Source organism: Lepidochelys olivacea (genome assembly GCF_965140295.1).
Source record: "Lepidochelys olivacea isolate rLepOli2 genome assembly, chromosome: 5".
NCBI classification, from domain to species: Eukaryota; Metazoa; Chordata; order Testudines; family Cheloniidae; genus Lepidochelys; species Lepidochelys olivacea.
This window is the reverse complement of record NC_140415.1, coordinates 85,303,700-85,447,878: the sequence shown is the minus strand read 5'-3', so window position 1 is coordinate 85,447,878 and position 144,179 is coordinate 85,303,700. Positions and strand designations below refer to the sequence as shown.

General features: G+C 41.1%; 1 protein-coding gene across 5 annotated transcripts; it reads left to right on the top strand.

Annotated features, from left to right (window-relative positions):
* The first annotated feature begins 34,240 nt into the window (after positions 1-34,240).
* LOC311521162 (uncharacterized protein) lies at positions 34,241-121,715 on the top strand. 5 transcript variants are annotated; one of them, XM_084629324.1, is made up of 6 exons: positions 34,241-34,667; positions 46,342-46,434; positions 116,218-116,317; positions 117,293-117,324; positions 117,983-118,114; positions 121,436-121,715. In XM_084629324.1, the coding sequence occupies exons 2-6, from the start codon at positions 46,415-46,417 to the stop codon at positions 121,494-121,496; spliced, it is 345 nt and encodes a 114-aa protein (XP_084485450.1). In that variant the 5' UTR covers positions 34,241-34,667; positions 46,342-46,414; the 3' UTR covers positions 121,497-121,715. The 5 variants fall into 5 exon arrangements, 4 of the variants coding, with proteins under 4 accessions (XP_084485450.1, XP_084485451.1, XP_084485448.1 ...); XR_014711818.1 differs by lacking the exon at positions 34,241-34,667 and adding an exon at positions 40,340-40,787 and having other exon boundaries at positions 117,983-118,118; XM_084629325.1 differs by lacking the exon at positions 46,342-46,434 and having other exon boundaries at positions 117,983-118,088.
* The last annotated feature ends 22,464 nt before the right edge of the window (positions 121,716-144,179 follow it).

The following is a 144,179-nucleotide window of genomic DNA, read 5'->3' as shown; positions in this document are numbered from 1 at the left end:
AAATAATCGGTTGCTTGAAATGCCAAAACAGCTAGCGCTGACCCTACCAAAAATCTCTGCAGAGTTGCAGAAACACAGGCAACTGTATGCAAAATAGATCCCTCAGTTCAGAAGGGCAGCTATCATGCCTTAAACCACACCTCCTGAAGCAGTCTTTCAGCTTTGATGACACCAGAACACTACAGTAAGTTCAGCTATACAGAAACTGTGTACTTCATCACCCTAGCTTGATTTCTCGCCTAGATTTCTCTAATTCCTGACATACTAGGAACTGCATGCACTTCCTTTTTGTATAAAATGACTTAGATTGCTTTATACTCTCTCCCCTATTTTAGTCAAGGCAAGTTCAAACAACAAAGGACAAGATCCTTAATTAAGCTCCTGTGAGAAGTCAGTCACAGTTCATGACAGGCCTCAGGAATCTGCTGGAAATTAATAGGAACATTCTACATATATTTATATCCTATTAATGAATTTTATGACACCTATTTTTCAAGGAAGGGATGGGTCGTGGGTTTAAAAAGAATCAAGCGACTATAAATGAATATAACACTCCATCTTGTAGTGCTAACAGTGATATTGCCAGCTCTAAATGTGGTTTCTGAGCGTTTGGAATCTGGTAGATAAGTGACATCCGCAGTGCAGAATGCAAAAATTCTTGGCCCTGGAGTACAGCTGTGTCATCATGAGGCTGGAATGTACAGTATATGCTGTCCATGAGCACAGCTCTAAGCAGAGAAATGTGTATACGATCAACAGCACCTGCCTCCTAATGGAACAGTTCAGCTGTTGTGATAGCTGATGATCTAAATTTAAGGTTTGCACATGCTTGATTCTATTTAATACCAAGCAAAATAACTGTACAGGAAAAAAAAGAACAGCTTTGGGGCTTGCACTTTGTAAATGAAGTATACACAAAGTATTGAAATATTTTTTCTCCTTTATGCTTAAATTTTTAATTGGCATGATCTGAAGACAAACCTTTCCTTTTAAGCGTATATCATGCTGTGCGGTGCCCTAACTCTCCTGAGATATTGCTGGAGAAGTCACACTTATTAGTAATAGCTGGGTCTGTTTTGTTCTCCTTGGAATTCACAAGATCTCCTGTCACCCCTACACAATTCCTCAAACTGCTACCCCCCCCCCCAACCTAGAATGCAGCTCATTCTCATTCTTGTTGAATTTAAGATGTACATTAGGAGGGTTTTTGTTGGCATTAATTTCTACATTACTTCCAAAGGGGAAGAGAGAAGGAGGGGAGCATTATGGATAATATTCAAAGAGATATTCAAAGCAGCAGAGACCTGTGCTAAATGTGGTTTGTTAATCATGGAGAGAATTGAGACACTGCATATAAGCAACATGCTTTCAACCTGAATATGGGCCAAAAAAGCCTTCTTTGCATTCTTCTCTGGCTCGGGCAAAGCACAGCAAACCATCCCACCACAGACATTTCATGGGCATATGTTGAGTACTGATTGCAATAACAGAGAACTTGAAGGAGCCTTAAAGGTGAAGTACATATACTTTTTGGAATTTGCTAACAGAATAAATGCTATCCTCCACATACAGAAATATGACAATATGCCATGGTGCTGTCCACCCACAAATACTGAAGGACATTTGGATTACAAGAAAATCAAGCTTCATATTACAAGCCATATTGCCATATTTTTCATAACTTTCTGGTACTGTATATAATAAAATCATACTGGATAGCGATCAGAGGTTACCTCAGGTCAACTAGAGACACCTGAGTCCAATTAAGTGCTGCCTGTGACCTTTAAAAACCTCTGTTCTGATGTGAGAGAGAAAGAAGAGATGAGAGAGAGAGAGACATTGACTGACTGCAGTAGAGAGAAAAGGCTTCTTCTAGGTGGAAGGCTTCTCTCCACCCCATAGGGGAAGCAGGCAAGCTAACTGTGTTTGGGTAAGGGCTGGCACTCAGAAGCCAGCATAATAAGGCAACACCCTGGAGAGAAGGCAGGGAAAGTTATTCCTTTTTTGTGTAGGAGTCTCTGTTTTGTATAGGAGTCTTTGTTTGGTTGAAGATTACTGTATGGGTCTACCCCAAGACCCACTTTGAAAGTACCAAAAAATAAAGCAGACTGAGGGGGAAAAAAAACCCCTCTGGAGTAAGACTGATTTACTCTAGGCCCCCTACCCACTAGACAGGGGAGATGCTGAGGCTGACAAGTTGAAAAGACTGCCTTGCCATAATATAATATCCTTTAGAGACTATTGTTCAGAAGTGAAATTCTGGCCCATTGAAATCAATGCCAGAGTACCCATGGAATTCAATAGAGCCAAGATTTCACGGCAGGTATTCGAGTTACTTCAAGTTCCCTTCACCTTCTGGTATATATGTATGTTTGGGGGTGTGTGTGCACACAAACATATACACACATTCTCAAATCACTGAAAGAGGATAGCAAAGGGATACAGAAGTAAAATGTGCATGTCTTGTTTTATCTATATGCAGAGCAGAATGCAGAAAATCATGGCTGGAATGGTCCTTGAACTCTAACAGCTTACAATAAAAACCTTAAAATGCAAAATTTGCCACTACTTTTAAAAATAAAATAAAACTGACATTTATTTTCAATCCACATAGTAATTATGTTCTGAAAATGGTACAGTGTGTTTCACTCTTGGCATGCATCTCCTGAGAAACTGATTCTAGTGGGATTTTTGTTTTTTATAACCAAAGAGAGAGAGAGAGAAGAAAACGCTGCACAACAGTGTGTTTGGGCAAGCAAATGTTTGCAGCAGGCTGAATCCTGCCCTGCATTTATCGTAAACAAGCAGGAGAAGGGATGGTGCCATGATGACTAGCTGGTTTACAGGATCAGGTATTGTATGTCAACAGCACTGCAGTGTCAGAGCCAAGTTACAGTTGCAAAAATTTAGCACCTTGCAAACTCATGACCCTGAAAAGGCCACGCCTGCATGTCACAAATGTATCACAATTGATTTTGTGGGGTGAGCAAGGGTAGAAGTCCCTATACGTACTGGGGATCATTTAATCATAGATATGTGGTTATAGGTCTTTGATTTATGCTCTTAGGACTGGATAGCTCAGAGTTATCAGTGATTTTGTGTTTTGAATTGAATAGCTAGATTGCTTTTCTATTTACTTGATTTAGAGAGATTTAAAGTGAACAGCTCTTCCTTTAAAGCTTAAGAAAAAAGGGTGTAAACAAAATTATATGTGCTGATCTGAGAAAGGTAATGAGTCTTTTGTGTTTTGTAAGTAAAAATGATGAGAATTTTACAGGGCTGTAAAAATGGATGGATTGCTTTCGAGGAATAATTGGTTAGCACAATACAAAGTGAGTTATTCATAATTAATATATGTTATAATACAAGTCACAATGTTAGTGGTGATTTTTTAAATGCAAAATGGAGTTGCCTGTCTAATCTGGCATGGGTGCTATTGAAAGGTTAGCTGGCTCTTTCACACACATTTCTGCTCATTTCAGTGGGAATTTTTTTAAAATGAGGTTTTGAGTAAGTAAACTTAAACCAGCACTCTTCTGCTTCTTAGATGTTTTGAATTATCTGCATGTATTTTGGTGACTACTAGGGAGAAGGAGGAAGTTGGCATGTAGTTTGATGATATCTAGGGAGTACTCATCATTGTGTGTCTCAGCACAATATGAAGTGTTTTATACAAGTTGTCATTGTCAACCTCCAGTCACATTTCAGAATTTATCTGAACACCATCTCACATATTCAGTCTTACCAGCATGATACACAGTGTACAAGGACTGGTCGGACACTTTAAATGAATGCACTGGTTTTTTCACTATACTAACATGTGCCACAAGTCTTGAATCCTTTTTGGTGATTTAGGTATTTGAGAGAAACCAACTGTCAACAACAATTAAATAAACATAGTATGTTTACTCACATACAAGTGTTGGAGTGATGCAGCAATTATGGAAATATTGCAAATGTTAATCGGGCTACTGGCAGGAGTTTTGAACTGTGTAACAAATATTCTGATGACTGGCCAAGTATTCCCTTTCATAATGTGCTTTTTCTCTTTGCACTCTTTGCTCTTCTACTTTTCACATGCATCTGCTGAAGATTATAGATGATAACATAGGAAATGTACTATATGTAACAAATAATTTCAGGTTTATGAGTATGAAAAAGACTCTTCTCATTAATCTGCCTCACTCATTAATATATATTTATGCCTCTACTACGTAAGAAGGGTGAATGGTCCTAATGTGATTTTAAAACTGTTCTCCAAGAACTATGCTGGGAAGGCTCTTGAGATAATGTGGAATGTTGCTAATGTGATAACTTTACCTCTTGCTTGCTGATTAAAATATGGCCTAATATTCAGTTCTACTGTGGGCCCAGCCCAGCAAGTTGGGGAGCATCCTCAACTTCCCTTTAATTCAGGGGGAGTGCTGCATGTTGCAGGAGCGGGTGCATCATTCCTCTTGGATAGCTCTTCTGTGGCCTCTGTGAAATGAGTTGATGGCCTCACTGCCCTTGGACAGGTGCCCACACAACCATAACATCACCCTTCTTGGTAGTATCAGCAAAGAGATCAAAGAAAGAATGGACACAGGGAATAAACTATTTTCTACCCAAAAGCTGGTGCATCCAGTAGAAGGGTATGGAGGACAGTGATACAAACTTATTAAATCAACTTCTGTGCACCTCCTACTAAGCGATGCTGTGGAATTTTACGATAAATCTAGAATTTCCCATAGTCTTAAGGTGAACAGTGCTTTGGTGACTTTGGTCAGAACTGTGGAGCTCAGCCCATTCCTTATTACTGTCCTGCCTGGCACATCATCTCATACTAAGCAGAGTGACTGAGTAGATGGCACAGCGAAGAAGGCAAAGAAACAGAGTAGCACACCACTATGATGGGCCTTGAATAAATAGAGAAGTAGAGTGTCATCACTGGAATCAAAGTAAACTGCCTTGCATCCAGAAACTAAAAGATTGTAGGGGAAGGTACACTGAAAAAGGCTTTGCCCAAATAAGAAATAGTTAAATGAAGCCATTTTCCTTAAATAAAAGGAAACCTGTACCACTCTCTCTTGGCGGGTTTAGAATTCATTGGCTGCTACGGGATAGTAATGGGCCCAGAAATAAATATTATATAATTAAATATGTATCAGTAAAACTATGTACTGCTGACAGGGTGATTCTTTTACCTCTAAATGTGGAAATTGCTTTGGGTACTTGAGTTCAATGAAGGTAACATTAGTTTGGTGTTTGTTATGTTTCCACTCTGTTGCATTATTTGTGCCATGCTCCTTAACTTGAATGACCCAACACCTCACCTAATATAACGTAGGAGATGGACAGTCCTATTGTCACCCGTTTAAGGAGATACCAGTTTTTAAAAGCAGTGCAGAACCTGTATTTATCTGCTGCAGCTGCTTCTGAGGATTTTGTTATTCCCTGTGAATAAAATCAGTGTCATTTATCCTAATAATCTCCCTCTGGTGACTCCAAATGAAAGGTGTTTCTCCTCCCTTTTCCCTTGGCCCCAGGAAGCAAGTTGGCTTAAAAAAGAACACAAAACTACTTAAAAACCCCACAGAATATAAACTCCATTTTCAAATAGGCCCTACTTATTATTATATCATAGTAGCCTCCAGAGCTCCAATCAAAGCCTTATGGAGTTAGGGGCTATTTAAACTTAAAGGTAGACATGGTCCCTGCCTCAAAAAGCTTACAAGCTAACTTTTATCATACAGAACAGACAAAAAAGGTTAATAATTGATAGTGATAGTGGTTTTAAGAAGTTGATCCCTAGTAAGAGCCGTGATCCATTATCTGCCTTTTAAACATACCATGTTTGTCTAGGTACAATAGAATCAGGCGTGTCTTAACTTTTTTTTTGGTTTATTTCACTCTTCCCATTTGATTGCCTGATACATTTTTATGTTTCATATTTACAGTGATAAGACATAGCCTGATCACAATTTTCTTTAATGTATGTATGTGCTATATAAGAAGAAGAAAATATTTTTTTTTACCTTGATTTTTCCCTCTGTCATTGTGCAGTGTACAAGCTCATGTATCGAGTGATACGTCAATGCCCTCAGCTGGACAGATTATCAGATCAATTCAAGTGCTGATCAGTTTGCTAAACTATACAATGATGGAGCCCTGAGAAGAGGTTTAAGAACTAATACTACTGATAAGTAATGGAGAGTCATCATCTTCCTTTTTTAATTTTTTTTTCTTTTCCATTTTTTACTGCTTGAGAATGGTACTGGATACTCAACATTGGTGATATTGAAGTCTTAATTATCTGCAGGACGGATGCAGAAGATGGAAAGCTCCATTACACTACCCCATCAATGCTAAACGGAGGTTGAAGGGAAAATAAAATCTCCATGCCCTCTGTTCAGACTTTGGCTGCTCTTCTGAGTTTGAAAATGAGGGTGCTAATGTCAATGCTGAGTTTTGTGATATGGATACCTATCTCCTGGAAACTGGACTGAACCCCCCACCCCCAAAATAATGTCACATAGGTGTTAAAACAGCCAATGGAAAAGTAACAATTCTTGGTCACTAATGTTTTGGGCTGGATTACAGCTGGCAATATACATGTCACATTATCATTCCTTTTTAATATTCACCTAACTCAAATTATATTCTTGTCTTGTTACAGCTAAAATCATTAGTTTAATTTATGCACTCTGGAGGGAGGAAACATGTCTACCTCTCTATCTGCACATCGCTTGGCACAACAGGCTCCTGATGCTGACTATAGATAAATAATGTAGCAATATTAATAATTAATGGAGAAGAGCTTTCTATTGCCCCAATCCTGCAAAAATATGTGCCACCCAGACACTTGGTCCCAGGTATAGTTTCCCTGACATCAGTGGAACTCCGTGTAGGCAGAGTCCAAATATTTAGGCCACCCCATATCATGAAATGGTATTATCTTTAACTGTAATTTGCACAATCCCTTATGAAAGCTGCAGTTAAGCAACGAGACCCCCTAGGCATGAATCCTGCGGAGACAACAGCATGTTTGTGTAAGACAAAAAGATGCAGATAGGGTGCCACAAGCAGCTAAGGATATACCAGGGGAACACACAGACTCCTGAGTGTGTTGATTATTCCAGAATGACATGTGAAATGATATCTATTAATGTGATTATAAAATAGCCCTAAATGATTTAATGATTTTTGTTTTATTTTTTAAAAAATATAAGGGATTGGGGTGGGTGGGAAAGCTGATTTTACTACGTATTCCAATTGATCTATTTTTAAAAAAAAAAAAAATCAAAAACATTGTATAGCAGCTCTTCCCCCTCCATCCTACATTCTCCCTCCTCTCTCTCTATTTATAATTTCCAGGGGTTTTAATACATCTCCTAGTAAGGTTCCAGTAATGGTGGTGGAATGTCAGGACTATCAGGAATGTCACCACTCTATCAAAATGGCAAAACAGGGTTTATTAACTCCATCTGGCAATTCAGTTCACAAAGGGAGACACTGTGGGTAAAATCTTGACCTCACTGAAGTAATCTGCATTCTCTTCAATAAAGGCAAGATTTTACCCTTTATTTGCAACCATTATATATTTTATAAAATACCTTGCACGAATGAACCTTCTACCACACCGGTGCTACTCCATGCCATACGTATTATCATTTAAAATAGTTTTTAAATAAAAGTTATACTAATAACAATATAGCATTAATAATGGGCTAGATCCTCAACAGTTTTATTGACATTCAATGTAGTGACACCAATTTACACCTTCTGAGGATATGGTATAGTATAGGTAATACTACATTGTTGTGGCCTAATATGTGACTTTGAAAGAACAGTTCTGTTTCAAAATATCAGCTTGGTTCCAATGAGATGTTAGCTGAAATGTAAGGCTCAGTTTAGATCATAAAAATAATTTTGTGAATTCTAGAAGTAAATGTTTTGGTTTTGCAGGCAAGGTTATTTTTTAGTATCTAAATGTTGAGGGGTGGAAGTTTTTTGTCCAAGCCTTTTTTCCACTGAAAAATGCAGACTCAGGTTGATTCCAACTAATTTCAACAAATGGTTTCAATCTAAAAAACAAAACAAAATGGAAATGGTGAAACAGTTAATTTCAGCATTTCCAAAATGCAAAAATTTGACTTCTCATTTCAGAACAAAGTTTTGTTTTGGAATTTCCCTCATTTTTTTTTCAAAAAATTAAACCATATCTATTCTTAAAAAACAAAAAGAACCACCAGCCCTCAAGATCTAAATGAAACATTTTGTTCCCAGTTGACCAAAAACAGTATTTGGGGTGTGAGAGTGAGGAAAGGGGTTTGCACCCAAACTGAATATTTATTCACATAGCCCTCTCCAACAATGCAATGTGGCTGATGCGTGCTGCTGAATTTTGAGCCAACTGCCTCCATCTATACCCTGGACCTAGATTACCTTTCCCTACTAAGAAGTTGATGCTAGGGGTTGTTTTGTTTGTTTTCTACTGACGTTATTCTGATTTTTTAAAATAGCTCCATATTTAGCAAGGAAAATTAATATGCAGTCATGAAAAATATCCTGTTTAATTATCTATGATTATGGCTTCAGAAGGTGTGCGGTCTGTTTCCAGAACAAGTAGTGAAGTTTCATTTGTTGTGAGTGAAAAATGTAGTAGTAGGTTCTACAGGTTTCAGAGTCATCCACACTTCAACTTGCACCAGGAATTTGTGATTGATCCTCTTAAAGCTGTCATCTTGATGGGCCATGTTGTATGTCTAATATACTACTAAGCACCACCAAGTTCATTTTCCATCTTTTGAGAAGATTCTTTGCTATTCACAGGTAAAATCTTAACTAACAACCTTCTTGAGTTTGAGGCACTTTTCTCAATTTGCAAATAATGAACTATGACAAACAAATGATATCATTACTCATTTTACTAAAAACTGTAATAAATAAATAAATATGGGAACCAGATACTACATCAATAGCAATAAACATTTAACTTGTCTTCACTGAACACCAAACAAAAAATATTAAAATGTGTAAAATAGAAAGTGTCCAGTATAATGTTGGCTTTACATAATTTAAAAACATAAAATGAACAAGGAATTTGATCCTGGCTTCATCTTTCCTTACCTGCCTGCCTGTTTCAGATAATTGAATTGGATTTAATTCAGGTTTTCCACTAAGGATGGCATCAATGATGTTCCACAAATTGCCCTGCTAGAAATGCTGAAGAGCAGTGCTGTCTGCATGTCACTTTCTCATGTTGGACTAAATGCATTACCCCTGGGGTAAGCTTTATGTCTACCAGGATGAGAAGGGAAATCCCCAGCTGGCTGCCAGACCCAGGCACATATGACCCAGTGCTGTCAAGGCACCTAATAAAGCAATGCCTTTGTTTTCTTCCCAAATCTCTACCAGCCTTTATTCCTGTCCCAGATGTCCTTCTGCAGCTGCCCAATCCCACCCAATTCCTGTTTGCAATGCTCTCAATTAAAAAATTAGTAATTAAAATGAAGTATTCTTTGCCCATATTACCGCCAGCCTTTACAGTGTTCCATCTGCCCATTCCCAGTCCTATCCTTATTTTGAGAAGACTCATTTGTATGTGATCTAATCTCTGCCAGGAATTCCCTAGGCCCATCTGCTCCCTTTCTGGGTGATCAGTCCCACCCAGACAACTATTTACCCTATTCTCAGCTCCAACAAATAATTTTTTAAAAATGTTTTTTTTTTTGAGAAGTACTTTATAATTCTCTACCAAAATCAACTCCCATCAATCCCTTTCCACATCGTCTAGAGGCCACATTGATGACAATATGTCTCAGATGAGCCAATATACTACCAGCTACGGGAGGAGGCATTATCTAAATAACATATCAGTTTTTCACAGATTGTGCAGTTGCATTCTACCCACTTATTAGTCTAGGGATGGAGAGTTTCCCAAATTCAGTATTCTGCTTTTGGGAACACAGTTGTGGTCACCATTAAGCCTCACTCGCAGCCAACATTTGAATTAAAACATTTAGCATTTTAAATAATGCTGTGTAAAGGTAAAACAAAGCAGATTCTCCATTTAAAGATACACAAACAAATTATTTTACATTTTCTTTTAAATTTGACAGTTATTGTTTCTTCCATCTTTCAGGCTTCCCACTGTCTCATTGATTTCTTCTTCAGCAGTAGATGTACATTTTAGAAAAGAATGATCTACCCGATGCTATGGCACCCAGACACTGGGCTAGAAAATTAGGTTGTGTTAAAACACAGCCTAGAGGAGTTGTGCCAATTACATGATGTTAAACATGACTTAACAGTTGGTGTACACACGGGCAAGATGTGTTTAACATTGTTAGCTAGTCATGGTTAACCCTATGGTTCCAGGCAATTGGAATGTTTGTCTGCTGAAGAGGCCAATCTCAATTTCCTCTTCTTCCTGATCAGAGAAAAATCTTCCTAATATGAGGGCTGGACATCCAATGGAAAAATCCAGTTCCTTAGGAGATGATTTGACATGCAGTCCAGTTTATACCTATTCATATTCTCATCCAAGTGCTAAATATCCTTGGTATTAAAACCAGGGCCGTGACCCAATTCAGGTAGATATTATTGTTGCTTAGTGGAATTGCAAACTCCTGTACTTGTTTATCCTTTCAACTCTACCCCATTGTGTGTTCTACATAAATGTAGTGTTCTACATAAATACCGTGATTTAATGTATGCAGTGTTCTACATAAATACAGTGATTTAATGGACAGTCTCATCTTTTCTCTATGAACTGACTTTCTATTTAATTAATGAGACCTTTTAAATCAGCATTTCTTTGGAAGGCATGCTCTGGATGTTAAAGAGCTCTATAATTCTGAGAAGGAGTATTTGCTTTTGGTCTTCTGATCATCATTAACCTCTTTCTTATGGGAAAGGCCAAGAAGGGGAGTCATTGGGTGAATTCCTGCCCTCTATCATTTACTTCAGTGGGGCTAATATTTCACCCAAGACCTCTGAAGTTACAATTGCTTGCTGAACTAAAGCATTTATTGCGCTGAGGTGGCATCAAGTCCTCTTTAATGTTAGGGACCACTCCACTCTAGACATAGCCACGTGCTTGCTGAAAAGAGTTGAAGGCTTGGTGAAAGATACATAAAGTTACATTTTGTTACCTTCTTTGTTCTTTTACCAGGACTTGGATTGAGATGTACAGTAGAACTTCAGCGTTACAAACACCTTGGGAATGGAGGTTGTTTGTAACTCTGAACAAAATATTATGGTTGTTCTTTCAAAAATTTACAGCTGAACATTGACTTAGTACAGCTTTGAAACTTTACTATGCAGAAGAAAAATGTTGCTCTTAACCATCTTAATTTAAATGAAACAAACACAGAAGCAGCTTCCTTACCTTGTCAACATTTTTTATATACTTTCCCTTTTTTAGTAGTTTACATTTAACACAGTGCTGTACTGTACTTGCTTTCTCTCTTTTTTGGTCTTTTTTGTCTTTGCTGCTACCTGATTGAGTACATCTAGTTCCAAATGAGATGTGTGATTGACTGGTCAGTTTGTAACTCTGGTGTTCATAACTCTGAGGTTCTACTGTACACACAGTGACCATACACTGATATTCCAGTGTCTCAGTGACTTCCTCCGGGACTCTTGAAATATCCTATTTTTCATTTAATCAGACTGTCTAGTTTTCTTTTATAACAGTACAGTCATTCAAGACACATTGCTAAAGTAGAATTTGCCAAGAACAAACAGACCAGTAGGGACAAGTGTTCAGTGTGAAGAATCATAATTGGAGTGAAGAGAAACATCTTATAGGATGTAGACTCTCTCAAAGCTGTTCTTTTGCTCAAAGTGAATACTAGTAACACCTATTCACTATTTCATGCTAAACTCACTCAGAACACTAAAGTTACTGGAATAACTCTTCCACTCCAAGAAATGTTGAGTCAGAAGTTGTTAGTAACAACTTTAATAAGGCTAAAGAGAATCTTAGGGATAATGGTAGCATGACAAATGGGAATGAGGATTTGGAGGTAAATATTACCATATCTGAGGTAGAAGCGAAACTCAAACAGCTTAATGGGACTAAATCGGGGGGCCCAGATAATCTTCATCCAAGAATATTAAAGGAATTGGCACCTGAAATTGCAAGCCCATTAGGAAGAATTTTTAATGAATCTGTAAACTCAGGGGTTGTTCTGTATGATTGGAGAATTGCTAACATAGTTCCTATTTTTAAGAAAGGGAAAAAAAGTGATCCGGGAAACCTTAGGCCTGTTAGTTTGACATCTGTAGTATGCAAGGTCTTGGAAAAAAATTTGAAGGAGAAAGTAGTTAAGGACATTGAAGTCAATGGTAAATGGGACAAAATACAACATGGTTTTACAAAAGGTAGATCGTGCCAAACCAACCTGATCCCCTTCTTTGAGGAAGTAACAGATTTTTTAGACAAAGGAAACGCAGTGGATCTAATTTACCTGGATTTCAGTAAGGCGTTTGATACCGTGTCACATGGGAATTATTAGTTAAATTGGAAAAGATGGGGATCAATATGAAAATTGAAAGGTGGATAAGGAATTGGTTAAGGGGGAGACTACAACTGGTCCTACTGAAAGGTGAACTGTCAGGCTGGAGGGAGGTTACCAGTGGAGTTCCTCAAGGATCGGTTTTGGGACCAATCTTATTTAATCTTTTTATTACTGACCTTGGCACAAAAAGTGGGAGTGTGCTAATAAAGTTTGTGGATGATACAAAGCTGGGAGGTATTGCCAATTTAGAGAAGGACAGGGATACCCTACAGGAGGATCTGGATGACCTTGTAAACTGGAGTAATAGTAATAGGATGACATTTAATAGTGAGAAGTGTAAGGTCATGCATTTAGGGATTAATAACAAGAATTTTAGTTATAAGCTAGTGACGCATCAATTAGAAGTAACGGAGGAGGAAATGGACCTTGGAGTATTGGTTGATCATAGGATGACTATGAGCTGCCAACGTGATATGGCTGTGAAAAAAGCTAATGCGATCTTGGGATGCATCAGGCAAGGTATTTCCAGTAGAGATAAGGAGGTGTTAGTACTGTTATACAAGGCACTGGTGAGACCTCATCTGGAATACTTTGTGCAGTTCTGGTCTCCCATGTTTAAGAAGGATGAATTCAAACTGGAACAGGTACAGAGAAGGGCTACTAGGATGATCCGAGGAATGGAAAACTTGCCTTATGAAAGGAGACTCAAGGAGCTTGGCTTGTTTAGCCTAACTAAAAGAAGGTTGAGGGGAGATAGGATTGTTCTCTATAAATATATCAGAGGGACAAATACCGGAGAGGGAGAGGAATTATTTAAGCTCCGTACCAATGTGGACACAAGAACAAATGGATATAAACTGGCCACGGGAAGTTTAGACTTGAAATTAGACGAAGGTTTCCAACCATCAGAGGAGTGAAGTTTTGGAATAACCTTCCAAGGGAAGCAGTGGGGGCAAAAGACCTATCTGGCTTTAAGATTAAACTCGATAAGTTTATGGAGGAGATGGTATGATGGGATAACATGATTTTGGTAATTAAGTATTCATGGTAAATAGGCCTAATGGCCTGTGATGGGATGTTAGATGGGGTGGTATTGGAGTTACCCAGGAAAGAATTTTCTGTAGTATCTGGCTGATGAATCTTGCCCATATGCTCAGGGTTTAGCTGATCGCCATATTTGGGGTCGGGAAGGAATTTTCCTCCAGAGCAGATTGGAAGAGCCCTGGAGGTTTTTCACCTTCCTCTGTAGCATAAGACACAGGTCACTTGCTGGAGGATTCTCTGCTCCTTGAAGTCTTTAAACCACGATTTGAGGCCTTCAATAGCTCAGACATAGGTGAGAGGTTTTTCGCAGCAGTGGGTGGGTGAAATTCTGTGGCCTGCGTTGTGCAGGAGGTCAGACTAGGTGATCATAATGGTCCCTTCCGATCTTAGTATCTATGAATCAGCACAGATTTTTTTCAGAGGTGTACTTTTGTCTGTTCTATGACTCCTTACTGACTGTAAAATACATCACCACAAAGGTGTCTAGTTTTTTATTTTGAAAATGTTTGCTTTACCTTAGCAGATGCAGCCTTTGACCCTGCAGAAGCTGAGAGGTTGTTTTCCCTGAAACCTTCTCTCCCCACAAATGATTTGTAGGAGTCTATAAGACCAATATCAACTGAAGAAATCTTACCTCAGATTTGAGTATCTTCACTGCAGCCATCACTTGTTAGCCTCCTTAATATTGCTGTTATTGACAGTAATGCATAGTTCATAGTGTTCATGTTACTGTTAAACCTTATTGAACTTGGTAAATATTGTCCCTTCTGCTCTCTAATCAAACCTAATTTATATTATAATTAAATATTTTTAAACCATCCCCTACCCTTCTTCAATAGTCTTTGCTATTATTGAACTCGCACTCCTTTTTACTAGTTTGAACTGAAAGGAGAGGTTATGTCATTGACATGTAATCCTTCTCCTCCTACCATGTTTCAGGGAATGGATTCACAACCATTTCCCACCCTGGAAACCAAAACCTGGGATCCCCAAATTCATTTGAGTCTGTGCCCCACAGTCTTTTGCACTGTTTCAGAAGAAATGATAGTGCCGTATGGTAATACATAATAAATAGGCTGTTGAGTTTTCTTAAGGTTCATTGCACTATATATAGCCAAAGTAGGCATTAGATTCAGTGCATATACATTTGGTAATTTCACATTTAAGTAATGTCTATGCATTCTTACAGGAAAAATCCATACAATGCATATTCCCCAAAGAATATACTAAATTAGGCCAATTATTGCAGAAATTTATATGTGGAAGGTTATTGCTGCAACCATAAAACCTAGGAACATAAATTAAAAAAAAAAGGAAATCTTAGATTCAGAAAATGCATAAAACCACAGAAAATAACTTTGTGATCCACCTTGGAGTTATGGTATCAAGGCTGAAAACCATTGCTACGCAGTGATTCAGAAGGGCGTTACTTTTTTTAACGTAAGGGTTTTTTTAGACATTTCAAAAACAAGCTGTTGTGATTCTTTTTAAAAAAGTTTACATACATCTCCAGAGTTAATGACAAGGGATCTGGTGTATCATCTTATCTGAAGTACAGTGTGTAGCTGCATTCCAAAAAAAAAAAAAAAAAAAAAAAAAAAAAGCAGATAGACAAAAAGTTAACAAAAGATAAGGTTCATATGTTTCAATGGACTCTTGCCAACACTCTTAACAATATTAGATTTTCTTTACATAAATTCTACACCTGAAAGAAACTGCCAAATTCTAAAAAGTCTGAAAGTGTGAATTGTTAAGGGATCCAAGCCATTTGCCCATTACCACAGTCCTTCATTACTTAATATCATTGCACCCAGAAAAATTCCTAGTAAAATTCTAACCTGGGATGATATGTGATGTGATATTTCAAACAGATTAGTTTCTTTATGGAAGTTTGGAATGTAGGAAATCAGGTTTAAAATCCATGACAGATACAATTATAATATAGTGGTGGCCATTCAAACATCTCCTTTCTTTCTTCCAGACTGCCCCTTAGGAGTGGAAGAAACTTCCTTGAAAGAACCTAATAATGTCAAAGTCTTTGCCTTACCTTCCATCTAATGTCTTCTTTAAATTCACCTGCGCAGTGATGCCTACAAAGCACTGCCACCCTGACAACTGCAGACAGAGAGGTCTCATCTCACCTTAAGATAACAGAACTTGCTCACTTTACTGTTTCCTCCTCATCCCTTTCCCCTTTGCCTATCTGTTTGTCTCTTCTACCTGTTTTACTTTGTCCTAATCCAGATTGTGAACTCCCTGTGGCAGGGACTGACTTTATACCACGTGGCTGTAGAGCGACTACCACAGTGATCCTTGATTGGTGCCTCTAGGTGCAATTGCAATCCAAATAATTAACTAACGATAATGATATAGGTAAGTTATGCTTCCTATAATGACACAGCTTTCAGTCTTTGCCCATCTCAACAAAGGAGCCCTGCACTCCTATTCAGGGTCCTTGAAACTGCTTTTCTGTTACACAGTGACACAAATGGAGCTATCTAACATTGCAAGAAGTCTGTGTCCTTGCCTTTCCTAAGAATGCTACCTGCACCAGCTGTTGCACATACATGCCTATGTATCACATTCCTTATGGTTAAATGTGAGCTAGCCTGGTTTTGGAAGGCCTGCATACAGGGCCTAATGGCTTACAAACCTCATAGAAAGTGATCTTAGAGGAAAATGTGATATTATGGCTCACAAGGTCAGGCTGCAATCTTTTAGTTCATACAAGACCCTTACTATCAAGATTACAAAAAAAATTTCAGAAAATGACAACTCTTTCATTATCCCATTTTCCCAAAGCTCATACGAGATATGCATTTCTCTCATATACAGACTACATCCCCTAATAAAGTGGAGTGACTGCTCCCTTCTTTTTTTCCTCTTTTATATCATCTCCTTAGAAACATTGTGAGCCCATTTTTGAAAGATGTGTACATAACGTACGGTGCCTAGTTCTGCATTTCAGCGCTCAAATCAGCATTTAAGCACTTAGAAAAGATATTCTGGTGCCTAAGCTCTGATCTGAGTGCCCGAATGCAGAACTGAGTACTGATACTTTAACGTGGCTCTCAAGGTTGAAAACTTAGCCCTATATTGCTAAAACTGTGTTTAGTATTGACCATTAATAGTGTGAAGATATTCAGCAGTTTTAATCTCTGGAGTAACTCCATCTATTTCAATTATGTCATGTTATATGATAGGCCTGCTCCTGCTTCCACTGAGCTCAGTGGAAGTCTTGCTAAGGCCATTTGTCTTTAAAAGCCTAGACTACTTTAAGGTTAGCTAGTATAGAGGCAGGGGGTGAAATTCACTCCTGTGCAGGGGTACAGCATTCAGGCTCTCTAAAGAGATGTTATATATCTTTATATATTTTATATAACAGATATATACATAGATATGTATATATGCAACTGTATCTTACTTTTCACTATGGATTGGACTCTTGTTCTTGTTGCTCTTTGCCTGCACACTGTACTATTTCATTATGAACATGATGCAACATTGTCTGCTTCAGCGGCTTACAGTAACAATCCTTTATCCACAGCAGTGATTCTTGGTGACGGGATGTTCTGTATCTGCACAAGGTCACTGCACTGAGTCTTCTGCTCAGTTAAAGTTTAATTGATAGCACAGCAGCAAAAGCTGAAAGTTCAGCTGGGAAGTCCTGCAGTGTATTACAAAATCAATAGTCACCGCATAGTGTTTGCCTGTATTGAAGGATCATATAAGAGTGTCTTGCATTTCTCTGCAATATCATTTGGATTATTTGCACCCTTTGAGAACTGACATTTTTAAAGTTTTGTGGATTTATTCTCCTAATCTAGTGGTTTTAACTTTTTTGGGGCAACTGCACCGGTTCTAAGACTATTCTAGGGCCATGGCCATATTAGCCAGTGTCAGCTGGTTCCCATTTATTTGAGTATGCTGCCATCTGCCCTGGATCCTGGGTTGCTCTGAATCCGAGGTTGGAGTTTGTATCCTAGGATGCATCCTGGTAAAGGTTTCTACATAGAAGATGATCAGTATAAAAGGAAAAGGGAGGCTAGAATTCTAAGTAGTCCATCCAAGGAGAGTAATGTACCAATATATGAAGCAATTGCTGGGAACAATGGTCCTAATTTATTGACATGGTTAATTCACCAGCATAATTGCTGGCAAATAAAAATTAAAAGCATAGTCTCACCTCCTGATCTATAGGAGACTAGGATAATTTAAGGTTATTTGGTATAAACAGAAATGTGTAAGTAGCTAAACACAAAAATCCAGTGCAAATTACAGTTTCATCATTAATAGGATAATGAAAAGAAGAGGAAGTAATGGAAATGATGGAAAAAGGAGTGAAAGCTTCTAAAAAGAGGGGTAAATTGAAACCAAGAGAATATGTAATACAATGAAAGAGAGACAGTAATTGCAGGGAACTTTAATGTACTTGCCGGCTCCGCACACTGGTGACTAACTGTACCATGATTTACTGTGCAGCCTCGAGCACGAAGGGCAAATTGAATTAATCACCTACCTGCTGCTGTCATAATAATTTCTCGGTGTCTCAGAGAAAGGCGGGAAAGTGATTCATTGGGAAGCTGCTCAGTAAGCTGTGGGAGTGCACAAATAACTTCATTGACCACAGAGGCAGCATTATCAAAATATATTACAAAAACAATAATACAGATGTACTCCACTAAAGAAAAAATACATTAGGAGAACAGTAAGGCTTTGTCATACCCAATTCACAATTAAAATACGAACACCCTGTGCTTTGGAACAACAGACACAACAGATGTGTATTAAGGTTACCCATTTTGCATACTTTTAAAGCCATTTTATGCTGAATACCAGGCTTTATTCCTCTGTTTTTCTTTAAAGACAGAAACTTCGTGAGCCTTCAATGAAGTTTTCATGGGCTTTCTGTAGGTTATTTAGATTATTAAAATCAAAAGTGAATTTAATGCTTGTGGAGTGAACATAGGGGAGACGGGTTTCAGAGTAGCAGCCGTGTTAGTCTGTATTCGCAAAAAGAAAAGGAGTACTTGTGGCAGCTTAGAGACTAACCAAGTTATTAGAGCATGAGCTTTCGTGAGCTACAGCTCACTTCATCGGATGCAAGACTGGATGGGGAGTGAAGTCCTCTGCTTGTCCACAGGGCAGGTACTAGACAGGTAGCTGCTCTACAAGCTTTTTTACATTGTCTCATCAATGTGCCTCAGCCCTCTCTCTGCAAGAATCGTTTTAGGGGTAATAGGACAGTTCAACCTTCGGCCACCACACTTGACAGCAAACTGCCATCGCATAGTAAGAGCTTTTGAAAACATAACCATTGTTAGAATTAGATGATGTAGAACTATTTCAACTAAAGGTGGTTGTGGCTCATGCAGGTCTGAAGAAAATGTTTTGTGCCACATTTGCAAGACACCTACATAGAGCTGGACAGTGAGGACTTATCCATAAATATTTCCACCACCACCAGCAAAGGGGGTGGGGGGATTGTGTGAAGGATGTGTGAGCAAATATCAAACCTCTGTGCTAAAATCAATATGTCCAGTTCTACATTTGGGCACTGAGTTGAATAACAGCAGAATTTGGTGCTTTGATCTGAGGGCTCAAATTTAAAAATTAGGCTGTATAAGCTTGGATTCTGCAGCTGCAGATGTTTATTGTTTAGATTTCTGCATTGCAACATTGTGATGTTGCATCATACTCCTGTGATTAGAACTTGATGAACTATTTGCAGTGAACAATTTATTCCGTGATTTTAGCCCTGTTTTCTGTTTATGAATTGCCCATGAATAAACTGTGATTTTTACATTTCTTTGCTGTTTGCCATTGTTCAATGCAAGGGTCAAATTCATTCCTGTGCACAGGGAGCCAGCAAAGCATAAGGACCATGCACCATTTAAACCCTATTTTGAGGACGTAAGCGGGACTTCAATAGTGCTGGTCCTCTGCACAGAGGCAAATTTTATCCAGAATGGAGCTCTGGTGTGGCCTGATCAGTAATGAGACCAGCCAGGCCAGCCTAATAAAGAGCAGAGCATGTCTTCATAGCCCTTCCATAATCAGATCATGTGGGAGCCCAGAGGAGCTCTCTGTCTTCTTCTCAGAGCTCTGCAAATCCTGATTTCCCCCATGCAGGGGCTATGCAATTAATTACCCTCCAGGGGTAGCAGACCTGCCTGTGGACCTATCTATTCAGGAGAAACAGATGGGGAGCTGGGGACCCATTGTCAGCTCCCAAGAACATATTCAGAGGGGAGGTCCCATGAATCTCTGCTACTGCACCTGCTACTTCCTATTTACATCCTCTTATCAGCGTTGACCCTCCAATTGTCAGCCAGCTCTGGTGCTGGGAATAGAGATGGGGAAGGGCTTTCTTGGCTCCTTACTGTCTCCTTGGCTGTAGATCATCAAGCTACGCCCTTCTCCCATCTTTATTGAGTTGTACTAAAAAATTAACCTAGCTGCTAGGTATTTTTAAACTCAATTTTTCATTTTCGAAGTTCATGCCATACAATCCTATCTATCTATCTATCTATCTATCTATCTATCTATCTATCTATCTATCTATAGTAGCATCTGACTATCTTTGAAACTGCTGGCTAACAATCAACAATAATAGTCAATTGCAGTGCTTACATCTGACATTTACATTATATCATTTCCTTCTATTTATAGATTTTTGCATCCTTTGAGCTTTTTGATCACACACACAGACACCCAAAACAATCAGGGGAAATTGAACTTGCTTCTATTCTATATAGTTTTTTTTTACCATGCTCATCAATGTAGTTTCCAAGTGCCTTCCAGTGGTACATTAAGTAACATGACCACACAGCTGTCACATGTTGTTTGGTCTCTTATCTTCTCCCCTGATGTCGAAGTGTGTGTATTGCAGTGTCTTGTTTTGGTAGGGTGTGGGATTTTTTAAATATAGATATACCCGTTGCTATGGGTTTCTATAAGAGAAAGCAAGATCAAAGAAATTGCCCTGATGCCCTAGTCCCCTCTCCTTCTCTTCTGCACAGGTAGGTCCACAGACAGGTCTGCCCCTCTGGGACATAAATTGACTACAGAGCTCCTGAATGGGGGGATCAGAGTTTGGAGAAAGAAAAAACCCAATGCCACTCCTCATGCTGGCAAATAAATGTGCAACTAAACCAATTTATTCTCAACAGCATCTAATAGTAGAGTTGGGGAAACCCAGGTCTCAAGATGCCACCTTTAAAGCATGATCCCATATTGCTTGTGCATTTGAATTTGTGTTGATCTCCATGGGAATCATTTGTGTGCAACGGATGCAGATTAGGGCCCTCATCATAACTGTGTGGGTTGTTTTCAATCAAAGGAATAAATGCTGATAAAGTTAAGGACAAACCCACAGTGTAGTAAGTAGTTTCCTACATGCACATCTTTGATTGTTGAAAGTGTCTTTATATTCCTTTTCTCTGCAGGACATTGTAGACTTCTTCTGTGCAGGGGAAGACTGGGCCCAACACTCTATGGATGTTCAAGAGGGCATGAAAAGGTGCAAGAAATCTTCCCTCTTTAGCCCTAGAGCAGGGACTGGGCACCATGACAGTCCTTGTTCTTAGGGAGATCAGAAACAGTGCACAGCTAGTGAAGACAGCAGTGCTAGACTCTCCAAAGAGATAAGAGGAGGGGGTAGGATTGAGTGGAGACTGGTTTCAGAGTAGCAGCCGTGTTAGTCTGTATTCGCAAAAAGAAAAGGAGTACTTGTGGTACCTTAGAGACTAACCAAGTTATTAGAGCATAAGCTTTCGTGAGCTAAAGCTCACTTCATTGGATGCAAGACTGGATGGAGACGGAAGTCCTCTGCTTGGTCCCACACCAAGTTTACACTGGCCAGGTCATATGGCCTCACGTAGAAGAGACCTTGTCCTGGACCCTTTTCAAAGCTACTCCTATCTGCACCCTCCCTAACATAGAGCTATGCCTGTGTGAATCCTCTGTATCAGTGCACTTTTATTTACATTTACCTCCAGGTTTAAACTTGGATAAAGGAATCGTAATTCCTGATTTAACAGGAATAAATGCACAGGTTACCACTGATTACCAAGTTAGATAGAGACTCTGTGCATATGTAGATCAGGGCACAGGGGCAAAATATATAACCTGAGTATGAAGGTGAAGAGAGTCTGGTGACTCTTATCCATAACTGAGTGCTACAGATAGTAATTGGACTGGAGGAGAGGTTTATATGTGTGGATAATGTGCTCTGCTCACAGTTTGAAGAAGGTATCGGACATTAATGTAGCTGTAATGTAGGCAGTTCACGGAGAAACTGCCTAGACATGACTTTTACTGTCAGCTTGATAGGACATGCTTCAGATTGCACAAATCCATGAGATAATTTCTCTTTTAATGTACATTCATTGCAAACAACATGTTGGATGCTAGTGCATATGAGTGTAACATACAGATTCCTAATGAATTACTTAGGGAGGTTGACTCGGCACTGTTTTCTTGTTACGCAACATCTACACCAGCACATGCTGTAGCCATTATTTAGCTCCAGTGCAGCTACACAATGCTGTAGTGTAAACTGGCTTTGGTTATCTTTACCACCGTAAGCAGGGTTAAATGACACAATGGTAAAAAATGCCTGAGGCCTGTCTACGTATAGTTCCCAGTTCCTAGGTTATACTGCTGCCACTTAAGGCTCTACTGAAAATCAGAAACCTCACTGACAGCGTAGTTTGCAATGTGCTGTGCCTAACCTTAAATAGGCGCACAAAAGAGAGAAGGTGTGAAGACCCTTCCCTTCCCTACTACCATGCACTGGGGCTGGCTGCAAGCAGAGTGCTTAAACCCGGAGACTGAAAGGACTGTGTGAGTGAGGAAAGGTCTTAAAGTGATGCTAGCTCCTGCAATGGCATGGCTGTTTATTGAGCTCTAATTCCACGGATTTTTGGAGGTAGCTTGAAATACAGTATTTTAAATGAATTTCAAGGACATTTCCATGTAATTAAAGCCCCTAATTAAAGACTGTCAGATAGTATTAAGAATTCAAGGCACTACTTCCATAAGGCTCAAGACAAGGGGGAGAATCAGGCCCTTTGTGTATTTGGCAGCACTTGTGAACAATCAGTTCCCCTGTATGATGACCTAGTCATTTTTCCCCTGTTGTGGGTCTTTCACACACCCACAAGGGGAGACAAAAATATTTTTTTTTAAAATAATCCTAAAACAGTAAAACTTGCTTAGAGAAGGATAAAAATTTGCAGTGAGGAGAAAGGAGCAGGTTAACTTCAGCAAAATCAAATTGGTTCCTTCTGGTAAAGTTGACCACATTTGAATAGACTGTGCCCCTTTAAATATATTAGTGGTGTTTTGGCTGTTTCTTACCACATACATTTCATATGAAATCCCCAAAACCTCCACCCCTGCAGACTAAGCCTATAGCCTGGCACTGAAAGAAGCAGTTCATTGGTAGAGTTTCCCAGTAGGCCAGTATTAAAGGCATAAAAGTAGTAGACTATTGGGAATAGCGGAAAACTTGGCAGGTCTGCCTGTGAAAAGTGTTCTACTTGTGGTATTTCTGGTCTAACCAGAAGCAGGAAGGAAAATAAATTACACAAAAGAGCATACACGTATTTTCAAGCTAGTTTTGTAAGTCAAAGACATTTGGAAGAGTTTCTGATAGGCACCAGAAGATCATATGCTTTTCTGAACGTCACCTCTGACACTCTGGAGGTTCCCTTCGCTATCATAGTTGTGTAACTCACATTGCTGAATGAACTGTTTTTCTGTGATTTTAGAGTTCTGCTTCACTGATAAGGAGATAGCTCATGACTATGTCACAGAGTTCAAGCTGTGGTGTACAAGCCATATAATCTCTTCACTGCTTGTCAAGTTCTGTTTTACAGAAATAATACTTAGCACTTCTATAGTGTTTTATAGCCCAAACTTGCTGTGAACTCCATGTGTTAGGAGTTTTGTGCCCAGGCGGAGCTCACTGCAGGATCAGGGCCTTTGAATATTGGGGTGGGGATATCCTCTGTGTAATAGAGCAGAAAGAGCATGCCTAGGGCATGGCAAATAGGAGGTTAACTTCCTCAGGTAAGGAGGATCACAGCTGCTTGCACTGAGTGCAGGATTTTTTTTGAAGCAGGATTGACCCAGCTGTGGAAAATAAGAGGTATATGCCGAAGAAAGCTGCTGGATGAGCCTGAATCAAAGCAGACAGGCTTATAGGAAGGCTGATGGGGATGAAAAGGGAGCTAGTGTTTTCCTCCTAATCCTTTTCTTCTTCACAAAGTCAAGTAGGTGACTTCTGCTGGATATTGTTGTGTTAGGGACTGTAGTTGTATAAATCTGCTCTTTAATGCTTGCTTTTTGGACTCTGTTTGAGGAATGCTTAGGTCTATTTATGTCTGGCTTTTAAAAGGGGGGAATGGCTTTTATTTTACGTGGGGTTCTCTAAATTTTCATCTGACTGATGTCCAGTCTCGTGCACAAGCTTTTCAGTGGACTGCTGATGGCCCTTATGGAAAGGCTTTGTTTCTAGCTTTTTACTTAGCGGGGGCTAGGCTGTGAGGGAGCCTTATAAATGTGTGTGTGTGTGGGGGGGGGGGGGGGAGTTGAGCTTCCTAAGGCTTCCATGTCCCCCCTGTAGCCCCTCAAATGTGTGGTTATGCTAGGAGCTCCTATGCTAGAGGGTTGCAGTGATGGGTAAGTTATATGTCCCCCAGAGCAAAGGATTCGATCATTCTCACAGCTTCCCGTGGGACAATGTGGTTCCATGTCATTTCCTATTTGGGTCAGTGGCTAAATGCTTACCTTGTAGGCTCTTTGAGGCAGGCTCAGTTGCCTTGCTTTGTTGTGCAACCTGCTGGTGGATGAGTGTTTATAAGTTCTCCTTTATGCCAATCTACAGAGGGTATGAGTTTGTTTATAGCCCCAACATACAGAGCTTCAGCTCAAACTGTAGTAGCTTGTGCCGTTGGCTCTGGCGCCTAGTTCAATCCTTAGCATGTCAGCCAAAAGTCAGACTTGTGCAGTGCCTGCTATAATGGGGTCCTGAGCCACTGGAACCTGATTATGCTACTGTAATACAACTAGTAAAAGCTACACTTCAGCCTTTAGAATTTGAGAGACAAGGTAGGTGCGGTAATATCTATTACAGGGCCAACTTCCATTGGTGGAAGGTACAAGCTTTGGAACTAAAGTGTTCTGTGCAGTTCCAAAGCTTGTATCTTCCACCAACAGAAGCTGGTCCTGTAAAAGATATTACCGCACCTACCTTGTCTTTCTCTCATCCCGGGACCAACATGGCTGCAACAGCCCTGCAAACAACTTCAGAATATAATGCATGGAGAAAGAACTGTTGGCTTGAATACTCTGGAAATGGAAGTTCTGTACCTTCAGAATATGAGCAGGATTTAATCAAGAACTTTGGAAAAGATATTGCTCTGTTTAAAATAACACAAAGCTGGCATATCTTAATGCACTTGGTTTTCATGGTATTGAGATGTCCTAGTTCAGTCTCCCATTTTCCAAGTAAAGAGAACTGAATTTCCTTGTCTGTTCCCACCCCCAGGAAATCACCTAAAACTTTTTTTCAAGTAGCTATCTCTAAGTCCACTGTCTTGGAATGTTTCACTTTTATTTATAGCTGGTCCAAACTGCTTTATGAGCCAAAATCTTTGTCCAGTTTAAACATTTTATAAATGTTTAGTAAGTTTCAGACAATGAATATCCCAAGGTGGATAATGTGAGCTCTGTTAAAGCAGAAAAAAAGGTCTTAGTTCATGCCACTGGAAACATCATATCTAGTTCTTAAACTTGTCCTAATTTTTTTAAAATGGAATAGCTACTTCCCACCTAGTAATTGGTGTAACTCACAAATAAAGTAGTATGTGCCTGCTAAAATCAGAGTGTATTTATCTTCACCAGAATGCTCATAAAATCAAAAGCGTGGACCTGATGATGCTACTGTAAATTGCCATACTAAGCATAATCCTTTCAATAGCATGTTTCTCATTGTTTAGAACACTTACAGCTATCTGAGTTTAATATACACACACACACCCAGCTGGGTTTGGCCTATAGCTGAGGCATGATTCTGTGTAGTGCTGGGTGCCCCAGATTTAATAGGGCCTTACCATTCTTACATTGATGCTGAGGAGAATTGAGAATGCTCGACAGTGAACCATTATCTTGAAAATCCAGTGTCTTCCCCTCCTCCACTAAGGCTGCATAGGAGGAGAGCATGCTCCATCCAAAGGATAGCAGATTGGTCATGTCTTCTCCTTACCACCAAACATGCACTTCTGGGGGTTTTCAGGGTTGTTGTAGGTTATCTTCAAAAGAACTCAGCAACTCAAACTGTGACAATCACAGTCAGATTTCCCCCCCCCCAAACTAGCCTGGTATGCAACATGCTGAACTCTTCTGAAAGTCTTGAGACCTTAATTAAAGCAAAACAAAACCCTGAACTAAAACCTTTTTCTCTTCTGTCCTGCAGAGCTCTATAAGGGAAGCATACGGTGACCGTCTTGCATCAAAAACAAGATTTTATTTATTTTAGTTCTGTTTCTCTCAGTGAAATATTGATGAGGTATACATGCTTTGGATCATTCCCTCCTCCCCACACCTGTACTGGCTTACATTTTTCCAAGCAAAATCTTGTTTTATTTTCTGCCAGTTTCTGTCCTGTTTAGGTTCCTTTGTGATATTTTTCTGGCCATGCTAGTGTTTTCAACTCTTTCCTATTTAGTATCCTCAGCAAATGTCATTAGCGTAGTGTTCACTCTCACTTTCAGATCACCAAGTGGTGATCCTGCTAAAGAATGAAGATGGGGACAATGCGGTGGGTCACCTCACAAATATCTTGAGGGAAGAGCAGTTGAAACAGTGGTGGGCAACCTACGGCCTGCGGGCCACACACAGCCCATCAGGGTAATCTGCTGGCGGCCCACCAGACAGTTTGTTTACATTGACCATCTGCAGGCACGGCTGCCCGCAGCTCCCAGTGGCCGTGGTTCACTGTTCCCGGCCAATGGGATCTTTGGGAAGCGGCGGCCAGCACATCCCTGGGCCCGCGCCGCTTCCCGCAGCCCCCATTGGCTTGGAGCGGTGAACCACGGCCAGTGTGAGCTGCAGTTGGCTAAACCTGGAGACGTGGCAGGTAAACAAACTGGCCCGGCCCGCCAGGGGGCTTACCCCGGTGGGCCACATGCCAAAGGTTGCCGATCCCTGGCCTAGCCTCTTCTTCCCATTAATGCTGAGAGCATTAGTACGTGGACAGGAGAAGTAACTCCTGCTTGGATCCCTTCATCTCTTCTCTTGGTCTCCCAGGGAAAGGGTTACTACTTCTTCAATCCAGGACATGAGGTCTGCCACTGGCTACTGCCCTCTACCCAAGAAGTTGACAATGGACAGGGATCCCTGGCTTATGGGTGCTTTTTATACATAGTGTTGCAATGTCGATGGTGGGTTGTGGCATGCTCTGATGTGAAATTTTGCTGCAGTATGTTGGGGCTGGTTTACTTCTGAGCTTAATTTTTTGCTGTGTTTAGGCAATTTTCTTGCATACCTTTAGATGTATCTACATGCTAGATTGGTTTCTTTCGTGCTGGTACAAAATCTGTATATTGACAATGCTGGGGGATGGCTTTCAGAAGTTTGCTCCTATGTTTATTTTGGAAGTCTATAAAGATGGGATGACTTTGCTGTATTTTTGTATATTTGTATTTATTGAGTTTAGCCCACTGAGGGGGAGACTTGCAATGCTACCAATGGTATGTGTTCAGAAACTGAATCAGGCCCCAAATCTTGACTTCTATTTATTTGCCTTCTGGTGTCAGAGCATTGATGGCTCATGTCCTCAAGCTGTGCTCCACAAAACGGAGGGATAGACACTTAACTCTTTTTAATGAAAGTTGAGGTTTTTCACATAATCCCAACACTCCAGCAACTGGAGCTTTTAGAAAAATGCCATATTGTGAGATTCTCCATGAAATCATGTGAGCTGGGAACACTAAATTGTTGTGTCACTTCTTCACAAAAACAAAGTTGGGCTTTCTTGTACTGTTAATCTGGCACCGTTGGTGAGGGGCAAAGAGGCTGATAGTTGGATTAGATGATATTCAGATCCCTGACTCAACACACCAGCCCACCATATGTTGCCCACAGCCGGTTTCAGGTACCCCTTCACTTACCAGGTGTGTGCACATGTGCGCGGGCCTGCTGATCTTGTATCTATCCCTTATGGAGTGGCCCCTTTACTCATCTCCATATTTAGGGCATGGTAATGAACCTCTCTGTCCTGACCCCAAATCCATGGAAAGTAGTCATATGAGTGGGATGGTTGTCACCCCCTCCCACAACTTTGAAACATGGTGGGGGCAAGGAAGGCTACTGCTTTTGCCACTATTTGAAGGACCTTAAATTTCCTCACAGAAAGAGACTGTTGGATACAACAACACTCACACTGTGCAGTAACTTTCTTTCGTTAAACTTCTCTAAGCAGAGTTCACGCTAAGCAACACTGCAATTTGCCTAAGGAAACAATTTGTCATTTTACTTGACTGTAAGAGTTTCTGGGTTCATCAGAAGCAGGTACCTCTATCTCTTTACTTGCAGTAGTAATCTTTACAGTTCATTCTGCATTTCAATCTATTTTAGCTTCTTTGGCTGCACTCTCAAGTTGATGTAGATATAAAAACTTATCACACTACTTGCCTTATGTATGTTGAGAGAGGTGGTAGAACACTTGAACTTGGTATCAAACTCAAATGGAGTTAAAAGGTTAAAAAGGTAGTAATTACACGAACTCTCTATAACTGTATAACAAGGAAGCGTAACCCTTCAAGACCATGACTGTGCAGATGGAGCTCGTTAGCCTACGACAAAATGGAAGAGACCCTTAAAAACTGTCCTTAGTTGTATCTCAGATGTTCTACATTCGATACTGAAGTTTTAAAAATTCCCAGGATTGTCCAAAACTTGAATTAATCATGAAAGGGTCTTCCTTGCTCTCTGGGAACAGGGTGCTACTCCATTGCCATCTGCAACTTTTTGCTTTATGCTGCTGAAAGTTTTTAATATAGGGTTAGTTCCCCACCCACCCGATACCCACTTTTGCCAGAGAAATACTCTTCTTTACTTGGGACAACTGTACCTTTACATAGTGGAGAAGTGAGAGGTTAAATCACACATCTTAACTTAACACATCTCTCTCACCCTAGTCATCACAGTAGATTATTCCTATAATCAAGTATATACTGTATGAAATACATAGATTTTGAGAGCTTACACCAGATACATCTATGACTTCTGCTGTTTTGCTTACAGTATTGAGGAGGTAAGCCTGATAGTGATTACATATCTTTGCATTTCTCTGGGGCTTACGCATTTACCAGATCAGTCTTTTGGGACAGTAGTTCTTTTGTTTGAGAATTGGTAAAGACTAGTTGCCAAATGTTCTCTTGTACCAGTTGTTCATTTTGGGGACCTTCCTTGGCAAAATGGGGGATGGGGTGGGGGGAGGGGAAGCAATCAGCCTCCACATTGATAATTGAAAAAACATCCTGGGATAATTTATCCTGAGCATCACCACTGTAAAAATGGAGTGTTTCGAATGAATATTGGCTCTCCTGTTTCCTAAGAATTAAGCAGAATTGCACTGAACACAGAATAAATAAGGATGGAGCACATGCAGCAAAGAAGGAGAGAGACTTAATTTTCTGTGTAGTTAAAAAAAATAATTCTCATTACTAGCACTAAAGCCAAAAGTTGAGTCCATCATTTCTCTACCTCCTCCTTAGAATAGCTGTCCTGTTAGTCTGAGAAAAATCAATCAACTCCCTGAAACTGTGGTGCAGTGCCATCTGTTTCTCCCTGCTTTGTGTCTAAACACAGCATCTATATCTCTTCATGGTGGGACAGAATGTTTTAGCATAAAACATCTCAAATCCAAACAGTCTAGGCCTAAACATACATTCCAAGCCAGGCACTATGTGCTTAACATCTGCTAGCATCCACTTAAGTTATTATTGCCCATATGGTATGGGCATGAAAGAATGACATATCAGTGATGTAAGTGCCTGCAATAGCTGCTGATGCTTGCAGACGGCTTGGTAACTGAATGCAAGAGATAAATGATTATTCAGAATCATGTTACCGAGAAGAAATCTCTTCAGTGAGCACTAGGTTAATTTTCAAGTGTATTAATTATGTAGCTTTGCATGTGGTATCTGCTGTAATTCAGTGCAAGCTGTCTCCTGAATGCAGCAGGCAAAGAGAATTCAGTAAGGGATCAAACCATTTTTATACAAGCATAGAACTCCAATTTGTGAGGCAGGAAGAATGCTCAAATTACAAACCTCTGATGCCACACTGCTCAATAAAGACATGTTAGGATTGCAGCTCTCTTTGGTGTGCATTAGAGATGAAGAGGAAAAGTTGGTAGCAGCTTCACATATTCTGGGGACCTATAGAGTTTACAATCTAAAGATATAATCTCTTGCTTTCTTGTGGTCGACAAAACATTAAGACACTTTACATTTTAGGGCTTGCTTATATTGTGGGATTTTCCATTGGTTCCACCCTGCACAGTATAGATATGCTGTGTTGGTGTAAAGCAGGGGAGGCATTGATGCAATTTTTCCTGACACAAATGTTGTTTTACACTGGCATAGCTACATCAAGAGGAAAAATGCCCAGTATAGGCCAGCCCTGAGTTTTGATTTCTTTACATGTATTATTCTTTTTCCTAGCTGGAAAGGCACTCATTTTTCTTCCCAGGGATGATATTCTTTTCTCCACTCTCAGCTGACACATACTTCTTGGATTAGGGGCTCAACTTCTCAAAATGTTGTTAGTGGCCTCAAACTAATAATGTGGTGTAATCAGATGATTTTGGTTGCAGTTATTTGGGCCTATAAAAACTAAATGCACAACAACAGGGCTTGGTTTAGGCTAGGCTGACATTAATACTGTGACCAGCACTGGAAAATGGAGCATACCTGTAAGACTAATTGTTATTTTGAAAACCTAGTTCCTGGTCCTGGGAACACTTGGGCATGTTCTTAATTTTACTTCTGTGGGTAATCCCATTGATTAAAGTTAAGCATATGAATTTGAAGGACAAATTCAATGTTAGTTGTCATCCTGGTTCATATCAGTAATTTGGCCAGTCCAGTATCCTGCATATGACAGTGACCAGTGCCAGGTATTTAAGAGGAAGTGTGTAAGAAGCCTTATAGTGGACTATTATGAAAATTCCTGCCCACAGGGGAAGAATCTTCCTAATCCCTTCAAACAATGGTTGGTTTATGCCCAGAAGCATGAGGGTTTATATAATTTCTATCTGATTTTCCAAATATAATCTTTTTAGAGTCTTGCTAAGCTCTTGGTTTTAGTGATATTTTCTGGTAATTAATTCCACAGGCTATGCTGAAGTACGTGACTTTTCTAAGCCAGGCATGGAGAAGTGGTGAGCACTATTCATCATCCTCCCCAGACTCAAGGGACTGGTTTCTGGAATGCAGGGCTCTTCTGAGTCACTGCATGAAAGCAGCCAGACCACTCCATCTAATGTAGCAGGATGTAATGATGGCTGCATTCGATGCAAGATCATGATATGAAGCTGCAGATTCCAGGCATCACAGCACAAAATTCTAACCCTCCGTCTGAAACAAACTTCCCATATTCAGATTTATTTCTGCATATACAAATATGTCTGTCTGGTTTTAAAAATCCGTCTGAACCATTCTCCTGTTCCTACTCTGGAAAACTTAGGGTGTGTCTACACAAGTGGGGGAGGTATTAATTCCAAACTTTTTTAATGCACTTCAGATAACTTGCACTATGCTAGTTGCACCAACTGTGTGCACATGAACACCTGTTTTTCAGTTTTCTATCATGTGAACACGTGGTAGCAGTTCGCTGCAGATTCAGGGCATAACATTCTCTGGGGGTATCCCATTGTCTCTCATTGCACTGCTGAGCAGTGTGTATCCAGGGAATGTTTAAGCTGTGAATTGGGGGAAGGCAGGTGGCTCTGAATTTTTTTTGTTGAATCCCATGTTTCTGCTGTCTCTGCTTCAGGCTTTTCTGGGCTGGCTCACATCACTTCCAAAATGCTGTCAGCCAGCATGACCCAACAGTGCTCCGTGCTGCTATGGTGACAAGTGAAAATATGCACAGGGTGCTTGGACTGTGTTACAGCACTGAGCTGGATGAATTCGGCACTGGATTTTGCCCCTCGCACCACTGAGCAAATGTTACCGGTCTATAGTCAACCAATTCAACATGAGGAGAGCTACTGGGGCCATTTCCAAGCAGATCTGCTAGGCCATTGGTACGGTGCTATCTAACTGGGTCACAAAGCGAGGTAATGCTCAGAATATTGACGGCTCTGCATACATAGGGTTCCCAAAATTTATTGGAGCAATTCATGGAACCCATCTGCTTATTGTTTGTGCTCTCCCTGCTGCTGCTAGGACACAGAATTTATAAACAAAAAGGGTTTTTCTCCATTGTGCTCCAAGGATTGGTGGCCCACCATTGCAGGTTTCCTGGCACAAATAAGTGTGTGGAGGGGTGGGGGCAGGAGGGTCCCCAATGCTAGGATCTTTGGGAACTTGGTGCCATTTAAATGAATGGAGAGAAAACTGCCTCCACGGGCACTGAGGACACTAATGGTATGGAGGTTGGTCCAGTTATTCTGGGAGACCCAGCTTATCTGCTAGTGCCCTGGTTATTGAAGCCACACACAGGCTGCTTGGACAGAAGGAAAGAGCATTTTAATGATCACCTCAGCAGTTGCAGAATGGTAGCTGAGTGCATTTAGCTGTTTGAAAGCCACATGGCGCTGTTTGGGGACTAGGTTGGAAGCAGCAGAAAAAAATGTTCCAACCATTTTAACTGCAGGTTGTCTTGCACAACATTTGCGAGAGCAAGGGGGAAAGCCTTGCCAATGAGTACGAGGCCAAGGTGCAGAGACTTGCTTGTGGGGTTTGAACAGCTCTTTCCACAGAGAAAACAAACAGCTGGGGGAATGCTGTCAGGGATGTCTACTGTTCACATTTTGAGTTGAATGCCTGAACATGTTAGCCTGTGGGGAGGATGTTGGGATCCAGACAATGAGAGCACTGGGGCATTGTGTGGGTGGTTGAAGTGTAATGTTCCCTATGTGCTTTTGTCAAAACCTATGAATTATTTTAGTTTTAACACAGAGAATCCTTTAAATAAATGCAACAAAGACCCATAATGGAAGTATTGTAAACAGTTTTATTATGAAACAACAATAAAAAATAAGGCATCACTAAAAGCAATGGAAAAATGTCTTTGTATTTGGAAATACATGTAATGAATCAAACTTCTTAAGCAACCAATTATAGACATTTAATTACCGCAAGAATGCAAACAAAACTCAAAGTGCAACAGTAACAGCATTCTAAGAACAACAAAATGGGAGTGGGGGGAGCAGGAGAAGGGAGTTAAAGGCAAATATATTCCTCACCTCTGGCTTTTCTTGTTCACATGAGTTCTGGGTTAAGTGCCTCACCTCAAAATTTTCAGTGACATTTTGGCTCTAGATCGCACCCAAGAGTTGCCTCTGAATCTCTTTTTCTGTGATCTCTTTTGCATTTGTGATGCTGTCCTTGGTCACTGCCATGATCTTCTGAGAGAGCTGCATTTCTTTTTCCCTCTGGGGCCTCATGTACAGCCTTTCAGCCAGCCTGGGTATCCTCTGACTCGGCCATGTGTTTGGCCAACCTGAGGAGATGTTTGCCATTCTGTCAGCAGCACATAGAGGCCCTTTCCTTGATGGTCTGACTGTTGTAGGTGCTGTGGCTGTAGGAGTACGGGGTGTGTGTGTGCGGGGGGAACAGTTGCTTATTATTCATATCATGGGCAAGTCATGATAGCTTTTCTTTTTTTTTTTCTTTCTTTTTTTTTTTTTTTTTTTTTACTGTGTACATGGGTATGTCTACACTGCAATTAGACCCCTGTGGCTGGCTTGGGCTGTAGGGCTGTTTAATTGCACGTTGGAGTGGACTTCTCGGTTAGGGCTGGAACCCAGGCTCTGGGACCCTGCAAGGTGGGAGGGTCCCAGAGTTAGGGCTGCAGCCCAAGTCCAGAAGTCCACACTGTGATTAAACAACCCCTTAGCCCAAGTCAGCTAGCACAGGTCAGTAGCAGGTTTTTAATTGCAGTGTAGAAGACACACCCTTAGCGGTCTTTCCTCCTTGAGACTTCCCATTCTTGAGGAAAGATCAGAGGTTGTGTGCGTGGAGGGTGCTGGGTGCATTTAGATATCAATCACCTATGTCTGTTTTCATGCTGTTAGCTCCAATCAACCACCCCACCTGACCCCAGGTTCCAGGTTGGCTTGTGCAGTTTTGTTTTGTGTGCTAGAGGCACTATTATAGTGTTGGAGGTGTAAAGGAGGAGTCATGGAGGGGTGGTGAGCTGGATAGTGATCTTCTTGACAGCCTAAAGTGGATACACTCACTCTCAGTGACATTATGCTGAGGTGGGTGGCTAGGAGGCAGAGAATGGCTTTATTCCAAAAGGCAAAGGGCAGACCTGTGAGATATGCTGTGAAATATTTCATCAGGATGGTCCCCTCCAACCCCTGAGAAGCACTGCGGGAGTGAAGAGGCTTGCAAGCTATACTGGGGGTAGAGGGCATGTGACTCCTCCCTAAAATATGCAAAACTGAGCTATTTCTCAGTCTTAAGTTCTGCTATATTTCACTGCAGACATAGAGAAAGTGCAGAGAGAAATAGATAGGATCCTACAAGGTATGCTACAGAGCATTTGTACCTCAGCGAGGTATTGTTTGTGCCTTGACTGGGTGTGCAAAGTGCACTCATACCTCATGTAACCTACAAAAACTAACCAAACTTCCTTTCCTGTAAGCAATGTCTCCATGGATTCTTTAATTTTGTACAAAAAATGCTTCAGTTCAAATCTGCTACAGGAAGAAGGACAGAGAGGAGGCGGAGTATAGAATGTGACGGTACCATGCTGGGGATGCCATTTTGAAGCAGCACAAGATGGAGTATAGAAGGGGATGGGAACTCCTAGCTCACATCCTGCTCCACCTCCACCACCAATAATACCAAGTTGTGAAGATGGGTATGTACATGACCAAGTTCTCTCTGGGGGATTTGACTCTTCCGTGCCAGCCTGGGTTTCTGCTTGGGGCTCAGCTGATGCAGGGTTGAAATTGCAGTCTGCTATAGCAGGGTAGGACTGGGGCTGGCTTTCCAGCTGGCTGTCATCAGGGTCCTGCATCACAAAAAGATCCTGCCTCTCAGGGGGAAGTTCCTCTCTGGCATCTTTCTGCTCATCCTATGATGGGTCTAGCCAGTTGTCCTTGGTGTGGGGAAGAGTGCAGGCAGCAGGCTCCGATAGTGCCTGGAACAGGTTATACTATAATTGCGTAGAATCCTGTCCAGTTCATCAAAAAATGAACAGATCACATGGCCCTTACCAGGTTGTCTCTTTATCTCTTATTTCAATGTACTTTCTCCTGAGTGGCTTGCTCCTTAGCTGGCACCGGTTGGTGTCCTGGCCATGACCCCTTGCGGACCTCTGTTTTACAATGTCCACAAAAAGGTCCTTATTTCTGTGGCTGGCTATAATAGTTTCCTGAATCAACATTTCTTCCCAGATGGCAATGCGATTCAGCACGACTCCATGCAGCTGCACAAGCTTTGCTGTGGGGTTTCTGGAGCACTATTGCAGTTGTATTGCCAGATTAATGATACACTGGGATCTGGGAGCAAATGGGCAATATCTGTCTCTAGGCACCTTTTAAAGGGGAGAAGGATCATCCTGAACACTTGACGCTAGGACAGAGAGAGAGGGCACACAGGTAAATGGATAGGTCAGTAATGATCAGCCTGCAAAGCTTTGTGGGATAGTCATTGGCAGAATGTACAAAGTGGTATGCAGCAATTGTGTGTACATGAACAAAAGACCAAACATAGTCCACTTTACAAGAGGACTCCAGAGTTCCTGATAAACATGGAGTTGGTGCGCAATGATGGGTTGCGTTGTGCGTCCACAAGCATTTTCAAAATGGATTAACTTAAGTAGATCTAGTTTGAAAACACCCATGTGGACAAGCCCTTAGAAAGGTTCCTCTTCCGTCTTCTCTCTGCCTCTCACTTCTATAGAGCAACACTGTAACTTGTATTTACTTACACAGAATCACAGATCTTCTTCACCTCTGCCTTCTGTCAGGTCACTTAGGCCCTGACACTGCTAGATTGTTCCCTATGGTACATTTAACAGTGTTAGTTTAAAATGTCTCAAGCAGTGGAGCTTATGCTAACTCTCTTTAGGAGGCCTATAAAATGTCTGAAATAGATGACCAGGAGAGTTTTTGATGAACCATCCATCTTAACATTTCCTTTTAATATCCTCCCATTACCACTACTTATACTCGCTTGTATTTAAACAGTCGTTTCCCTCCTCCCCCCAAAACTGAGTGTTTACACCCTTCTGATGGCTTCTAGTTTGACTCCTGCGTGTCTTATTTTGTACACAGTTTATTGGGTTATATTTGTGCCTAACAAATTGTGAAAGGTGCTTTCTCATTGTCAACTCTCATGGTATGCATTAATGTGATTCTGAGCGTCTGTTGGTGTTGGCATGGAATGCCTACTGCCATCTCAGAAGAGGGCTTGTAGCAGGACCAGATTATAACAATCTGAGGCCCTAAACTATGTCAAATGTAAGAGGCCCCATACCATTAAAAAATGAATTTATTATTTTCACAGAAAGGACACTGAATATATAAACACGAAAGCTTTATATTTGCGTATATATATATATATATATGGTGAAGTTGTAAAAATAGAATAATAATTTTCAGCAGCCCCCGTTGTAACAATGACATCATGACAAATAAATTTTAGACCAATTCTTTGAACTAATTGTGTATGTAAAGTAGAAGCAAACAAAACAATATAAAAAAATAGAAAATAAAAAAATACAGTAAATAATACAATTTCCTAGACGAGTTCTCAGGAAATTTTTCTTCTGTGTTGGGGCATCTAAATTGTGGAATTCCTTTTCTGAATATGCAGTGAGACTCTTGGCAATCAAGGATATAAGAGGCAATAGAGGATATAGGATGTGGATAACCCACAAGCTTCAAGCTCAACTATTAGTTATATTTATCTGAATTACACTCAGGTAATAACAGATTTCAGAGTAGCAGCTGTGTTAGTCTGTGTCCGCAAAAAGAACAGGAGTACTTGTGGCACCTTAGAGACTAACACATTTAATCTGAGCATAAGCTTTCGTGGGCTACAGCCCACTTCATCGGATGCATAGAATGGAACATATAGTAAGGAGAGAGAGAGACACACACATATACAGAGACTATAAGGTGGCAATTTTGCAACAGAAAAGCTTCAAAAACAGACTCCAACGAGAAACTGCTGAGCTTGAATTAATACGCAAACTAGATACCATTAACTTGGGTTTGAATAGAGACTGGGAGTGGCTGGGTCATTCCACATATTGAATCTATTTTCCCCATGTTAAGTATCCTCACACCTTCTTGTCAAAAAGTTTTTTTTTTCTCCTGCTGATAATAGCTCATCTTAATTAATTAGCCTCTTACTTCACCTTTTCATATTGTGTGTGTATCTGTATCTATCTGTATCTATATCTATATCTCCTTACTATATGTTCCATTCTATGCATCTGATGAAGTGAGCTGTAGCTCTCAAAAGCTTATGCTCAAATACATTTGTTAGTCTCTAAGGTGCCACAAGTACTCCTGTTGTTTTTACTCAGGTAATAAGCCAACCATCAAAAATTGTATGCGGGTTGTATTTTTCCAATAAATTGTATTATTTTGTAGAAGGTTATACCGAATCACCTAATATTAGTACTAAAATGAGTAGCAGAAAGCTTTTTATTGAAACAACTAAAAAATTTAATTTTAATAATAAATATTGAGATGTATATATCTATGCAACAACAAATATTTTTATTTATATATATATATATATATTGAAAGCCTCTGTTATATTAGCAGGATATTTCTGTGAAAGTTAGTGCTACTTTATCTATGTTCTCACAGGAAAACAAGAGAGGCTATATAATCTTTTTTACACCATGAATAACGAAAATTCTCCTTTTCATATGAATAAATGAAAAAAAGTTAAATTTTGTTTGGAAAATACAAAATTTATCCAGACTATATATAAAATATATTTACAAATGTTTATTCTGATTTAATTTTCACTATGAAATAATGAATTGTTGGGATTTTTATTTTGCTATACTATAAAAGTACAATGTATTATGCACATGATATGTGATTTATAAATCTATATAGGAATTTTTACATAGCATACTACCTGTAATAAAATATTATCTTGCGTGCTCCAAACCCGGTGAGCAGAAAATCCCAGTCTTTTTTTCTAGGCAGACATCTCTTTGCATTTGCTTCTCTATCCTCTGTCTCCCCCAGAACCACTGATTAATCTCAAGTAAACACCTTGGACACACACAGAGTGACAACAAGCTATATGCGCAGAAAAAAGACTACTAATCTCTATACAGGCATTGAGATAGTGAGAAAAACTAGCCTATATTCAAACAAATATAATGAATATTAAAGGCTTTAATAGCCTATAAATCATATATGCACATCGTTTGAAATAACTTGCTCACCAAGTACTCAGAATATTTGATATATATCTACCTCTTCCTTCACTTCTCTCAAAACCCTCTATTCTTTCGTCAGCACTCTTCAATACTTACTGTGAAGGTTCCCAAAACTGACAGAGGGAAGCCAACAAAAATTTATCCTCCTCTAGATCCGCTTGACTGAAGTCCATAAAACGATCACCTGCAAACTCAATCATATGAAGCGATGGATAGCCCATGAAACAGAAAGTGGCGTGCGCACTTAAATACACAATTGAACGTATGTACTAATCAAAAGAAGAAAGAACACACTAAGATACGAGTATGAGCTTGGCAGGATTGCTTCATGACACTGCTGTCTCCGACCTCATATTTTTCCCCGATTTTTCTCAGTAATAAGACTTCCTTTCATTCTTGTTATGAAGGCATGTTCAGAATTTTACCAGTAGCAGCTGGCCAACAAAACGCTGCCTTAGGAGAATGATAGCAGACTTACTCATAGAAATACTAATTTTACAAGCGCAATTATCGTTTTTGTTTTCTCAGCCTTGGCCTCCTGCCTGTCAATAATGAACAATTAGTGAAGGGAAAGGGCATTTGTGTAGCCAGATGTGTATATTTTTGTCATATTTGAACCCAAATGTCTATATTTAGAGATAATCTTTTTCCTATATCTCTTTTATCAACCGATTTTGATAAAAATTTGAAATGAAGTCATGCTTCTTTTTTAGAGGCCCTAAGTTGTAGCTTAGTTATTTTATACCTTAATCTGCCACCGGTTTGTAGAATGAAGGGAGTGCACACCACATAGTTGAAGTTTCAGCCACTGCTAATGGTACAGTGTTCTCTGGCCAATATTACTTAGGTGATTCTTGCTCTGTACAGTGTAGATCAAATAACTTAGCAACACATAATTCAGAGGGATGCTGAGCACTTACTGATCTGGTGTACAATAATTAACTGAAATCCAGGATAAAGTTATGTAGCATGGTCTAGTGGCTTGTATGTAATACCAGGAGCCAGGAATTCTTACCCTGGTTCTGACTTTGCTGTGCCTTTGCCTCTAGCTATTGATTTACCTTCTCTGACCCTTGCCCTATCTATATAGTGGAGGATAACAACTTAACTACCTTTTGAATGTTGTGAAGAATAATTACAAACATTAACTAAGGTGTCTTAAAGAAGAGAAGCATGAAGGACAAACCAACCTCTAGTTTTACATGCAACAGTACACTTTTCTGGGATTTAGGAAAGAACATTCAAAAAGAGACAGAGGCAGTGGGTATAATAGGCTAGGGGAGGCTAAGCCTCCCCTCATGCAGTCACCACCGAATGCCAGGGCCACCACGGCCCAGGTGTCCAGCCTGTGCTCTGCCTTTTCCAATATCTGCTCCGAACCTTCCTTGAGGCCCACACTGCCCGCTGCTGCGTGAGTCTCTCGTCTCGTCTCATCTCATCTTCTTCGCTTCACACCCCTCCACCATGTCCCTCCTCTCCTCACCCCGCCATGAGGTTGCTTGTTGCATCTCTGCGAGTGGTGGAGGCCTCGTGGGGAGGGAGAGTGGACAGGAGGGACATAGGAAGCGGTGGTCATGGAGGGGAGCAGGCCTACGACTGAGCGGGGATGGAGTGTGGGAGAGGCCATGGGTGGAAGAGGTGGGACAGGGAGCTAGCCTCCCCCTGGGGAAGCTTCACCTGCCATCCATGAAAAGAGGCCCCAAAGCTTAGGACCCTTCATTTTATACAAAATACACAGAGTTATTTTTTTGGCGTTAGTGTAACGTGATGTAACAGGAATTGGGAATAATTTTTTTCAAAACACCATTACGAAAAGTTTCAGTAGATACTCAACAATCTCCAGAAGCAGTTCTCTTCCTTGTTCTGGAGGCTAGCTTTCCATTACAGCAGTCAAAATCAATCTGTCCCTACATGTGACACTTAACTTAAACATAAAATATGGGAACTTTGAAAAATTGATCTCTTTATGCCTCTAACATTCCTAGGTGGCTTGAAATGACAACCAGTGTATTTGTACATCTCTGTTTCTCATTAAAGACAGGTTCATGTTGAAATATTTATTAACCAGAGGGGCTAGAGAAATGCCCGCAGACAAGCTAGATAACAGACCTGTTTAGTAGCAGTAATAGTTACTCGTATGTAGAACTTCATCTTCAGAATGCTTTACAAAAAGAAATAGGCCCAAACCAGACCTTCAATTGAACTTTAGCATTTTGGATAATAAAAGGAAACTTGGAGCTGAACTACTCCTGGATTTTCTGTTTTGTTTTCACAAAATCAAGTTCAAGTCTTGCAAGACCATGATGTAGTCTATGTGTACTGACAGTTTTTTGTCCTGGCTCATATATGGAAATACTCATGGAAACTTAAGCTGTCAGTCATGATAAGGGCTGGTCAGAAAGCAAGAATTCTGTTTTGTGAAAAATTGAGGTTTTCAAACTTTCATTCCTTACTGGGGCAAAAATGAGGCATTTGAAATTTTTCAAGAAAATACACGACACTCTCTCACCCTAGAATAGCCAACAGTAGGAATTTGAGACCTTGGCTCTCCCACATTCTCAGGTGAGTTCTCTTACTACCAAGCTATTAACTATTCTTGTGTCTGTCTGTCTGTTTCTCTCTCTCTCTCTCTGCAAAATTTCTGTTGAAATGGATACATTTCTGCCAAAAAATTCAGTTTTGCTGAAACAGCTTTTTCCAACAGAAGGTTTTATCCATTTTTTCGATCAGCTCTAGGCATGATCACTCAGTGTCACAGTAATTTTGTACATTTTTAGCAGTAGCCTTAATTATTCCAACATTCTGGTTTTTGTTTGGGACTGTGCCAGTAAACTGTGTTAAGGACCATACAAAGGAGGACTGTTCTGTTTGAAAAGCTGAATTCATGGATGAGAGACTTACAAGGTTGCTCATAGTTCCAAATTGGTGCTGCAACTTGCAGAAAGTTGACCTGTGTGGGGTGGGAGGGAGATAGAATCTTTGGAAGAGGCTCACACTCAATTTGTAGATGATGCTGGTTGCTGGTTTTTACTGTTTTCATTGGGTTGAAACTGTGGTCAGAAATATCATTCTTAGTGTATATACGACTGGGGGATGCAAAATATTAATTGAGCTCCTGAATCTTAAAGATTGGACTCATGTTTTGTTTGAACTTTTAATAATGATGTTGAATAAAGTTAGTCTGGAGAGTGCTTGGGAGGGCTTGTGGACCCTACCTCTAAACCTTGTAACCCATGCTGCTTTCTTCCCCTCTTTAGAGACGGGCAGTCGAGTTCCAAAAAGGGGGAGGAGGGAGAACAAACCTGAACCTCCTGCAAATTTGGAACAAAAATTAACCTTAACCTTTTTTGAAGTAGTTCAAGTAGATACCGTCCCACCCCCTAACTTTGCTGAAAGCCATTTTTTGCTTGTTGCTGTCTGGTTACCTTCTGTCTTCAGATTGCGGGCTGGGGATCTAAAAAGGCGGTATGGAAAGTTTCTAACCATGGGAATCTTCAGTGCACACAACTGAACAAAGCAGAATGTGACACAGTTGGGTTTGAAGACTCTAAAGGGAGGCAGTGAGAGGGACTGGGAGGTTGAGGGTCAGTTGGAGATTGGGGAGCCTGATTTTGGTCAGGGAGAGGGAGCTGAGCTGTAGGTGTGGTCTCGTTGGGTATGACTACACTGCAATTAGACACCCACAGCTGGCTCATGCCAGCTAATTCCCAGGCTCAGGGGGGCTCAGGCTAAGGGGCAATTTAATTGCAGTGTAGACATTTGAGCTCTGTCTGGAGCCTGGGCTCTAGAACCCTGTGAGGTGGGAGGGTCCCAGGGCCCTAATATCTATGATGCAGCCCATGAGCCACAGTCAGCTGGTTCGGGGTAGCTACGGGTCTTTAACTGTAGTGTAGACATATCCTGTGAGGTCAACGAGATCGTTGATACCCCGGGAGCTGTGATTATGGCCAGCTCGGACAACAAGAGGAGGAAGGCAGGCATCCAAAATTTTGGGAGTCAAGCAAATCTTTAGTGATAGCTGAATATCCAGGTCCCTAATCTGTAACATATTGCTTTATCATTTCAGATACCTTAAAATCCAGCCAGCGTTCAGGAGCCTGATTTCTAAACTGAATAATGTCATGCTGTCTTTAATGCAAAGATGTATTTTTAATCTTTAATTGAATGAAAACATTTATTTTCTTCTCTAGCTCTTCCCTCTGACCTATCCCCCAACTCACCCCTCCCCCCCCCAAAAAAGATGGTGGATACCTTATCAGTAGGGCTCCAGTAAAGTGCGGACCACCAAAGCAGACACAGCAGAGCTACTAATCAAGAAATACTTGAGAATAATAATGGCCTGAGCAACAATGTGACAGCAGAATTACCTTCCTAGGTCTTTTTTTCCTTTCTCATTCATCTACCTGCAATCTCATTCATCAGGAAGGAAGCTTATAAGTTTAATATTAAAGAGAGAACCCACAGTGAACAGTTTACAAAGACTATCAAGTGTGATTCCATGTGCTTGTATTATCAGCTTTGAGCTTCCAAATGCAGACAGAGTGTGGAGTAACATGTGTTAAATCATAGTAAGCCACAGAGCAGACTACAGCTAGTGGGGCGGGGGGAGATTCAGTTTATTGTTCAATGGAATGAATGCTATTCTACAGCGACAGCTGGTGCTCTGAGTGACACACAGTGACTGCTTCACTGACTCACAACAATAATACCTGACGAGCTTTGCACATTAGTATGTCTCAGGGGAACGTAGAGAGAAGGATTCTGAAAAAGATCTACTCTCTCTTTTATGAGTGTGGGCACCACTTGATGAGCAATATGCTTCTGATAGTGCAATATCTTGTTTAAAACAGTAAAATCTGTTTGCTATTACAGACTTTCTCTCTAACTTCTATAGAGTCCTTTAATTATTTACCCCAGTATTGTTAAATATCCCCTCCCCTTCCTCCTTGATCTCTGAAGATCCAGTACTGGAGTTTTTGAATCAGTAAATTAATTGGTGTATGTCAGATTACCGCACTTTCTCTTCTTTCAGACCTGAAATTCTACCTTTTTCTTAAGCTGGCTGTGATATATATCTGGGAGGTTACTGTACGACATTTAGGGCTTCTTAATCCAGTGTCTCCTGAAACTTACACCTAATTTACTGCTCACCCATTATTCCCATTAATTGCTAATAATTAATCATCAATCACTTGTAAACACATAGAAATGAGATCTACTGGGTTTTAAAAACTGCTTGTATTAGTATAGCTTCATCCATGCCAGGGGCTCGCACCAGTTCACCTATCTGGATTTCTAAATCAATGTATTAAAATCAGTACACAAGCTGTGCTGGCAAGCCCTAAGCAGCATTGCGTTCCCCAGTCTCTCAACATTGCTGTAATATGGGCAATTTTAAATACAAGTCCCCTTTTTAAAAGCACAACTAATATCCTTCCACCCTACCTCATAAATATCATAGGAAGAAAATTGTTCAAATTGGACTTTTTCTGTAAATAGCAAATTTTTAAGGATAATTGAGCTAAAATGAACCACTTTATCTGCCATTAGCTGTGTGAGGATTAAATAGAGGGATTGAGTGGGCTAATTTTTAGAGTATGTTCTGCAAGTATGCCAAGAATTGGGCTGGTAGACAGAGCTTTTTAGTTCCCATTGCTACTGACCAGAGTGACACTGCTTGCTTCTTACGAAGATGTAACAGCTGTATGGGTGATGGGTGGTATTTTGCATCCGGCATCTGATTGGAGTTGTCAGATTCTTTAAGGGAAACCATCCCCTAACCAGAAATGAACTAGAATCCTTCATGATATCTGTCTCCACATAGCCAAAATATGAATGGTTTTCCCACCACCTCACATTTGCAACTTTAACTTTTCAAAACATTCAAGCTTTGAATATTCATGATTGGACAATGCAACAAACACCAGATTGGTCTGGGTTGCAATGACTGGATTAGTACTATGTAAAACACTTGTCAAGCAATGATTATAATATCCACCAACTTATCCTGCTCTTAGCAACACCATTGTGAATGAGGAATAACTCTTGTGAAGGCAAAGGTGTTACTCTCAATTCATGCTTGTGCAGATGAAAACAGTGTTTAACCCAACATTACTGAACTGCAAAAGCATGAAGTAAAAAATGTCAGCCCTCTGGTCTTTTGTTTGACTTTTATAATTTCCAAACAAGTGCTGTTTTGTGGTGGTCATGATCTGTGTCCAATTCCACCTGACTGTGCATGACAATAAGAGCTTCACAGGTCTCCACCCAGACTGTCTGTCTGGGAAGCTCAGCCCTCAAAGGCACAGCCCTCACTGCCATAATGTTGATTCTTCTGGTACAAGGTAGAGCATATTTGCCTCAGAGACTGATTCTCCTTCTTTGGTCTGTGAACTTAGATAAAGTCTAACTTTTATGCAGGGAGAAAAAATTCCAGCACAAGTGTCCATTTGTTCTGACACTCTCATAGCTCCAGCTTCTTTTGGAACTTAATATTGACAGTCCTTCAGGGCAAGTACACTTTCTTCCCAGATAACCACTGCGTCCCAGTGATGTCATAAAGAAATGCTTCTAATGGGTTTGGCTTGAACATTTGAGGGAAGATTTCATCTCTATTCTTTCATCTCCACCTGCTCCAGTTTTAAATACTGCAGCCACAATGTGATAATGATGTTCAGCTACATAAACACAATGCAGAGAGGGAACAAAATAAGGCAAGTATCTTCTTTATTTAATTATAAGAGCAAACTATTCCACAGGGGCATACATAGCCTATGCTGTAATAAGCACTGTAAATTACCTATATAGTAGTTTGATAAATGTCTGATACACACCTCTATAAAAAATTACAAACAAACCCCTCTTTTAAAAATGGATAGATGGTGGAAAGTGTGTTTCAGTGGAGTCCAGCCAAAACCCCAAAACAATGCAATTATTGACCAATTTCTGTACCTTCAAAAAACCAAACTTAGTGTTTCTGGAAATCATCAGTAATCTGCTCCTCATGGCCAATACTTCTTCCTTTTCTCATTTCACCTCATCCAATTTAACTGCTCACTCCCCCTTAATGTTGGATGGTAAAGCATGCAAACCATCTACAAGGTTCCAAATAACCAATTACTAGATGTGACACTCTAGCCCCTTTACTCCCCTGCCTCAGCAAGTAACAGGGAAACTAACTCTGTTCCCCCTTACCACTTTAGTCCCCTTCTTAAGTGAATAAGACCTCTTCAGATAGAGCAGGCAGGGACTGCTCATCCTATGTATGCTACTTGTGGGCAGGGTGGGTACAGATTGGGGAAGGGAGAGGAAGAAGTCTTGGCTCTACTCTACCCCAACCCTCCTAACTTGCTGGCCAAAGTGTCTACTAGTTGCACAGGGAGAATAAGCTACACCATAAAAAGCATCAAGGTAATCTTGCCCTCTCTCTCGGACCAGGGGAAGAAGTGAGATTGAGTCACAATTCTCTTTTGTGGTCTGTTCCTGGGGGGTGAAAAGCTATGACTGTCCCTTCTCAAGGCAGACTGTAATGTACAGTCGATCCAAAGGAGAATATAAAATCCCATTTTGTACTCTAGAGATCAGTTTCCCAAAATCTCCTAGTAACTTGCTATTTTCATCTTTTCACAAATTTTAGGTAGATGCATTAAGGTTGGATGGGTGGTTGTGAATGCTTACCAACAACATTTATAAAACCCAAAATAGTTAGTTCCCTGTTTATTCCAGCCTCCCTTGAAAATCTTTGAAGTATCTTCCAGTGCTTTGTTCTCCATGGCAGAAGGGGAGGTATAATGCTGATAGAAGAAAATACTACTTCCAAAGTACAGCCCGTTCCTGATCCCATTGAAGTTAACAGGAATGTTACCGGATAATTTTCAAAGGGTGCTGAATCAGGCCCATAGTATCCAATAAGGAATTGTGCTGAAGGGCCCAGGGTATTTGTAATGGGTATGCTGGAGACTTTCACCTCTGTGTCATCATTTTAAAATCCCACCTTGACAGATACTGTTACCAAGCAGCTGTTTATTGGGCCATGTGACGTGAACATGTTCTCAGACCAACTTCCAGTGGATACTGCTATTTCTGAGAGATACCTAACTAGCACTCTTGTTTGCAGTCTTAACAGTGGCTGAAGACTACATGGGAATGGAGACCTTGGTCCTCGGGTGGTACCTATCAATCCTGAGCTGATGCAGACTGTTGGAACCATGTGAGGAAACCTGCACTTTTGTGTTTGCTTCCTGTTCAGAACCTATTCTGCACATCAACAAATGGCTGCAGTATCAGGGTACCAGGCTGGGACCTATCAGGAGAATGAAATATCTTTTTTAAATCTGATTATATTAGAGTGTTCAGCAGTAAGCAAATGAAAGAATGATGATACATCAATATGATATGCCACAATTCTGTCGGTCATCGCCACACCAACCTGCTGCAACTCCAGACACCTGTTAGTCTCATGTCACTGTTTGCTGGAGTGACACAAGATAAGATAGTGTGTGCATATGTGTTAAAGGCCAGAGCACAAAGTCTAGGACTAAATTGTGGCTAGGATCAAGTGATGGGAAATCTCTCCTCTAGCCACAAACTGCTTGGAGAGCACCACCTGGCCAAACACCTTTACAATTCACATAGCGTTATTTCCCATCATCTTCACAAACTTGTGCAGCTCCATATTTACAACAGCATACAATTCTTAGCTCACTCAGACAAGAGGGGGAGAAACAGAAGGCAACTTCCCTCTGCAAGATCTCTCTTGGCTCTGACTGTGAAAAGCCTACTAGTCTCCCCACACCCACTCTCAGAGAGCTTTCTTTCTGTGCCTTTCTACTTTCTGGGCTAATCGGTTAATTTGCCTTGTAGCTGTCTCCAGCCCATTCCCAATCTCTGAGGCACGGCTTTTGTCCCTCAGGTTTACCCTGGGGGTGGGTGGGATTTATGTGATGATCCAATGATCAGAGTGCTGGCACAGCTGCTATTGGCCATAAGTCAGTGACAGACAATCTAAAAAGTGGGGAAAAAACTCAGCCAGTAACTAAGCAGTCTCCACAGTTTTGCTGAGTAGGCCCCACTGATATTTTCACTATGATTTTTTTGGGAGGCCGGGGTGGTGGAACATCAGAACACTAGTAGAAGACATTTTATTGGGAGAATTAACAATGAAGAGGTTCAATGGAAGCTAAAGCTATATTTCTATTAAAAAAATAATTTCCCCGAGCATGCTCACCGCCTATGGGGAGAGTGCCTCAGGTTGTTCTCAGGTGACCCTTTAAGACTAGTGCATACAAATAGGATCACCTTACTAATGGTTGACTTGGTGAATGCTTGATGTGTGAATATTCCAATAACTTTGTTTTAATCTTTTTACATGCAAGCATTTGCTCACTTGAGTGTTTGCTTTCAGTAAATATTATTAGTGAGCAAACTTTGCTAGCATGAATGCTCATGGAAAATTAACTTTGAGTCTAAATAATCACAGCTAAATAGTCACCAAAAGCAAACTTGAAATTTCATAGTCAAGTGTAAAATTTGCAATTCAAACTTCACAGTTGATTGATAGAATTTCTCCAGTCAGGGAACACAAACAAGCTCATGTGACACAATGTGACCTTTTGAATATTCACAATGACCTGGTCATGAATAATCAAATAACTTAAAATCATTCACTAAATACACTTGTGAATAACTGCAAATTAAGAAATTAGAGACTTTTGTATCTGTTCATGACCAGAAAAGAGGTAAAAATTGTAGAACAAACTGTATTTTATGAATTGTTTGCCCAGTTCTACTTTATGATAATATTTTATTAATAGTATTTGATGGTTCCCAGAACTTAAAAGTATCTAGTATACACCTCTCTCTCTTCCCCCATAACTCTGCTTTCCATTGAGTTACCAGCCAAAGCATTGTCCTGTCTTCCTATTGATAGTTACATCTAATTGTCGCACTGGCGAGCTACCTCTGCTCCGTACTCTTAAATGTTGCTCTCTGGCTCCATTTTCTGGGTTTCCAGCCCACATATGGGGTTTGTCAATATCTGCAGATTGTAACCACAGCCTGATAGGTTTGCAGAAAGAAACCGGGAAAGAATTTTCTGTAGTATCTGGCTGATGAATCTTGCCCATATGCTCAGGGTTTAGCTGATCGCCATATTTGGGGTCGGGAAGGAATTTTCCTCCAGGGCAGATTGGAAGGCCCTGGAGGTTTTTCGCCTTCCTCTGTAGCATGGGGCACGGGTCACTTGCTGGAGGATTCTCTGCTCCTTGAGGTCTTCAAACTACAATTTGAGGACTTCAATAGCACAGATATAGGTGTGAGGTCTTTTTTAGGAGTGGTGGGTGAAATTCTGTGGCCTGCATTGTGCAGGAGGTCAGACTAGATGATCATAATGGTCCCTTCTGACCTAAATATCTATGAATCTATGCAGGCAGACAGGAGTTAGCAAGGGGCCATTGTGATTACATGAACATGACAATAGGGTGAGTGAATCTGACTGGGACCCCAATCAAATCAAGTTCCTTCATGTAGGGCTCCACAAAACCTAGGGCCTGTCCTGCTTTTCTATACACCACCTGGAGAACTGAAATAAGAGGGGAACGTTTTCTTCAGTGATATTAGGAGATGTAATTTTAAGATTCATTCATAAATGTTTATGGTCAAACACTTCTTCATTTGTGCAAATGTTAATATCAGAGGGTGTCTGGATCGTTGCTGCTAAAGTGTTTTGGTTATTACATACATACCTTCTCTCATAGTGCAAAGCACCATAAAGTCACAATCACAATGAACAGTAAACAGCACATGGAAGTCATTGGTCAGCAATCTTCCTCTACATTTCAGTCTTCACCCAGCCTTGCGAAGCGCGGTGTACCATATCCCATCCAGTCAGCCACAGCATCAAACCACACTTGCAGCATCAAACCACACACACTGGTGCCTTGCACAAGTCCCTGGAAAACCTTTCTTCAACAATCTTCCTCCATCCATCTGACCCATGCATCCCACAAACTCAAGTTTTCTTTATCTGATTATCTTAATATTACTTCCTTGTTAGTAGTGTGTGAGGTATCTAATGCACAGCAATCACCTGTAACATTTGAATTCAAAGGCAGAAAGCCTTTTAGGCAGTGGTTTTGCACTCTGTTACCCTGGAAGGGATGTACTAAAATGTGACCTGGCCCTAGGACCAAATTGTGGGAAGAGACCCCCACTGCAGCAAGAGAGGGACTATCGGAAGGGGCGCCATATAGGGAGATGGCTGTGATGCCAGGCCTGGCCATGAGGAGGTGATCTTGCAATGAATGAATCCCTTCACAGGCAGTAGCACGTACAAATATAAGAATGGGCCCTCCTATGTCAGACTAAAGGTCCATCTAGCCAAGTATCCTGCCTTCCAACAGTGGCCAGTGCCAGGTGCCCCAGAGGGAATGAACAGAACAGGTAATCATCGAGTGATCCATCCCCAGTCGCTCATTCCCAGCTTCTGGCAAACAGAGGCTAGGGACACCATCCCTGCCCATCCTGGCTAATAGCCATTGATGAACCTATCCACCATGAATTTATCTAGTTCTTTTTTGAACCCTGTTATGGTCTTGGTCTTCACAATATCCTCTGGCAAGGAGTTCCACAGGTTGACTGTGTGTTGTTTGAAGAAATATTTCCTTTTATTTGTTTTAACCTGCTGCCTATTAATTTCATTTGGTGACCCCTAGCTCTTGTCTTATGAGAAGTAGTAAACAACATTTCCTTATCTACTTTCTCTACACCAGTCATGACTTTATAGACCTCAATCATATCTTCCCTTAGCTGTCTCTTTTCCAAGCTGAAAAGTCCCAGTCTTATTAAACTCTCCTCATACGGAAGCCATTCCATACCCCTAATAATTTTTGTTGCCATTTTATGAACCTTTTCCAATTCCAATATATCTTTTTTGAGATGGGGCGACCACATCTGCACACAGTATTCTTTCCACGCAGCTTGCAGAGATTTCATATAATATATAATACTGTCTCTCTTGAAGTTATGTAGCACTGAGGATAATAGGTCCATCTGAGTGTAACACAACACTAAATATTGGAATTTTTCGGTTGTTCCATGGAACTACCCACTTTACTGTTTAGCTGCTCTTTCCTTCAAACCCCCTTTCCCCTCAATATCATTGCCAGTGACAGGTGTTCTTTTTTTTTTTAATCTAAATAAAGTGGAAGTTGAAATTCATGGATTTATTCTCTGGATTTATCTGCTTTGTTTGAGTAAGATTACTATCCATTTGCATGCAAGTAGAAAAGAAGTACACTACATTTTATATGCAATGTGTTATTTTATGCGTATCTTCTGTGGTAAGACTTACAGCAAATGACTGTGAAATTAACAGTGGGATTCTTCTGCCATCCAGTGGAGAGACTGTTACACAAACAAAAGGCAGTCAGCAAAGAGAGTGTCCATTTTTGCTAACTAAAAGACATGGGATGATAAACTGTGGTCGAGTCTACATCTTGGACCAATAGGGACTACTACTCCCTAGTCCTAGTCCCTAGTTATAAATTAATTCTTCAGTGAAACTTTTCTTCAAAAATTTAACTTACCTGACACGAGGGGAATAAAATCCTGCGATTCTCAATTGGTTCAATTTCTTTTTTTCTCATCTGCGTGCAACTTGAAGCATTAGGGAACCCTTGGTTGTGACCTGGGAAAACAAATCCTGCTGGTCAAAGGTGCTGAGCACCTGCTTACTAGCATTTGATGCCACTAGGAGTTGCATATACTCAGTACTTCCCAGGCTGTGGCCCATCGAGTTTTAGGTTTCTTTTAACATTTGATAGCTGTCGTTTGTAGTGTTTAAAAAAATGCTTAGTGTTTTTCTAGCATTTTGCTCTTTCAGAACACTGTAACATGATTTAGTTGTACTCTAATTAGTAACATACACGTGTGTATAGGCCCATATTTTCGGAAGTGTTTACTAATTTTGGGTGCCTAAGTTTAGGCAGTTGAGACCTGACTTTTGTGAGGTACTAACTTGTAGCTCCAACAGACAGGCATGGGAGCACTTCTGGAAAAACAGATAGGGTCTGGGTTTTTTTTGTTTTTATCTCCAAATAAGAGTGAACACTTCTGAAAATGAGACTGCTGTAACTCAGGTTTGTTTCTCCAATGCTAGGAATTTGTAAATGGGAGGAGAAAATACTGGTAAGCCCCATGTCTGCCCTCGGTCACAGTCCTTTGAAGAGCCCCTTCATTCCCACCAGTCAGGCTATAATTTTCCCTCCCTCTTTTGGACTTAACGGTGACATCTTTACCTCCTTTCAGCAATCCCCTTTCTGCTGGAGAAATTAAAACAAACAAACAAACAAATCTGCAAGAACATTTAATCCTGCCATGAGAAGGTACAGAAAAAGATAGCAGGGTAGGGTGAGGTCTTTTTTACAATCTGGGAAAGTTCATCCTAAATGAGTTTTTGTAACATAAAAGCATGACTAGTGAGCATTCTTTTTCTCTAAATACTGTGTTTTTTTTCCCTTGAGGGTCCTGTAAAGTAAAAAACTCACGGGCTGAGACGAAGTTCAATTCTTATAATTCTGATGTTGTTTTAATAAACATTTTCTGCTAGTATAAGCCTCTCAAAGTTGAAACAGTGGTACCCCTCTGGCAACGTTTAGTGTAAACTAGTCTTGCCACTCCTCCATATTAGTCTCCATTCCCTCCTGATTCATAGCTGCCATTTCAGCATTTTCAAAGATACCTGGCTCTGCTGAGGAATCTCTTTCTGCAAAAGCAGCTTCAGCATCTTTTGTATGGATGTGCCTCTGATATAGGTCATTGATATAGGTCACCACTAATGATTGGTCATTAGTCCTATGATGAGATGGATAATCCCACACTTGGGAGATAGGGGTAGAGAAACAACTTTTGGTTCAGGAAGCCCTGCCTAAGCAGGCCTACTGAGCGTGCTCCAGTTGAAGGAGGGGGCGTGAAAGGGAGGCATCACAGCACAGCTGGGTGATTGGTGGAAGAAGGCAGACCTGTGCTCAGTGCTATGGTGGGACCACACCTGGAGGGTGCATCTCCAGGAATAGGACTACTGCATGAAACATGAATTTTCTAACTTGGGGAAGCCCATGTGTTGGGTTGCAAGGGACATTTGCAAGCTGCAATGCATCTCATGGAGGGACAGAATGGTAGGAAAAGACCTGGGGTTCACTAGCCAGATCACAGGTAGCAAATGCTGTGCTTATGGTGCTCAAGAGGGCAGAGGCCAAATATCTGGCTATGAGCCCTTAATGAAGCATCTTGGATTTAATTGTGCATGACACTTCTGTTGCTCTTAAGTCACCCTCTCTAGGTGCTATGGGGGGGAATGTCTGATGATGAAACAATCTGAAGAAATGAGGCTATTAACAAATGATTAAGCAGTTCTGCCTTGCTAGTGTGGAGAGTGGTTGCACCTCTGTGCTGATGTCTCTCAACTAATGGTGCCAGTTGTCATGATGTCTCTTGTAATACAATTACCCAGCAATGGATAGAGATGAATGAACTCATTTCATGTAGGCAGCCAGAAAGCCTGTCAAATTATTAACAACTGTTGATTGCCATTCACTATGAGTTTGGGATTAAATCAGGGCTGTGACATGGAAGTGAGGGACTCTGCATCCCATCACGAATCCCTTGGAACATTTGGTCCTTTCTACCTGTACTCCTCTCACAAAAATATAGCTTCATCTTTATGTTCACCATTAGTCATTGTGTTGACTAACCTTTTTATTAAATTGAACATGTCGTTCACGTTTACTGAAAACCTTACCAAGTAATGAACGCCAGCAGAGCACAGTGTGAGCTTACTGGATTTTGGGTGGCTTCCAGCAAACGCCTACTTTCCTCTTGACTGATTCCTGAAATTATAATATATGCATTAGTGCTCCAGGAAGATGACTCTACTTCTGAGCTGACAATACTTGATGCAGCACTCAACTCTTCCTCCCTGTTCTTAGCAAGCTCTCTGAAAGAACACTGACTGAACAGTTGTGACTCAGGTTCCCAGCACAAACGCATCTTCCCAGCAGCAATTACATTTCTAGGCACTGCCAGATATTACAGGACTGATGTTAGAAGAATGGGGGGGGGGGGGGGGGGAGAGCATTTTTCCTCTGCTTTACACAGTATTTCCAGCTGCATCATTTTTTAGCATCTCTTCCAGCAGCACTGTTTGCCATATCTAACAGTACTTCACAGGAATGTCTTTTTAAAGGCAACAAAATTACTTTCCTACTTATACTTTTTAAAATCAGATTTAGTAAATAATGATCGTATAGATCTTTCCCCAACTTTTAGGTCACTATTCTATTAATTAAAGAGCAAACAGGTTTTTAAAATAAACCAGCTTTTGGTCAGCTTTGCATTTTAGGTTAGAAAGGAGGAATGAAATCTGACTTTGTTCTGTGTCACAGAGATGAGGTACTTCTATTTGATTGCTTCAGAAGCTTCTCTCACATCTTAGATGAAAGAATCCATTCCCAAAGGTATTATGTCACGTAAGGTGACACCCCTTTTCCAGAGCTGGAGTTTGACTCTGCCCTGCTCTTTGACTATACATGGCAATAAGATTGCTCATGGGAATGAGTAAGTCCCTTGATGTTTCAGCTTGGAGATTGGGTTTGTCCCCAGATGACTGAAGTAGTAGACCAAAGCTGTGGCTGTGTTTGGAGACAATCAAAAGGGCCAGATGAACAGAAGACTATAGTACACCCTGCCAAATAGTGTGGGGAAAACAGGAGGTTCCTTAATGGCTCTCAACAAAACTGGATGTGGGGAAATGGAGTCTCCCCCCCACCCCACAAAGCTCTTTGGAAGTAGAACTCTTCCTTCCCTCACCTGACAAAGTATGCTTCCCACCATCTCTCTCATGCACTTGGGGTCTGCAGAGCAACATGCTATAGATGTGGTTGTAGGTTCATAAGTCATTTAAGGCCTCCTGTGATGTTCTGTACCTCCATTTCACGTTTGAATCTATATTTGGGGCATTGCTGTATGATGTGTTCAATGGTCTGGATGTTCTCACCACAGTTGCATAAAGGGAAGTGTTTGATTTTCTACTTGTACATTGAGTAGCAGCATCTTCAATGGTTTGTTCAGATGTAGTTTGTTCAGCCTGGTCCAAAGTCTGCGTGGTGGGTCAAAACTGGGAGGGCAGCTTGTTGAGTCAGTGATAATGTGCTTGTTTGCCATTTCCCGCCAGGATTCAGGGACATGAAGTGGTTTAGTGCCTTTCGCAATTTCAGGCATTATTGAGGTATATTATCCATAACCCCCAGATGGGAAGTTTGGGTAGTCTTCAGCACATTTAAGCTCTCATGCTGTGGCTATATCTTGATGGATAGCTGGAGGTTCAATGTTTGTTAATACAGAAAGCCCCTGTAGAGGTGTTCAGTTTTAAAGTTTCTGTGATGATTTGTGTTGTGCTGTATGGAATCTGGGGGACACCTGAGGATATTATGAATATTAATATCGTAAAATGACAATGAGTTGTGCCAGATAGGCCATGTAAGATATCTGCAAAAATGTTATGATTTGCCAAATATGATGATGGGGCCAGACGAGTTGCATCCGAGAGTGCTGAAGGAATTGGCGGCTGTGATTGCAGAGCCATTGGCCATTATCTTTGAAAACTCGTGGCGAACCGGGGAAGTCCCAGATGACTGGAAAAAGGCTAATGTAGTGCCAATCTTTAAAAAAGGGAAGAAGGAGGATCCTGGGAACTACAGGCCAGTCAGCCTCACCTCAGTCCCTGGAAAAATCATGGAGCAGGTCCTCAAAGAATCAATCCTGAAGCACTTGCATGAGAGGAAAGTGATCAGGAACAGCCAGCATGGATTCACCAAGGGAAGGTCATGCCTGACTAATCTAATCGCCTTTTATGATGAGATTACTGGTTCTGTGGATGAAGGGAAAGCAGTGGATGTATTGTTTCTTGACTTTAGCAAAGCTTTTGACATGGTCTCCCACAGTATTCTTGTCAGCAAGTTAAGGAAGTATGGGCTGGATGAATGCACTATAAGGTGGGTAGAAAGCTGGCTAGATTGTCGGGCTCAACGGGTAGTGATCAATGGCTCCATGTCTAGTTGGCAGCCGGTATCAAGTGGAGTACCCCAAGGGTCGGTCCTGGGGCCGGTTTTGTTCAATATCTTCATAAATGATCTGGAGGATGGTGTGGATTGCACTCTCAGCAAATTTGCGGATGATACTAAACTGGGAGGAGTGGTAGATACGCTGGAGGGGAGGGATAGGATACAGAAGGACCTAGACAAATTGGAGGATTGGGCCAAAAGAAATCTGATGAGGTTCAATAAGGATAAGTGCAGGGTCCTGCACTTAGGATGGAAGAACCCAATGCACAGCTACAGACTAGGGACCGAATGGCTAGGCAGCAGTTCTGCGGAAAAGGACCTAGGGGTGACAGTGGACGAGAAGCTGGATATGAGTCAGCAGTGTGCCCTTGTTGCCAAGAAGGCCAATGGCATTTTGGGATGTATAAGTAGGGGCATAGCGAGCAGATCGAGGGACGTGATCGTTCCCCTCTATTCGACATTGGTGAGGCCTCATCTGGAGTACTGTGTCCAGTTTTGGGCCCCACACTTCAAGAAGGATGTGGATAAATTGGAGAGAGTCCAGCGAAGGGCAACAAAAATGATTAGGGGACTGGAACACATGAGTTATGAGGAGAGGCTGAGGGAGCTGGGATTGTTTAGCCTGCAGAAGAGAAGAATGAGGGGGGATTTGATAGCTGCTTTCAACTACCTGAAAGGGAGTTCCAAAGAGGATGGCTCTAGACTGTTCTCAATGGTAGCAGATGACAGAACGAGGAGTAATGGTCTCAAGTTGCAGTGGGGGAGGTTTAGATTGGATATTAGGAAAAACTTTTTCACTAAGAGGGTGGTGAAACACTGGAATGCGTTACCTAGGGAGGTGGTAGAATCTCCTTCCTTAGAGGTTTTTAAGGTCAGGCTTGACAAAGCCCTGGCTGGGATGATTTAACTGGGAATTGGTCCTGCTTCGAGCAGGGGGTTGGACTAGATGACCTTCTGGGGTCCCTTCCAACCCTGATATTCTATGATTCTATGATCTTATTTATATGTCTGTATCACTTCTGTATTCTGAGTTATAGATATGTATGTATGTCTGTATTACAAAAGTTGTGCTATGCTTCTGGATGACACCACTAGACAGCTTGGCAGCAGCACTGCCTAGCCTGTTTGATGGCCCTGTAAGAACAATCAGCTATACGATTTACCCATTGAGAGAAGGCAGAGGATACACTTCATGACTCAGTAAGGCATGCATGGGCAGAAAAGGCTTCCAAGCCATGTGCTGGGAAGCTTGTGTTTGAAACAAAGGGAGTACAGGCCACATGGCAAAAGACTATAAAAAGCATCCGATGAAGTGAGCTGAAGCTCACGAAAGCTTATGCTCAAATAAATTGGTTAGTCTCTAAGGTTCCACTAGTACTCCTTTTCTTTTTATAAAAAGCAGCATCTTCTCCATTTTGTCTTCAATCCTGCTTCTTACCTCTGGAGGAACTTTGCTACAAACTGTAGCTCTGAACAAAGGACGGAATGACCCATCCAAGCTGTGGATGTGTTCCAGAGGGACTTTCAAGCCAGAAAACCCACCAATACTGCGAGGAACCTAATATATGGACTTTTGAAGTCTTTGTATGTATGTGACTGTTTTACCATTTAACATCTCTCTTCTTGTTCTTTCTTTTTTCTTTATTATAAACGTTTAATTTTAGACACTAAAGGATTGGCTGGCAGCATGGTATTTTGGGTAAGATCCAAACCTATGCTGACCTGGTAACATGTCTGACCCTTTCAGGTCAGAAAAACATTTTGTATATGTGAGTAGTTTTAAAATAACTTCTCACTGTACTGGATCTAGGTGCATGTCTGGGAGCCAGAGAACTGGAATGCAAAAAGGAGGCTGTGTGGTTTTTTCTTCTTGATAACCAGTGTGGTGAAACACACTGCTGTCAAGAATGATACTGAAGTGTTTTTCAATACTCGCCCATAAGCTGAGCCCTGAAATATTCATTAGAACTGGCTGTAAACTTTCCCTTTAAACATTTTTGATTAAAAAAAAATGTCTGCAATAGATTGTGGATTTCTCAGCTAGCTCTATTATCCATCACTCCTCCTCAAGGGCTGCAGGTGCAGGCTGGTGGTGTTGAGGGGTGAAGGTTGTTTTCCCACCCTAGGGCTGTGGTGAGTCCAACAAGAATTGTGGCCCCAGTGAATATTCTTACATCCCTAGACCTATTAAGTTTCCTGTTTTCCCCAGGAGATGTCGTTTTGAGACCCTGCTCATGGTCAGAAGCCTCAGCCTCCCAGGAAAATGGCAAGAGTAGGGTTGAGGTGTTTTTTTCCATACAGTTCTAGTAGGGCTGTGGGAATAGAGGGGGGTGTTCATATTGTGAGCATCTCTTCTGGTGGAAAGGCTTTCTCTAAGAGGAAGGTTTTGCAACATTTCCTAAAGATAGTCAAACTCTGGATTTGACTGATCTCCTCTGGAGGACGTTCCATAGTTGTTTCCCTTGATTGAGAATGGTTTGTCTCCACCTCTCTCTAATAGTGTGGTGCTTACCAGGGCATTGTGAGGCACCTCGCTACCACCTGCCCTTAGTGTGAGGAAGCCTTGTCTGTGCCTGCCGTGGGTCAGCTCTCTGACTCCGCTGGCCATGGGCGAGACAGGCACTCCTCTCTAGGCTTACAAAGACTGCTCTTTCTCACCAGGTTAGCGATAGGCACACCACAAGCCCCCTGAGCATCTTCCTGGTGTGTCCAACCCCTGTTCTACTGGATGCTCAGGGCTTGTCTACACTTAAATGCTTCAGCAGTGCAGCTGCCTCACTGCAGCACTTAAGTGAAGACTACCTACGCTGATGGGAGGGCTTCTCCTGTTGTTGTAAGGAATCCACCTCCCTGAGAGGTGGCAGCTAGGTCGATGGGAGAATTCTCCCACTGACCTAGTGCTGTCGACACCAGGGGTCAGGTCAGTTTAACTGTGTCACTCAGGGGTGTAAAAAAACCAAACAAACCCAACTTAATTTCCTAACATAGACTAGACCTCACAGTAGTCACAGATTCACTGCTTCCAAAAAAGCAATACACCCCAGCGTATCAGTTACACCTCAGATCACCACTCCGCCTAACACACAGTACTTGGATATGTTTATAGTGAAAACAAGTAAAAGTTTATCTAACAAAGTATAGTGATTCGAGTGATAGCAAGTAGAATTATTGAAAACAAATGGTTACATGCAAAATAATATCATAACACACATTCTAGAACCATGACTTACTTAACTACGTATCTTCCTGTCTTATAGAGCAACTCACCCAAAGTCCTACCAGCATTTTACAGTCAGATTGGCTGTGACCCTCCATTCATAAGACAAACCTATCTTTGCCATTCCTCCTCAGAGAAGGATTCAGGGAGTACCTTTGCACCACAAAATATAAACCAACAATCCATGTGTAAGGGGACTGTTGCCCCCTTACTAACATTCAGTGGGGGTGTTTTAGTTTCTAGCTCCCAGTACTAAAAAGGGGAAAGGGTCGATGGGGAATCATGACCCTGAGACTGACAGTCCCCAGGAACAATGGGGAGAGGCCAATGCTCCAGGTCAGCCTGAATGACAGGGCGGGCAGGCTAGTCAGGGAGTCAGGAGGCCAGAGAGGTCCTGTCCTCCTTGTGAGCTGGAATTGCAGGGTCAGACAGAGTGGGGCTGAGCTAAGGAGAAAGCAGGGGCCCAAGCTGAGCTGGGGAGCAGAGCTGTGCCAGATCCAGAGGGACCAGAAAGCAGCCCAGAGAGAGCAGACCCTGTCCTGGGAGCAGAGCTGCAGCCCCAGAGCCAGAGGCACAGCCCAGAGAGAGGCCACTTGCCCTGGGAGCAGAGCTGCAGCAACCAGAGCCAGAGGGGCCAGAAAAGCAGCCCAGGAAGCAGGTCAGTGCTGGGAGCAGAGTCACAGAAGCAGCCGGCAGAGCAGACCTGTCCTGGGAGCAGAGCTGCAGCAACCAGAGGCCGAGCGGCCAGAGAAGCAGCCCAGGGAGCTGGAGGCAGAGCAGCAGCAGCAGCCGTGCTGAGGTAGAGTGGAGCTGGAGCTGGGGCTGGAGCAGTCCGGAGCTGGGTGCGGTGAGCAGCTGAGGAGAGCGAGGGAGGACCCTGGGCAGTGGACCCAGCACAGGGAGACGCCTCAGCCAGGAGGCTCTGCAGGCCAGACTCGAAGGAGGATTGGTAACCCTGACAGGGCGGGGGCAATGCTGGGGAAGAAGGGCCCTGCCACCTAGAGCCTGTAGCCACCACCAGAGCGAGTGTCCAACCCGCAGCATCCCTGCAGCACAGCCAGGGCCTGAGAAGAAGGCCTGGGACTTACAAGGAACAGACTGTGAACTGCCCTGACGTTCCAGAGACGCTGTTTGTGATGTTCCCTGCCACAGAGCGGGGTGATGTGTTTCCTTTAACCTTGCCCATTTCCCCTTATTCTTTTTAAAATTAATTGTTGATTAAATAACTTGCATTTGCTTCAAATTGTATGTAATGGTCAGTGGGTCAGAGGAGTGCCCAGTGCAGAGAGAGTACCCTGGAGTGGGGACACCCTAGCCCCTGTCCTAGGTGACCACAGCAGGGTTGGGGGTCGAGCCCCCCAGGAATCCTGGGTCCAGCCTTGTTGGGGTTACGAGGACTCCGCCAGACAGGAGAGTGGAAGCGGAGTCCTCAAGGGCAGGGAGGCCACTGGGTAAAGGAAGTGGGAGCGAGGACTCAGATCCTTTCGCTAGCCCACTTCACCGGGGTAGTGCAGAAGCCAGGAAAGTTCCCCACAATAGCAGGACTATTCCCCCACTTATACATGGTTTTTAGTCATAAACAGGATCCCCTTCTTCTCTTTTTTTTTCCTGTAAACTTCCTCTCCTGAAGATTTCACAATCTCTTGATTAACGCAGTATGCAAACAGGCATCCATGGTGAGACATACAATGCCCAAAACACATGTGACCAAATATAAAGAGAAGAATATATGACCACCCTGACTGAAAGGAGCCTTCCTACAGTATGTTCCCTCCTGGTGACCTGCTTTAATCTCAAAATTTTACAAATATACTTTTCAGGATAAATAAATAATTCCTTAAATATTATCCATGTGTACCTTTCGCAAAGATTGACAACCAGTGGGCTACTGGCTTTTGTTAGAGATCTCACGTGCCACTCTTTGATGGATTATTATGCATATATGTATGAACCAGGGGATCCCTCTATGAATCCCATGTGTCCTCTGCCAGTGGGATCAAGAAGTTCCTGGATCACACACACTACTCTGCCATGTAAGGAATTGCTGTAGTTGACCCAGATGTTGTGATTGTTCAGTTAACCTCCCATTTCATTCACAATAGCAAATGGGAGGGGAAGCACCTCTAAGAATCTCTCTCTACTGGCATATAACTCACACCAGGAGAAGAACTGGGAATTCTTGACTTGACTTCTGTTTCATTATCTGTAAAAATGGGACTAATAATGCTTTCCCAGGCTTGTAAAATGCTTTAAAATCCATAGATGAAAATGCTGTATAAGTGCAATGTGCTAACAAAATCTGAAAATGAAAGTTCTAGGTGTTAGGTATAAGATGTCTCTCGGGCTATCCCACCTTCATGAACATCTGGTGCTCACGTTCACTACCCACTGTGAGGATCCATGGACTAGAACTCAGATCTGCAATGGCTGACGTTCCCACTGTGCTCCCAGAAGGCCACTTAGAGCCACACCCAGAGCGCACTGTGGAAAGGCACCGCAGGAAGTACCACCCAAGGGGAGCTAGAGTGACATTATCCTGCAGCCCTCTGATTGGCCAAGCACCCTATTTAACCCTGTAGGGCACGCCAGGAAGTTGTCTGGGCAACCACACAGACTTCTGGCCCACTGCAACTCAAGACATCACCTTGTCTCCTGATTCCAGCCTGGTACACCTCTGATCACCAGTCTCCAACTCCAGCCTGATTTTTTACCCCAACTCTTGCTTCCTGAACACAACTCTAGCAATTCCTCTGATCCCTGCTCACCAACTACCAATCCTGATGTGTGGACCCCAGCCCAGCTGTGATCAGTAGGCCAGACTGCCTATGCCCCAGTCCCTTATACCCAGAAACAAAGGAACTACTATATTCAAAGATGTCTGCTGGTCCCCAATTCAGATCTCAGACAAGTATGTGACAGTTGACGGGAGATCACCAGTTCTTTGCAAAACCAAAAAAACTCTGTGGGTTCAACCATGAAGCTCAGTGGACACAAGATTACAAAAACAGAGAACAGATTTCATGCAAATCTAGTATCAGAATTCATTAACCCAGAATAGATATATAATATTGTCCTCCACATTTGAATGACTTTATATTTTGGCTCTGACCGCATTCTCCAAGCAATGCACATCTTCCTCTGGGGAGCAAATGCTATGTAACAAAAATGAAATACACACCTAGGTTTTAGATGAATGTATTCTCTTATGTAGGTCACATTTAATCCAGAGGTGTCTCAACTTCTTTACCAAAGGTTAATGTGTTACCAATGTGTTAATTTACAGTTTACCTTTGTTGGGTAATCTTCAAATGATGATAGATATACAGACAGCTTGCAGTACATATCTTTACTGAAGATTATTACCATCTTTCTCATGATCTAACTGCTCAATTTATTTCAGACGTGTGTGTGTGTGACATTGCCTACAACAACCCACTTGGTTTTTATTGTTTAACCCACTTGAAGAAGCCTGGATTAATTTTTCCATTCATAATTGTCTCTTCCACTTGTAGTGAGTCTTCAGTTCGTTAAAGATCTCATACTGGCCTCTCTCCCATATCTCATAAATGGGAACTATATGGACAAATCAAAAGCATGTTAATGTTTAGCCAGAAAAATCAGCACAGAACAAAAGAGGGCTATGTACAAAAAAAAAATATCACTATGAAGTGGCATTGCATAGATTTCCAGACTGTGCTGGATGTAGGGGCATATAATGAATGTTGCTTGTAAAATTCTTCCTAGAAATCACTGCTGACAAATCTGCTAGTTTCTCATGATCATGGTGGTGGCATCACAGATCCCAGTGTAAGCTTCTTCACATTGTCCTGCTAATGTAGCTTCAGTAATGTCCTGGGGGTACCAATTACAGGGGGGGGGGGGGAAGGTGGGTTAGATCTTCATAGTCTTTCCAAATTGGGCCTCTGTGCTAAAACAAGGATCGATGTAGTTCTAATTATTGTGTCTAAAATGTGGACTTTGTTTCGCTATTAATGTAACTGAGGCTATCAAACTCATTTCACAAAGGCCACAAAACAGTGATCTGGGAAACCCAGGAACCAATTATCTCGTCTTGAAAGGCTTTCCGTCATCCTTGAATAATCCTAACGAATCACTAAGACTTCCAGTTTCTCCCTTCTCCCATTTTAAAATGTCAATAGGCCTAGGTTTCACAAAATATTTTAAACCAAAATTTGCCTCCAATTTCATAAGAGCACAATTGCACATGCAAATGTTTGGGCGATACAGTTTTGTGCTTAATCAAATAAACTGAGTAACAAGGTACGCACCTGCACATGCAAAAACTGATATGCATGCACTAATGTGTCTAACATGCATGCAGGTGATTTAGTGGAAAAAACCAGTAGGTGTAATTTTAGAAGCTAGGTCAGGCATCTTTGAAAAATTGGCTTTTTAACTCTGAGTTACATGAGTATGTTTTGGTGGTTAGTTTGTCTCCCTAGGGCTTGTATTATATCACCATGCTTCCCAAAAACTGACAGGTTTCAGAGTAACATGAGCTATTACCAGCAGGAGAGTGAGTTTGTGTGTGTATGGGGGTGGGGGGGATGTGAGAGAACCTGGATTTGTGCTGGAAATGGCCCACCTTAATTATGCACATTGTAGGGAGAATGGTCACTTTGGATGAGCTATTACCAGCAGGATACTGAGTTTGTGTGTGTGGTTTTTGGGAGGGGGGTGAGGGGGTGAGAGAACCTGGATTTGTGCAGGAAATGGCCCAACTTGATTATCATGCACATTGTGTAAAGAGTTGTCACTTTGGATGGGCTATCACCAGCAGGAGAGTGAATTTGTGTGGGGGGGTGGAGGGTGAGAAAACCTGGATTTGTGCTGGAAATGGCCCACCTGATGATCACTTTAGATAAGCTATTACCAGCTGGACAATGGGGTGGGAGGAGGTATTTTTTCATATTCTCTGTGTATATATAAAGTCTGCTGCAGTTTCCACGGCATACATCTGATGAAGTGAGCTGTAGCTCACGAAAGCTCATGCTCAAATAAATTGGTTAGTCTCTAAGGTGTCACAAGTACTCCCAAAAACTATAACTCTATTTATATGAACTAGTTCTTACAGACTAATAGATGAGGTACATGTGAAACTCAGTGTAGCTGAATCCCAAACTATGTCCAGAAGCCTATGCAAAAATGTTTTATTAAGAAACATCATTTATTTAAACTCTTCCATCTTGTTGTTCTGCATAAGGCCACTAGGCGTCAGCAAAGAACACAACTATGTTACAGTCACCTCAGTTAGAAATGGCAGTAGTAGAATATGCAATACTTGCAAAATAGGAAAAAAATCAAGTAAACCCTAAGACTTTAGGGTTCTCTAGCAGAAATTTCACTGTTAACTTTGCATTGTTTAGAGACCAGATGCTGCTGCTATTGAACTTCCAGGCCATAGTCTATCAAAGTGACAACCATAAGTATGTCTCTGACTTTGGCCTGTTAGCATTATTTGGATTCAGAGGTGCATCAGTCACTTATTTGTTGGCTTTCCTCTGGCACTCATCTCAGTAGGATCTGACTAGCTCCCAAACATGAATGATTTTATCCTCCTGGCATTCCTGCCTGGTAAGGAAGTACACATCACAGATGCTAAAAGACTTGCACAAATGTATAAGAATTCTGTGGTGGAGATTTGAACAGAAGGCAGATCTCCAGATTCCCAGTGAAGTGCATTAATCAGAAGACTATTCTTCCTGGATAGCCTTTTTCCCTTAGAGAAGGAGGCTGTTTTTCTCATTTAAGCTAACTGATAGTTTGAATATTCAATTAAGGTGCTCAAGCATTTCTCTCTCATTTAAACTATCCACCGGTCCCACTACTACATATTGTATAGTGGGGAGTAGTTTACTTTTAAGCCCCCTTCGCTCATTTCCAATGTGGCTAACGTTGGAGTCATTTACTAGTATGAAGGTGGAATCTGGTAAAGAGGGCTTCTCTTGCAATGGTCGGTATTTGGGGTGGTTGTTTTTTATCCTGTCTTTCAATTTAAAAAAAGGTAGAGGAGTTTTAAATCCTATAAACATAGTAGCCAGTGGTGCAATGCAGTTATTATGTGGAAAAAACAAATGCACGGAACTGCCTTGAATGCCACTTTTTCATGTTTAAAGGGAAGGTGTTTGATTTAGGGATGTGTAAAGGCAACGATGGGTCAACTTTAAAAGGTTTACAAGTTGTTTGCACCCAAAATTATGGTGTTAAAGAGTTTCATCCAAAACCTGTTTAATTTAGAAAACTGGGCTAGAAATCTTGGGTTGCAGTTCACTAGTTAGGTGTGGGGGTTTGTTAGGCCATAGCTGTGCAGAGCTTAAATGTGCTTTATATAACATTCATTGTATCTGTGTTTTTAAGTGACCGTTACATCTGTTTGTTCTGTTCCATTCTGAGAAACTATTTACATCATGATCAGCTGAAATGGACTCAGAGGGCACATGTTCCCTAGCAGTACAGTTCTTGATGGGACATCACTGTCTCCAAGTCTAGCAAAATCTTTCTGTGGAGTCTTCTCCATTCCTGTGGGTTTTTCCCCCCATCACTGTGGGAACTTCTCTTCCACGATCAACAGTAGCTAGGTTGGTGGAAGCATTGTTCCATTGACTTAACCCCCGATGTAGACACAGCTATGTTGGTGTATACATGATTCGGGTATGGATTTTTCACACCCCTGAGTTGTGTAGGTACATCGACCTAACTTTTTAAAGAGTGGGCCAGCCCTGAGTCCATGGTAAACACAAGACTGCAAATTGGCTACATACTAGTAACCGACACAGGGTGGGGTTTGCTCATCAATTCTTTGATTTTAATGTTTACATTAAAATGTTTGTAAAATAGAAAAGATATATCATGATCAGTTGGATTGGAGTCAGGAGGCCTATGTTCCCTAGAGGCACTGTTATTGAGGGGACACTAGTGGAACAGGGAACACAGGGAATTAGGCTGGAAACAGCTCGGACACCTGGCCAGAGCAGCACACAGGGTTAAGTGCCATTAGTTCAACTTAGACTGCATTCAGCTTCACTCTTCAAATGAAATACTGTTGTTGTAAGTTCCATGTATATATCTTGTTTTATGATAATGCCCTAGGGTTCTTGAATGAAAGTGATTGTTAAAGGAATATAAGCTTATACTTAGTGTAGGAAGTGAAAAATGTAAACCCTCCAGGAAAAAGATTTTTACTATGATATTAACATTAGAGAAGAAATGAATTAAGTATTGCATATATATAAAGTAGTGTTTTAATTTTAAATGTAGCTTAGGATTGGTCAATATCATCTTGCATCAGCACAGTGACCACATTATATTGGCTGTTATGGTTAATAACTCTTCTTTTGTACTAATTGTGGGGGCAGCTTTCAGTCATGGGCTCGTTACAAAGCATCCAAATTTCACCCTGAGATCTCAACAGGTAAGTATGCAAAATGGTAACTTACTCCTCTGACAACTGGCTTCTCCAGGTGTGGGAATTGAATTTCCATTGTGAGCTGCCCACATTTTGATAGTTGGGCTAATTTTTGGATTTGGAAAAATTATTATTAATTGGAATATTATGGAAAAAACTGGGGCTGTCAAATTAACACTTTCTGCCAAAACAAATCTCAAGAAATGTAAAAAGGGAAGTGACAGCAGATGGCACTCCAGTAGCAATAAAAGCAATAAATAAGTCTAACTAGGATTCTTTCTTACCAATACCTTGAACTCTGTCAGATCCTTATCTGTGCTGGAGCGATAATGGGTAGAGATGGAGGAAGGGGGCAGATATGGCTTTAAGTCATTTTTGTGCTTACCTGAGGGATTGTCAGGGGACAGCTCAGCTTGTGTCCTATCTTTGAACAGCTTCAGGGAAAACTGTTAGAAGTACTAGGATGTATGTAAAAACTTCACCAAATACAAGAGAGGGATAAAAGGTCTGATTGTTTGGCTTATAAAGGAGAAAAGCAAGAAGAGAGATGATATTTAAGGCCTGTTGAAGGCTATCTTTTTAATTTTCTCTTAACTTCATTTGACGACCAGAACTTTCAATGAAATTAAAGATAAATTTTAAATTGGTTAAATATTTTGGCTAGGACTTTAAACAGCATGTAAAGTTGGCCTCCTGCTCCATTAAGGACCCAATATTCAAAAGTACTGGGCACCCAGGAGCTGCCACACGTTCAGCACTCTTGAAAATCAGGCCATTTAGGAGCCCTACACTGAGTACCAGTTTCTTTTTAAATGTTGGCAGAAGTATTCATCATTTTATAGAACTCCCTATTATGGAATATTAATGAAGCAAATAAGTGCATCTAACAAATAGCATAGATTTATTTGTATAGCTGCATCAAAGTCATGCACAGCAGTCAATATGGATATTAAGAAGTTACTGGAGTATACAGATGATGTAGCTCATTTCAGGTGGTGTCAACTGGAGAAGAAAACCAAAAGTAGTACAGGAAATCAGATGTGAAATTACCATAACTAGTGTAAACCTGTGCTTAGATGGGTAAAAAGGAGTCTGGAAAACTATGTTCCCAGGAAATAAGATATTATACAAATAGTCATAACATCTGCAGCTATAGCAGAGATGAATTTCAAGAGCTATTCAACCTTTTACCTATCTAACTTCACCAACTGATATCAGAGAGAATTTTCCCTGTTCCCTTCAATCCTGATTTATAGTATAATGTTGCACAAATAGGCACATTATGCTTCTTTAGTAGCCTCCACCGGAGGCTGTTCCAGTGTGGCATATCCTGAGTTCCTGAGGATTTGAACTTCAGTTCAACAGACCATGACCCATTGCTTTGCCCATGTCATGATGGATTTTGTTTGCTGTGTTTTCTTAGCTCGTCCTTGAGGGACCCGTGAAGTGCATTTGCCAGAACTGTGTTATGAAAATGGGAAATATAGCTTACATACTGTCATAAATCAACATTTCATATGGAGCTTAAGTAAGAGCCTCTTGTGCTCGAAAGGAGACAATAATAAATATCAGCATTTCATTTAAATCTGAGTGCCAAGTGATAAAATACTTTTTTAATATGGAGTAAAGGGTACACATGATCCCAGCAATGCCGCAAATCAGTTGAAATCAACAGGCCAGCCTTCAAACAACTGAGATTGAGGGTTTTACTAGCATTTTTGTCCTTACAAGTCCACATCACATATAATTTACAGACACAAAGAGAAATATTTTGGAACTCAGGATGTGTGAAATAGATGATGAGGTGAAAAACAATTGGAACCTTGGCCAAAATTCAAGCTGGATCTGAACGAAACCTATTATGTAGTTTGAAAAAGTTTGGATAATTTCTTTTGTACTCTCAGTATTATTTCCTACCCTTCTGTCTTTTCTGGTTCTGGCTGTTCTCTCAGGATCTCTGCCTTTTATGGGAGCAGAAAGTATCTGTAGCCTGAAAAAAACTTCCCCAAACATACAAAAACCCTGTTCCTATAATATGTCTGTCAAAAAGATATTTATTCTTTTTGTGACCCTTTCCAGATTCCTTGGAGGTATGTTGGATGTCATGATTGGGCCTCCAGAACCTCTCTGAATTCACATGTACAGCTAAAACTAAGGACAACGCCTTTAAGGTTTGAAGTGCCACATTCTGAAGTTGACTGGAGCTCAGATTGCAGATTCAGGACCTCTTGGATCCCCTTGGTTCCTTCTGTGTTAAAGAGAAGTGATGGATCCACTAAGGAACCTACATTGCAAACCATTTTGGCACAAGGCAGTCATGTGCCCCCAATAAGTGATGTTGACATCACTCCTTTTAGATACTTCACAAGTATCCCTTCCATCTCATCAGGATTGAGTCACAATCGGTTAGCCTTCATCCAGCAACCTAATTTAGCCAAGCAAAAAGCACTAATGACTCCATAGAACCTTGAGAAATACAATTAACAGAAATTTTGTATATAAAGCTGTGTACACACGTTTAATGTATTTACTTTTGGAAAGAATTTGGGTAGACTGAAGCATCCAGATAGTCTCAAAACCCCCTCATCTTTCCTGGAACTTGTACATGTGACATCCAAAAATGTGTGGTTTCTGGGTAGAAGGATCAGCCACATAGGAAACTTAAAAACTGCAGTTTATACCCAGAAAGCTAGAATTTTCTGGAGTGAAATATATGGCAAACCTAGAGAGCACAGGAACCCAAATCAATGACCAGAGGCATCTGAAAACCTCCATGTGAAGAGTTGGTACCCTTTTACTGGCAAAGCTTTATGGCCCTGCTCTATTTGTAAATCCTTGGATATTCCATAAAAAACAGTACAGATCTTAAATGGGTCTCTTCCTGCTGCTTTCTTGGCATTTTGCCAAGGGACTCAGATGTGAAAAAGCATAGGTGGTGCTAAGAAAATAACGTGCCTGGACTTCAGCTCACAGTAGTAGCATGACTAAGCTTAAGTTTCAGTACTGCTAGAAAGCTCCTGGACACATAACAATTACGTATAATCTGGACAGGCACCACCCAAATGCATTTGTCATGTACTCTTGGAATTAAACTGAAGAACATTGCCATATCTTTATACTATGGTCGGCAGTGTTTCCGTCGGGTAGTGGAAAGGTGGTTACCTCTTTGCAGCTGAGGATGCAGCAACATTCTTGTTTACATACTGGATTTCTGATCCCTTCTTAGACCTTCAGAAAAAGTCTTTTCTGAGTTTAAATTGACTAGCGAGGAGCTCTCTCACACTCACCAAAAACCAGCCCCATTGATCCTGAGAAATGGGAATTTTGAAAGAGTAGGTGGGTTTTGTTCTCTTGGCAATTTCCTCTAATGCTTTTTGTCACCTCAGTCTCCTAAATAATGGTGGCCAGGAACTTCAAATGTGGCTTGTCATGCAGGGTTTGCAGAGCATTAGCAACTGCTCCCATTTGCAAATGCCTATTTGGGAAGTTATTTAATGGTGAATTAGGAACAGAATGTAAAGACCCTTCAAATTTCACTTACAGAACTAGCAAGGTTCTAAAAACATCTCATGGTTTGTTGTCAAGTAACCAAAAGGTTCAGTTCTATCAGACTCTTCCTGAGAGTTCATCTGATTTTATTTATTTAGATTTATTTATAGAGGGGCTTATTTTTAGGCAGAGTCATCTGAGTAAAGGACTTGAAATCCACAGGTACAGCCTGGATGAAATTTTTGTGCAGAACTAGCAAGTAGGAGGCCTGGTTATAATTAACAAAGGTGTCAAGTAGGATGTGCTCTAGTCTATATATTTGGTGATGAATTAATACTTCCATATAGTGAGGGCACAAGATTTTTTTTCCTTAATGTGTTTATATGAAGGATATGTGTGGGATAGGAACACATCCTTAAGGATGGAGTTATGATGGTAAAGACGTGACAGCTACTTACTGGGCTGAAGAAGGGGTTAGAGTTCTTCTAGGCACAATCAGCCTCACCCAAGCAGGACTGTGAGACCTGTCAGTTCCTGGAGATGGTGGGCCCTGGGAGGTGTAAGATGGCACTCTGAAGAAGTAGGTCTGCAACTGAGAGCTAACAAAATAACAATGTCTTACCTGAGTGTGGCTTTGCATTACTTGCTGTTGTTGAAACAATACAGAAATCACATCAAAAATCAACTAGTCATTTGAAATAAGGAAGCCCAATCGCAGCCTATTTAAAATACAACAGCCATAAAGGTCTTATAAACAATTCCCATCTCTTCATCACCCTCTCTCCACCCTCACCTCTTCCAGAAAATGACATTTGATTGCTGGAATTTCTCAACAAACCCATCTTCATTCATTAAAACTTCTGCAGTCAGTGTGAGGGGGGTGGAGGGATAGACACTACCTATGGGCTTAAACCATGGCTCAGTTATACTTCAACTTCTGAAGAGTTTGGAATCCAAATTGAAGCTTGACATATCGGTCTCAATCTCTATAACGGGTTAAACTTTGTGGTTGGGGGGGAGATGAGACGGATTCAATTTTGCAGCTCAAAATTGAACACCTTGTGCCCTCTGAAACATAAAACAAGGAATGAGGGGCTTGTCTCTGCATAAGTGAATCCAATGGAAGTGTTGCTGGAAGCAGAATCTGGCCCAAAATGAACAAAGGATGCATAGACCCCCCCAACACTTATGTCCATCCATCTAGGGTGTCTGCATCCCGGGGTACTCTCTGTGCACTGGGCACTTCTCTGACCCACTGATTATTACATACAATTTGAAGCAAATGCAAGTTATTTAATCAACAATTAATTTTAAAAAGAATAAGGGGAAATGGGAAAGGTTAAAGGAAACACATCAACCCGCTCTGTGGCAGGGAACATCACAAACAGTAAAGGAGGACTTGTGGCACCTTAGAGACTCTGAAACCTGAAACCTGTCATTATGCAAGGCTCTGAAACCTGTCATTATGCAAGGCTCTGAAACCTATCACAAACAGTGTCTCTGGAACGTCAGGGCAGTTCACAGTCTGTTCCTTGTAAGTCCCAGGCCTCCTTCTCAGGCCCTGGCTGTGCTGCAGGGATGCTGTGGGTTGGACACTTACTCTGGTGGTGGCCACACACGCTCAGGCTCTAAGTGGTAGGACCCTTCTTCTCAGTGTCGCCCCCGCCCTGTCGGGGTTACGATCCAAGCCTGGCCTGCAGAGCCTCTTGGCTGAGGCGTCTCCCTGAGCTGGGCCCGCTGCCCAGGGTCCCCCTCGGTCTCCCCAGCTGCTCACCACACCCAGCTCCGGACTGCTCCAGCCCCAGCTCCACCACTCTGTCTCTGCACTGCTGCTGCTGCTGCTCTGCCTCCAGCTCCCTGGGCTGCTTCTCTGGCCCCTCTGGCTCTGGTTGCTGCAGCTCTGCTCCCAGGACAGATCTGCTCTGCGGGCTGCTTCTGTGACTCTGCTCCCAGCACTGACCTGCTTCGTGGGCTGCTTTTCTGGCCCCTCTGGCTCTGGTTGCGGCAGCTGTGTTCCCAGGACAGGGTCTGCTCTCTCTGGGCTGCTTTTCTGGTCCCTCTGGATCTGGCACAGCTCTGCTCCGCAGCTCAGCTTGGGCCCCTGCTTTCTTCTTAGCTCGGCCCCACTCTGTCTGACCCACACAAATCCAGCTCACATGGAGGACGGGAGCTCCCTGGCCTCCTGACTCCCTGATTAGCCTGCTTGCCCTGTCATTCAGGCTGACCTGGAGCATTGGCCGCTCCCCATTGTTCCTGGGGACTCAGTCTCAGGGTCCTGATTCCCCATCGACCCTTTCCCCTTTTTAGTACTGGGAGCTAGAAACTAAAACACCCCCACTGAATGTTAATAAGGGGGCAACAGTCCCCTTACATATGGGTTTAATTGTAGACTTTTTCAAGCTTTTTTGTTTTGTTTTTGTTTTGTCCTTTGTGAAACTTATTTGGGGAATGCTGACATGGCGAAATCCATATCTGCTGTAATTCCTTCCTGGAGCCTCTGTTCTTAGTAGACACAATCTACCCAGAACACTTGGCAGCAGTTAAGAGAAAACTGAGCCAAAATGTGGCTGACTCTTTTTAAAAGTGTTTTTGGCCCTTGTGATGTTTTGCAGTGGAGATGAGCTGTACTTTCAATTTCATCAAATTTTGAATACAGTGTCCCAGTTCAGGCCAATGCCTGCTTGTAAATACTGTATATTATGTACACTTGGTGCCAGATACTGCCCTAGGATGTGTAATGCAATGACACTGGTGTAACTGAGAGCAGAATCTTGCCATTTAACTGAGGCATGCTTCATAATGTGGCAGTCTTTTTCTCTGTGCATGGCCTGCAGTAAGAGAAACACACTCAGTCTTCCTAAATCCATCCCTAATTGAGAACCTTCACTTTTTATTTGTGCATGATTCATTTTGTCTTAAATGCCTTTTATTTTTGTTCTGAGGTGCCCAATATATCATTGTAATTAAAGGAATCTATGGCTCTAGGTTTACACAAAGCTGTTTCTTACTATCAATAATACAATGTCAATTGCTGAGTGTTTCTAGTAAAATCTGTGGTGAAATTTTTAATGGTTTATTTATTGAACATACACAACCACAGAATGGTACATTAAACAACCCAAAAAATCAGTTTTTTTGCTAAAAATTTGTTTTTACTTATCTCCAAATATACAGTCCAGAGAATACAAAATGGATTGTGAAATGAGTTTTTTTTTCTTTTAATGCACTTTAGAAATGTGTACTTATCTTCTTTGGTCTAAATATATTGGGGCCCACTTTGTCCCTTCTGCAAGTAACTTTGCTGATGTCAGAGCAGTTACAACAGGAATAAATATGCTCCACTGACAGACTTACCTCAGATTGCAGAGTAACAGCCGTGTTAGTCTGTATTCGCAAAAAGAACAGGAGTACTTGTGGCACCTTAGAGAGTAACAAATTTATTTGAGCATAAGCTTTCGTGAGCTACAGCTCACTTCATCGGATGCATTCAGATTAAATGTCTAATAAAATAGGATGTACCTGTGAGCATATTGGTGTATGTTCTTAGTCGTGCTAATTAAATCACAGGCTTGTTCAAACTGGTATCTTTTACAGTAGTTATGCAAGGTGAAGGAAGGGATTTTTAATTCGTAAAAGTGGAGGAAACAGCTAAAAGAGCCTTGGGAGAAGGGAGGCTAATCTTGTTCACTGAATAGAATTATACAAAACCCTTGCTAGAGTTGTGGAGCAGAAAAACTACAAGGACAACCATCATTTGATCACTTCAAAAAGTAATTTTTATTCTTACCTCCTAGCTTTGAAAGCCTGAGCCCCAATGTCTATACTGCAATTTTTAATGCTCTGGCTTAAACCCCCAACACAAATCTGTCTGTCCAGGTTGGGAGTCTCACTCTGAATTGCAGAGAAGACATATCCTAAGAGAGTGAGGTGCTGGTGAGAATGGTCACAAAACTATACTAAAGTTACTGTTCGGTAGTAGGAGTATCTTGAAAGGGATAGTAACCCTTGGGTCTTCAGTTATTGGGAAGTCCTTCAGGAAAGTTATTGAGATTACATGATGAGATACAGAACTGCTTTTATTTACCATATCAGCACAGCATGAGTATTTACACAATACTGAAAAATACCTAATTGCATGTTCTGGGACTGGTTCTTTGGGGGCCTCCAGTTTGGTCCAAATCCTGGACCTGGATCTGCCATATACTCAGGGCATTTGAGCATATTCCAAGATCTTGGCTAATATCATGTCAGTGTGCTGTAACTTAAATGGAATATTTCCTAAAATATTTTTCTTTGTAAAGTACATAAAAATTGAGCATAAATGATTAACCAATAGAACCATTAGGGTCTACTGCTAGGTAATAAACATTTTTTGTTGGTAATATTTCCATCCATAAAGAGCAATTACTTGTGTGCAGGCATAATCAAGTCTACTATGCACTAGGATAAAACTGTCAATTGAGGTAGTCTGTCAGGATGATTTCATATATGATAAAGTATATGACCTACAGGAAATTTTCTGCTGTGCATGTCTACATTACAGCTGCTGTTGATTTTACAAGGTGATATAGTGTAATATTACACTATCACTGTACACCCTATTGCCACTTTGGTGTAGGCATCTAGCTACCATTAAAGTTAATCAAACTTACACAGAGAATTGAAAGAAAAATTATCCCCAAGGGTCTACTTCTCAGGAACAGACTCTAATTTTACATATGCTCTCACACCATGATGCACGTATTATCAATTGTGAATGCAAATGTTACCTGACTTGCAGGTGCAACTAATATTTGTATCTACAACTAAGAAATCTTAACTCTGTCATTTGTACCTTCTGTTGATTGCTTTCATAAAATTTGAAGATGGCAAATTAGAGATCAGGTTTGAGGCCCCTTCAAAAATGAGATCCTAAAGGTCTAAGTGGAAGCTGGGATATTTGTTAAAAAGAGCAAAAGTATATCAAGGTCAACATTCACATTCTCTTGTAAAAAGAGCTTTACAGTCCAACATGATGACCCAACTATTATTAAGAGCGTTGTTTGTAGTACTAGGTTAACTGACCAACCAAAAACTACATTAAAAGACCACTACTGAGGTTGCAAAGTCAAGCTCTCAGGAAATGCCAGCATTAGGGTTGCCACTGAAACCTTAATTCAGTTCCCTTATGCATTTGCATTATGATACAGTCTTTAATTACATGATCCACAAGATTCCTGCCTTATTCAGTGCACTTAAAATATTGAATTGCTGATCATTATTTTCTCCTTGTTGTTCAGTGGATGTCCCAATACCTTATTTACTGCACACTATTCAAACTCTGCTTTGAAGACAGAAATTTGAATTTTCTCATGGGCTTTTCTGTGGGATTCATCACTATAGCATCTGTGTGCTTCACAAATATTAATGAATTTATTTTCACAACACCCTTGTGAGGTAAGAGGGGAGTATTAGCCCCATTTTACAGAAGGGAAACTGAGGCACAGAGCTCAAGGTCAGAAGTGTTCACTAATTTTGGGTGTCCAATTTGAGACACTTTGAGACCTGATGTTTCAGAGTAATTTGTATGCTCAGAGTACAGCTTCCATTGGCTTCAGTTGCAGCTGTGAGTACTCAGCACTTCTGCAAATCAGACTCAAGGTTCTCAAGTTGGACACCCGGAAAATGAGGAACACACATTTCATGACCAGCTGTGAAGAGTTTGGTTTAAGTCACTTGCCCAGCATCACACAGGAACTCTGTGGCAGTGGCAGGGATAGAATCCAGTTCCCTCGGACAGCATTCAACTGGCTTAATTCTGAGACCCTCACTTCTCTTCCTGAAATCTTCATTCATAACACACCTTCCAACTTCTGTAGCAAATCAGGCAGGGGTGCTCAAGACAACAACCTCCTTTACTATACAACTATGATTCATTCACAGTGCAGGTCCATCCTGTGCACTGAAAGAGGCAGGGCTCCTGTGCAAAAATCATATGTGATCATATAATTGCAGACTGTCATAATGCTTACTCACAAAGGGCTGAATAAAGACAGTTTTATGTCTGGCATTTCCTAAATTATGAGTTCTTGACTTTGCAGCCTTAATGTTCTTTTAATGTAATTGTGTGTGTAATAGGATGGGCCAAATTCAGCCAATTTTGTTTTACAGAAAAAATGATTTTACATCATGTCTAACTTATTTGCAACTGTTACTATCTAAATTGGACATAGTTTTATATCTGGCAACTACTGGGAAACACTAAAACAAGGAGCTTTAACAGTTTTAAAAGATATGAGTTCTTGGAGAAGAAGGAAGTGTAAAGATATATGGGCGAGTCAGGAAACTGAAATGACAAGTAAGGGAAAAGAGCCAGCTTGAAGGGCAGGTGAATTTTTAATGCTCTTCCTTAAAAAGGGATTTGATGCTGAGGGCATTCTCTTATTAACTATGACTCACCACTTGACGCAGCCAAATATAGACTGATAGTATCTTAGTCTTTATTCTTATTTGCCCATTCCTCTGTCTTCTTTAAACAATCAATGTTTTGAAGCCTTCTTTTGTGCCTGCAACCTTTGCCTTATGGCTGATGTCACTGCCAAAAGCTGCTTGCTTTTTTTCTTTTTTTCTTTTTTTAAATCTGGTGCAGGTCAACATGCTCTCTGCTCTGCAGGAGTGGAGAGAGTGAGAGAGCGTGCGTCTGAGGCAAGAGGAGATATGAGTGACTACTTCTGAATGCTCTGAAAGTAAACTATCACATTCCAAAAATGCAAGGATTTAAAACACTAATAAAGATATGGCAAGGGGTTGAAAAGCTCATCTTATAACAATACACTGCTCCTTGTCTATCACTTTCTCTGCTGTAAGCTGTTTTCTGTCCACTCTCCCTACATAGAAACCTGCTGTACTATTAACCCTGTAAAAACATTAGCATACTATCTGTGTAACTTTTTATAATCTGGTTCCTCCATGATAAATCTGTCCTCCTAAGGGATTTTTACTGTACTTGCATTAACTCTCTCTTGCCCTCTCACTCCTCAGTTATGTGGTGTCCTAAGAGAATAAAGCAGCCGGCTTCTCTTGTCTAGCCCAGTTTAAAATCAGAATGGGGATTTAATGAGGTGCTCCCAAGGAGTTCCACAGGTGCCAATCAACTGTGTGAATTTGCATATTTTTCCTTCTAGCTAAATTCCTCTAACAGAGCACAGATAAAAATGTGTCACCTGTTTTGAAATGTGGCAGGACTTTAGTAGGAAACTGCATGTATACTATATCACCTATCCCTTAAATATTCAATAATAATACTTTGTACCTTTACAAATGGATGCCATAGAATCATAGAATCTCAGGGTTGGAAGGGACCTCAGGAGGTCATCTAGTCCAACCCCCTGCTCAAAGCAGGACCAATATCCAATTTTTGCCCCATATCCCTAAATGGCCCCCTCAAGGATTGAACTCACAACCCTGGGTTTAGCAGGCCAAAGCTCAAACCACTGAGCTATCCCTCCCCCCAAATGTCAATATTTCAATAAACATGTCAATATTTATTCTGAGTAATTAGCATTATTAGGCTATTACAGGTATTATTTCTATTATCTACTCCACTGTGGGCTACGGAACTACGTATTTCCTTTACTGTGCTATAGTAGTAAACAAGTCTAGAGAACCTGTAACACTAATTACTTTCAAATAGTACATATAACCATTTTAACAATGTCTGCAGTATTATATTTGTATTTGTATTTTAGTAATGCCCAAAGGTCTCAGTAGGAGTTGGGCTAGGTTCTTACATACCCAGAACCTAATCCTGCAAACTGATGCTCTTCAATGAGGCTGTCCATGAGAACCAGGGTCTTCTATTTCTGGAACAGCTTGCAGGATCAGGGTGCCCCCCCAGACTTTGTAATATAAATACACAAGACAGGAGGGGGCAGGTATGGCGCATGTGAGCAGAGTGATGGTTAACAAATGTCATGTTCCCCTTTTTTTGGTGGTGTTACATAGTGTACACCACAGAGCACGCACCACAACTCTAATTCCCTGAGGATGCCTCATTTCCCGACACAACTGAGTACTAGTGTTGAGGCTGAGAGATTGTGAGGAAAAACTGGTAAGTGTGTGTGTAGAGGGCAACAGTGGGGCAGAGTTAAGTGTATGGTGTGAGGTCTGTGGTGTTCAATAGATGTGGTAATGGTTTAGGGTGTGCATGTTGGTGAAGGAGTAGAGGATTTGTACTGCTAGGGGGCTTAACTTTTCATTTCCTTGTTGCTGTGGGTTTGTGAGAGGCATATTGTGTAGCAAACTGAACTGCTTCACAAGGAAGTTTTTGTGTGTTAATATAGTGGAGCTTGGAGGAATGGCAAAGGAGCTCAGTTAATAGGAGTGTGGCCATATTGAGCAGAGGAGGAGTGATAGGAAGAGGAAAAGGATGGGGAGGAGAGGTGCAAGGATTGTGAGGCTGCAGTGTTCCAACATCTCCCCTCACAATCACTTAGTCAGCAGAGATAGCATGTCAGGTATCAAAGCTGAAAGACTGAAGTTTGACGACCACCCATTGGAGGGCTCAGAATGAGTGCTCCCGTTACATACATGTATGCATGTGGGTACATTTGCTTACTCGCTTCCGGGCTGACTCAGAAGTTTCTTCCTCCTTCAGCCTATGTGGTGGGAAATGTGGATATATGCAACCTACTGCCCTGGATGTGGAGATTGACCTCCAATGGAGGGGTCAACCATGCTGGTTCCAGAGCAGGGGAACGAGGGGCCAGCCATCCCTCAGCTGCATCCCACTCCTCCATCCTGTGTGGTTCCTCAGCTCCAGCCTCTCAGTATCCCCTGTGGGTCAGGTACCACTAAGTAAGAAGTCCACTTCCTAAATGAGTACACTGAGGCACAAAGGGGTTTAGTGACTTGCCCAAAGTCACACAGTGAGTTAGTGGCAGAGGTGAGAATAAAACACAGGAATCCTCTTTCCCACTTCCTCACTGTAACCTCTAGACCAACTATAAATGTTCCCTGTAACCGTGTCCTAATTTATTGCCTGTGTTATCTAGAATTGTAGTGCAGTAATGTCTGCAAAAATGAGCATGCTCTTCCTATAGACAAGAAAAATCTTATCACAGAGCACTTACCAACCGTAGACTCTCTCTAAGAAAAGATAAGATTTTATCATCTCATCGTGGACATTTATGCTTTCTTTAGCATTCCTCACTGGATCTGTTATACAGAGTGTGATTTTAACATTAGAGAAAGCAACCATAACTGTTGCTTTTTTAAGCAAAAAAACAAAGTTAGCAAAAATAAGCTCTAGATTAAACTTAGTGATTGTGCCTTCACTAGTCACAAGTTCCTCAATCACTGAAAGGTTGCTGTTCAGTGGAAAAATACTTTTGCCAAATCTTAATCCTCTGGATTTTGCAATAAAATGCAGCTAGCCTGTGCTACCTATGGTTGGGGATGGACTCTTCCACCTCTAACCTCTTTCCATGAGAACCCTCTGATTGACTTATTAACCTATAGGCCAGTTGTTTTTCCCTGATTTTACAAGAAGAAATAAGCAAAAACAAATGAAATCACTAGAGTACTCTACGCTAGTGGTATAGAATACCATATTGTAATATGTAGGTGCTAGCAGTTTATCCACACAAAATACTGACTTAAGCTTTCATTTCTCAGTCATCGTCCCAGGGTGCCATACACTGAGTGATCAGTGTCAGAATGAATCTTGAGCCATTCAGATCAATACACTCTGGTTAATCCATCAAGGTCAAATTAATAAAAGGGGAAATTCACTCATTAGAAAACAGTTTGTGCAAGGCTCTCTGCACTTTGACAGTCCTACAGTACCCTTGCTCGGGATGATACTGGCAATGGCCAGGAAGGGTACCCTGTTTGCCATTTCCATGCTAAAGAGGTGGGTTCTGGTTTGGCTCTGAGTATGCTTCTGCAGAGGGTAGTTCCACAGTCAGCTGGGAGGAAAGATCACTTGATTTACACGTAGGTGAATCCAATGACTTAAATCCTCCTCCGCAGGGAGTGAAGAGCAGTAACCACTATATTAGCCCATAAGCTAAAGTGGAGGTCATAGAAGGAGAAAGGTGCATATCTGAGTGAATTTTCTTTCTCCTGCAACTCTTATGCTGGATAGCCTAATCTGGTTTTATGCAGTTTCCTGCCTCATGTTTTCCTATAGGCTCTTTGTGTTATTGAAATCCTGCACACTTCCAGTACATAGTAATGAAGGACTGAATTTGAGTCCTAGATTCTTGCTTGCATATATTCTTCCCGCTTACCATACACACTTTAAAGTGCTCTCCTGATGTGCACCCTGCACTGCAGAGGACCGAGAGAAGCTGTTCTAGGAAATAGTGCCACTGTCAGAAGGTCTGTGTTGATAAAGCAGACTTGTCAGATGATGTGAACTTTATTCTTACAGATATATTGGTACATCTAGGAGGCGTTTGGCAGTCTGAATGAGAATAAAGTAAACTAAAAGATGTTAGCTACACTTCTAATAACTCCTGGAAGGGCCAACCGATCCACATAGAGTGAAAGTCTATAGATGGAACTGTCCATGAACAGTGGTCATGCAGTTACCACCAGGTGAATGTTTTGTGGTCTATGCAAAATAAGTTGGGGTGTCTCATTCCAGTTCATGGGCACGCTGGGGGATGGGGAGGGAAAGACCACCATCACAGATCACGGGTGGCACTTTGTTTTGCTATCTCAATAGAAAGCCTAAGGATTTAATAAACATGGTGAATAAAGAGCCAAATCTGCATAGTGCCAAGCACTCCTAGCTCCTACTGAAGTCTGTGGAGTCTGAGGGTTGGAAGATGTTCAGTTTCAAATTGCTAGAAGTAGTTGCATCGGAATAAACTTTTGAGGCACATGCATGATCAATATGGGTGTGATGTCACCTGTGCTACAGCAGTGTCCAAGGCAGTCAATCCAGCTCCTTTCATGAGTTTAAATGTATACAGGACCTGAGTCTGAATTCACTTTGAAATGGAAGAGTTAGCTATTTACTACCCCTCCCCTTCCACACTGCTATGCTTTCTGTTTCTATTAGCACTGAAAGTACTGTAATGTTGTGGAAAAGGCTATTGTGCCATGATATATTTCTTTGGGAAGCTCACGGGAGAGACCAGTGTTGCAAAATTTACAGCATAATTTCCAGGACAAAGAGATTGATATTGGTGCTGGTTGTAAATTTTCAAATGTTTTCCAACAAAAACACAGGGGAAAAAAAAGTTCATGGAAAACTATCCAATTTTTTGACATTTTAGTTGATATGCATTGCAAAGTCAGTGGTGTACATCTGAACTCCTAAACCTTGGACCTGGTGCTGGGAAATGATGAGCTCCCTCAAATGAGGCCAAGTACAGGGTGTGTTGCACCTCTCAAGAGCTCATCTCTTGCAGGTTTGGGCTCCTCTTTGACTTTGGATCATTAATTTTCTCCCTCATGTGACATTTTCCGGTAGAAGTATTCTATTTTGAGATTTGAAGCCTATAGTAAATTAAATTCATTCACTTGAGACAACTAGCACCATTTAAAATTTAACTATACAAAGATTCAATCAGCCCCATGAAAGTGCAGTTGCAGATCAGCAATTATGGTAGAAAACAGCCTATCTGTGCTTCATGGCAGCGCACTAAAACATTGTCCAGGATGCGCACACTCATCTACTGCATGACAAACATCACTAATAAGAATCTGTTTCCAATATAAATTGGATTTTTACGTGTCACTTTGTTAATGCCTTTGGTAGCTTCCATAGCTGCAACAGTGACTGAAGTGTGCATCAGGGAGTCTGCCACTTTGTACAGCTGCCACTTCTAGCTAGAGATGTTTTACCAGCTGGATCACCACAGATGATTTTACATTGGAGGCTCTGTATTCACACATCTTGCTTTGGCATCTATCCTGCATTAATCACGGACGGGACAGGCAGCAAGAAAGAATTTTATGCTCTTCAGCATTTAGAAAAATCATCTTTTCTGCAGTAATACAAGTCTAATAGGTCTTGATTGCACACAACAGAAATGAATAATGCAGTTGAGACTCACTAACACTTCTAGGTCACGAGGGCAGCGTGTGAGTACAGTATGTGTTCAGTAACCAGTTTTGGTTAAATGTATTCATGTATTTCCTCCAACTGCATTGTTTATAAAAGTTCTTCACTTTTCTTAATATGTGAAGTGAGGTTGGAGAGGTGGAGTGAGGTTGGAGGTTGGAGTGAGGTTGGAGAGGTGGTACTGAGCCTCACCCTCTTTTTACAGCATTCCACGGAGCAAAGGAGAAACATGTTTACATGACTGTTCTTGTAATGTGTGCTGGGTTATAACATAATACCTCCATGCTTCTCAAAGTAAACTGGTTCTTTATTAAGATATCTATATACAGAGAAATTGCAGCTAGGATTCTATCCATGCATATACAGACTGACTTTCTGGTACCTCCTCCAAACGCTTTTGTCCTGTAAACTTTGCTCCTCCCTGTTCTTCTCTATCACTTATACCATTCCAGGAGCACATTAGAACAGAATGGAGCAATATGTCTCATTGGGGTCCATCTAGTTCTGTTTCATATTCTTTTCTTATTTTCAGCTTTCCTTATTCAAGGACTAAAATGTTGAATGAGAGGGAAACCTATGACCATCCATGTCTTAAATGCTGCCAAACAAACATAAGCTCTTTTTTCACCCACCTTGGAGCCCCTGCATCTCTAGCGACACTGTCCTCATCCATCTGCTGAAAACAAAAGGGAAATTGGATTTGATCACAACTTCTAGCTTAGTTTATTAACTTGCAAAGTGTACATGAGTGCAGGGAACTTGTATTTCACATTTCATAATCCAAAATATTACATTTTAACAAGGAAAGAGAGCAAGATCATACATAATGCACATATTTATAAAAGCATGCAGACAAACTCATTAGTCCTTGATTCTAGCAAAGTTTCCACTGAAATAAATGGAAGTTTTGCCTGAGTTAGGATTGCAGAATTTGGTGCATCATAAATAACTGGGAAGAATATAAGGACAGAAGCAATGAGACTGAAGTAAGGAAGTTGAGATGTATGCATATATGTATTAAATTAAAACATACTGTAGCTATGAGAGGTGTGTCTTGATATGAACTTCAAATATTGGATGTTGTTGAGTTTGTGATATTCAGGACCAAATCTCCAGATTTCATCAGTAGGGTTCTTTCAAGTTAATATGTGTGATCTCTGCAAAACGTTTTTTGTGGACAGAATGGGCTAGGACCAATTTCTAAATATAATATAATGTAATCTATGCTTGATTTAAAGTCAGATGGCATAATCTGGGCCCAGCAACACAATATCAGAGCAAAGAGGAGAGACTGCCCAAAAGGCCAGCTAGAATTCCACCCATGAGCCTTTGCTCTCCTTTCCTGTGCGTTGTATGGTATCATGTGGACCTGGGTTTCTGTTTGGGACTGACTGAGGGAAACAATTAAAGGAAAAGAGGGGCACTAAAACCTCTTCTCTTTGCTCAGTGATCTTTCTTTGGCATAACAAACCTGATAGGCCTTACTCAGCTATGCTTCTAAATAGAAATGAGCCTGAGTTGTGGAGTTAGAATCTGAACTCCCCAGTATTCTTGGGCATTCAGATCTGTTGCCCATGTCCAAGCCTACCTTTGCTCATTCATCCTTTTCAATGTTGCTCAACTTTTATCCTATACGTTCTACTTGTCGTCCCCCCCCCTTTTTTTTTCCCCAGGGAAACAACATGTACTGCATTGTTTGTGCTTTTTAGCTACACATTGTTGCTGCATCCTCAGGTTTGTCAGCCTAGATTTAACAGGGAAGCTTATGATGGGATCTTGCTTAACTTGTTGAAGTTCTTGGCCATTGTTCCTGCCAGAGAAAACAAAGGGCCCAGTTCTTGTTGTAGTACAAGTCATATTAAGTTAATGACAGTAAATGTTTTATGCAGGCTAAGCGTAGAATATGACCCTATGTATACTCCTTTGACATTTGATGAAATGCCACATCAAAATTCATTTAAGGAAAAAAGCTTGTTTTATAGAAAACTGACCGCAACATGTCAGTGGGAGGGGGGAAAGATTGATGTACACTGTCTATCTGCATAGATCAGAGGAAAGGGAGAGAAGTAGGCTTATATGTAAAAGAAAGTTAGTAATATCCAACAAAGCACTTAAGTAAATATGTTGTCTCCTTAAAGTCAATGGACTACTTTAGTGCTTTGAGTTATATACGTGCTTGTATGTGTTGCTGGATCAGGGCCTTAGTATGATTTTAAAAACCTTTGGAGACTTTTTAAGTGATTAAAAACATAATGACTCAAAATTGATCTGGTAAAAGGAATTTCTTATAGATTGGTTGAACAGAAAGGACAACATAGCGAACTGATGCTAACTGAAGCCAAGCAAGATTATGAAAAGACCACATTGGCAGTAGTGGGAGATTTCAGCTAAAGCTGCAGTGAATTGTCCCTTGAATAATAGGTTCATTCATCAGCACATGCTTTGATGCGCCCATAAGGTTTGCAATAAGGAGCTTCACCTTCCCAGAATTAAAGCATGAAAAATCATACCATGCAGCAGGTGGGAAATGATGAACACGTGGCAGCCAACATAGTGGCTGAAATGAAAGTTAAGTCTTGTTTTTATCATGTGTTTTTTCGTGTATTTCTTTGTTTATTTTGTCTAATGAACATTGTACCAACACATTACAAAATGAGCATTCTCAGGTTTGTATACATACTCTGGAAGCAGTGAGATCAATATAAAAATGTGCTTGTGAATTTAGATTAATCAGCTGATTGATTTTCTAGACAGTAGAAATAAGAGAAGAGAAAAATATTACTTCATTAGTTCTAATAAATGGGCATCCTTGCAAACCTCATTTAATATTGACATTTTATATATGTAGACACACGAGATATTAGGATTGCTTTCCTACATACCCAAGACAGACCACGTGGAATCTCACAGAGTAATGAGTTCTAGAATCATCACTGACAGCAAGGTCTATGGCTGTGCTGATCCTTAAAATAAATGAAAATGTAATGGGTTTTCCTCATCATATATTCCACATTGCAAATAGATATTGTCTTCCAGGAGCATAGTTTAGACAAGTTGTTCAAACGATTTTAAAAATGCCTATATGCTGCAATAATGTACTTGGCAGAAAGTCAGTAAATAACAAATGATCTTTTAGCTATCATTTATTTTTTGTTTTTGTTTCAGGATCTTGTATCAACAGTGTGGTTTAAGGTAGCATCTTGTCTCCCACACCCACACTCCAACACTTTTGTGTCTTTTCATTCATACTTTATGTTCTTAAGAATCTTTTTTTTTTTAAACTCCAAACCAATTGCTTGGTCTGTTAATTTTTCATTTATGCTCACCTCTGCCTTTCTGGGTTCCAGTCAGGAGAGAAACAAAATTGAAGAGAGGCTACTGGAAAGCCATTCTTCTGGATTTCTGGTTTGATTACAGATAGGAAGCATCAGAAATCTGATGAGAGAACCTGTTGTGAGACAGAGGTCCAAAACATTCAGGAGCGTCCTATGCAAATGTTTCCTCGAATCTAGTAGAAATTCTGTTGCATTTCAAGGATTTTAAAATTTCTACAGAAAGGAGTTTATTCTCTATTAACTTCTATGCATTTTTGAGATCAATTGGTGTTATCACTATAAAATTCAATAAGACTTTTTCATATAGGAAACATCTGGACTTTTTGGTGCTGAACTGAATCAAGCCCAAACTCTAAAACTTTTGAGGTTCACCTATTACTAAAAGTGACTTTGGAGACCTTCTCCTGTAACTTACTCTTATGAGTAACCTGGAATCCTAGTCCTGAGAGTAGTCTATTGAGATTACTTCCATGATAAGGATAGCAGTTTTTCCATTGCTGAAAACAAATGTATTAAAGGGGTGTCTCTTGTAGGATTAGACCTATTGAAAAAACTAAACTGATATCCCACCCCCTGCAGCAATATTTTACAGACTTCTATTATATTCTCAAATGTCTTAAATTCCGCAGTAGATAGAGGTTATATTAACTAACCATAGATCTCTTTATGAAAGGCATCTACCAACTGTTTATAAATGACATCCCCCCTCTGAAAGCAACGTATTATCTTTGTGCTCTGTTTAATAATAAAAATAAAAACACAAAGCTGATATGATGCCCCATGTCCTTGCAAAGGAGAACTGTAAATAATTGGAGGGAAACAGAGATGAACACCTGTCATGCATTCTCAGCCACTGACTTTCATTGGCACAGCTTGCTGCAGACCTATAATAAATATACCTTCACATCCAAGAAAAATAAACTTATAATAGTCAGTTTGGTTTCTGGCAGTAAATCTGTCATGTGCTGCTTTATCTTGCATTCCCTTAGATAATGTGCTTCAGATTAGGAGTCTCACTTGATTTGAAATTGAGTAAAACTATCATTTTATTAAATATTACATTTTTGTAATTTAATATATTACTGAAAATGAATTTACTCTTTAAATTTCTTTTTTTTTGAGATGTCAAATCTGGATGATAAACGAAAAAGGAAATTCCTATTTCTTATTCTTTTCTTCATGTTAGATCATAAGATTTAGCTGAAACATCTAGTTTTGATTTTTTCCAACAGTCATTTCAGTTTACCAAAGGTCATAGCAAATATTGAAGTATATTATAGTCTCATAATGAACCAAATTAAACTCTGCTGTAACTACCCTGAATCCAGTAGATTTGATTCCAAAGCTAAAATTGGCCTGCTGAACTTCATACTTGTTCTGCCTTATTAGTTTTTCAACGTTTTAAGTGCCACACAACACCAGAACTGTACATAAGATATGTTTGGCTCCCACTTCAGAAGATCCAGGTTCAAATCTTGGTTGGTCAGAAATGACATGTCATTGTTTTAGGTTAATGGATAGTACAGTCCAAAATGCATGTACTATGATAACGGTTCTGAATGATTTGCAATGTTCTGGAGAAGCCCCGTACTAACAATTATGGCTTCATCCTGACTTGCACTGAGTCATGCAGAGAAGCTTTGTACAGTGTGGGTCAGCAATATGTGGCTTTCTCTTCAACACATCTCCTGCATTTGAGGGAAGTCCCTTGTGTGTGATGCCTAATTTTACATGACCTCTAATCAATAAGGAATGATTGAAAAATGTGATCAGATGAACAGTGTGTTTTCACACAATCATGCAAAGGACCATACCAGTGTTTTTTGTCCCAGGAAGAAACCAGTGAGGGGGATGGTCCTTAAACGTAAGCTTTGTTCTGAATTTTTCAAAAAAGTGCCCTCTATTTCCTTCCAGAAAATGCTAGCCAGTTCAATTAGCTTATCAATTTCATTAACACCAAAATTAAGATGAGAATTTAAGTGTTGGGTTGTATGACAGAAAGTATAATGCAGAAAGTCACAGTGCATCCTTGGTTCCATCTGCAGCAGAATACAGGCATTGCAATATTCTTGCAAGAAATCTGTTTCGAGTTTTCTCAACCATTTGATAGTGTTTCACATATGTATACATTTGGCTTACTCGCTTAGGCTGCATGTACAGCCATCCTGCACTTTCGGAGCTCCACAAGCTGTGGGGAGAGAAACCAAATAAATATAGCATCCTTTTAGTGATCATGAAAAGTAAACTAAACTGATAAGAAACAGATTACTGTGCTTGATGCTTAATCAAATGACTGAGTGATATTTCCATAAGCCTGGAAAGAATTTTGTAATTGAAGCAGCAGAGATTTCATAGCCTGTGCATGCCTCAGGCAACATCGGCACAGTTATTGCCTTTTTAAATGAAATGCTGCCTTCACTCCTTGTTTCAGCAGCAAAATAACACTTCCATTTAACAAACTAAATTAGCATAGCAATTCTACTATAAGTGAGATCAGCACTGGATATTTAAAAGACTTGATACAGATTCATAATGTTGTGAAGTTTATTTTCATGCATTTTAAGTGTCACAACAGAAAAATTCAAGGACCTGATTCTAAATCTTTTGTCATTGCTTTGGAGGAAATTTGACAGCTCTGGTAATCAATTTTTAATTACCCTTTCTGGCACTGTAATAACATGGTGATTAGTTTTCCTGACAGGAAGATAATTATGCAACCTGAATTATTCAGTAAAGTGAAGTTACTGCTGGGGAAACCAGTAATAGATCCAGCATCTTTTCTCACCTAAAGGTATCTTGAGGGAATCCCTGAGCTAGCATGTTCTGTGACACACAAAGATTTTTACTGCAATCTCCTTGGATATCAAACATTGCACATGAGATTTCAAATAATAGATAATTTGAAGAGAATAATGTGAAAAGACACTTCTTAGAGAAATATTTTAGACACCTCTTTAATAATTAACCCATTGTCTTTTTTTAATTTATAATTTATTGCAAATGTTCCCCAAAAAATAAGGGGAGGAGAAAAAGAACAAAAAAGTAAAGGAATCGAAAGGAAGGAAAAGGAAAGGAAGAAAGGGGGTAGAAAGGAGACAGGAGAGTGACATCTTGGTTACCATCCACTAGGAATTAATCAAAGATTTCTAAAATGTTGGATCAAATCTCTTCAAATTTGTCTGAGGTCTCTCCTCTCCAAAATGTTACCCAATCTTTAACTGCCAGATCAGCCAAGTGGCTATGCCAACCTTGTGTCCTTGGAGGCAGTCTACTCTTCCCTCCATTCAATATGGGTTTCTTGGCTAGAGAATCAAGCTTTCCACGAGCTTTTCAAGCTGATGGGATACATCCCAAGACACAGGTCTAGGCAGTAATTTTTAAAAGGGGGGTATACAGTATCATGATGATCTTCCTGCCTATGTCTAGGCAAAGGAATTGGATTCTGGGGCAGTCCCAAAACCCATGAGACAGAGTGGCTCTGGGGAGACCCATATTTCCAGCAGCAGTTTGCTTTGGGAAGGTCCATGCACTGTAACCTATGTGCGTACTAGTGTGAAAGAAATATAATTTTCTGCCGAATCAGCTTTAGCCACAAATCAGTAGTAGAATTTTTAATTTTTTTGGCAAGGTGCTTTCCCTTTGCCTAGGGTTCAAGGATATACACACATCTTTGTTCCAGGGCTGGCACAGGCTATCAATGTTAACGACGGTCTTTTGGGCCATGGCATCATAACAGGCTACCGCTGGTTGGGTGAACCTATGGAGCACTCTCCACATCAACAACAATTCTAGTGTGTGTGGTGCTCCCAGCACATCAGATCCAAATATGTCCTTCAAGAGATGTTTAAGCTGCAGCTAATGCCATGCAGCTAGTCCAGGTAGGCTGTACTGTTTGAGTGCTTATACTGGCAGAAACTGCTCCTCTGGGATCAATTGAGAGATCCACATTATCTCCTTGTGCATCCTCTCTTTTCTCATTAATGATTTATTGTCGATTTTCAACAATGGGTTGCTCCAAAGTACAGCATTAATGTGTGAGAGGGGATGGAATTTAAATTTTATAGCCAGTGTCTGGTAGCCAATATTGTATGGGACGTTTTATGATCCAAATGGTTATAATCTGAACCCAGTATTCCTGCCAATGGAAGGAGATGGACCAACTGCCGTTCCACCAGCAGCCAGGTCCTGTTATGTTCTGGAGGCACAGGGCTGCCTGGTTAAGGATAAAGGCTGTATGATAATGCTGCAAGTTGGGGAAACAGGAGTTGTAATTTACACAAAGCCAATCTTGGCCTCCCAGCTCCCCACAGAGAAATATTTTAAAAAATTCATTAATTTTGCTAAAATAAAACTGAAGAATAGTAATTGGGGGACCACGCAGTATATACAATATTTGGGGAAGCACATTCATTTTGATACTATTAATTTTGCCCCAAAGGGTAAAGGTTCTCTCTGTCCACATCTCTCAGTATCTGGGGTAAAATGAGCTCTAGATTAATTTTGAACAGATTTTCTAATTCACTGGGTGATGAGTATCCCTAAATGTTGGAATTGTAGGTGGCAACCCAAAAAATTACTATAGATATCCCTCTGAGCATGTTTGGTTATGCCCGGGATTCCCAACTTTTCTCAATTGATTTTTTGGAGAGGGGTCCAGATTCATTAATTAGATTGAATAGGTTTGGAACAGAATCTTGAGGTTTAGACATATGAACAAGAGTGTCATCAGTATATCACATGAACTTGTGCTCTCTTTGGCCTGTCTTGTTGCCGTTTATATGTTGATTTGTACAAATAGAAATAATTACAGGATCTAGGGCTGGGTCAAACAGCACAGGCGGAGGGTGGGGAACAGCAATTCAGTCTCGTAACCCTCTGAAGTGGCAATGGTTCTGAAATGATGCGCCTGGTGATGATCCTGGAAGAGGGGTTCACATAAAAAAGTTTAATCCAAGAAATAAATTGACTACCAAATCTGAGTTTAGCAAGAACGTAAAAAAGGTAATCCTAGGATACACAGTCAAAGCCCTTCTGAATATCCAAGGAGATAGTGACAGGAGGCTCCTTTGACTCCCTCAAAGTTGCAGTGATGTCAGTCAGTTGCCGTAAATTGTCAGATTCATGTCAGTGAGATACCCCCCACCTGATTGACATGAATAATTTGGGACAGGATTTTATTCCAGCTTTTTGTTCTGATTCAGAACTAACTTTTTTCAAAACTGCAGATTTTTCCATGGAATGGAAATTCCAGTTCCTGCTCAATTTTAATGACAACCCACCTCTGCAAAAGGTCATGAGTTTTGGTGCAGCCTGCTAAAAAGAAGAGCCAGCTGTACAATTCAGATCCAGGTTTCTCTGTTCAGATCATCACTAATATAAATATACGAGTCCTAGACCCCCATCTGTACTAATTCGGGCTGAAAATATTTTGAGTTCCTAGCATGGACAGGACAAATATTTTACTATTGTTGTGTAAAGCAACCTTGACACTTGGTGGGGCCAAGAACACTTTCTGAAATGGTGCTTCATAATGCTCTGTGAGCTCTGCTTATTACACTGATCATACTTGTCTCAGCATTATGCTGTGCTTCTCCTGTATCCATCTGCTTATGTGCCTATCTACTCTGTGGGAATGTTTTGATGCAAAGTTAATATTTGTATAATCCTTTGAAAGGGTAAAGCACTATATTGGTTTTGGTGGCGTTAAACACCTAGACTAGAACACCCAATGTTAGAAAAAAAATCTGTTTTCATAAATGTTGAGGGTTTCTTCAAAATGTTAGTAACCCAAAAATTAAGCATTTTTGGTGTTTTGGCAACCAAACATTTTTGTAGGGGGAAAAATTACCCACCAGCTCCAACAAATGTATTTAGGTATTATATTTAGAAATATAAAATAGGGCATTACTAAAGTATTACATACACAAATGTACTTCCCACTGTTTCTCTTGCATTACTCAGCCTAGAGCACGAGCATCCTAGGAAATAATCTAAATCCTGTTGATGCTGCTGCCCTGATTGTAATAACTGTGAGATGGCATCAAAGTCCTTACTTATAGTACCCTGAATAAATCATTTACCATAACATGGGATAATTTGACAACAGGAAACCAGACAAGCCCCAGGAATAGGAAGTATGTCTCTCATTTGGTTATAATGGTAGATCTGGAGGGCGTGGCTATTTTCTTGACCATCAGTTTAAGTAAAATTTTAAATTTCTTTATAAGTAAAACTAAAGAGCTTGATCCTTAGTGGTGGGTGGAGGTATGCAGAGGCCCAAATTCTGCTTAGTTACTTTCTCTGCCAGGGGAGCCAGAGAATCTAAACATTTGGCTTAACATCTTGACAGTATCTCTTTAACCAAATCATTATTTCAGCTTTGAACATTGTTGTTCACAGAATAACCGCTTGTTTCGCTAACAAGGTAACTGACTTTGTTTATGGATATGGACAGATTGTGAATGTTGCAGCAAAATGAGGCCTTGGCTGTTTAGTTGACAAATATAATTGATAGGTCAAAGATGAAGGAAAGAATTACACGCACTGATAGTTGTATACTGGATCAAGGGTAAGGGGGAACCTCTCAATGGCATATTACAGATGAAACACACATTGTTTTAGATTTTAGCATTTCACATCAAGTGGGTAAGAGAAATAATAGCAGTATAATATCTTCTCAATATTCATGTATTAAAAAAGACACAATGACACAATTTGTGTATGACACACAAACCCAGTGATTAGAGGCTATTGCATGTGACTTTATTAATTCTGAAATAGCATGCAGAGATCAGAACAAACACACTTTTAATACATCACCTAGAGGTGGGGTTTATGGTTTGGTTTGGTTTTCATAAACTGAGGTCTTGATGGCACTGTGTTCACAGGTGAAACAGAGAAACATAGGACCACTCTCAATTTTGAAGGCCAGCTGACTTTTCTGAAAAAGTAAGCACTTATTTTTAGGGGTGCTGTCTAAAGCTTGAGTTGACAGTTAATTTCCTTGTTCACTTTTTGTTCACTGCTTCATAGGGGGAAAAACATAATTTCTAACACCACAATAAGCACTGAATACTATACTAATACTAGAGGCATTCCTCCATAAAAAAATAACTTTTCTGGTTTCAACAATTACTTAAACAACTCCCAAGAAAAAGTGTGTATATGTGTGTAGGGGGGGTCTGCTCCCTCTCTCTGCCCTTAATGGCTAATGTGCTCTTAGCTGATTGAGAGGTAATTTACCCAGCCCGGACCTACCGAGCAGGAAGGGGCAAGCTGGCAGTAGACTGGTCTGGGTGCAGCCTGAGAGAGCTAAGGGGAATGAACTACTGTAGCTGTTTTGTGGCTTAATTAAAACAAAAAAAAATCAACTCTCCCACAACCTCAGAGTGTGGGTCACCAGGCCCTGATGCAACTGCAATTTCAACTTCAGGTAATTTTATGACACAATTCAACTTACAAAGCCCCCTTAACATGTGTATAAAGATTCTAAACCTCAATGACTAGTCAATAATACCCAATGAGGATGCCCTTGGAGTGCAATGAGGGATCCTTACACAATTTCCATGGAAATCTAACATTGGGAGACAGATGGTCACCCACAAGGCATGCCAAGTTAGTCTGATGGTCAAGACCATGAGCGCTTTTTTGGGTGGTGTTTGTGTTTGTGTCTGTGTCTGTCTTCTGTTTTCCCCTGGAGGACATATCCCTCCCTCTATTGCAAAGTTAATCAGTTAAGAAAAGTAGAAGTATTATACCAGAGACAAAGAAACAAAAGAGAAACAGCTGAGGAAAAAGAGGAAGTCCCTGGTGAGTTGCAGCATTTCTGACTGGCACCAAATTCTGACTGAGAGATTAGTCAGATTTCAATTTAGATTTTACTGAAAGTGAGTTCCTATCCTGGATAGGGAAGTTGGCTTTGTGTGTTTCTCAGTGTCCCATCTTGGGTGCCAATCTGTAGCCTGATCTATAGATTATGTATTAACTATAATGATTACTTAAGAATCCCCAATCATCACTTTGAGGGTTGACAGGTTCCTGTTCCAAGATCAGGCCCAGTATTATTCAAATTATTATATAGTTAAGAACCCCGATGTGCACTGTTGCAACATTCACACTATAGGAACACTTCAATATTTACAAATAGTTTATTAATACATTTAGCACAGTCACAAACACCCCAACTCAGTAAGGTAGATAGAGATACTACAGAATGTATATTTGCACATCCATATACTCACACCATCCCTTGTAGAACAATCTGAAATGTTAGCCATCATCTTCCTCACCACCATCACCGTCCCCCTTCATCATCAGTGATCATCATTCTGGCACCTCCTAAGGACTACATCTCTTTCTCCTACTACCCCAAGTCTGGGATGCAACTTTTTTATATGATACGCTGACGCCCCTATGTTTGATGCATATTCAGTATGGGTTTTTCCCCTTTTCCTTATTTGCATATCTTCACCTAACTAATGTTGGGTTCTGAGCCCCTTTCCTAAATGTGGGAGGATTCAGATTTGGGGATTCATTTCAGGGACTATATGTTTCCTACAGTCATCTCCTAGCCCCTGAGAAACTTTAGGGGAATTCTAGAGACAATGAAGACCCAGTGAGAAGTGGATGGCATGTGGAAATGGTGGTAGGCTTGAAGTTGATTGATTGGTTTTTAAATAACATTTCAGTCCTTTATAGAAGGGTGAGAACTGTATTCAGAATGCTAGAGGAATTGGTTTTTGACTTACAAGCTTAAAAGAACCAAATATGTATAACTTTGCTTAGCAGTAACATGGTAAAGACATTATGAGAGTCTGAAGAATCAGAGCTTAAATTCCCAGCCATCTGCACCCTTTAAAATATTCGCAAAAACTTATGCACATGTTTAACTTTACATACTGTCAGTAATCCCATTTAAATCAATGGAACTATTTCATAAGTAAAATTAGGCCTATTCATAAGTCTTAAGACTGGAGACTTAGCTCTGGTTTACAATACAGGTGTATGTTGGTATAACTATGTTGCTCAGGGGTGCGGAAAATCCACACCTCCTAAGTGATGTAGTTACACTGACCTAACCCTAGGTGTAGACAGCACTATGTCGATGAGAGGGCTTCTCCCATTGACATAGCTGCCACCTCTCAGGGTGGTGAAGTACCTACGCAGAGAGGAGCAGCTTTCCTGTTGGCATAGGTAGCATTTTCCCTAATCACTATAGTGGCGCAGCTGTGCAGCTGCAGCACTGTAAGTGTAGACAAGCCATGAGTGTGGTACATGGATGCAGAACATTAATTAGAATGGAATGAAATAAAGAAAAAATAAAATCCAGGTTAAATATCAGGAAGACTTTTCTGACAGTCTGAGACTTCTCTGAGATCTCTTAGGTTGTGGAATTGTTTCCCAAGTTAACAATCTGGCATTGATAAGGATGGTCTTTTGGCTGAGTCCCATCCATCTTTATAGAATCTAACAACTTTTTAAAATATTTGTTTCTTTGCTGTCATGTTCTCATTTAAAATATCAGTGATGTCTGATGATCTCCTGGGTCTCTTTACAGTAAATTGAAAATATATGCAAGAACATTTTTTTCTAGGATTTTGAAAAGTATCTGAAATCAAATTTAAGTGAAACTCCACAGTACAGTGGTTCTCTAAGGGCTGTTCCTTATTGTGAAAATTATTGCTAGTTTAAAGTCTCATAATTTCTGCCAATGGGTTATAAAATTTCACCACAGAAGTTCTGCATGATACAAATGCCAAATGATGGATTCCATAGAACTTAATGCCCTACTGTATATTGCAGGGAGGAAAATAAATAGTATAAACATGGAACATTTGCTTTCAGGTTAATGCAATTCTTATTTAAAACTCATCAGAGTACAAGTGCCCATGAGTGGTGCATGGGAACCAGTGGTGCACAATTTAATACTGGATTTCATGTATAAACTACTTACTTTGTAAGGGAAAAGAATGTTACTACAGTAAGTTAATGCTGATTTGCATTTTAAAATTCACAGACCAACAGAAGTTTTTTGCCACTTTATTTTTAGCACTTATGTTCATAACTGTTTCCAGAGGTGGTCAAATAATTCAGCGTGAATAATTTGTGCAATTAACATTGGTAATTTTGTTGAATAAATTATAGGTATTAAAAATCAGACTATATTATTCAACAAATGTTTATCCTATACAAGAAGTCACTAGTGGACCAGCTTGAACAGTCTCTTGTGTCTGTGTAATTATCCATTTTATTTTACAGTAGGAACTAGAAGCCCCAAGCATTCAAGTTGGAACACTTCCAGAATACAGCAGGGTTTCCCCCTCTTAAAACAAAAAGAATTGAACTTCTAGGTGACCTAGTAAGGCTGTATATAGAGACCATTGTCTCTGTAATTTGGGATCATAAATCTGGATATGAATGTGTCCCAGAAATCAGACGATTTTTTATCAAGCCTCTCCCTTTCCATTGAAACCTGTATTGATTTTTATGACCGAAACTTTTATTAAAATTATAATAAATTCAAAAAGTATAAAACAAATTCCCACAAGGGGCTTTGCACCCCATTCTTACGGTCCTACCAATCATCTGGAGGTGTCAAAATTATCCTGTGGCCTGGTATTGCCTGTCTGGCCAGTAGTATAGAAGATAAATCCCTGCTAGCGTAGCAGATATATAGTGTATGGGAATAGGATAGTATCATTTTAAATAATTTGTGAGCCCTCTAATAATGGCTGGGAATAAGGTTCTATGGTTCTGGAAGTGGGCCAAAAAGTTTCAGGGCTGTCTAAGCCTGAGAGTGGTTGGAGTGCAGATTTCCCACAGAGAGGGTGAAGGTAGCAAAACCTGTCCCCAGAGGGTGGAGAACTAGAGGGACTAAAAGAAATCTAAAGTGCAGCTATCCCTATAACTGTGAGATCCTGCAATGCCCAGTTGGACTTTTCTAAAACTCTTTGGGGGGGGGGGGGGTAGGGAACTGTGTGAGTGTGTCTGTGTTCGAGCTTCTATAATAGTGAATCAGTACTTGCTTCAGTAGCATAGTAAGTGACTGTAAATCCTTGAAACTGAGTCCCATTTACTGCTGGCAAGAAGTGCTGCTTATGGGGTGCCTAATACTGCTTTAAGCATCAGGATTATGTGCTAATGGCATTATTGTATTTGAGTACTATGTGTGTAAGTAATTATAATTAATGTAGAGCATTGATACAGTGTACACATTGGAATCTGATCTCAAATTTTACCGGTAACTTCTTATAATCAGTATCTTCTCAATGGTCTGACATCTTGTATTTCAACCCCAAATCTACATCAAGTTTTTCAAAATTCTCATATGTGACTGTGTTCTTGTAGTTGGTTTTACAAGGTCCAGCACAGTTGTAACCTCTATGCTCCTGTTCAGGGTCTATGGTAGGGGCAGGCAAACTTTTTGGCCCGAGGCCACATCTGAATATGGAAATTGTATGGCGGGCCACGAATGCTCACAAAATTGAGAGTTAGGGTGAAGGGAGATGGGTGAGGGCTCTGGGTGGGGGTACAGGCTCTGGGGTGGGGCTGGGGATGAGGGGTTGGGGGTGCAGGAGGGTGCTCCAGGCGGGGACCGAGGGATTTGGAGGGAGGGAGGGGCAGGAGGTTGGGTCACAGGAGGGGGTCCGCGGTGCAGGCTCTGGGCAGCGCTTACCGCAAGCAGCTCCCAGAAGCAGCGGCATGTCTCCCCTCTGGCTTCTATGTGGAGGCACGGCCAGGCAGCTCTGCATGCTGCCTGCATGGCCAATAGGAGCTGCGGGGCCAGCATGCAGAGCCCCCTGGCTGACCCTACACATAGGAGCTGGAGAAGGGAAATGCTGCTGCGTCTGGGAGTTGCACGGAGTGGGGCAAGCCCCAGACCCCACTCCCCAACTGCTGCACTAGAGCGGGGTAAGCCCTGGACCCCACGCCCCAGGGGAGCTCAAGGGCCGGATTAAATGTTTGGGGGGTCAGATGTGGCCCCCGGGCCATAGTTTGCCTAACTCTGGGGTAGAATATAGGGAGTGAATGGGCAAGTAAGATAAGGGATTTGAAAGAAGGAAGCAAGTAAGAACTGTGTGTGAAAAGAATAAATTTGTTAGTCTCTAAGGTGCCACAAGTACTCCTTTTTGCGGATACAGACTAACACGGCTGCTACTCCAAAAGCAAAAAACGTGATTTTTGGCTAAAATGAAGAGGGGGATGATGGTAGAAGAGAGGAGATCAGGAAGGAGGAAAACCGATAAATTGATAGAATCCAGGCATGAATCAGGGTTTTAGCAGGCAGGATGGAGAGGAAAGGATAGGCTTTACAGATGTTACAAAGGAAGAAGTGATAAGATTTGGTGAAATCTGGGTGTGGTGGGGAAGGAAAAGGAATGGTTAAAGATGACCACGAGTCTGGGGGACATAGGGCAAAGCAGTGGTATGGATAGCAAAAAAGGAAAAAGGGCAGATGAGGGATGATTCAAACAATTACAATGTTGTCCATTATCAACAATCCAGTCTAACAGAGACTCACAGAGTGAGAAATTTCACATAAAACAGATCATGACTCAATTTACCAATCTTAGAACCAAATCTTTCTGTCAGATGCTTCTCCCTTTAGATATCACAAATGATTGTAATTGCTGTTTACCAAGCCATTCAGTTCAGAATATTTATTTTGTTTTGTTTGCTTCTCTACAAATAAATGATTGAGGACCGTGGCTTGAAATATTTCAAACAAGGAGGAAACCACTACATTGTCTTCTAAAATGAACTAATGCAGGAATTACTAGGATTGTTTGTTGTAACTAGCTGTAAATAACTCCCCTCCATATTTTCCTCCTCCTCCCACAAAAACCACCTCCATCAGGGCAAATTGGCTTAGCAATATTATTATTAATAATATTCAGACATGCCCCATGTAGCCTGTCAAGGTTCCTTCCCCACTCTGAACTCTAGGGTACAGATGTGGGGACCTGCATGAAAACCTCCTAAGTTTACTTTTACCAGCTTAGGTTAAAACTTCCCCAAGGTACAGACTATTTTACTCTTTGCCCTTGGACTTCCAGTGCCACCACCAAACGTTTATCTGGGTTTATTTATTAGGAAAGCGTTGTTTGGAAACATCTCTCCCCCCATAATCCTCCCAACCCATGCACCCCACTTTCTGGGGAAGGTTTGGTAAAAATCCTCACCAATTTGCATAGGTGACCACAGACCCAAACTCTTGGATCTTAAGAACAATGAAAAAGCATTCAGTTTCTGAAAAGAAGGATTTTAATAGAAGTAAAAAGTAAAAAAGAATCACCATAAAATGTAAAATCAGGATGGTAAATACCTTACAGGGTAATTAGATTCAAAACATAGAGAATCCCTCTAGGCAAAACCTTAAGTTACAAAAAGACACACAGACAGAAATATCCATTCTATTCAGCACAGCTTAATTTCTCAGCCATTTAAAGAAATCATAATCTAACTCGTATCTAGCTAGATTATTTACTAAATTCTAAGACTCCATTCCTGTTCTGTCCCTGGCAAAAGCATCACACAGACAGACTCTTTGTTTTTTCCTCCCACCAGCTTTTGAAAGTATCTTGTCTCTTCATTGGTCATTTTGGTCAGGTGCCAGCGAGGTTATCCTAGCTTCTTAATCCTTTACAGGTAAGAGGATTTTTCCTCTGGCCAGGAGGGATTTTAAAGGGGTTTACCCTTCCCTTTATATTTATGACATACCCCAAGGTCGATGGCCCATAGAACAAGGGGCATTGCCTGAGGTCCTCATGGGGATGGAGGAGGAGGTAGCATTAGTTCAAATTTATGTTGAAAGCTCTGGTGGGGGAGAAGGAGGAACTCTGCCTCTACTTTCTGAAGAGTATGGGGAGCTGTGCTTCCTCTTTCTTTAATCCCTGGTTGAGAGTTGGGTGGGGGTGGGTAGGTGTGATAGTGGGTCTAGTAAATATCTTGGTGCTTGTGTTTTTTTTGTGTTAAGAAGATGTTCCATAATAAAGAAAATATAGAAACCTTCTTTTACACCATTGATTCTATTATTTTGTGAAGAATTTGAATAATAAAGGGACTTAGTTTCTTTTATTCTATTGCAGTAGAATTCACTTCTCTCCACTGGGCAAGCATTAGGCCTATGTGTCACTTAAATGCTTGTCCCTTCCTCAGATTAGCTAGTGCCAGTTTATTTGCCTATTTTTCTCATTACTTTTTTTTTTTTAAAAAATCCTCTTTAGTCTGAGGGTTTAAGTGACTCCTGTGCCTTGTGCTAGCCGTCTGCATGGGGATGAATTTCACCCTGATGGCCCAAACCTGCTCCTGTAGAAGTGAATGAGATTCTTACCACTGGGCTGAAGACTGTAAGCCTAGCTTTATACCTCTTTTGCAAAGTCTTCTGTTAAGCCAGGTGTTTTCAACCTCAACAAGGGCTGTGTTCAAATAGCTTTGTGAGGGACCCCTAGCTAACAAACACCACCAGCTTGAACACCTGCCCAGAATTTCTGAGCTCATTAAATACTTCCCTGCGTGGCATTAATAAGTAATAACTTCCTCACTCACAAGCACTAAGTCTGTGAATGAAATAAGAAAAAAATATTAGGGGAAGAGAGAACACAGTATCAGCCAGAAAAACACACCGAGGATATGCCCATATCAGTTACTGCTTTATCTTGTGATTGGGTAGATGGTGTCTTACCAGAGTTCAATCAGGGCTAGCATTCTTATCTGTCTCTTCTAGACATGAATGTAGTTTCCCCAAGGCTAATCAAAACTGAACATACAATGAAGAAACTCTTGCTTGCTAAACAGAAGCTGAGAGTAGGTTACCACTTGCATACCTACGCTGCAAGCAGAACTGTTTCAGAACTATAGTTTGAGGTAGTGTCAGATCACACTGTTGATTCCTAGGAACCTTCTGTCATAAACCTTCATTAGCAGGAAAAAGTCTTTCTTGGGCAACAAATTGTCTACAATAATTACCCTGTAGTATTTTTTGTTATAGGCTAATGGTTTATATTTTGAATAGTTTCCATTAGATTTACAGTTCACAAAATGAATGGTAGTCCTGTCAGATTGATCTGGTGATACCTAGCCTTGTAGTTTTTCAAGTCAGCATCAGACATAAAGGATGCTTGAAAAAGCTTTAAAAAACCCCAAACCCTGCTGACTTTTATTCCAGATATATCCTACTTAAATTTTTGTGGGGACAGAATAAAATGTATCTGAGTAAAAGGGATAGATTTTGAAAGTCACAGCTAGTCTCATCTCTTCTGTTTTAACTCCTATTTTATTTTCTCCTGTATTTTCTTTATTCATAATATCCTCTTTCCTCTTTATAAACTTTAGTGTTCCTTCTATGGAGGATCTCTTTGCAGTAACCCATTATGCATGTAACCTTCATAAATAAGAACATTTTTTATGAAGGTGCTCACATGTCTCCTTATCCCATTTCCAAAGCTCTATTTTGTTCCAAATTCCTTCCTAAAAGGAATATTCAGGCAGATCTCTAGTCCTTGAGGCACTAGACTAAAATTCCTCCAAACCAAGTGGATATCTGAAATATCTGGTTCAAGTAAGTGGTGTATCCATAAATCAAGTTGAGAGTACTTAACATCAGAATGAAAAAGCAGACAAAACTCTCTCTTGCCTGTGTTAATCAGAGGCCCTGTTCCTTGTGACTTGGGCTGGAGCTCAGGTTATGAAGCCCCCACTGCCCTCCCGGGGCTTTAGAGCCCAGGCTCCAGCCCTAGCCACAACTTCAAAGTGCTGTCTATGCTGCCATTTTTAGGGTTCTAGTGTGAGCCCTGTTATCTCAAGTCTGTCAAGCTGCACAGGGGGATCGCACCTGTTTGCTCCAAAGTGCTATAAAGACATACCCTTTATTGCTCAGATGGTTAAAATAAGTTATTTAGACCCTGCACCTCCAATATTTGTCCTCAAACATTAGTATTCCAGTTTTCAGAGTAGCAGCCGTGTTAGTCTGTATTCGCAAAAAGAAAAGGAGGACTTGTGGCACCTTAGAGACTAACCAATTTATTTGAGCATAAGCTTTCGTGAGCTACAGCTCACTTCATCGGATGCATTCAGTGGAAAATACAGTGGGGAGATTTATATACACAGAGAATATCAAACAATGGGTGTTATCATACACACTGTAAGGAGAGTGATCACTTAAGATGAGCTAATACCAGCAGGAGAGCGGGGCGGTGGGTGGGGGCGGAGGGAAGAAAACCTTTTCTAGTGATGATCAAGGTGGGCCATTTCCAGCAGTTGACAAGAATGTCTGAGGAACAGTGTGTGTGTGTGTGGGGGGATATAAACATGGGCAAATAGTTTTACTCTGTGTAATGACCCATCCACTCCCAGTCTCTATTCAAGCCTAAGTTAATTGTATCCAGTTTGCAAATTAATTCCAATTCAGCAGTCTCTCGTTGGAGTCTGTTTTTGAAGTCTTTTTGTTGTAATATTGCAACTTTTAGGTCTGTAATCGAGTGACCAGAGAGATTGAAGTGTTCTCAGACTGGTTTATAAATGTTATCCAGTGTTCTCATCCTACACGACCCGTTGTGAAGAGTCCAGTCTCTTGCTGCTACCAGACTTTAGGGAATCCACATCACTTTAACAGTGTTAGTCATGCATAGGTCACAGTGTTCTCTATTAAGGTTTCATGAAACTTAGGAGAAGATCAAAAGTAAAATAAAAAACCAAGGAAGTCAAAGAAAATAATAAAGCTATTCTGTAATTAAGACTTTAAATTGCCACTTTAAATACGCAATCTGAGTAGCCAGGAAAATCCCATTACAAATACTTAACTAGGACCATTAATTCAACCTAAAATTACATAAAGAGAGGGGATAATTTGGTAACCCATGCATCAGATTTAATATACTTAAGATCTTCAGAATGGTCAGGAAGTGATACTGTATGTCTCTTATAATTTATACTGACACTCACCACTCAGTAGCTGAGCACCTTCCACATTAATTAAATTGGAAAAGCAAGGCTCTTGGTGAACTTTTTGGAGTCTCCAGCTCTTCTTCTGCCTCTTTCTGCTGGGGATAAGGTGTGAGGGGGTGAGGTAGGGAAAGGAGTTTGTTGTTTTTCTTGGGAAAGGGAGGAAGGTAAATAGCAGCAAAAGAGGGGAAACATTTTCTATGCCCTCTGCCCCTGTCAGTACAATTGCTGCTTTGCTAAGCAGCAGAGACAGTACAGTCCCAATAGACTAAGTGAGCAAATAAGGACGCTATCTTTAGAAGGGTCAGCCTGTCCTCAGAAGTTAATAGGAGGTTGATCAAACCACCTTGCTCTCCTCCCTCAACAGAATTAGCGAAGGTATGTAGGGGCAGTCCCTGGAAGTCTTGGGGTACCACTTAGAGCAGTGGTGGGCAATTTGTGGCCCGGAGGCCACACGCAGCCCATCAGGATAATCCGCTGGCAGGCCGCAAGACAGTTTGTTTACATTTGCATGGCCACCCGCAGCTCCCAGTGGCTGTGATTCACCAATCCCAGCCAATGGGGGGTGCGGGAAGCGGCGGCCAACATGTCCCTGCAGCCCATGGTTGCCCACCACTGACTTAGAGGCTCACGTTCCAGAAGCCAAATCTGCAGGGTTAACGTAGATTCAGAAGGCAATCCTTGTGAATGGACTCAGGAAAAGCCAGACTCTGGGGTGTTCACTCAGCACTTTCTCAGAGATAGCATGCGCATGTGAGGGCTCTCACCCACCCAAATGGATTCAGAAAATAGCAGATTCAGCTGATATGGGATACAGGCACTTCTTTGCTATTGACTTCTCATTGTCCACAACTTTAACTTTCATTTAAACGAAAAAGAAAGAAAGTCAGGCCTTGTCCATGTGGGGAAGTTTTTTCTGGAATGTTTTTCTACCATAAGGAAAGCAGTGGGAGGATAGCCAGAAGCAGAATATGTAATCTGAAATACGAATGCCTCCACACAAACCTTATTCAGATGTAACTCATTCTGGAGTTATTTCCCTTTCAAAGTGGATTATGCCAGATAAATATAAAATAATAATAATTGTGTGTGAGCTTTAGGCAATTTAGGCTAAGACCCACCTCCCCCTCCAAATCATATCAAACCAACTTTCCCATGTGGACGAGTCCTAAGCCTCTAGCTGTTTTGGTTGCTGAGAGAGATTTGAAAGCATGAGCACAGTGTAGCCAAGGTACTGACATCTGCTTGCCTTTGCAGAACCTGAAACAACAATTTAGAGAAGTGTGAGCAGTCCCATTCATCTCAGTGAAAGCTAATTCAGATGCCTAGTGATGTTGATGTTTAAGATGTAAACTATTTCAGTGCTCATCACGTAAGAAATGGGGAAGATCATATAAATAAGATCTATATAATTTACTGTGAGTGGCATCTTGTGAGTGGAGCTTGGTAGAATACCATCACCTTCCTCCCTCATTCCTCCCCTCACAAACTGACCCCCATGGGAAATGATTGCAGTAGTTTCCTGATCACCATCATTTTTCTCTTTCTCTAAAGAATATAGGCTGTTGGTAATTTAATTTTAGTGAAACAAACATGCATGTCTCTTTCACCAACAGGACAGATTTAAAGTGTTAACATCAGAATTTGCTGTTAAAATTGGCAGGTGATAGCAATGCCAAGATATATTTTTCTTACTCAAATGGGCTATTGATTCCCTTTATCTTCAGATAGTATTTGATGCATTGACAATGGCCAGCTGTCCTCTGTGCTTTTAGAGGTTGTAGGCACGTGCTCCAGGAAAACAGACATCAAAAATGAGAACCACTTTTCTCAAGCATGGCATTTTTATTAATTGAATTCATGAGTCACTACTGCCAAAGGGCTTTTGGATAGCAGTAACACTTTTAATCTACCAGAAGTACACATACTAGAAACATAATAGATTGTACCTTCAGCAGACAGAGGTTAAATAGAGAGGCTGCATAGCACCTCGAGTCTCCAGTCTTCCCAGAATTCCTTCTGGGGCTCCTGAAAAGCTTCCACTTGCCAACCTAGACCTATCAAAAATGGGACCCCCCCTTTACTGTCCAGCCTCCCAGTAAGTTAAGTCTTAGACTGAAAACTGACTGAACCGATTTCAACGATAAATGTTGCACATGCTTGGCATGGCATTTGATGCATCGTGAGAAAGGGTGTTAAACTGTGGGCTTCTAAGGCCTGGTCTACACTGCGGTGGGAGGGAGGGATCGATCTAAGTTACGCAACTTCAGCTACATGAATAACGTAGCTGAAGTCAACGTACTTAGATCTACTTACCATGGTGTCTTCACTGCGGTAAGTTGACGGCTGACGCTCTCCTGTCGACTCCGCCTGCACCTCTCGCCGTGGTGGAGTACCGGAGTCGATGGGAGAGTGCTCGGCAGTTGAGATGCTATAAATCAACCCCCGCTGGATCGATTGCTGCCCGTCGATCCAGTGGGTAATATAGACAAGCCCTAAGGTAATGACAACACTTCTAGGTATTGACCTGTAGGTGGGGGTATTCACATACTTTTGATTAATCACAAAAACAGAATTCCTTTTCTGGGATCTGAAACTTTATTGTCATAGTCACCTTTTGTAGACCTCTTAGACATAATCTGTGGACCCCCCCGCCCCAGGGACAGAGGTTGAAAACCACTGATCTACAATGATGGCAGCACAACAAAGTGCCAAGGAAGAGTATTAGCAGGAAAGGTGCAACATAGGGCACTTTCACTGTATTCTACTCGATTGACTAATCTGTGAAGATCCCAGCTGTGTTAATGGTGCTCTGTAGCTATTTCCTTGTGTATCACACTATGAAACTAGTCTTGTGTCAAAGTTTTTATTGATGGCATTGAAAAATTCAAGCAACATTTCCATCTGAATAAGAGAGATTTATGTAGCTAATCAGGCCTCCTTGTGAAAGCAGGAGATGGAATCTAGAGAGTGACACTCATTCAGGAATCAAAAAGCTGGATGACTGCATTCAGACACAATACTCTTACATTTCAGAGCCTGCCATACAAGTATATATATAATGATCAGAGGCTCTTCATAAATGCTGAATATAATGAAATGCAAAATCATAATTGCTGCTGGTTGTGCTATCATTAAATCCAGTTTATATTTAGAGAGAAGCCATTTTAAGAATGCAGAGAAGAATAACAGATCATTTACATGCCTGAAAGGAGTTTACTTAACACACAGCTGAACTGGCATTCAGTGAGCAGCACACAGCCTAAGACAATTGCACAAACCAGAAACCTAGAGGCACATGGACAAGCTGACTGGCAGCGCATACATATGACTGGCATTTAGAAGCTGGGACATAAAAGTAGTCTAAAAGCAAGTCATTCTAGGGAGCACAGCAAAATAAATGCATTATCAGAAAGCAAGATTCCAGAGTGTGTGTTCAGGTTAAATTTAATCCATTACATGCCTCGAGGTGGCATTTGCTTCAGAGGCCATGCCACTTTATTTTGGCATTATTACTGTTTGTTGTTTGTTTCTTGTATGTTACAGGCTGAGGGAAGCACTCTAAACTTTCAAACAAGCACCATCATGCTCTTCCTCCAGGTTGTCCTTCAAAAATGTCCACTAAGTCACCTCTGTCTTCCTTCAGATCCATCCTGTTTATACCTACTTGACAATCGTTTATCCTGTTTATACCTACTTGACAGTCAGTTGGTGGCTGAAACCACAGCCTATAATGCTGACCAATATTATCCTATTGTTTCCTTGTGCTCTCCTGTACCTGTTTTTTCTCTCATCTTATACTTAGTTTGTGAGCTCTTTGGGGTAGCAGCTGTCTACAGCTCTTTGTTTGTGCAGCACCTCGCACAATGGGGTTACTGGTCCATGACTAAGTTCCTAAGTGCTGCTGTAATACAAAATGAACAGTAAAAGAAGAACACAGAAAAACAGCTCCTGTAGGAAGAAATGCAGTATGCAAACTTTGCAACAGTGTGCTACATGAACTGCAGGGTTTTCCATAGGAATTGCCAAAGTGGTAAGGCCAGTGATCCACCTCCTCACAGGTTCCACCTGCAGCAGTAGCCAGCACAAGGTGCTGCAGTAGAATAACAGGGGAATTTTTTCCTGTTGGCAGACAATTAGTAATCTGCTTCTGCCCTGAAGCAAGAATGTTACATCCCTTATACATTTTTATCCTATGTCTTCAGCCCAGCATAAAAAGACTTGATGTGTTTTGATTACTAGGAAAAGGCCTTTTTCAGACCAGGAAGAAATAATTTGAAGATTATACACCACATCGGAAAACTAAACACCCTTGTGTGTTTAAAGTGGTGTCAATTTCTGATTATACCTCTATTACCAGTGTAATTGCCTGCCATGAATACTCAATTAAGAAAGGTAGGTGCTTTGGCTCAAGACTACGTGCATTTTATTTTAAATGCTATTTATCAGTGTGTTGGGGAGACACGGCTAAAACAATACTGCGTTTATCAATGTAGTGAAACAAAGTAGATGAGATCCCTTTTATTGGACCAACTTCTGTTTTGTGAAAGATACAGGCTTTTGAGCTACACAGAGCTCTTCTTCAGGTCTGGGGAAGGAAGCAGGGTATCTGAGATAAATACAAGTTGGGACAGATTAAGAAGAAGGGGTAACACATTCATTTGAGGGGTAACTAGGTGCCCAGATATCTATTTGTTTTGTCTAATTGGTTGTGTTATAATTAATTTGAACAGAACGCCAGGATACACATTGACAGAGCCATATGGGTGGCACTTTGGTGGGCAGTAATCAGATCTGTAACTCTTGAGCAGTTACTATGGTTATGGATTTTGTTTTCTGTTAATAGAATTATTTTATTGTTTCTATCTTCCCTTCCCTGCACCTTTACTCCCACTCATATAGGAAAGAATATGTGTCAAGTCTTGTCCTTTGGCCAGTAGACATATATTTTAGAATATTGTTTCTAAACAGGGTTATAATCACTGTTCACACAGGAAATTTGGGGCTTAGACTGAAAGCTACTCTGATATCTGTGTTATTTAGTGTCACATCACACCTACCATAAGCAAGCTGGCTCTGAGTGATACTGCCATGAACAACAATGTAAAGTGGCAAGACAAACAGTAACCTTGACAGAACTTCCAATGCAATCAGAATTGATGTTCTCTTTTTCTTAACACTCCTTGTGCATTTGTAATTTCTCAGTATCTTTTGGACAGCTAAGGGCACCTTTGTGAAGACAGCAGATCCCATCATAAAACAAATTCCAGTCATATAAACAATATTCGGTGTTGCACGTGTGCCATTCCAGCTCCAATGGTAACAGTGCTGCTCGTATTTGTTATTCACTAGACATGCCGCCTATTTCCCTATGTGTGACTTTGTTAGGTAGCTCTCTATCTTCTTGCATATTAATATTCAGCGGTCGCACTATTTAAGCTGCTTTGTAAGTGCTCTGCTTTATTATGTATCCTCTTTCAAATGGCTATGCATAACAAGAACGTCACCACACTCCATTCAGACTCTCTGTCTGGGAAGCTCAAGCCTTGAAGGTATAATCCCAGTACAACACAATGAACCCTCTGGCTTTGCCGATCTAACCTTTTCCCCTAACATTTCTTACAGTTTCTCCCACTGATGCAGTTCCACCGTGATAGCAGTGGCGAAAGTGCAAGTGCAGAGGAGGTGCTGGTGGCCCTTTACATTTTAACAACTAGTTGTCTAAACCTTCTCTGAGCACAGGGGTTAGTCTGCAACGCTGGCTGAAAATCAGAATTTCCATTCCATGGGAAATTCCAATATTTTAACTTATTTTCATCCCAAATCTGAAAGAGAAATTAAAATATCATTTTTTTTTTTTTGGTAACGGAAAGTTCTGATAAATTTCCAATTCTGAAATGCTGAAACGTTTTGGAACAGTTTGACTTTGAACAGCACCCATGTGAGCTGTTGCAATACCTCACGACAGCTGTAGTTCAGATGCCTCGATGCCTCCATGCAAATGATGCAATTGAATGCACACATCAGGCATTTTAACACAGAAATTGGATTTAAAGCATTCATTTATGAAAATGCCTGATTTGAATGTGTAGTTGTGGTATTTGTGTGTGGAAAAAGTACATACACAAACATGCTCTAAATATAGTGGCATTAAGTCCTTTAGACATACTTACCATAAATGTACCAACAGGTGCACAGATCTTGAGCTGTAAGAGCTTGAAAGTATGGGCCTACCATAAATGAAAGAGAACGAGCACGTTTATTTTTTTTACCACACATTATCTCACTCCCAAACTTCCCACCCTCCAAGTTAAAAGAACATTAAGCTTGCAAATTTTAGCCCTCAGAAGTTAGGAAATACCAGACTTATATAAGGTCAGGGGGGTCCTACAAAAGCCTCTTTCTTTATTGAACAGTCTTGATGATTGCCATCAGGTGCACTGAATGAGTCCTGTGGAAAAAAGATTGTGAGATAATGTACATAAAGACTTTTCATAAAGCATGTGCAGAAGGGGGACATATTAAGTTTCTTACCAGCCAAGGAAGGAAGGAGGGTAGGTCAACCCATTTGGTAGATAAGGCTTAAGCCGAATACTGGTTAATGTTCTTTGAGTGGCAGAGCAGCTACAAAAGAGTTGATAACAGAGTACAGTGGCTGTTTCCACACTTGAGTATATTCTCAATTTCTCCCACCCTAGCTGTAGCACAGGTACTAGAGAACACTGCAGTAGTCCAGTCTTGAAATAACAAAAGCATGGATCATTGTGGCCAGGTCGTCTTCTGTGAGGAGAGGGCACAATTTTCTTGCCAGTTAGGGGTAGAGGTAAGGTGTTTCTGTGTATAGACAAAAAACAGGGAAGACTTAAGTCTTTGAAGAAATCTGTCTGGAGAAGGAAATCGGACTGTTTTCAAATCCTGGTCCAATTTGAAGTCAAATGGGAACTTTTGTCATGAGTTTCCCTGGGATCAGGATTTGGCCCTTTGTTCCCCACCTAGAACTGGTTATAGTGTGAGCAAATCCAAGATTAAAAATGATAAAAGTTGCAAAAGATAACATGCAATTTCAGTCTGCTGCAATCCTTTATAATTTTTGGTTTCCTCTGTTTCAAATTTCAGTTTCTTCTGCAATTGTAAACCACATAATTTTTGCATAGAATTTTTGTCCTTGATGGTAGTGAATGTATTTTAATCTACAGCTGACATGGGAGTGGGGGAGGCAATTTTATCTGTAACAGACCCCGTGCAGGGGAGATATCCCTGTATTGCTTCAGAAATGAAAAGGTGATCGTTTTGCCGCAATGAACCCTTCATTTATGCTGGAAAGTCATTTTTTATTTCCTTGTTCCTTTTAGCTTCTTGGTGTAACTGATGGATATCTCAGAATATTTAACCTCCTTTAATATGCCTCTTCTGGGTGTTTCTGTACAGAACTCCTAGGGAAATAATCAAAAAGATTATACTGGTATAATAGAATGAAGCGCACAAACAAGATTACAAAAAGAGTACCTTTGATTTCTGCTTTGATAAAAGTGTGGTCAGGGTTACAAAAATGACTGTTCAAGTATATGCTGGTGCTGCATATTAGCCATCTGTGACCTCCACATCAAATCAGTTTTAGAGATAAGTAAATAATTCACAGCAAATAATTCACTAACAAATGTAACCTCCTTTTCTGCTCACAATATGCATGAGCAGAATGTGGTTTCTTCAAATTTATTAATTATTAGTAAATGTGGTATGAACATATCATTTTTAATTTCCCCTCACCCTTTGATAGCTTATTAACAGCATGCTGCCTGTAATTATTCTAGGTATTAATTTTGAAATTCAAACTGGTTGGTAACCTAAGTCACATCATAAATTTTCTGTTCACTGATTGGAAGAGCATCTCTCTCTTCATAATCAGGAGGGCTTGAGGAAGCCAAATTCAGAGATGACTTTAATGGTGGTGGTGCAAGTTACAGGTTGGGATGCTGGTATAACCTGAAGCAAATACTCACCAGCAACCACACAACAAAAGCACTAACCCAGGAACCTATCCTTGCAACAAAGCCCATCACTAACTGTGTCCACATATCTATTCAGGGGACACCATCATAGGGCCTAATCACATTAGCCACACTATCAGAGGCTCGTTCACCTGCGCATCTACCAATGTGATATGTGCCATCATGTGCCAGCAATGCCCCTCTGCCATGTACATTGGCCAAACTGGACAGTCTCTATGTAAAAGAATAAATGGACACAAATCAGATGTCAAGAATTATAACATTCAAAAACCAGTCGGAGAACACTTCAATCTCCTTGGTCACTCGATTACAGACCTAAAAGTGGCAATTCTTCAACAAAAAAACTTCAAAAACAGACTCCAATGAGAGACTGCTGAATTGGAATTAATTTGCAAACTGGATACAATTAACAGGCTTGAATAAAGACTGGGAGTGGATGTGTCATTACACAAAGTAAAACTGTTTCCCCTTGTTTATTCCCCCCCTCCTGTTCTTGTCAACTGCTGGAAATGGCCCACCTTGATTATTACTTCAAAAGGTCCCCCCCTCACCGCCCCCAGCTATCCTGCTGGTAATAGCTCACCTTTCCTGATCACTCTTGTTACAGTCTGTATGGTAACACCCATTGTTTCATGTTCTCTGTGTATATAAAATCTCCCCACTATATTTTCCAATGTATGCATCTGATGAAGTGAGTTGTAGCTCACGAAAGCTTATGCTCAAATTTGTTAGTCTCTAAGGTGCCACAAGTACTCCTTTTCTTTTTGTGGTATAAATTAGTGTAAGCTGGACCAGTTTACACGCTGCCGGAGTGAAAGAGGAGTGTTATACCTGGAAAAGTGATAAAGGGGAGTGGAGCAGGGCAAGAAGAGTATTGCTGTTTGCTTTTTTCTTGGTTGTGTCTTGGTCTGAGCTATATGCCAATGTGTGCCCAGATACCGGGACAGATGGAACAGCGCAGTCCAACTTCCTTCCCTTATTTTACCTCCTCAATGACAAGAGGCCTGCTCCCCACACCCTTCTTTGCTGTCTGATGCCCTTTTATTGGAAATGAGGAAGAAAGAATGAGCAGCTGAGTCCGCACTGGTGGATTATGCATTACTCTCCCTTCCCCCCAGTTATTATGATCTTTAATATCATCTAAAAGACTGTCAATCAGGGATTTCCTGCTAAAAACATTTTATAGTGAAAGGGGACAGGCAATAAGAAATATTGTTAAAATGAAAGCCATTCTTAATATTTTACATTTCTAATGCTAGAACTTTATTTTCCTTTTTCTGTATCTTTAATTAAAAAAAGAAGGAAATGGGAGCAGGATCAAGGCCTTAGTATAGTTTTATCTGATCCAGAGAGGCTTTTTAGAGCAGTACATCTCACTGCAAACGCTGATGCAAACTGATTCCTGGTTTGGAATGTGTCTCAAAAGAAGTAGCTAGTGATCCCAGGTTATTTCCTAATTCATAACTACCTCCCTATGTCTGTGAATGTGTAAATAATATTGTATGTGCACACAGCTGTATAATTTAAAACCCATGTATCTAGTCATAATGGTGATTTACCATTAAAATATAACGCAAAAAAAATTAATGGTAGAGACCTGAGAGGTATCTAACTGTTTTCACTGTATTGTGTGGTGTATGATTCATCCCTCAATACAAGAGGAACCTTGAAACAAAATTACTCAAAGTAGATAAAAGCTATAAAATGATATATGGACCATGGGAATATGCTTCTCCACTAAACCTGTAAAGCGTCTCTGCCTTATGTAGATAGCTGATTGCACTCCCACATTTAATATTTGTTGGGAATAAAAATTGTTCTCTTGGAAGAAAAGTAGTTTGGAAGACAAAACAACACACAGTGGGTGGGAAATAGAGGGTTGGTCTGTCTACACTAGCAATTTATGTTGATATAATTATGTCACTCGGGAGTGGTGGATTGCCTACACTGGTGGGAGAAGCCCTCCTGTCAGTGTAGGTAGTATCTTCAGTGAAGTGCTACAGATGCAGCTGCACCTCTGCAGCCTGTTAAGTGTAGACAAGCCCAAATCTTTTAAGGAGCTCTTCTGCCTCTGTTATGAAATGTGCTGATATTTCTTCTACTTCGTTTTATTGCCACATTTGCAAAGAAAAACAAAACAAAAAACAGTAAGGACATAAGGCTCAGTGATTGGGGAGCCTCAACTTTTGGGTACCTAATTTGGAACACCTTAAACAGGCCTGCTCACTTTTAGCCCCTCAGAGGCAGGAACAGAATCCAGGAATAATGACACCCAATATTCTAGTACTGTCTTGCAGACTACCTCTACAAACTGGTTCACACAGGGTCCCAGTTTGCTTTTGTCACCAGTTGATCTTACAGCTGAATTGGAAGTGGCCCATAGCCTCAGACCCTACTGATAACTGACGTGGGAGACAGAATTATATAATCAGCCTCTTTAATTAGTGTGAGGATCTTGAATAGTTGGAATGATCTTACCTTACAGCACATTGTATTGAAAGTGAATTTGATCATTGTGTTAATATTTGTTGTATTTTTAGTGTGTTTGTGTGTGTGTGTGTGTTGCTTAATGAGAGCTGTTCCTTTAAGAATGGGGTGGAGCACTTAATTAGGAGTGTTTTCACTGAGCAGTGTGTGAGAGTTTTGACCTTTGTAGTCAGAGAGGGAGGATGCTCCCTGTGTAAACTCAACAGGTCAGAACCTGATTTAATCAACTTTTGGAACGGAGGCTGGCACTTAGTAGGAGACTGGATACCTAAAGATATTGCTAATGAGCTTCAGACTCTTTTGCCTGTAGATCACCAGTCTAAGGCCATGTCTACACTACCTCTTATGTCTGCAAAACTTACGTTGCTCAGGGGTGTGAAACCCCCCGCCCCCAAGCTACATACATTTCATTGGCATAAGTGGTAGTGTGCACAGCACTATGTCGGTGGGAGAGCTTCTCCAGCCAACATAGCTACCGCCGTTCATTGCAGGTGGTTTAATTATGTCGATGGGACAGCTCTCTCCTGTTGGCATAGAGCAGTTACATGAGAGATCTTACAGCGGTGCAGCTGCATCACTACAGCCATGCAGCTGTAAAGTCTCTAGTGTAGACATAGCCTCAATCTAACCCATGCCAGTAGGGATGAAAAGTTGTTCCCATCTAATGGATCTTTGATGGCCTATATGAGATTCATTTTGGTCTGTTTTCCAGCTCCCATGGTGTAAACTCACCCCCATACTTTACACTAGCTGGCAATCTTAGTAGAAAGGCCAAGAACTGCAAGGGCCATGGTGACCGAAGTGCCCCATTCGCCCCGCAGTGCAGTTGAAGAACATGCTGTGTGCATGAGAAGTTTTGCCGTACTGCTGGTGATGAATCAAGGATGTCCTTTACCAGGACAGAGCCAATGCCTTTTGCCAGTATTAATTTGCACTTTTATAAAAATATTAATTCATTCGTTTTGCATAATATCATGCCTGGTGAAAACTTGGCAGTTCTACAGATGGTATTTTTAATACCTAATAATGTTTTAACCTGTTATGATTTTCCATACACAATGGCCATGCATGTAGGTTCAGTTTCAATTTTTATTTTAAGTTGGAGCACCCGATAAAACATAACAAAGGTCTTTGTGAGACAGCACAGTGTTTTGTCTCCTCGTGTTACATCAACTGTGTGTCAGAAAATAACAACTGCTCCTACAAACACCTTAGAAACTTAAAGGTGCAGTACAGGGGAATAATGGTGTAGCTGCAACTACCGCACTTGATTATCCAGAATATGAAAACAAACAAACAAAAAGGCTGAAGGGATCAGCTATTCAACTTCAATGAGGCACAAGGTAAATGACGTAATATCTCTTATTGGCCCTCACCCACCTGGTTTGTCTAATATCTTGGGACCAACACAACAACAATGCAAATGACTTCAGTGAGGTCGTTTACATTATATAACTTGTTTACAACTCCAGTAAGGCACATATTCTTCACAAAAGCAGAATTAATAGGATTGCTCTGGCTACATTTTTCAAAGGGCTTCTGAAACTTTTTCATTTACACATGAGAAGTGCCACCTTCTCATTTGCACAGAAATCGAATCTTAAGTGCAGTTACCTGACTTGACTGCACACACATGTGTAAATTTTATAAGAATATATGTTTCAGAAGCCCTTTGATAGTAAAATTAAATGAAGTAAAAGTGTCTGAGATCTCTATGAATCTCTGGAAATGTAGTGTGTAAAAAGGTGATGATTATGTGTCCTTTATCTGGACTGCTTAGTTGTAAAAAAACAAAATGATCATGAGCAGGGTTTTTAAGTGGCAGAATTTCCTTTTGAATTGATTAGACTCATTCATTCTATGGGAGAGCTGGGCATACAAAAATGTCAATACTTGATCCTGCAGTTTTCATGGGGAGCACAAAAATATTTTAAATAAAGACCTGGATACAGCAGCGGCAACAAGATATTGCTTTGTCTAATCCCTTACCATATTTAAAGTTTAGCCATCAGCGTGTGACTCTGTATGTCAGCAAAGAAAGCTTTTGAAATGATAGTAAATCTGAATGGATGGGAAATAGGTTGACCCTGGAAATCTCTACTTAATCTTTTCTCAGCTTCCATCAACAAATGACATTCATCATTACGCAACAAGCCTCAAAAGCTATCAACTAGGATTTCAGTCAGCAGCAGCATATATGCAATTTGGGGATAAAGAATTATTCAGTACGTGATGCTTAGTTATTATTGTATTCTGGAAGTTCCATATTCTATTTTGTACATTGTATTTACATGTAGTACATGCATTCTAGATTCTTCTTGTCAATCTTTGCTGGAAATTTCCTTTTGGACTTACTCCCTGAATATTATTTCAGCCTTTGCACAAACCAGGGGGAAGTTTCTACACAGATTTACATTTTTTTTGGATAAGGTAATCTTGTTTTTACTATTTGACAGCATCCTACAGCACTCCCCTTCTATGCTGTTATGTATGTATGTCCCTTCAACCTTCAAAGCAATGCCTTCCATAATCAGATCCTCAGATGCATAAGAAGAAACTTTACATTTACAAGATGAAGTGGGGGAAACACAAGGCAATAGTTAATCAGTGAAGGGAACACAGCATGTGATCTGATGGACTATGCTTTCACAGAAGAAAGAACAGATGTAAAATATTCTTGAGATAAAATATTCTCAAGATAAAAAAAAAACATAGTTGTGAAAGCATACCTGAAGTCCCATTCCCCTGCCCCAAGAGATATTATTTAGAATCATGATATCAAGCACCTCTCTTTCCTCTCTGACAATTTGTTAATTATTGCTCGTAAAATGGGTACTAGTTATAAAATAGTATACTTGGTCAATTTGTGGTCCAAATAACCATAGTCCTAAAACAGGCATATTCCTTGTAAGAACAGACAAATTTACTGCACACTAGATGAAGAAATGCTGAGCTGGGGCAAGATCCTGCACACTGAACTCAGTGGCAAAACTCTATTGACTTTAGTGATGCAGGGTCAGGTGCCCTGGTATAGAACCCATTGTGTATCAAAATGTATAGTTCTTATGCACAGAGAAACTTTAAACAGGGTCTCCATAGCTGCTTTTGTTGTTTATTAACATTTCACTAATGCCCTAGAAGGCTCCAACCAGGAACAGGCAATGAAACAGGATATTTGGCAGTGTGGTCTAGAAGATTGAGCACTGGACTCAGACTTCAGAGTGCTAGGTTCAAATCGTGGCTCTGCTGGTGATCTTGGGCAACACACTGCACCACTCAGTACCTCAGTTTCCCCATATGTAAAATGGGGATAATGCTACTGGCCTCCTTTGTAAAGCCCTTTGAGATCTGTTGATGAAAAGTGTGGTGTAAGAGCTAGGTACTAGTAGTACTTTATTATATTTGAGTGTGTGTGTAAGGTTAGGTTAAAAAGTTACTGTACTCTTTTAATATTATATGGAAGAGTCTGTTCAAGTGATGAAGGGTCAAATGACTGCATATAGTGGCTAGTCTTTGTCATCTTGACACAAAACAGGTTCTGTCAAAGTGTAGAATCTATATTATGGATGACCCTGGGCAAGAATACTGTCCAACATCTAGACAACTCTGTCAGTGGTCTAGTGGGACATGGTAATCTCTTGTCCTTGATTTGCTTCCTAAACATCCTCTCCTAGCTTCCCTATACCCTGGTGATCGGCAAGGGTGAAGATTTGAAATGGAATTGCACCTGCAGTTGTTTCTGGGTTCAAAATTTCTAAACACTTTTCCAAATTGGGGCTCACAAACAGCCAAAAATTCAGTATAGTTTTGGAAAAATATATACTGCATATACCATGAATAAGAGTGTAATGCACGCTCATTTAATAATACTTTAAATTGCTCTCACTTGCCTTTTCCTCCTCACTGTTGCAAGCCTCTCCATAAAGAACTCTCACTGTGATGTCACAATTAGGATAGCAACAACTGCTGGTTGCCGAGAATATGTGAGAGATGAAGAAAGGCAGCCAGAGAAGGTGAGACTAAACAGCTTGTGCTGACATATTCTGTTTACATTAATTGATCATATATTAACCATTGTAATATATTTGTGAACACTTCATTCATCCTGTTTAAGTGCCTCCCTTGTTCTCCAAGTATATGTCTACACTGCAGCTGGGAATGTGCCGCCCAGCCCAGGTAGACAGACATGCACTAGCTCTGCTTAAGCTAGTGCACTAAAAATAGCAGGGTGGATGTTGCAACATGGGCAGCAGCACTGGCTAGTTGCCCAAGCTTGGACCCAGCGGGTTGAGTAGCCTTGTACTCAGATGTCACCAGGGAGTAAGAGGTAGCAGCACCAGCTACCTCAGGGTCGTGCCACCAGAATTTGGAGGAGAGAAAAGTGAGGGATGGACAGGCTGAGGAAACAGTCAGAACTGGTTCAAGGGGGAACCAACTGGGGACAGAGCTCAAGGGAAAACAGACTGGGGAGTGATTTGGGGGTTCAAATGGGAAACAGGAAGCAGTGATGGAATGACTGAAGCTGTCCCTTGATACGTCCCTGAAACAACCCCAAGTCCCAGGTTCCCACTGCTCCCCCACCCAAGCTGCCTTGATTCCCTCCAGTACTCTGCTCTCCCAACCCTACTCTTCTTGTGCTGGTGCCAAAAACAGACTCCTGCCTCACTGGTAGGGGCCCTGTGAAGGAAAAAATCTGTGTGTGAGAAAGTGTGTTTGTGATCTGGGAGGACAAACTTGTGCTCTTAATCATGCAGAGCCGGGACTTGAACCTGGATCTCCCAAATCCCAGGCCAGCTTGCTAACCACTGTGTTGTCTCACTCTCAGTTTGGCCAGAAATGACTTCCCAATTAAATTTTTCTCTAAACCAATATGTTTCTTCAAAACATTTCAGTTTCCACAAAAAGGCCTTTTTCAACAGAAAAAGGTTCAATTAGCTCTAGTTAGTACCATATCTTAAATCTAAACTACTTTTCTCTTTATATTATAGATCCTTGTAGTTCCTTATCTCTTGGCTTCCTGGTAAGATTGTGTTCCAATTTTAAACTCCAAATTTGAACAAAAACACATTGTTCTATTTAAGATATTTCTACTGTTTTACATAATACAACTATGCAGGCAATGTAACCACACACACAACACATCAAGGCCTCACATGGAATGCAGAGTTATTCCATATACAGTGCGATATCAACTGACTGAAGGAAGGGTGACTCCTCCAAAGAGAACATCTCACCAGGTACTGATCCCCAAATCTCCTGAAATGGAATACAATATGTAGTAAAACATTAGGTGACCTAGCATGGAGCTCACTTTCAGTAGATTGGAACCTGACAGAAAAGACGTGAAACCTCACAGAGAATGCAATGTGACTTCACACAAACAACACCAGCCTGCACACAACACATCCTGTTTCACTGAATACAACACTCAGCATTATTACCATATGTATACATATGTACATTATATTAGCTGACACTGGAAACTGATGTCACCTCTCACAAGCCAGTGTCACAGAACATACTGTTGTCTGACATAGACTACAATGTGACCCGTAACTGTGGTCACTGAACATGTTTCATGGTACGTAGGAAACAAAAGTGAGAAAAGACTTCTTGTAAAGTTTATTTTCTTTCTTTCATAAACAGTCTTGTCATCATATTTCATTTATTTTTTTCAGTCATGTGTCTAAAATCAGTAAGCACTGTGACATCCTGGAGACAGGGACCCTGCATGTGTACATTGGTTATGCTATCAACACTGAGCACAGGAATTGCGTTGCTTTGGTATTGTGTCTTCCTTCTTCCCACATGTATGTGAGTGTGACATATTAACACTGGATAATATTATAGGCAATTCTCAGTGGTGTGCCCGTTTACTGCACTTGCAGTATAGCTGCTATGATACTAGCATTAGCGTAGGTGCACTCTTTCTGTCCCCGCTGTTTATGGGTCGGGTTTGTCAGTAGCTCTGTGGCATGGGGGATTAGCATAGCAGCACTTTTGACAGTACAACAGTTAGTTCATTTCCTACTTGGGGTAAGCTTTTCCTTTCTAAGGTTTAGAGGTTATTTACTCTTTTATTTTGTTGACAGATCTCTGGGTTTCAGAGGCAAACAGTATATTCCATTTCATAGACTGATAGAGTTTAGGGTCAGAAGAGATCATCATGATCATCTAGTCCAGTGGTTTTCAAACTGCGGGTCGCAACCCAATACTGGCTCATGGAATTTAAGGCACTCGGTCTTGATGGCTCTGGTCAGCACCACCGACTGGGCCATTAAAAGTCCCATCAGCAGTGCTGCCCAGCTAAGGCAGGTTAGTCCCTATCTGTTCTGACACTGTGCTGTGCCCCGGAAGTGGCCAGCAGCAGGACCAGCTCCTAGGCGGCAGGGTGGAGGGGGGCGGCACAGGGCTCCGTGTGCTGCCCCTTCCCCGAGCACCAGCTCTGCACTCCCACTAACCGGGAACCTGCAAATGGGAGCTGAGGGGGTGGTGCCTATGGGCGAGAACCGCATGGAGCCACTTCCGTGCCTCCGCCTAGGAGCCAGACCTGCTGCTGGGCGCTCCCGGGGTGCATTGCAGTCCGCGGTGTCAGGACAGGCAGGAAGCCTGCCTTAGCACCCCTGCTGCGCCACTGACTGGAAGCCGCCCAAGGTAAGCCCGTGCCACAATCCCCTGCCCCAGCCCTGAGCCCTGTCCCAAACCTGGAGCCCCTTTCTGAACCCCAAACCCTTCACCCCTGGCCCCACCCCAGAGTCTGCACCCCCAGCCCAGAGCCCTGGCCCCCTCCCGCACCCCAACCCCCAACCCCATCCCATAGCCCTCAAACCTGAACCCCAACCCTGTGCCCCAGTCCTGAGCCCCTCCCAAACTCCAAACCCCTCATCCCCAGCTCCATTGGGTCATGGGCATCAAGAATTTTCTTCAACTGGGTTGCCTGAAAAAAGTTTGAAAACCACTGATCTAGTCTGACTTCCTCCATGACACAGGCCATACAACCTCACACAATAATTTCTCCGCAAATCCAAATCTTTTGTTTGAGCTATAACATATCTTTAGAAAAAATCCAATTATGTACTCTCCTGTATTTTAACATAGTGATTAGAATCTTAATAGAATCTTTTGAATGTACTTAATAGAATCTGTTCTACTCTTACTGAGCACCAGATAACTCAGGGAGAATTTCTGTTACCAGTTAGCTGAACTCCTTTGTTTCAAGAACCAGTAACCAAACTGGAAAACTTAGTTACTACAGTCAATTTTTGTATTAGGGTTCCATCCATCCATGATTTAGAAAAGATTAATAAAAATATAACAGATTATTTAATAAATTGATTTTAATAGATTGCTTTAGAGTCCAACTGTTCAATAGATTGTTTATAACTATAGATTGTAACCATTTATAAAAGCTTCCATTGATGTGTTTACAATCATATAGAACATATTCTGTTCATGTTTGTAATCTGCTTATAACATTCATTGACCATCTAGTAACCCTTTACAAACCATTAATGAAGAGAACCCTAATATAAAATAAGAGCATCACAAAAGCACTTGTTTCCTTCAGAACTTCAGACAATTTGTGTTTTTTTTCTCTTGGAATCACAGTTATTATTATCACTAACTTCTACATATGAAACCCAACAAAAGTGTTTTAAGGAGACCCAAACATTTATCAGTTTCCTAATTATTCAAGAATTTTAGGGGAGATTTTTAAAAGTGTGTAGAGGGCTTAGCAGTAGAAGCCCTATTTAAGATCAATGGGACTTGTGTTCCTAAATCCCTTGCATGCTTTTGAAAATGCCCCCTTGAACATATTCATGAACAGTAACATTTTGTTTCAGCTTGTCAAGAATTCACCTAATCAGTTTTGATCAAGTGGTTTTGAAACACCTTCATGATAAAGTATTTTTTATTTCACTTCCTTCAAGAAGAATTTTTAACAGCAATAGAATGTTAATGTAGATTTTGGAAAGAGGCTTATTATTTCTATTTCAAAACACTAAAGAAAAAGAGATCATGAAGCATTCAGAGTTGTTTTGGTGCCTCTTTACTCCCTCTGGTTAAATCAGAATTAAATATGTAATTTCAGGATACACAACAAGACAAACAATATTACCCATTTCAAAATTACAATTTCAATTACAACCAAGATACATCCTACTTAAGTAACATTCAAAACATACCACAAAAATTGATTTTTTTAGTCATGCCCAACAAAACAAGACAGAATAGCCCCCTTTCCCTCATTCTCAATATCTTTCCCTCACTAGTTTTAAGATTAATCTTCAAAGTGTTCCTATAAGTATTATGTAATCTAAAATAAACTAGCTAGACTGCTCCATGTGACGTCTTAGAGCCTGATTCTGCTTTCATTTACAATAGTGCAAACCAGCAGTTGCACCGATTGAGCCAGTCCAGATACACTGTTGTGGATCAGAATCAGAACCTCAGCTCTTAAATTATGTAATGTTTTCCCTTTTATGTTTGCATTGCTACCCTCCCTGGAATGGGATAATCCCACATAAAACTACAACAGCATTTGATCCCTCCTGGAAAAGTCCTACCTAATTTAATAAAGAATGAGAGCTTTTCTTTGGTTATCTTTTTGAATATCCTATAAAATGAAATTGAAAATCAAATTGCTGCCATGGAATTCTGTCAGCTAGTTTAAATAATAATAAACCTCTCTAGAAAGGATGTAATCAGTTAAACCATATGGATTTCAGTGTGATCTCTGTAGAGTCCTATTGGTTTAATCTCTCTAAGTGAATGTCTACACTGGAGGCTGGGGGCGTAATTCCCAGATCGAGGAGACATACATGCCTGCACTAGTGCTGGCTGAGCTGGCATGCTATAGGTAGAGTGTAGCCACAGTGGTGCAAATGGCCCTGAGTGTGTGCCTAACATCTGGATGGATACATACTTGGGGTGGCTAGCCCCTCTGCAGTAGTGGCTATGCTCTTTAGCAAGCTGTCTTCCCAAGCTGTAAATTACGCCCTCATACATACCCTAAGAATGAGTGGTCTTCCTAGAGTAGGACAGTGTTCTGTAAAGGTTTGTCTGATCCTCTATGTTCTGATGTTGTCTGAAAATTTACTATTTTAAAAAATTTCATTTAACTTCTCCAGCCACCATCACCTGCGTAGCTGGCAATACCATTGCCACACTGGCCGGCACCACCACAGCTAATAAGCCTACTGCAGCTGGAGCTGCCAGTTCAGCCACCACCGTGGGCAATTCACAAGCCACAACCGCAAGAGCTACCAAAGTCAGGACAGCAGCCATCCCTACTGTCGCAGCCACCACTATCAGTCCTTCCAGAGCTGCCACTGTTACCACCGTAATCACCAGAAGGACAAACAAAGCCTAAGCAGGCAGTGAATGATAAAAGCTCCCAGACATGCCCTCCCTGATGCATGCAATTTAATTGTAAGCTTCTTTAATGAATATAAATTTTAGTGTGCATTTCATTAATTTTTGTCTCTTCATCTCTTTGAAATTCAAGCTAAGAAAAAAGTCTTCATCTGGAAAGGTTTAACAACACCTTTTCAGTCACTTAGGCAATCTAAATGTTTTAGTGGTGACCCATTGTATTTCCATTAAAGAAAGAAGGACGAAATCGAGAACCCAGGGCACAGATTGCACTTCATTTTTTCACGGCATCTGCATTGCAATAACCTTTTATAGAATAATTTTATTCCCAATCCAGAATAACCCACTTGCAACACTGTGGCATGCTGTCCCCTTTCCAAGGTATAGGAACATTAGATTTCTATGTCTCCTCTTATCTGTTCCACAATGTGGTCTTCTAAGACCTCTTTCTCCACACAATCATGTCCCTTGATGTCACCACTTCCTTCTGTACTTCCTATTCTTTACATCAAGCTCCCCTTCCCAGTGGATTGAGATTTTTCCAACATCCCTTTACTCTGCCAACCCCATCAGGGCTTCCTCAAGAGATTCTGTGAATGAATTTCCTTCTTTTTCACAGCCCATCCACTCTGATTTCACAAGCTGCCTAATGCCAGCCAGTGATAGTACGGTGCTAATTGGTTTACTCAACAGTACATCCCATGATTTGCTAAAACTAAGCAGTGTTTTCACCAGCCATGGCATTAATCTTTCACTGACCTGTGCCCCAGCCATAGCTATTTTGGCCATTGCCATCTCTGCCAACTTAGTGATGGGTACTGTCGTGTCTACTACCTTTTCCTTGTAGTAGCAGTTCATATAAGGTGCTCATGTATGTATCCTTTTTTTAAAATGGTGCTTTGTGCTCCTGGCACCAGATTGTGAGCCGCAGGGCAGACAGCTTGGCATAGCTCATGAAGGGTGTGTGGTCAAAGATGCCTTTTGTGTCCCACCATTCTTCATCTAGCTCAGGTTATGGTGGTTCCTCCAGCAGAGATCAGAGCAGGCTGAAGGATACAGCAAACTGCAATGGCTGTCAGTGACCCCCAGAGTATTAAATGTATAACACTTCCAAGTGGGTGCTTCCCCACAGTCCCCACTGCCAGCTTTTAAGAGTTCCCAAGCCTCTAAGTAGTTCAAACTGGTATTTTTTTAAGGCCTGTAGTCTGATGGTCAGTGGTTTAAAAAGATATGCAAAAAATAAGGGTATGTCTACACTACGAAATTAGGTTGAATTTATAGAAGTCGATTTTTTAGACATTGTTTTTATATAGTCGATTGTGTGTGTCCCCACACAAAATGCTCTAAGTGCATTAAGTGCATTAACTCGGTGGAGTGCTTCCACAGTACCGAGGCTAGCGGTGCTGATGTCGCCTACTCGCCCGGTTTCGCTTTGCCAGGTTCTGGTGCTGCATATACTGCTGGATAATGCACTTGGTGTTTAATGTGCTCCTAACTGCCAAAGTGATCTGAGTGGGCTCCATGCTTGCCGTGGTATGACGCCTGCACAGAAAAAAGGTGCAGAATGATTGTCTGCCGTTGCTCTGATGGAGGGAGGGGCGACTGATGACATGGCTTACAGGGTTGGCTTACAGGGAATTAAAATCAGCAAAGGGGGTGGCTTTACATCAAGGAGAAACAAAAACAACTGTCACACAGAATGGCTGGACACAGACTTCTCTCAAAGCACGGGCCCTGGTAATGTGGGTATCATAGTGCTAATGGGGCAAGTTCATGCAGTGGAACACTGATTCCGGGCCCGGGAAACAAACACAGACTGGTGGGACCGCATAGTGTTGCAGGTCTGGGACAATTCCCAGTAGCTGTGAAACTTTCGCATGCGTAAGGGCACTTTCATGGAGCTTTGTGACTTGCTTTCCCCTGCCCTGAAGCGCATGAATACCAAGATGAGAGCAGCCCTCAAGCGAGTGGCAATAGCCCTGTGGAAGCTTGCGATGCCAGACAGCTACCGGTCAGTCGGGAATCAATTTGGAGTGGGCAAATCTACTGTGGGAGCTGCTGTGATGCAAGTAGCCAACGCAATCAAAGATCTGCTGATATCAAGGGTAGTGACCCTGGGAAATGTGCAGGTCATAGTGGATGGCTTTGCTGCAATGGGATTCCCTAACTGTGGTGGGGCCATAGACGGAACCCATATCCCTATCTTGGCACCGGAGCACCAAACCGGCGAGTACATAAACCGCAAGGGGTATTTTTCAATAGTGCTGCAAGCACTGGTGGATCACAAGGGATGTTTCACCAACATCAACGTGGGTTTGCCGGGAAAGGTACATTACGCTCGCATCTTCAGGAACTCTGGTCTGTTTCAAAAGCTGCAGGAAGGCACTTTATTCCCAGACCAGAAAATAACTGTTGGGGATGTTGAAATGCCTATAGTTATCCTTGGGGACCCAGCCTACCCCTTAATGCTATGGCTCATAAAGCCATACACAGGCAGCCTGGACAGTAGTAGCCTCAACTACAGGCTGAGCAAGTGCAGAATGGTGGTAGAATGTGCATTTGGATGTTTAAAAGCGCGCTGACGCAGTTTACTGATTCAGTTAGACCTCAGCAAAACCAATATTCCCACTGTTATTACTGCTTGCTGTGCCCTCCACAATATCTGTGAGAGTAAGGGGGAGACATTTATGGTGGGGTGGGAGGTTGAGGCAAATCTCCTGGCAGCTGGTTACGCGCAGCCAGGCACCAGGGCGGTTAGAAGAGCACAGGAGGGTGCGGGGCGCATCAGAGAAGGTTTGAAAATCAGTTTCATGACTGGACAGGCTATGGTGTGAAAGTTCTATTTGTTTCTCCTTGATGAAACCCCCTGCCCGTTGGTTCAATCTACTTCCCTCCCCTTCTCTCCTCCCTTCAATCACCGCTTGCAGAGGCAATAAAGTCATTGTTGCTTCACATTCATGCATTCTTTATTAATTCATCACACAAATAGGGGGATAACTACCAAGGTAGCCCAGGAGGGGTGGTGGAGGAGAGAAGCACCAGGAGGGGTGGTGGAGGAGGGAAGGACAAGACCACACAGCACTTTAAAAGTTTAAAAGTTTAAAACTTTAAAACTTATTGAATGCCAGCCTTCTGTTGCTTGGGCAATCCTCTGGGGGTGGAGTGGCTGCGTGGCCGGAGGCCCCCCCACCACGTTCTTGGGCGTCTGGGTGAGGAGGCTATGGAACTTGGGGAGGAGGGCGGTTGGTTACACAGGGGCTGTAGCAGCAGTCTGTGCTCCAGCTGCCTTTCCTGCAGCTCAACCATATGCTGGAGCATATTAGTTTGATCCTCCAGCAGCCTCAGCATTGAATCCTGCCTCCTCTCATCATGCTGCTGCCACCTTTCAGCTTCAGCCCTCTCTTCAGCCCACCACCCCTCCTCCCTGTCATTTTGTGTTTTCCTGCACTCTGACATTGTCTGCCTCCACACATTTGTCTGTGCTCTGTCAGTGTGGGAGAACAGCATGAGCTCAGAGAACATTTCATCGCAAGTGCATTTTTTTCGCCTTCTAATCTTCACTAGCCTCTGGGAAGGAGAAGATCCTGTGATCCTTGAAACACATGCAGCTGGTGGAGAAAAAAAAGGGACATTGGTATTTAAAAGGATACATTTTATAGAACAATGGGTACACTCTTTCACAGTAAACCTTGCTGTTAATATTACATACATACATGTGCTTTCATTCCAAGGTCGCATTTTGCCTCCCCCCACCACGTGGCTAGCTCCTCCCTCCACCCCCTCCCTGTGGCTGACAGTGAGGAACATTTCTGTTCAGCCACAGGCAAACAGCCCAGCAGGAATGGGCACCTCTGAATGTCCCCTTAAGAAAAGCACCCTATTTCAACCAGGTGACCATGAATGATATCACTCTCCTGAGGATAACACAGAGAGATAAAGAACGGATGTTGTTTGAACGCCAGCAAACATACACTGCAATGCTTTGTTCTACGATTCCTGAGTATGTGCTGTTGGCCTGGAGTGGTAAAGTGTCTTACCATGGTGAGCAGAATAAGGTTGCCCTCCCCAGAAACCTGTTGCAAAGGCTTTGGGAGTATATCCAGGAGAGCCGCAAATGCCAGGACAAATTACTCGTTAAACATGCTTGCTTTCAAACCATGTATACTATTTTAAAATGTACACTCACCAGAGGTCCCTACTCCGCCTGGCAGGTCTGGAAGGCAGCCTTGGGTGGGTTCGGGGGGTACTGGCTCCAGGTCCAGGGTGAGAAACAGTTCCTGGCTATCGGGAAAACTGGTTTCTCTGCTTGCTTGCTCTGAGCTATCTACAACCTCATCATCATCATCTTCCTCATCCCCAAAACCTGCTTCCGTGTTGCCTCCATCTCCATTGAAGGAGTCAAACAACACGACTGGGGTAGTGGTGGCTGAACCCCCTAAAATGGCTTGCAGCTCATCATAGAAGCAGCATGTTTGGGGCTCTGACCCGGAGCAGCCATTTGCCTCTCTGGTTTTCTGGTAGGCTTGCCCCAGCTCCTTAAGTTTCTCACGGTGCTGCTTCAGGTCCCTGTTATGGCCTCTGTCCTTCATGCCCTGGGAGATTTTGACAAATACTTTGGCGTTTTGAAAACTGGAACGGAGTTCTGATAGCATGGATTCTTCTTCCTATACAGCGATGAGATCCCGTACCTCCCGTTCAGTACATGCTGGAGCTCTTTTGCGATTCTAGGACTCCATCATGGTCACCTCTGCTGATGAGCTCTGCATGGTCACCTCTGCTGATGAGCTCTACACTCACCTACAGCTTGCCACTCTGGCCAAACGGGAAATTGAAATTCAAAAGTTTGCGGACCTTTTCCTGTCTACCTGGCCAGTGCATCTGAGTTGAGAGTGCTGTCCAGAGTGGTCACAGTGGAGCACTCTGGGATGGCTCCCGGAGGCCAATACCATCTAATTGCATCCACAGTACCCCAAATTCGACCTGGCAAGGCCGATTTCAGCGCTAATCCCCTTGTCGTGGGTGGAGTAAGGAAATCAATTTTAAGAGCCCTTTAAGAAGAAAACAACGGCTTCGTCATGTGGACAGATGCAGGGTTAAATCGATTTAACGTTGCTAAATTTGACCTCAACTCCTAGTGTAGACCAGGGCTAACTCTGCAAAGGTCCTAGTTTTCTGCAGCACATCAGATTTTTCCAAGATTTCAGTGTGCCACTACATAACAAGATGTCTCATGGGTTTGTATGATGAGAGTCCCTCCATTATCTCCTTTTAATAACTGTAGACATCAAATGGGATATTAAATAATAAAGTGGGATAAACAATGGGCTTGTTTAACAAAATATAGAACACATTTAGATACTGTATGCTACCTTATCTTTCAAATGAAAGGTCACCAAACAAGCAAAGTCTTTTAAAATCTGAGTGAAACTCAAAGTTGGGATAAAATGAATTAAGAAACCAACCAACCAAACAAAAATGGACATGAATAAACTGATAAATCTCCTTTTGAGGTTTGTTTAGGTTTATACAGAAAAATCATCAATTTTTTTCTCCTTTACTTTTACAATTTTTTAACTCAGGAGTTATTGTTTTTCCTGCATGTAATAAGATTTTTTTTGTACATTGCTTCAGTGGGTGATACAAGTGTTGAAGTAAGTCAACTTAAATTAGTTTCATTCAGTACTTCTAGGCTCATAGGACCAGATCCCATTTTTCATGCTAACATCTTACTCCAGAATGGTAGAGTAAGTTACTCAATTGTAAGCTTCTTGGGGCAGGAACTGTCCTTTTGTTCAGTGTTTGTACAGCATCTAGTATAGTAGTGTCCTGGTCCATGACTAGGTGCTAGGGCAATACAAATAATAAATGATGATAGTAGCAAATGTTCATAAGGGTATCGGCATCTTGTTCTATTCTGGCTAAATTTTAGCAAACCCCTACTGACTGAAAACTATGAATTTGTGTTTTTTTAAAAAAAATATGAATAGTATCTTGAAATATGTTATTTTAGCTGGAATTATCAGCAGTTTGTTTGTAAGAAAAGTGTACTTTTATTATGGAATTACATACTTTAAAAAGAGTTTATGAAGGACTATAGAGGTGCTTAATCCTGCTATCCTAGTGTAAATCCAGTTTAGCCAGGATGCAATAACTCAGCCAAAATTTCACCAGCAGTTTCAACCATAGCATTTATTCTTCACTTGTAACAACAATAACAGTTATTGTTGAGTAACGCAGCTGCAGCAGAGTGGCTGATGTGGGTGACCATGGGTTTCAGCATTTCAAACGTACCCCATGTACACAAGTATGACAAATTCAGCCTTCCAAGCATAGAGGCTGTTGTGATGTTGACAGGCCAGGTGCCAGCTCTTGCCCAGGTTGCACACATTAGCTAAGAACTGACAGACTCATAGCTCGAAACCAGACCAGGTCATCTGTATGTTGATTTTGCTCAATATAGGTATTAGTGTTATAAGAATGTATTCAGTGTTTAGACTCTATGAAATGCTTGTAAGTTGCTGCATGCATTAATCTCACTTGTAACGTCTGCATGCCATGCTATAAGAAAATATGTAAATTTTGCTTTATAACTTTGAAAATGTTTGCTCTGAACTTGTGAACTTGGGCACTGGAATCATCCCCTCTGCCCATCCAGAAGGACTGTCAAAATCAGATGGGCCATCAACGATCAGTGCAATACAGAGGATTGGTTAATAGCCCTATCGCACCCATGAAGGAGTATGGGCTAGTCTATACTAGAAGCACTACAATGGCACAGCTGCACGGCTATAGCACAACTGGAGAAGGATGCTCTCTGCTGACGGGGGAAAGCTCTCCTGTTAGCATAATAAAACCACCTCCCCGAGAGGTGGTAGCTATTTTGGTGGGAGAAGCTCTCCAATTGACATAGTGCTGTCCACACTAGCACTTAGGTTGCTGTAACCTATGTTGCTTGGAGTAGGGGATGGCTTATTCACACCCCTAAGCATGACCTAAGTTATGCTGACATAACCTGTAGTGTAGACAAGCTCTAGGTGCAGAAGGCCTTATCCCATCCCTTTGAAGGCTGGAAGAGGGAAATAAACATAGTTGATGTGAACATTTTTCATCTTTTTGGCTGTTTGAACTCTGAAGGGCAAGAGACTCTAAATGGAAGCCAGAGATCCCCAGGGGTGCCTCCTGGGTCTGCCCTGAAAGACATTTTGAACTGACATATCTCTACAATACTGTCACTCTTAGAATTTAGATGGTAACTCGTTTGTGTGTAGTTGTTTGCTTGCTTTAACCTGTAAATAACTTATTCCTTTTTCCTAGTTAATACATCTTTTAGATAGTGTATTACAGGATTGGCTACAGGTGTTGTCTTTGGTAGAAGATCTAGGGTACCATCAGCTGATCTGGGGTAAGTGACTGGTTTCAGCCAGACAGGTGTCGTATGAATTTCCTGCTTCAGTTTCACTCCTGGAATGGATGGAAGAAGGAGGTGCTTTCCAGGGGTGCTGGAAGAATTTGTACAGTGGGGGTGCTTAGAGCCATTGAACCAAGCTGTATACTCTGTATGTAATGGAAACCACTTCAAGCCAGGGAGTTCTGCAGCACCCCCAGTACCCCTAGTTCTAGCACCTATGGTGCTTTCTCCTTTCCTTTGGAAGCTCCCAAACTGCTTCATTTGCCATTCTAAATAACTGTATTGATAAATCTCTCTCTCTGGCATTCTCATCAAGAACATTTTCCAGGCCAGAGTAAATCTTCTGCCTGATTCCCTTGGAGCAAGGTTATCCTTTTCTCTGACTTACTGTGGGGCCTGAAGTGTCTCAAGTGGGTAGAGCACTGGATTTGGATTTGGTGGACTGGCTTTAATTCCCAGCTGTGCCTCTGACTTGTGCATGATATTGGACAAGTCAGCTCATCTCTCAGTCTTGCCTATTTAAATTGTAATCTTTTTTGGCTGGGCCTCTCTTCCTATGTGTTGTATAGTGCCTTGCACAGTGGAGCTTCTAGGAGCTATTATAATGCAATCAATAATATCCTCCAACACAGTTGTCCATACACCTGTTTAACCATGTACAGCCAGCATACCTATAACTATTCATCCTTCATGTGGTCACTCTCCTGGTAGAAATGTATACCATTCTTTTTGTACCCTGCCTTAATCTACTCACTTTTACTCCTGGGGAATTCTGTGCCACTGCGTGTGTGCAGAATTCATGTACCCCACAGATTTCTTTGCTCCCTGCAGAAAAATGACTTTCTGGCAGGGAAGCAAAGGGAAGCTGCAAGAGTGATCATGCACCACTCCCTAGCAGCACAGGTACATTGTTTCAGGCATCCGGAGTAGCCAGCAGAGAGGTAAATCACGACGGGACTGGGGACAGCCAGTGGCTCCTACCCTGCACTGGGATCAGCTGCTAGTCCCAGCTGGGGAGAGCAGGACTTCCTCTTCCCCTGCAAGGAGCGACCGGGGCTGGGTCAGACTCACACTCACACCCACACCCAGAAACCTCCCCCAGCTGCAGGAAGCTCAGCATCCTCCCCTGTTTCCTGCCCCCATCGCTCCTCAGCCACAGGGAGAGGGATCACTGTATGGGGAGCTGCTCCCCCATCCATCCAACCCCCTGCATCCGGACCCTCTATACCCACAAATACCCAGAACCCACACCCATCCAACCCTCCATACCCAAACCCCAACCCACTGAACCTCAACCCCTGCACCCAGATGTCCTGTCTCTGGACCACCACCTCTGCACCCAGTCCACACCCTGCACCTGGACCAACCCAAAGACCCCCACCCCATTGAGCCCCAGCTAGCACCACCTGGACACCCACCCCAAGCCCCACTCCCCCAGCACCCAGACACCCCTGCTGAGCCTTAACCACCTTCACCTGGAACCCCCTGCAGAGTCCCATTTCCCCTATACTTGGAACCCCTCAACAAGCCTCTGTGCACCCAGATTGCTCCCCTGCACCTGAACTCCCTCACTGAGCTCTCTGCACCCAGATTTCCCCACACAGAACCCTCTCACCTCACACCTGGATCCCCCCACACTGAGCCCCTCCACAGTTGTATCCTGTTTGGTTGAGCCTGCCTGTCCTGGTGTGCCTGGCATGGAAGGGGAGGGCCCCGGGGTGTTTGTGGGAGCAAGCCCAGCCCTTGGGCTGTGTCAGGGTCAGGTGCAGCCTCACTGCCGAGTCAGTGTCTCAGGAGGGTGGAGGGGAGGCTGTAGGGTGATCTCCCACCTCTGTGCAGCCAGCAGCCTGTGCTCCTCACTGCTGTGCTGGAGCCTCCATATTTATTTGTTGACACATAAAACTTGTAGAATTTTGCAGAATTTTTAACTTTTTGATGCAGAATTTTTAACTTTTTGATGCAGAATTCACTCAGGAGTGTCACTTTGTTTTTATGAATGTATCTATCACTCTGAAAGCTTTCAGTAAATAGGGGTTGTATTGTGTTTATTTTCTCGTCCTCTTGTAGGTATGTGATGCATGATACTGCTTTATTTAGCTTAATAAATAAAACTAAGAAAGGTTATAAAATGAACAATATGTAGGATGACCCAACTATAATTCAGCTGCCATTGTTTTCATTTCTGTATTTACTGTCAGTGCTTATTAAAATATCAGATAAGCTTAGTAAGGTAAACAGCCCTGAGTATTTTGTAATGGCTCTTTATAGAAAAATGACATACAATATTATAATCACCTTCTCCTCTAATAAACATCCTAGTTCATATTACGAGTGTCAGAGTGACATTGATCAAAGTGACCCATTGTAACTGGAATTCATGGAGCTTGCCAAATGGTGACTTTCTAAACACAGAAGTGTTGAGGTTTTCCTAGTGAAGTTTTGCTGCAATAAGAAAATTAAATGCATTAATTTTAGGTAACTGTGACTGACAATTTCTTAGACAATAGTTCATATTTATTAGCCGAGATCTTTAACATGATGCCATATTGACAATAAAATGAAAGTAGTGGAATTCTCTACCCGTTTCCGCAAAGGATATAAAACAAAGGTATTCCTTCTTTTCACTTGATTAATTTATGAAACAGAGAGAATGGTAAGTTTTCACTAAACACTTGATAACTTCGAATTCCTCAGTCAAATCCCTTCTAATGTTTGGCTAAATCTAATTTTTCAAAAGTCATATGCAAATCCGAGGATACCATTGACTTTTTCTGTCTGTCTGTGGACATTTACAGTCTCCCTCTTATTTTCCAGGGAATTTAATATATGTTTGTGAAAGGTTTAGGTTAGAGTCAGAATGAAAGAGAATTAAAATGGGGTTGGGTTGTTTCTTGATCAAGGAAAGAGGAATTAAAAGAGGGGTTTTGTTTGTTTTTTAGTATAGGGATGACTTGGTGGTTTGCAAAATTCAAACTCCAGGGTATTCATCCAGCTCTACCAAACTTCTCATATTAATTTCAGAGTTTGCCAAGCTAGGCAGAGTTGAAAACCTTCACTCCTTTCATCCCAATTCAGAAACTAGATCTATGGGTCCTCAACCCCTCCAGAAACCAAATATCTCTGATATTTGTGTTCTGAAGCAAAGCTCCAAATTACCACTATATTTTTCATATTCTTTCTTTGAACATGTCCCTCGGCCTGTGCCGCTTCCAGCGGCTCCCATTGGCCTGGAGCAGCGAACTGCGGCCACTGGGAGCCGCAATCGGCCGAACCTGTGGACATAACAGGTAAACAAATCGGCCTGGCCCACCAGGGGCTTTCCCTGCAGAAGCAGTGGAACAAGTTTGGGAACCACTGTTGTAGAAAACCATTGATTTAATCTCCATTCTAATTTAAATTACATAGGAGTGTTCTACAAGGGTAGGCCTAGAAGTGAAAGGTTTGGTATCCCCTTATTATTCCACTGAGCCCCCTCCATTCCCCTAGTTAGCTATTTTTAACTCTGTATTTTTGTTTAAATACTATAGATGCAAAGATAGCACAGATTAGCTGACAGCATTTATTCCCAGGAAGGAGGAAGATGACAACAAGAAGGAAACAAGATAATTTACTCAGATGTCATCACAATAAGTTTAACAAAATAGACAGCAATTTATTTACTGTAATAAAGAAGTTAAGACTAATCAATTACTTTATTTACTTTTCTAATATTATGAAAAAATGAGATTAATATGACTGCTTACTGATTAGTAGAGCTGGTCAGGAATTTTTCCTTGAAATGATTTTTTCAACAGAAAATGCAGTTTTCACAAAATTTAAATTTCCCTAGGAAAAAGTTCAGTTTTGCTGAGTTTTTGATTTTCTGTCAGGAAAACCAAATGAAATACTTTGGTTTGAATTATTCAACCTGAATAGCAATATTTCAGTTTGTTGAATTGACCTGAAACATTTTGGTAAGAACCAGTTCAACATTAAACTGCATCACATCTTGGGAGTTGATGTTTGGGTGTCTCACACTCCTATTCTCTACTATGGCCAGGGCTCACTGGCCAGACTATATCTCCTAGGAGGCAATGCAGTCTACCTTCTGACCGAGCCTTTTGGTGCATCGTGGGAATCATGTGACTGTCATAACTTCATGGAAGATGTAATCTGACCCTGAAGGTGGAAGCCAGAGACTCTGAGATGCTGGAGGACGCCCCAGGAGTGGTGGAGCAGTTGGGAGCCATCCCAACTGAGGAGCCCAGAGCCCACAAAGATGCTGGAACCCCAGCATCAGGAACTGGGTAGGAAGTAGTTCCAGGAGACTAGATGGGGTGCCGAGTGGGGTCAGTGTGTTTAGAGTGGATTCCCCGCTGACCTGGTGGCAGGCATACTAGCCACGCAGCCCCACAGAAGGGGAAGCTATATTGATTTTGGGCACTAGGCCACGCAGTCCTGAGAAATGGCAGCCCTACTGACTCTGACCACTAGGCCACAGGGCCCTTAGAGAAGGTGACCCTATTGACTCTGTCCATTGGGACATAAAGTGCTGAGAGCATCCCTGAGAGACAGTGGCCCTACTGACTGTTGCTGCTAGGCCATACTACTTGGCTGAGCCAGGCGGCCACACTGACTCTGAACACTGGGCAAAAAGCTGGCCAAACTGGAAAGCCAAATTGATTTGGGCCGTTGGGTCCCACAGCCCTGTGGGAAGGGGCCAACACCCTGACGAGGCCATGGGGCCACACAACCTTGAAAGAGAGGGCAGCCATATTGACTTTTACCAGTAGTCCACACTACCCCCAAGACAAGGAGTAGTCATAAGGATGCAACCGAAGGGAAGTCATTACCCCTCCCCCACCCAAAGAGGAGATAGGGCGCACTTGCCTCAGGACAATTACATTAATATAACTTGGTAAAATAAATAGTAAACTAAAATAATCTCTTAAAAGACCTACAGATACTCCAGAGATAGACAGACATCTTGGAGTAAATTCTGCTTACTCATATTGCATTGCTACATTGGTAAGAAGAGTCAGCTCTGTATATTTCCTTCCATATTACTTGTGTCACCATAGTAGGGGAAACTGATTTTGGTCCTAACTAGAACAGGTCAGAAATTTTGACTGAACAGTATTCCATAAGAATATGCAGTTCTGTTGAATGCTAATTGCTTCAAGAAATTGGATTGATTTTGCCTGAATTTTGTTTTGAAAGGTAGCCAGAAAAATATTTGGACAATAGCAAAACATGTATGCAACTTAACCATCTTTGTCCCAGGATATTAGAAAGACAAGGTGGGTGAGGTAATATCTTTCATTGGACCTACTTCTGTTGCTGAGAGAGACAAGCTTTCAAGATTCTTCAGGTCTGGGAAAGGTACTCCCAGGATCACAGCAAAAAACAGACACTGGATTTATGGCTTATTGCAACAATCTGTATCCCACTAAACCCCCCTTTTTGTTCTATGGCTATAGGAGTGGGCCACTTCACCATGAGTGGCCATTTACAATGTATACTATTTATCCTAAATTATCTGTTCCATCTTGCATTTTGCTGTGATGCTGACTGTACCTTTCCCAGGCCCAGAGAAGAGCTCTGTGTGGCTCGAAAGCTTCTCTCTCTCATCAAAAGAAGTTGGTCCAATGGATGGGTGTTGGTCCTGCTTTGAGCAGGGGATTGGACTAGAGCAGGGGTGGGCAAACTTTTTGGCCTGAAGGCCACATCAGGGTTGTGCAACGGTATGGAGGGCCTGGTAGGGAAGGCTGTGCCTCCCCAAACAGCCTGGCCCCCACACCCTATCCACCCCCTCCCACTACCCACCCCCCTCAGAACCCTGACCCATCCAACTCCCCTGCTCCTTGACCCCTGACTGCCCCCTCCCAGGACCCCCCCATCCAACCCCTCCCCCATCCCTGGACTGCCACGACCCCTATCCACACCCCGGCCCAAATCGCCCTCTGGGACCCCACCCCCTATCCAACTCCCCCTGTCCCCTGACTGCCCCCCAAAGAACCTCCGCCCCATCCAACCGTCCCCTTCTCCCTGTCCCCTGACTGCCCCTGGGGACCCCCTGCCCCTTATCCAACCCCCCTATTCCCCACCCCCTTACCATGCTGGAGTCAGCCATGCCGCCATGCTGCCCAAAAGGAGCGGCGGGCCAGAGCGCTGCCCGCGCGGCGGTGTAGCTGTGGGGGAGGGTGGACAGCAGGGGAGGGGCCGGGGACTAGCCTTCCCAGCTGGGAGCTCAGGGGCTGGGCAGGAAGGTCCCGCGGGCCGTAGTTTGCCCACCTCTGGAATAGATGACCTCCTGAGGTCTTTTCCAACCCTATGATTCAATGAATGATATTACCTCACCCACCTTGTCTCTTTAGTGGCCAAACATCTCATTCTGACATTTTTCAGAATGAAATGTTTTGACTTTTCATTTTCAAATGACTTTCATTTTGAATTTTTTGAATGTTGTAAATATAATTTTGTAATATAATACAAAATAAAAGAAAATCAAAATGAAACATTTTGATTGTCCTTAAATTAATGTGTGGTGGTGGGGGGGGTTGGGTGAGATTTTTCCTTCATGGAGTATTTCAAAACTTTGGGGTTTTGTTCCCAGTTGGAACAAAGCCAAATTTCAGAATTCTTTGCAAAATGGAACTTTCATCATCTACATAGCTCTTGTCCTAATAATCTTTTCATCATGCTATTGCTGTTTATCCATCGTTTTCCCAACCCCGAGTTATCCTTTATTTTCTCTCTCTCTCCATTTATCTTTTTAAATTCTCATCATGAACTCTCTCTAAATCAAATCAATAAGATTTGTTTAATCTGAACTCGCAAAGACCATAGGCCCTTCTTGAATTGATTAGAGTGAATGTTACTTCAGTCCCTAGAACTGAAATTATAATGGTGAGACTTTATTCTCATCTTTAAAAAAATATAGGATCATTAAAAGGCAATATGGGCCCTGATCCTGCAAACACTTACTCATGTGAATAACTTTATGCATGTAAATAGTATCACTGATTTTAATGATCAGAGGGGTAGCCGTGTTAGTCTGTATTCACAAAAACAACGAGGAGTCCGGTGGCACTTTAAAGACGAACAGATTTATTTCGGCGTAAGATTTTCTGTGTAAAAACCACATTTCTTCAGATGATTTTAATGAGTGCCACTGAGTTTAATGCAGTTGTGCATGTGCTTAAGTTCAAAGATCTAGGATTAGTAAAATGATGGGAATGCCCATATTTTAAAGGACTTTGAGCTCCCTAGAAGAAAGGCGCTAGTACTAGGTGTTATTTGTCCACACTTCATGAATGTGATGGCACAGATACATTTGGTAATTTACCCAAGATTAATAGAGTAAGTCTACTGCAGATTCAGGACTAGAACCCAGACCTCCTGATTCTTACTAGCAGCATGGGAAAATGTCAGTATTTGAGGACAACTGCATGGCATAACTTTGAGCAATCCAGTTTTAGCAGAGTGAAAAACTTCTTTGTATCCACCCTTGTTAGAAACAATAGTGTAGCAGTCAATAATTTCCAACACAAAACAAAATTTACCATGAAAGGTTGAAAGATGAACTGACAGTTTGAATGAACAGAAATGGCATTTTCAGCCTTCAGAAACCTAAAGGGAGAAAAAGCCAGTATGATAGCATTTCAGAATAGAAAAAATATCACCATGGTAACACAATGTTTTCTCCAAGGGCTTTTTTCTCTAAGAAATGTTGTATATGTGCACACAACAAAATTGCTTGAGCTCTTTATGTGTGTACAGGGTGAGTTCTAGGGACAGGCAAACAAGGTGGCCATTTCTCCATCCTCCCTCCACTGTGATTGGCCACTCAGGAGGGTGGGAAGAACTGTGTGTGCGTGTGCGTGAGAGAGAGAGAGAGATTAATTTGAATCACGATTCACAAAGAAAACTTCCTGCACCAAAACAATCTTAGCACATGTGGGTGGCTTCAGAATTGTTGCCTAAATTTCTAATGAAACAAACATCAGAAGGGATTCCTTTTTAAGCTTTCAAAGGGGCCACCCCATCTAATCTTAAGAACTGTGGTCTTATTTTGCAATGTGTATATAATCACTTCTTTCCTCTGGCTCAAGAGGACTGTTGTTGGTTGTAATCTAAATAGAGGGTGATTAGGGTTTTTTGCTTTTCTGGATAATGCTGGGGGGATACTATTTCTTATGAATACGGAAAAACAGAAAGGACCACAACAATAAAGACATCCTTCCAAAACATACCACTGGTTTCACATATGCTGCAAAATGTGAGTTGAGCACTAATGGCATTAGGGCAAACACACAGTAACAAAACTGGAGAGACAAAAATGAGTGCTAAGCTAAAGAGGTTAATGGCAATACAAAGAAGTGTTACCTATATCCACACACACACACACACACACACACACACACACACACAAAGCATAAATCTGTATGTATCTATATTTACAGATATATACACACACAAACATAGACAGCTAGATATTCTATCAAGGTGGGAATCTTATATTAATATAATCAGTTGACTAGAATACTTGGTAACAATGGCACTTTGCCTTTGTCTTTCACAAAAATGTACAGTCCAAGAATTCTTAAGTAAATGTACACTCCAAGAAATGTAAATGTAAATGACATTGTAAATGTACAATCCAAGATTTCCTAAGTAGCTATGAAAGGAACATAAGAACAACCACATTGGATCAGACCTGAGGTCTGTCTAGTCTAGTATCCTCTCTCTGAGACTGGGCAGTACTAGGTGCTTCAGGAGGAAACAGGGTGGATTCATTTAAATCAAAGTCATTTAAATCACAGCATTAATTAGTTCAATTGTTTCTGGTCACTGTCCTTCAAGATTTTAGACCTAGTAGATCTCATCCTCTCACACCTAGTTTCTATTAATAGACTGGAAGAAGTTTTCCTGCTTTTTCAACTCCCCATAGGTTTATTAACTAGTCATTGAACTGAACTAATTGAATAAATTGAAATGAAGAAACTATTCTCTCCATAGCTGCAGAAGAGGCTACTGCTGTTAAAAACTGTTTAATACAGCAACAGGCTCTAGTTCCAGGTGCTTGACCAGTGACTTCCACTAGTTCAGTTGTTTCACTTTCTTTAAAATTTGGTAGCAAACATGTAATGCTTAATAAAATTTTTATAGTTAATTTAAATGATTTTTATATATTATAATTATCTTATTACTTAACATAGTTTGTCAATTACAAATTTAATTTTAATTAGGTTTATTTTTTTAAAAGTCATTTTACAGAGGAGATTTTCCTGACAACTGGAAATAAGCTGTTGTTTAAATACTCTTTACTTGTAGGAATTCCTAAAACACTGACATTCCTGAGGGTATCTGCATGAGATGTGTGGAATCTCCATCCATGGAAGAAGGTGCATCCAGGCGTAGTATCACAGCAACCAATCTGAGTTTCTGAAACTGCAGGGATACATCACCTTTGGGGACATACTTCAGGAAAGTATGTCAGAAACATATTTTGAAAGGGTGATGCCTTAGTAAAATGTATGCCCTCTGTACAGACCTAATACAGACCTAATACCCTGGTGTTTTTTGCATATGAAAGGTACTTTCAAGACAATGTAGGGAGTCAGTATTCTGTATGATGACGGAGGGATGAACACTGTTTCCATCAGTACTGAATGACTCTTAATTTGTAAAATTCAGTTCTTCCGAGATAAATAAAAAACTTTTTAGAGTAAAAGTAACACCCAAATTGTCTCAGCCAGTGCCAGTACACAGTTGGCTTTTCACAAATAACTAATAATGATGGATTCTCATTTAAGTCTCCAAAATTTGAAATTAATGGCTGCGATGAAACACCTGTGAATTATGGAAATGTACTGGTCACTGTTTCATGTTTAGCAATGTGAAATCTCTTCCACTATGTAAGAACAGCACTTATAAATCTTCTACCTACTACTGGGAAGAGCCATTAAAAGGGAATGCTGCTGGATTTTAAACACAAAAGCTACAATGTTAGCCACACAGTACCCTGTGGTTTCTGATACTTCATGGAAATACCAGTAAACAGCCAAATCAATCTGCTTTTCATTAAATATAATTGGCTTTCCAAAAAAAATAATTCTATGTGGCTTTTTTTGTAAAATACACCCAAGGCTAATCAAGCAATATTACAATCTAAGTGTCCCTCTCTCAGTTCTGTACTATAGTGGTTATGAGTAGGTTGCATGTATAATTAACCATTTATTTTCTCAAGCAGCTGAATTATAAATCAGACTATTTTCATCATAATGTTTTTGGGATAAGAATAATTATCATTTCAGACTGTTTTCTCAGAGGATCACCTACTGCTCCTGACTTCCTTTCAGTAGTGGATAAACTAGTTCACAATATGAGGGCAATCTTGCCAGTTTTGGAGTTTGTGGTCCTGGGTCTCAGTCTTATTTTCTGATGTAGCATTGCATCATCTCCTGGTGATGAGACCTAGTAAAAGGAAGAGACTGGGAAAATAGAAAAAATGCATCTGAAAGGATTTCATGTCCTCAGGGAGACTTCTAGAATAGCCAGGTTAGCAATAGCATGTGAGTATTTGGCACTTGGAGCTGAGTGGAGTACATCCCAGGTGCGCATCACCAACATTCTTATAAACACTGTTATTTAGGATTGACCAGAATGGATGCTCTTTATTGATCTAAAAAAATGAATGAATGAAAAATGAAAAAAGGGATTCTTTTCTGAAAGATCGATTCCATTTTCCTGCTGTTTAGAAGATACACTTTGCATATATTTTGATATTTTATTTGTTTTGTACTATTTAAATCTTTCCTCCAGAGAAGAGGGGTAGCTAGCCACTGCAGTTTGCTTTTCCTTCTTCCCCTGTAGGGGAAGGGGATCTAGCGATAGGACAGATCTTCCTTTATAGGAGAGGAGATAGAGAAATCCTGCCTGGGACACTTTTTTCTCTTCCTGTGTTAGATGGTTCTGGTGGTGTTTATTCCATGGCATAAACAAAAACATCACAGAAAGATAAATTCTGTATATAATACAGAAAACACAAAAAGGGCCTCCTGCCAAACTCCTTTCTAATACAGCTGTGGTTATAACAAAATAAAATAATGTCTAAACTCCAGCAAGAGAGAAAATACTCATATAAAAGTATGTCTGCTGACAACAAGAATACATCAGTGAAGAGAGGGCCTAGCATTTATGTACAGTCACATTCATTAGTCTTAATTAAGCCGAGTGTGCTGCCAGGCTATTATTAGTGTTGGTAGGAGATTTACTGAACTTTAATCCCCAAACAGCATTAGATTCTAGGAGCAAAAAGACTTCAAATTCAACTAATAGTGAAATATTTAATCCTCAGAATCAAAGTTGTAGTAGGTTTCAGAGTAGCAGCCGTATTAATCTGGATCCGCAAAAAGAAAAGGAGGACTTGTGGCACCTTAGAGACTAACAAATTTATTTGAGCATAAGCTTTCGTGAGCTACAGCTCACTTCATCGGATGCATTCAGCGGAAAATACAGTGGGGAGATTTATATACACAGAGAACATGAAACAATGGGTGTTACCATACACCCTGTAACAAGAGTGATCAGGTAAGGTGAGCTATTACCAGCAAGGTGGGGGGGTGGGGTGGGGCGGGGAGAGTTGTAGTACTTTTGCTTTCTTTTTCCTTTCATCCAGTTAACAAGCACATTTGGACTTTGACACATTAACAATATTACATTATCATTTATACTTTGCAGATCTATAATCTGTATTTGTACTGATATTATGTGGAATGACTCCAGTTTTTGTTAGGTTGGTTTAGCTTTTGGTTTGGTCCAAGTTCAAAGGAATAATCCTAATGTAGGTCATGGCAGCATTAGCCCATCCACTCATATCACTCTAAATCTGAACACAAAAATAACATTACTTGACCATGAAAATAATCAAAATGGAGGCCAATTGCAATTAATAGTAATTTGCCAGAGTATGTGATTAGAATTAATTTTCACTCGTGACCGATAGTCTTGTGATTAAGCGGACATTATCTGGCATTTTAGGGTCAAAATTTAGGTTTGTGTGATTCTGGTCCATCACATGTTGTGTCATAAATAACTTTTGCTACCAAAGAAGGCTATCTGTGAACTTTCTCCCTCACATTGACATGCCGTGTCAGAGTTGTATCACTGCCTGCTTGCTTTTACAGGTTTTGTTGTTGTTGTTTTGGCTATTTCTGAGCCAGCATTATGGAATTTAAAGCTGATTCCAGATTCATATGATGAGCATCCTAAAATCTGGATGTATTCAGATACAGGTACTGTTGTAAAAGTGGGAGCTAACTGTAAAATTAAGATCTCAATTTGAATTCCAAGTCCTTCTCCCTGACCCACCCCAGAGCCCCCAACCTTCAAAATGTAAATGTGTTCCAAGATTTTGACTCTAGCTACTTTTAAAATTTTTATTTTCACTCTCAGGAAAATATATATTAATAGAGGAAGAGCTTTATGAAGGGATGTCTTTCTCTTCCTTTCTTTGCATCCTTGTGTCCTTGCTGGAATACCCTAAAAATCAAAACAGTGTTAGCTACATTTGTGAACTAGAATAATTATTAATAATACTTTTCCCTTATATAATGTCTTTCAACCAATAATCTCAAGGTCTTTTTCAAATTAGGCAAGTAGTGCATGATCATTTCCATTTTAAAGATGGAGAAACTGAGGCACAGAGGTTAAGTGACTTGCTGAAGTTCTCTCAGTGAGTCAAATACAAGGATGAGAGCAGAATCCGTAACTCCTCATTTCTAGTCCCATGCACTAACCACCAGAACATACTATATCTCATTTTTAGTGATCTTTATCTGCAAAATGACAGAACTCCACCCAGTTTGCCACAGAAGGCTATGTACATACTACATAGGTGAAATTTACCCCACTGCAGAAGGGCAGCACCTACAAGGTCCATGTACTTCTTAAATCCTTCTTAAGCCCTTGTGCTGGCCCTCTGCATGGAGCTATGTAGCTCCAAGGAATTACTCATGAGGGTAAAGTTACTCACATACATACGTATTAGCAAGATCAGAGCCTTTGTACAGAAAAGCTGATGTTTTGCTAGATGTAGTAAGATTCTGCATGGTGTTCCTTGGAAAAGTATTTAAGGGATACCCCGGTGATAGGTGTATATTTGGATGTATGTTTGGAGGTTCTGTTGTCCTCACTCAGAGGCTAAAACAGCCGGGAGATGCAAGCAAGTTGCACTGCACCTGTTTTTCTCAGATTTTTCAGGAAGCATCTGACAGCCAGGAAAGTTTTCTGATTGACGTGAAAAAGTGCTAAACAGCGTGTAGCAAAGGTAAATCTATTTTTTTTCAAAGTTGGATACAAGGTGAGTAATAAGAATGTAAACAGAAATCTGGCATGTCTTTTACTTATTTATATGGAGTAGGTGAAGATGGCATGAATGATAGCATTAAAAAACAATTTGTAAATCTTTTATGGGATGATAAGCTGGGGAAGTATCAGTGAACCAGCAATAGAATAAAGAACAGACCATCTACCCATTGTACCTCAATCGGTGCATCCCAAATAAGGCCTAATGTGTGTAACTGCAGACTGTTGTAAAAGATAAGGGTTTATAGAAAAAATTGCAGTCCTTTAATCCACTGCAAAGATACAGTGAAAGTTAATATGGTTGGACTGTAGAATGAATACAGAGTAAATAAATGGATTTTCTTCTCTAATTATATTAAACATTACTGAGATTCAGATATGAAGATTTGGCAACCACATAGCCTATTTCGGACATTGGAAGCAGCACTCCAGACGCAGAAAAGTTTCACAGACTTAGTGGTTGGGGGAGTACGATACTGGAATAAAAATAATTTTGTTGGCTGCCACTACTACACCAGCATAAGCAAGAAATAGTACTTTGTGGACACCACAAACTGAACATTATTCAACATCATTGCAGAGCATTTATATAGTGCTTTGTATTTTCACTGTTCCAATATAAAACCTCATAATATGCCTCTGGGGTTGACAATGTAAATAATAGAACTGTCTGGAAAAATTGGAATAATTCAAAAATTTGATTAAAAACTTTTTTTTCCTGGCAATTGTTTGGTTGTTTTCTAACCAGCTGTGTAGCTACTTGGAATTTTTTCTGAGAAATCTTTAAGCAGCTTTATTATCTATTAATAACAATAATTAATAATAATAATAGTAGTTTTGGGGCCTCTCTACTCAAGAAATACCATCTTCCTCATTTTTCACATGGGAGACCTGAAACATAGAAATGCTGTGACAGAATGCATAGGTGGGAGAGCTAGGTATGGCTTGGGTTCAGTTAGATCCCTCTGAATGAGAAATAGACATGGGACAGAAGACAGTGTGTCTTAATCAAGTTTCCAAAATAACTAATAAAATTACCTACAATTATTGCATACTTCTATTAATAAACTGTAATTTCCTTCTTAATTAACACTTTAGGAAAGAAGACATAATCTAAAGCAGCAGGAATCAAACTGTGTTTTCAGTCTTAAACTAATGCTGAAGTAGGACAGAGTAAATTGCTATTTACAAATGAATAACTGAACAAAGAAATACATGAATTGCAACAGCTATGACATGGCTATAAGGGTCCTTACGAAATATCTCGGGCGACGTTAGTGTTTTTCTGTCGTGCAATGGTAGTCCAGGTGGACAGTTAGGAAAACAATGACATCTTTTGTCAAGAGCTTAAACCACACTTTTTCCTCAGGTCCACATTGTGTCTTTGTTACTTGGTGCAGCAACACCCACTGCAACTATTAAAAACATAAATCTATTTTGGAGCTGAGTTACTTGTACTATATCCAGTAGGCATGTTTATAATCAACTTTGCTATGACAGCCTGGCAGAAAAATCTTATTTGTGACTGAATTGAGCTGCATTTGTAAATGCTTTTACATTTGTTCATTTAAAAGTGAACAGGATTTTTTTATGGTGAGTCATTCCTACATGCTGATAAAATTGAGTATGAAAATACTGTACCTTACCTCTGCCAGGCATGATTACTAAATGGACAACCAGTAGAATGTGAACCTCCACTTACAGCACATATCAACGTTTCTTTTAGCGTCCCAGATGTAGCT

Bases quoted from the DNA above. Each gene is read 5' to 3' on its own strand.
- LOC311521162 (XM_084629322.1), top strand. From the start codon at position 34,603: ATGGGAACTCCTAGCTCACATCCTGCTCCACCTCCACCACCAATAATA. The intron at 116,318-117,292 runs GTGAGACTAAAC...TTTATATTATAG, and splicing joins AAGAAAGGCAGCCAGAGAAG to ATCCTTGTAGTTCCTTATCT. The intron at 118,115-121,435 runs GTATGTGAGTGT...TAACTTCTCCAG, and splicing joins TGTCTTCCTTCTTCCCACAT to CCACCATCACCTGCGTAGCT.